At 36.5% G+C, this 144179-nt stretch overlaps 8 protein-coding genes across 8 annotated transcripts; 3 read left to right on the top strand and 5 right to left on the bottom strand.

The window, feature by feature from the left end:
- Positions 1-575: 575 nt before the first annotated feature.
- On the bottom strand, positions 576-1237 carry Cp18 (Chorion protein 18). The gene is made up of 2 exons (XM_073981866.1): positions 1203-1237; positions 576-1076 (listed from the first exon to the last, which is right to left on the bottom strand). The coding sequence occupies exons 1-2, from the start codon at positions 1215-1217 to the stop codon at positions 576-578; spliced, it is 516 nt and encodes a 171-aa protein (XP_073837967.1). The 5' UTR covers positions 1218-1237.
- Positions 1238-54589: 53352 nt separating this feature from the next.
- LOC141404011 (erythroid differentiation-related factor 1) lies at positions 54590-74001 on the bottom strand. Its single transcript, XM_073987183.1, has 7 exons — positions 73803-74001; positions 71377-73711; positions 70809-71298; positions 70556-70739; positions 65661-65788; positions 55565-55755; positions 54590-55475 (listed from the first exon to the last, which is right to left on the bottom strand). Exons 1-7 carry the CDS (start codon positions 73824-73826, stop codon positions 54970-54972), a joined length of 3858 nt encoding a protein of 1285 aa, XP_073843284.1. The 5' UTR covers positions 73827-74001; the 3' UTR covers positions 54590-54969.
- On the top strand, positions 62455-65281 carry LOC141404012 (2',5'-phosphodiesterase 12). Its single transcript, XM_073987184.1, has 5 exons — positions 62455-62519; positions 62668-63090; positions 63167-63421; positions 63897-64854; positions 64915-65281. The coding sequence occupies exons 2-5, from the start codon at positions 62746-62748 to the stop codon at positions 65178-65180; spliced, it is 1824 nt and encodes a 607-aa protein (XP_073843285.1). The 5' UTR covers positions 62455-62519; positions 62668-62745; the 3' UTR covers positions 65181-65281.
- A 6695-nt stretch (positions 74002-80696) lies between the features above and the next one.
- Positions 80697-82906, top strand: LOC141401754 (uncharacterized). The gene has a single exon (XM_073982162.1). It carries the CDS (start codon positions 80850-80852, stop codon positions 82803-82805), a length of 1956 nt encoding a protein of 651 aa, XP_073838263.1. The 5' UTR covers positions 80697-80849; the 3' UTR covers positions 82806-82906.
- A 4232-nt stretch (positions 82907-87138) lies between these two features.
- Positions 87139-88074, bottom strand: LOC141400723 (uncharacterized). Its single transcript, XM_073980169.1, has 4 exons — positions 87983-88074; positions 87688-87808; positions 87333-87610; positions 87139-87249 (listed from the first exon to the last, which is right to left on the bottom strand). Exons 1-4 carry the CDS (start codon positions 88010-88012, stop codon positions 87190-87192), a joined length of 489 nt encoding a protein of 162 aa, XP_073836270.1. The 5' UTR covers positions 88013-88074; the 3' UTR covers positions 87139-87189.
- A 13659-nt stretch (positions 88075-101733) lies between these two features.
- On the bottom strand, positions 101734-104481 carry Sc2 (trans-2,3-enoyl-CoA reductase Sc2). The gene is made up of 5 exons (XM_073980168.1): positions 104327-104481; positions 103900-104261; positions 103153-103369; positions 102403-102518; positions 101734-102339 (listed from the first exon to the last, which is right to left on the bottom strand). The coding sequence occupies exons 1-5, from the start codon at positions 104330-104332 to the stop codon at positions 102135-102137; spliced, it is 906 nt and encodes a 301-aa protein (XP_073836269.1). The 5' UTR covers positions 104333-104481; the 3' UTR covers positions 101734-102134.
- Positions 104482-107092: 2611 nt separating this feature from the next.
- Positions 107093-112629, top strand: smid (nuclear valosin-containing protein-like smid). Its single transcript, XM_073979925.1, has 11 exons — positions 107093-107304; positions 107573-107696; positions 107761-107849; positions 108355-108544; positions 108615-108839; positions 108918-109327; positions 109392-109897; positions 109954-110785; positions 111486-111815; positions 111885-112109; positions 112174-112629. The coding sequence occupies exons 1-11, from the start codon at positions 107248-107250 to the stop codon at positions 112255-112257; spliced, it is 3072 nt and encodes a 1023-aa protein (XP_073836026.1). The 5' UTR covers positions 107093-107247; the 3' UTR covers positions 112258-112629.
- A 6039-nt stretch (positions 112630-118668) lies between these two features.
- LOC141400721 (carboxypeptidase B1) lies at positions 118669-127473 on the bottom strand. Its single transcript, XM_073980167.1, has 3 exons — positions 126210-127473; positions 119406-119665; positions 118669-119308 (listed from the first exon to the last, which is right to left on the bottom strand). The coding sequence occupies exons 1-3, from the start codon at positions 126873-126875 to the stop codon at positions 118756-118758; spliced, it is 1479 nt and encodes a 492-aa protein (XP_073836268.1). The 5' UTR covers positions 126876-127473; the 3' UTR covers positions 118669-118755.
- Between the last annotated feature and the right edge of the window lie 16706 nt (positions 127474-144179).

Below are 144179 nucleotides of genomic sequence, written 5' to 3'. Positions count from 1 at the left end.
TCATGTACGAGTATGTATGTATAAAGCCTAGAACTAGCTCTGCCAAATTTACTTCAGATCTGCATGAAATCACCTCATACTTATATACATATATGGTACATGCAGGGACGTAGCCAGAAATGCATCTAGACTGGGGGCAAAATTTGAACTATTGGAAGTAAAATATAGAAAAATGTATAAGACTTTACCATTTCGGGGGGTCTTGGGCCGCCTCCTGCCAACCTCGGTGGTTCCATGCGATTTAACATTAAATTTGATCCACAGAACCTATCATAGTCAGTTCGCTTTGAATCCATTTACTAATGACTATGCTATAAAATAACAAATCGGGTTATCTGGGACCATATTGCAGTTCAGTAGCGGATAGGGAAAATATTTTCCCTATTATTTAATTTCTTTATAATTAATCCTCCATCTTCTTTCCCTAGATTCCCAAATTGTTTTAACTTTATCAAAAATAAATAAACAAAAACACAAATTGTTTTTTCTTTGTAAAAATCTTCTTTCTTCATCGTTTTATTAAACTTTCTTTCCCAAAACGAAAGAAAGTTAAGGAATTTCGTGGTCATCACAGTTTAATAAGATGGACCGTAAGCATTGCTGCCATGGGATGCACCATAGCCGCTGTTGTGTTGGCCAGCCAAATGACCATAAGTTTTGGCGTGATTACGGTTGACATTACTGGCAGCAGCAGCGGCAGATGAATCATGAGCTCCTTGTGGGACAGCTGGAACAGCGGCGACAGCGGGGAAAGAGTAAGCGGTATTGTGGAAAACAGGTACTCTCACTTGGGTCGAGAGGGGAGCACCAGGGCTGGGCAAAGCCAAAGCTTTGGCAGCCAAACGCAAAACTTCAGCATCAAGGGCAGAAGTGGGAGTGTGAACCAAACCGGCAACAGACGATGCAGACGATGCTGATCCGTGACCATAACCATAACCACCATAAGCAGCTTTTTGTGGGTAAACAGTGTTTGTTACACGGGGTTGAACTTGGGCAGCATAACCACCAGTTTCATAAGCCTTTCTGGCAGCTGGAGCATAACCGGCTTGGGCAGCAACGAAAAGAGCAGAGATGCACTGTAGATACAAGAAAATGATAAGAAATTAATAAAATTTGCCATTGCACTCTCCTGCTGGAGTCTAAAGGTTTGGCATTTCCGCCAATATTTTCTGTTTTTGTTTTCAATATTCTATTAAACTTACCAGGATTTTGAACATGATGATCGTTTTGGTTTTGGTTTCTGTTTGTTTGAAATGGATTTTCAACAATATTTCATCACCAGACGGAGCATAGACTTTTATAGGTTTCATTGGTTAAATGGGATTTGGTTACATATTTCTTTCCGCCCCTACGTGACCAACAATGCAAATAATTCCGGATCACCACCATGGTAGCGTAGAGGGTGTTTCGTCTTTGCTTGTTGTTATTGTTGGTTCTTCTTCTTCGTCTTCGCCTATTGAGCAAAGAGGTTTCTTGTTCTCACAGTACGAATGAATATTCTTTTGTTTTATACGCAACCAAAAAAAGAAAACTTTTTCAAACCAATAGCTGTTGTTGTTCTTTGACAGAACTAAGTTGAATTCAATGACCACGGATCGAATTTAGTGTCGCGGGGAAGTGAAAAAACACAAAATTTTGTCTTGTCTTCAGTGTGATTTAGTTTTGTGTTACACCATGTCAACAGCCAATTACATGGAGTTTGAGATAACCAGCATTTTTTTAAAAGACCGGTCAATTTTTTTATTGACCAAATGACATAATAATAATTGTTCCACAAACATCCCATAGGGGACAAGGGAGACTTCTTTCATATCAATGAGTGCATATTAGCCCAATCATACGGGACCTACTGTTTATCGCCGAGTCCGAACGGCGTGTCTTAAGACACCACTTTGTAGAGAAGTTTTACATGGCTGAAATACTCAGGAAATGTCCCCAACATTACTGAGGGGCCAAATGACATACATACATATGTATATATAAAAACATGTGTACTTTGCAGTCGATTTAACTCTGTCGGTCGGTCTGTCTGCCAGGATGACTGCACCAGCCGCAGTTCATACCGCTAAAACTCCAACAGCTCAACCGATTTGGTCCAACAATTGTTTTACGACGTTATGTAACACAACACTTCACTCATTTGTAAAGCAACTGACGTTTCGGAAGACAACCGTTTTGCCTAAACCTAAATATGAGCCATATCGGTCCACTCCTTCGGATACCTACCCCACATAAGTTCCAATTGTTATACCTTTCACCATAATGTGGAGGGTATAATTAAATTGGTCATTACTTTGTAACGCATGAAAATGTTCGTCGGAGACCCTATGAAGTATGTATATTCTTCATCAAGGTAAAATTCTAAGTCGATATAAACATGTCTGTCTGTCCGTCCGTCTATTGAAATCAATATACTGCTCGCAATTTTGAAGACAGAGCTTTATTATTTTTTATACATGTTTCTATTACTCCGAGGATGTTTGGTATTGAAAATGGGCTATGTCGGACTACGTTTTGATATAGCCACCAAAGAACGGTACCTCCCTATTTTCGGTATTTTGAAGATTTTAGAATCATTATAACACCGAAATGGCTGAAATTTGGTATTTACTCTTCGTTGGTGGTATAAAACTTTCCATCTGAAATTTGCCGGTATAGGTCCACATTTTTATATAGCTCCCATAGAACCGTACATATCGGGTGTCGATATTTTGACGTTTGTCGCCTCATTATTCCACCGAAATAGCTGGAATTTTGTATATGGTCTTCGTTGGAGGCACAAAATTGTCCACTTGAAGGCCCACGCCTTCACATAGCCCACACAGAAAGGTACCTCCCGATTTTCGGTGTTTATAAGATTTTAGCCCCCAATATCCCATCGAAATTGCTGAAATTTGGTATTTAATCCTAATTGGGGGAATAAACCTTTCCACCTGAAATTTGTCGATATAAATCCACGCCTTCAGATAGCCAAAAAAAAAAAACAGTACCTCCCGATTTTCGATATTTTGAGGTTGTGTCCTCAATATCCTCCCGAAATTGCTGAAATTTGGTATATAGTCTTCATCGGGGGTACAAAACTTTTCACCTCAAATTTATCGGTATAGATCCACGTCTTTATATAGACCCCATAGAATTGTAACTCCCTATTTTCGGTATTTGAAGGTTATGGCCTCAATATTTCAACAAAATGGCTGAGATTTGGTATTTAGTTCCGTTGAGGGTACACAACTTTCCACTTGAAATTTGCCGATATAGGCCCACGCTGTCATATAGCCCCCATAGAACAGTACCTCCCGATTTTCGATATATTGGGGTTGTGCCCTCAATATCCTACCGAAATGGCTGAAATTTGGTATTTAGTCTTCGTCGGGGGTATAAAACCTTCCATCTAAAATTTTCCGGTATAGGTCTACGTCTTGTTTTAGCCCCCATAGAAAGGCAACTCCCGATTTTCGGTATTTGAAGTTTGTGGCCTCAGTATCCCGCCGAAGCTGCTGAAATTTGGTATTTAGTCTCCGTTGGCGTTATAAAACTATCAACCTAAAATTAGTCAATAAAAATCCATGTCTTCAGATAGCCCCCGAAGAACAGTACCTCCCGATTTTCGATATTTTGAGGTTGTGCCCTCAATATCCTACCGAAATGGCTGAAATTTGATATTTAGTCTTCATCGGGGGTATACAACTTTTCAACTGAAATTTTTCGGTATAGGTCCACGTCTGTATATAGACCCCATAGAACTGTAACTCCCGATTTTCGGTATTTGAAGGTTATGGCCTCAGTATCCCGCCGAAGCGGCTAAAATTTGGTATTTAGTCTTCGTTGGCGTTATAAAACTCAACCTGAAAATTTTCGGAAGCTTGGCGTTTGTTATTTGGGATGACGACTTCTATTTTGTTTTTCAAAATAGTCTGGCATAATCCCATAGTCGTTGTTTTAATATTTTATTAAATCAACTTTAATTTATTAGTGGGAAAAAATCGGCGATGTTTACCAAGGGGTAAAGCAGGGAATACTATAGTTTCAGATCGCGCCACAGATCTTCATCACTTCCCTTGTTTCTTGTTTTTCAACAAGAAACTATTTACTTTATGTATAGGTCCAGATCTTTATATAGACTTTACAGACCCCTACCTCCCGAGTTTAGGTATTTTCAAGGTTTTAGTCTCTATATTTCAACGAAATGGCTGAGATTTGGTATTTAATTTCGATAAACATAGGCCCACGCCGTCATATAGCCCTTCCTGATTTTCGGTATTTTGAAAATTGTGACCTCAACGAAATGGTTGATATTTTCTGTTTAGTCTTTGTTGGTGGTATAAAACTTTCCACCAGAAATTTGAATCGCATTCACGGTGGGTAGAAAACATCCACAAAGAAAATGTTCAGTATAAAGTGATTATAATCCGTTAAAATATTATTCTCCTCCAAGGAATTAGGCTTAACGTAGATGAAGAGCTTAGCAGTTACTAATTGTTCATAATTACCCAGCAAAATTTTAAGGAAGGGGTTCCATGCGATGACGTGGTTTCAGGGCATCTTTTGCATTGGTTCAAACGACGTCGTGAAAGATCCGATCTTTTCATCAGCATTTGAACCCATGCAAAGGAAGTCGTGAAAGATCCGATCTTTTCATCAACATTTGAATTTTGTGTTTTTAATTATACACATTTTCTAAATATTTTTCTAATATATATCACAACCAACGTTGTTAAAACTCTCGTCGTAATGATAATGTCATTGCAAAGGGTTGCTGAAAATGGCATGCCAAAGCATTGGTGGAAATGACATGCCAAAGCATTGGTGAAAATGACACGTCAAAGCATTGGTGTAAATTGCATGTTTTGGATCCAAAAATGAATAGCAGCTTTTGGGTTCCACGCTCACATAAAATTCATCGATGAAGATGCCAAAAAGATGACAAGCCAGATCACTTGCACCCATAATTGAATGGCATCTTTGGCATCGAACATTTTGCTAGGTACTTCAATACAGTTGGTGGTGGACGGTATAAAAAGTTCTTACTTGTTTTTCCTAAAATGTTTCGCATGATAACTCTAGGAGAGATTAACCGATTTGGTCCAAACTTTGGGCATCGTAATATTTCGTCCATTTTTCAAAAATTTTCGCAAAAGTGCAGTTTTGGAACATTTCTCGGATTGATTTGACTGTCCTTGCAGACCTACAATTTTGGTACCATTGGTCGAACTTAGAGTACTTATGAGCACGCTAACTTACGAATTGAGTATCCGATTTAGCCGAAAATCTATGTCAGATAACACATTCGGGTACCTCCCCAACAATGGTCTACTATTTTAAGTTATGTTGAGTTTAATGCCTATTTCGAAGGTATTTCTGTGTGCCTATTTACACCTGGTTCAGCCTTTCTGACAAGGTTTCTGACGTAATGGTCCAAATCTTTAAACAAATTCTAGGTAGATCAATTTAAATGGCGAATGGGCACACAACTATCTAACTAACTAATTTCCTGACAAGTTTACCCAAAAGCTCTATGACTTCTACTTTAATCAACTAAAATGGCTGATTGGGACTATATCTGTCGAATGAAATGACTTCCAAAATTAGGTTCAGTTCCAAGATGGCCTATTTCGGTCATCGCCCCCAAAAGTTTAATGCTTTAGGTTTCCAATCCAATTTACGGCCACTTCTCGGATATTGTGTTGAAATAATTTTAGTATTAATTGTGATTATAACCTAATCCAAACTATCTCTACTTGTTGCTTTACTTTTCCAATATGAAATATCGTATTTTTCGTCTTCGTTTCCACTTGTTTACTCCATCGAAGCATTGACCTTCCAGTTCTGCGTGTACCACCATGAGGCCCGTATGTATACGCATTTCTATTGGTTTCATCATCGGTGATTTTCATGGCCTAGCCAAAGCAATCTCACTTCGTTTAACTATACCGATGTCGTTGTATAGCAGATACAGCATGGTTCATACGACGTCAATATTCACAGTCAACGCAGATTGGCCCGAAGAACTTTCAAATAACTTTTCACTCAACTTGCTTGCACAAGTACCCAGGCTTCGGAACTATACATTAGCACGGGTAGTATCAGTGATTTGTAAAATGTTACCTTTGTTTAATGAGTTGTGGTTTTGTTTTTAAACTGCTTAGCTGAGTCAAAGTAGCATCTGTTAGCCAATACTATTCTATACTTCTTATTGCTCAACACATAGACCAAGTCTTAAACTATCAGCCCAATCATAAACATCATCTCACCGTGAGTTTTCTCACTCTCGCCTCCTCCCTTATTATAAACATCATAAGGGAGAACAAAACTCACGTTCGTGAGAAAAGTAGCTATCATAAATGTCGAAAAAGTGAGAATGTGAGGCAATTTTCTCTCACTACAGAAATCAAGGTGAGTTGAACAAAAAATTTAATTATGGAGATTTTTTATAGAAAAAAGTCGACAAATACGAATATTTTACATTTGTAATGACAATCAATTGTATTTATTTATGTTTTACGTTGAATGTAACAAATAAAAAACAATTAGAAATTTTTGGCTTCTATACATGTTCATCCGTGTATCAATGAAGCAAGGAAGACCTCAATCGAGTTTGGCGTAATTTGGAGGCGGAGTTGAATTTGGCCAACATTTTTCAGATATTGGAAGCGGTTCAGAATCATAGGATGGCAAAAGGAATGAAAGAGGACCCTCGAAAGAACAATGTGCATACATATGTAGGTACTTACAAACTTTGCGGCAACTCAAGATAAGTGACATATCGTAAGTGCCTTTGAATTGTTCTTTGTTCGCTAAGGTTTTCAGCAAAATATTCGATACCAAAAATGCTATTCAAGCATGAGTGCAAATTACATGTCACATTTTTATCACCTTCGCCCATTCTTTTTACAAGACAGTGACCCCCAAAAGATCCAAATCATTTTGGATGGCATCTTCAATAACCCAGTACATGGTATCTTAACCAACACCTAGGCATGGCATGTCAGAAGAAAAAGTCAGAATAGCAAGTATTAAATTCAGTAAAGTAAAATATAAAAATATGAAAAATAAAAACAACAAAAAGAAAGATAACATTATATTATTCTTATTAAAATTGTATTTGTTCATGAAATTGGTTCAAATGTTGAAGAAAGGAATTGAAATGTAATTAGCATTCATAGAATTAGTACTTATGCTACAGAAAAGACGGATGTTTCACGTATTGTATTTATTTACAATTCTTGAAATTCCTTTAAATGCTGAAGATGGGATCTTTCACAACTTTATTTGAACCAATGCAAAAGATCCAGTGAAATATTGGCATCGCATAGAACAACTTGCACAATATTTTGCTTGGTTTTCTTTGTATTCCTTATTCGACCATCATCCAAAATGCAATATTAAACATTTTCGTTTCTTTTTGCCATTTAATGACTTAAAACTATATTTATTCACTTTTTTGAAAATTGCAGAAATTCTTCGGGTGTAAATAAACAATTTTAACATATTTGTCAAATAAAAAAACAGCTGTTACAGATGTGGCCACATATCAAACATTAATTAATTGTTTATCAATTACCAAGTATTTTTAGATTGGGTTGTTGATAATAAATGTTTCTCGTTTTAGAAATATTAATTTAATTTAAAATAAAGTAGTGTTTTATAAAAAAGTTATGAATTTAATTACTGCAAAATTATTTGTAAATAAAATAATGGTATGGCAACACAAATTATATTTTCAAGGGGTCACAAAATGCGGCACTATTTTCAATTTTCCAACTTGTGAACCCTTCTTCACTTTTTTCGTTCCTCCCTTGTCATTTGTGATAGGTCGAGAAGGTAGCTGCAACTTACTCGTGAGAAGCTCCCTACGTGAGTATTCATGATCGCTATATATGTATCTCAAAATTATAGGTCCCAACTTCCACAGTTGGTCCGAATTCTATGGACGCATTACGCGTCGATACCATAAACAGGTATGTCCTTAAACCTTCTTAATTATTTTATTGATCGATCTATGATGTCAATTTTGTAAGCATAAGCAAATGTCATACGGCGCTTAGTGTATATTGTGCCATTTTTAGCTTTTGTATGTCGTATAACCTCTGCCAGACGAAGGGCTATACCCTAAAACCTCTTTTGGTACTAAAGTGTTTGGAGAGGTTATTTCCTATTTAAACAAAGGGCCGTGTATCAGTTAATGTCATGGTATAAGTAAAGAGGTAGATTTAAATGAAAAAAAACTATAGAACCCTTGTTTTTCTCGAATTCCTAAAACTTCAAAATAAAAGCAACAAGTTGTTTTGTTTACAATGCATTTTTTGAGCATTTTATAAAAAACACGAAAAATGAATGAAGAGTTAAGTTTTCTCCACATAATCGAGTTGTGAATATGATAAACGGATTGTTTCAATGCAAACCTCACCAATTTCTTTCATACAAATGGTCTAAAAACAATTTTAAAAATCATTGAATTCGATTGTTTTTAAAATTGTTTGGCATATTATTCAAACACCACACACACATACACAGTTTGTTTATATTGTTTTGAAGTTTTAGGCATACTCAAATGAAAAAATTTAAATTGACATAAAGCTTTGGCTAACCTTTCTTATTAAACCATGGTTAATGTCATTTTACAAAGGCCGAATGAGCTTTGCAGGATTATTAAACCTTAGTATGACTTGAAATACCTATAAAGGTATACGGCTGTCGAAAGTGGCTTTATAAAATTGTGCGACACGAAAAAAATTAACCATATTCTGACATCGCAGCGTGATAGAAGACGAAAAATAAGAAGACACATGTCTCGGCGTTTCTTCCCCCTACTTCGAATTTCGCGGTTATGAGCCCTCAAAGGTCGGATGCCTTCATGTGAAAAATTGTCGCATTGTCAGGTTCATAACTTCCATGACGCAAAAAAAAATTCTCACAGTGTAATCGGCAATAATATGGTAAGTGTAGATGGTAGATTTGCCCGGACTAAAGCCACATTGACATGGCCCAATTATTTCATTTGGTTCCACCGTGGCGCAATGGTAAGCACGTGCGTTTCCGGGACACGGGTATATGCATTTGTACATATGTATGTATGTATAAATTCAGAAAAATATATGTTAGACATATGTTTGGATCCAAACATACTTTTTATGGGGGGAGAGAGGTTTTTTGTCAAAGAGAGTAACAACAGGGCTCTCGCGGCTGCGGAATGCTGTTTTATAATAAAGAGCTGTGTGTATGGTGTAATAGGAGACGCAGAAGCTTTGGTGTGGTAAAACACGTGTGTTTCGTGCTTTGTTGTTGTTAACCAACGTAGCAAGCGAAGAGGAAAAGAAAAAATGGTATTAATCAAGACATATCAACCAGGTAGTGGCATCGACATATTTGTAATATGTTATTTTAAAATTTTCTTTATGTTGTTGGGGAAATTACAACAAAAATAATTTTTTTATAAAGGGATTTGACACTTCATATTCGAACAGCTGGTCTGATACCACTACCTTGGTAATTGTGTCATGGTATTAATTATGTTGTTTTTTTGCTTCAGTTTTCTAAATGAAATCGTTGAGTAAAGACGTTCAAGTGAGTGAATAAATCATTATTTTGTCTTTTCTTAAAGAAATAGTGCTTTTTAGTAAACTAAAATTTATAATTGAATCAAACAGGCGAGTGGAAATATTATATCGGAGAAGGAAGAAATCGCGTTTAATATTGGTAATTACATCAATACATTTTTCACATACTTACATACATACATACATACATATGTATGTATATTTGAAATATGGATGTACCTATTTATTACAATATATAATCATTTGATTCCAGATGCCGATTTCCCGCTGATGATTTCAACTTTGAGGAAAATGTGTTTTATTTCAAAACTAAGGAGAAGCGTTCAACGATGTTTCTATATAATTTTTTCTTTTAAAAAGTGCGACTTTTTATACATTATTTCATTCAGTTTTTCTTTTATTAAAGTCTGTTATGTATTTCTTTGGAATTTGTTATGTACCTATGCGTGTGTGTTGTTGCTTTTGATTTTTTTTTGCCTTTCAATAAACCACCACCATTTATAAATGTGTGTATATCTTTAAGATAGCCAGTGAGCGCTTACTGAGAGCAAGTGAGCATACATTTCAATGTGTTTCATATGAAAATTTACGCTCCCTTGCTCTCAGAAAGCGACAACTGGTGCATGTGTTTGTTTTTTTGTTTGTAGCTTTTGGGTTTGTATTTGTTTGCACCCAAACAAAGATTTTTTCGCACCGAAACATATAATTTGTTTGCACCCAAACATATAATTTGTATGCAGGACCCAAACATATATTATATGTTTGGGACTGATTGCAAACAAATATAAGTTTGCTGCAAAATATGTTTGGAACATATGTTAGAGAGGCGTTTTTCCTCCGTGTAAGCTTTAGTCGTTCGCACAGTATCCCTGATAGGGAGCAGGCCTATGCCCCTATAGTTAGAGCACATAGTCTTACCTACTTTCTTGTGGACGGGACACTGTATACTCAGGTTGCAATCGTTGGGTACGTGTTCTTCCTGCCAGATGATGCTAACTAGCTGATGCAGCTCGGCTGGCTTATTACACTTCAGCCGGGTGGAACACAGGATACTCAGGTTACAATCGTCGGATACGTGTTCTTTCTTCTTCTTAGCACCATCAAACTAGCTGATGCATACACCTTATTTGCCTGTCGCCTACTGTTTTGAACAACTCAGCTTGTAAGCCATCGGCTCTTGCAGCCTCATTACTCTGCAGCCGTTTTATTGCTGTCTTGGTAGGGCGGTATACACTCAACACCATCTTCAGGGATCGGATCTGAGGTATCTTCGTCGTCTTTGCTAGTATTGGATACCAACAGTTTCGAAAAGTACTCTTTCCATATCCTGAACACACTAGCAACAGGTACAGACTGTTACCCTAGTACAGTCTCTACAGGAGAATATACCTGTATCAAAGACATGCGTTTCAGTCTTTGGTAGAATTCTGGCTCCTGTCATTTCTCTAATACCTCTCTCGTACGCTACGCATTGCTACTGATTAAAGAGCGTTGACTCTCAAAATATGTTGTACATTAGTCTCTCTGAGCGAGTCTTTCCTTTGCTAAACCACGACAGATGATAATAGAGATAGCATATCGCTCATTTACTCAAAGAGTGGCATAACTCAAAAAATGCGTTTTCTGAGTAAGCAATTTCTATTTTGTCTACGACTTCCATTTTATCTTGTGTCAAATTTTCATGTTGATATCTCTAAAACTCAATAAGATGCAGGTCATTTACTAAGAGTTTGGAATAATTCAACAAAAATGTTTTTTGAGTTTAGGAAGCACTAAACCACTTCAATCCATGCTTGATCTTGCACAGATAGCAGTGATATCTGGCTAGCTGTTTGCAAAGTATGGTCCAAGTACTTCTTTTAGTTTTTGTGTAATAATCTTTTTAAGTTGGGAAGTCAAATTTCAATCGCCAATCGTTTTTCTCGAAATTGGATTTTTTGAAATATGTCACTCTTTGAGTAAATGAGCGATATGTTGTTACAGTCGCCTTAACGTATGTGGGTGATCTTGGCTTTTGTAGAGCAATGATGAACACGAAGAGAGAAGACCCCAATATGCCGCATTCTTCTCTTCAGTAGTGTGTGGGCAATACTTTGCCACTGTGTTGACATGTTTCGGAAGGAGGAGTGCTTTCATTAATCACTTGGGATAGTAGGGTGGATTTACTGTGGCTATTTGTTGGGTGAACGCACGGTACAGTTTAGCTCCCTACATTTAACGCGTGTTAAAGGCAGCTCCTCAGGTGACACAACGGGGAGGTCAGTGTCCACTTGAGATGAAAGAGGGACCAAGATAAATCCTGGGCTTTGCCATGTTAAAGCCGGTCAAGACCGTTCCATGGTATCTTCCAGCCCCTACGTCACCCATGTGATCATTATATTATTTTCTTTGTAAGTGGAATACAATACTTCATGAGATTAGGTCCCTGAAATGTCCCAATATTTAGGGTCATTCCTTAATACATATCTCTCACATAAGTTTTAGTAATATTTGTGGTCTTTACTGCAACACTGTAATTTTATTATCCACACTTCTCTTGTTAGTTGGTCCGAATGTTCCAAAACCCCGCCCATTCTATCCTATTCCTGCAATATACGGGGGATTTTGATTTTTTTGTATAGACTGTCAGTGGGATAACTAGTTCCAATGCTTATAATTCTAACTCCACAAAATCCTAAAAATATACACTGGAGTTACCCGAAGGCGTTGACCGATATAGTCCATATTCGATCCTGATCTATATCTGAATGAAACATTTTTATCGTATTAAAGTTCATATATCTTCTTTAGCTCAATGGCTGTGGGTATATTTAGTGGTTTGTTTCTTCATAGATCATTTAGGTCGACCACTCCACCATAGTGTGGAGATGCACAGAAGATGAGCTATAGCGACCAACGTTTAACTCCAGATTTTATGTATTTTGAAGTTTTTATCATAGTTTTCGGGCCAAATTGGATGTCATTTGGCATTTAGAGTTCAAGGTGGTCACAAAACTTATCCAACAAAAATTGTGGACGGTACCGCCCGGTTTCAGGTATTTTGAAGTTTATATCATGGTTGTCGGCCCTAATTATCCAATTAGGGTTAAGTTTTTTCACCAAAAATTGGGGACATAGTGCCATATTTTAGAATAGTCCCCATGTTGATAGTATTGACGTCCATTTTACTCCAAAGCGTCAATTTTACTCGGACAAACAGTGAAAGTTTTTATCTGCAAAGTTTAAAGACTTCTTCACCTCGGCACGGTCATAAATGCAACAAACAACGTATGTTCTGAATCAAGTCCATAATTCCTGAGATAAGGACCCAAAAGCTACAAAAACCTGCCACTCCAACTAAAATGACTTGTGAGTAGAATATATTACGAAAATTTGCACAAGAAAATTTCTTTCAAACGTACATCAAGTTCCAAGCAGGTCTATATCGTACAACACACTCGGCTACCTAACTATTAAAATTCAAAATTTTCGCTAAAATGGTTGGTGGGCAAGAAAAAATATTGGCTCGAAAACTATGCAAGGTATAACTCCCAAAATTAAATCCAGTTCCAAGATGAATATGTCACTCAATTCCTTCAGGTAGCTCCGGCGCAATAGTTCAACACGGTTGGGCTTTAATTCAGTTTGTGGTCTGATTGTGTTGAAATGTTAATAGCCGTTAGTCGTTGTGGACTTTATATTTTTTAGATAGTGGAAGGCAATAGGGACCCGAAAGTATGTATATAGGGCCGGCCACTCCTTCACAGACCTCTTGCACTAGAGTTGTGATATGTTTCTAAGTTCATTTTTCTAGTTAATCTGGCTCTGGGTATATCTCCAGTTCTATGAATGAGGCAGCTTCGATCGGTTGTAACCAAAAAGTAATCAGAGTTGGTAGCTGCTTAGATCATATAGCCCAATTAATTAAATTAATTTAAAATCTTACAAATAATGACCTTCGCCCTAATAAGGCAAATATTAACAACTACAAAGTTGTTAAGTTCGGCCGTGCCGGGTATAAAAATACCCTCCATCATAGAATATTCTTAACAAGAATGGAGTAATTAGTGTCCTTTCCTATTCCCAATTTTAGGTGCAAAACTTTTTCGACCACGGATACTTCAAGTGCCTAAATTATCCATTCTAATCTAAACAAATCTAAACAAGTAAGAACGGCGTTAAGTCCGGCCGGGCCGAACTTCTTATACCCTCCACCACGAATTCTAATGAAGTAAAATGGAACAATTAGTTTCCTTTTGTTTATGAAGAAGACTGAATACAAAATTTCAGTAATTTCGGTAAAACATTGTGGCTAACCTTCAAAATACTGAAATTCGGGAGGTACCGTTCTATGGTAGCTATATCAAAATTTCAAATATTGATGTCACAAACTTCACAACACCGGAAATCCGGAGGTACCGTTCTATGGGGGCTATATGAAGGTGTCGACCTACACCGACAAATTTCATATGGAAAGTTTTATACCCCCTACGAAGACTAAATACCAAATTTAAGCCATTTCGGAAGAACCGTTCTATGGGGGCAATATGAAGGCGTCGACCTTTGCCGAAACATTTCTGGTGGAAACCCCACGAAAACTAAATACCAAATTTTAGCCATTTTTAACCATTGGATTATTGTGGCAACAACCTTCAAAATACCGAAAATCGGGAGATACCGTTCTATGGGGCTATACGAAGGCGTGGACCTATACCGAAATATTTCTGGGGGAAAGTTGTATACCCCCAACGACGACTAAGTACCAAATTTCAGCCAATTCGGAGGAATACTGAGGCCACAGCCTTCAAAATACCGAAAATCGGGAGGTACCGTTCTATGGGGGCTAAATGAAGGCGTGGACCTGTACCGACATAAATCTGGGGGAAAACTTTATACTCTCAACGAAGACTTTGTACCAAATTTCAGCCATTTCGGTGTGATAAAACCTTCAAAATACCGAAAATCGGGCGGTACCGTTCTATGGAGGCTATATCAAAACGTTAACCGATATAGCCCATTTGCAATACCAAACATCCTAGGAATAATAGAAACTTCTATACCAAATTAGAAAGCTCTATCTTAAAAATTGCGAGCTGTATCTTGATTTCAACAGACGGACGGACAGACAGACATGCTTATATCGACTTAGAATTTCACCCTGATCAAGGATATACATACTTTATTGGGTCTCCGACGAATATTTTGATGTGTTACAAACGGAATGACAGATTTAATTATACCTTCCATATTATGGTGGAGGGTATAAAAATGTTGTAGGTGGTACCTTCATATCGGGTCTATATCAAATTGTGGGCCTATCTTGACAAAATAAAAATTAAAAGTTTTGTAACTTAGGGGAACCTCAACTGTCAAATTACGTGTAGTTCCGACAAACAATGTTGCTAGGACCTCAAAATAACGAAAGTCCGCAGGTACCGGTATATAGGGGCTATAACAAAACATGAACCTACGTTGACGATTTTTTGGTGGAGATGTTTCGTGACCACTAAAAACCGCAAATGACAAATTACAGGTAGTTCGGTCAAAAATTTTAGCTAAAACTCTTAAAAAACAAAAATCGGGAGGTACCGTTATATGGGGGCTATATCAAAACATACACCTATGTTGATGATTTTTGATGAAGAAATTTCGTGTCCACAGAGAATCTCAAATGTCATATTACTGCTAGTTCGGTTGAAAATTGTAGCTAAAATCTTTAAAATACCGAAAATCGGAAGGTACCGTTATGCGTCGACCTTTGCCGAAACATTTCTGGTGGAAATTGTGTACCCCCACGAAAACTAAATACCAAATTTTAGCCATTTTTAATCATTGGATTATTGTGGCAACAACCTTCAAAATACCGAAAATCGGGAGATACCGTTCTATGGGGCTATACGAAGGCGTGGACCTATACCGAAATATTTCTGGGGGAAAGTTGTATACCCCCAACGACGACTAAGTACCAAATTTCAGCCAATTCGGAGGAATACTGAGGCCACAGCCTTCAAAATACCGAAAATCGGGAGGTACCGTTCTATGGGGGCTAAATGAAGGCGTGGACCTGTACCGACATAAATCTGGGGGAAAACTTTATACTCTCAACGAAGACTTTGTACCAAATTTCAGTCATTTCGGTGTGATAAAACCTTCAAAATACCGAAAATCGGGCGGTACCGTTCTATGGAGGCTATATCAAAACGTTAACCGATATAGCCCATTTGCAATACCAAACATCCTAGGAATAATAGAAACTTCTATACCAAATTAGAAAGCTCTATCTTAAAAATTGCGAGCTGTATCTTGATTTCAACAGACGGACGGACAGCCAGACATGCTTATATCGACTTAGAATTTCACCCTGATCAAGGATATACATACTTTATTGGGTCTCCGACGAATATTTTGATGTGTTACAAACGGAATGACAGATTTAATTATACCTTCCATATTATGGTGGAGGGTATAAAAATGTTGTAGGTGGTACCTTCATACCGGGTCTATATCAAATTGTGGGCCTATCTTGACAAAATAAAAATTAAAAGTTTTGTAACTTAGGGGAACCTCAACTGTCAAATTACGTGTAGTTCCGACAAACAATGTTGCTAGGACCTCAAAATAACGAAAGTCCGCAGGTACCGGTATATAGGGGCTATAACAAAACATGAACCTACGTTGACGATTTTTTGGTGGAGATGTTTCGTGACCACTAAAAACCGCAAATGACAAATTACAGGTAGTTCGGTCAAAAATTTTAGCTAAAACTCTTAAAAAACAAAAATCGGGAGGTACCGTTATATGGGGGCTATATCAAAACATACACCTATGTTGATGATTTTTGATGAAGAAATTTCGTGTCCACAGAGAATCTCAAATGTCATATTACTGCTAGTTCGGTTGAAAATTGTAGCTAAAATCTTTAAAATACCGAAAATCGGGAGGTACCGTTATGTGGGGCCTATACCAAAACATGACCCTATATAAACACTTTTCGGTGGAGAAGTGATGTGACCACCAAAAACCTAAAATGTCAAATTACAGCTAGTTCGGTTAAAAATTGTAAATTCTCAAAATACCGAAAATCGAGAGGTACCGTTATATGGGGGCTATATCAAAACATGGACCTATGTTGACGACTTTTGGTGGAGAAGTTTCATGACCACAGAGAACCGCAAATGACAAATTACAGGTAGTTCGGTTAAAAATTGTAGCTAAAAGTCTTAAAATACCGAAAATCGGGATGTACTGTTTTTTGGACCTATACCAAAAAATGAACCTATATACAAAAATTTTGGTGGAGAAGTGCTATGATCACTAAAAACCTCAAATATCAAATTACAGCAAGTTCGTTTAACTAAAATTCTCAAAATACCGAAAATCGGGAAGTACCCTTATAAAGGGGCTATACCAAAACGAACCTGCCTATGGCAAAAAGAAACTCTGGTACACAAATATAGCGTTCTGCCTCAATTATTATGGGCGCTAGAGTGATTACAGACGGACAGACTGAGATGGTTATATCGACTCAGAATTTTATCCTGGTCAAGAGTATATGTATATACCTCATAGGGTCTCAAATTATTACTTTAATGCGTCACAAACCTAAAAACAAACTTAATATACCCTCCATACTATAGTGGAGGGTATACAAATAAGTTAGTAAGTTTGGCAGGGCAGTGTGCACGCAGAGAAAAAAATATGTTTGATCCAACAATATTCCAAGAGCAAAATATGTATTGTTAACATATTGTTGGATTCCTTATGTAGTATTGTGAATCCAAAAATAGTTTGTGTCAACTGAACAATATTTCTCTCTTTTCTTCGAAAATTTTTTCTCTTCTCTCGCTATTCGATGCCGTGTTGAAAAAACAATTTTGGTGAGTTGTGGTGTTTGAATGACATGCTGCCTTTATCTTTGTTTTTGTGTGTGTGTATACCAGCAATGATACTCTTGTTTTTATTTGTTTCTTTTTTTTCATTCTTCTTTCCTTTTCATTTTTGTTATGGTGTTTAATTATACCTTATGTTGTGGTGGTGGCTGCTAGTGGCTTTTTGTTTGTCTTTGTTGTCAGCTAAAGTAGCAAACCATGTATTGTGTTCATCAATGATTGCAATATTATACGCGACATTTATATCCAAGTTATGTGAAAAGTGTATATGAGAAGTATATACACTCAAATCAAAAAAATTAGTATCTGGTTTTCAGGGCTGACAATATGTTTTGTAAAAAATTTAGATTATGATCGTTCGTACAATCGGTATTGTTAACGATTTTTACAATATTGCGGAAATTCGAAAGTTGTTTTTGTTTTCTATGTTCGGAACAAAAGATGGTATTTTTGGATTTGGATTACAATGTTTGTACAAAACAAACACATTTTTGGAACCAAAATAGATATTTTTGTTCCAACAAAACCGAAAAATATTTTTTCTCTGCGTGTGTGTGTGTGTCGTGCGGGCCTGAGCGTCATGCTGCACAGATATTTTGCACAGTTTGAATATTTTTCGATTGCGTTCCACTTATATTCGCGAGCCACACTGGCCTACCACAGACCGACCCATCGTGTTATATGTGGCCAACAAGGTTCCTTTGTCTGCACCTCAAGTACTGCCGGCTAGGGACTTGATGGCTTTGTTCCTGCATCTCAGTTTGTCGCAGATGGCTCTGACATACGCGTAAGACGTCAACATGCTGTCGAATGTTTCCCCTAGATTCATGGTCGGAATTCTGCTATCATCGACCATGAAATTCAGATCAGTGCTCACCTCCCTAGTCCATGTGGTAAACAGAGTGATTGTATATTTAGTAGCGGATATATGCATATTAGGGCTATAACCAAAAAAATACCACCACATAGCCGTGTAGAGCATGGAAAACTATTATGAAATATGGTGTCAATTTTTCTCTATCGCGAAAAAAGTTTCCGCACCAAATGCATGGAAGTTCAGAAATGCATTTTTTAATTTTATCTGTTATAACAACATATTTGCTTTTCATTAAAATTTTTATTTTTTTGTAATCTAATTTAAAATCATTATCAAAGCGTTCTGGACCAATTTGATCTCAAATCGCGCCATTTCGGAGCATATTAGGAATTTTTGACACTATTGCAATTTTTGGTTTTTCTTTATAAACTCGTGAATTTTATGTTTATATTTTTTGTACCTATCGGACAAGAGAATTTGGCGTCATTTGCAACGAATTCGCGAAAGTTACAGGCTGTTTTTGTTGACTTTGCCTGCGAGAATTGTATTTGTTTTCTACAAAAATACAACACCAGTACTATGTGGGGAATTTTGTCCTAATAATGAAAACGCGTTTCTAAGATCGATTCGATGAAAAAACTTTCAGCACCGACCGCAATTACTAAAACCCTTTTGGTATTTTTTCTACTTATAATTTTAAATTTGCTTTGTTTCAATAAATATTTATAGACAAAAATACATTTCTCACAGGCAAAGTCATTAAAAACGGTCTGTAACTTTCGCGAATTTGTTGCAAATGACACCATATTCTCTCGTCCGATAGGTACAAAAAATATAAACATAAAATTCACGAGTTTATAAAGAAAAACCAAAAATTGCAATAGTGTCAAAAATTCCTTTCACAAATTTGTTAAGTTACCGACAAAAATCGGTATCATGAAAAGTTCAAATAAAAGTTCACAACACTGTTGATAGAACTTAGGTAGAACATTACGACTACTTTTTATTCGTCGCTAACTTACCGAAAAATATCGTTAATTAGCGAAAAAATAAGCATTTTAATTTTGCCGAAATGTCGGTAACTCAAGAAGTAAAGACTCAAAAGCAAAAACGGAATCGGTCCGTACGATTCAGCTTTGCTGGCATCCTTGCCTGGCTTCAGTAGCTTCAGGACAACCCTGTCCATTTTCCAGTCTTCGAGAAGGATGTGGGTGGTCTAGCAACAGGTTTAGAACTTTGATGAGATACTCGCTGATGAGATACTCAGGACCCAACGCTTTGGGTGATTTAGTGTTCCTGATGGCATTCGCAACATCATCTATTGTAAATTATGGTGGTTTCACCTTGGCAGGAAAAGATCGAATGCGACGTAGTACTATTCTCCTTGCCTTGTTACTCCAGGGGTGCTCGCCAAACTGTCGATTAAAATAACCTGTGCACCTCTCGTATCAATCAGCGTAACGTCTCCAAACATTACTGAGGTCCTATCTTTCTACTTCCTAGAATTCAAGAGTGGCTTAACCGTTGCGCACAATTCACTTATTCCGAATCCAATGTTTCAACTCTTCAGATAATTTACCCACACGTTCCGCTTATGCTCATCGACCAACTTGTTAATTTCCAGTGTCAGCTCCCAGATCCCGCGGTCACTCATAACGCACATTTACTAATCCCGCCGCCTCTGTTGGTTATATATATTCTTGATCAGGGTAAAGTTCTAAGTCGATATTACCATGTCCGTCCGTCATTGAAATCAAGATACAGCTCGCAATTTTGAAAATTGAGCTTTATAATTTGGTAAAGAAGTTTCTACTACTCCTAGGATGTTTGCTACTGCAAATGGTCTATATCGGTCCACGTTTTGATATAGCTCCCATATAACGGTACCACCTGATTTTCGGTATTTTGAAGGTTTTAGCCTCATTATCACACCGAAATGGCTGCAATTTGCTACATAGTCTCCGTTGGGGGTATACAACTTTTCACCAGAAATTTGTCGGTACAGGTCCACGCCTTCATATAGCCCCCATAGAACGGTACCTTCCGATTTTCGGTATTTTGGAGTTTTTGGCCTCAATATTCCACTGAACTGGCTCAAATTTGGTATTTAGTCTTCGTTGTTTGTATAAAACATTCCCCCAATAGAACGGTACATCCCGATTTTCGGTATTTTGAAGGTTGTGGCCACAATAGCCCGTTGAAATGGCTGAACTTTGGTATTTAGTTTTCGTTAGGGGTGTTTAAGTTTCTCTCCTAAATTTGTCTGTATAGGTCCACGACTTCATATTGCCCCCATAGAACGGTACCTCCCAATATTCGGTATTTTAAGGTTATGGCCTCAATTTTCCTCAGAAATGGCTGAAATTTGGTATTTAGTGTTTGTTGGGAGTATACAACTTTCCCCTAGAAATTTGTCGGTACGGGTTCACGCCGTCATGTAGCTCCCATAGAACGATACTTCCCTATTTTCGTAATTCTGAAGGTTGTGACGTCAATGACAGAAATGTTTATACCCTCAGCATTCATACGGGCAAAATGTGCCTCATCCAAATAATGGTTTTACACCCCAAGTGTGTTTGGACGAAATGTGTTTCAGACAATTTGGAGTTGATTTAGCAATGTCCGTCCGTCTGTCTGTCTGTCTGGCTGGAGCGCACGATAATTCTCGAACGGATCAACCAATTCGGTCCAAAATTTGGCTTTCGTAATATATTGTCCAAACTTAGTTTAAGTTCGAAGATGGGTTATATCTGTTCACTCCTTCCGGTAACTCTCCCACAAAAGTTGGAAAATGTCCGGAAATTTCTGCGCACGATAACTCATGAAGGGAGTGACCGAGTTGGTCCATACCTTGCACATCGTGAAATTTCTACCCGACTAAGATGAGGTTCCAATATGTCCACCCCTTCGGTTACCTCCCACACAAAATTTAGGAAAAGTTCAGTTTAGAACCTGCTCTTGAAACGCTTTGATTTTTGTTGTAGCAATTTGTATACACTGCCTTCCATACAACGGTACACAATTCATCAGGTGCAAGTCCATACTTCCTGAGAAAATAGGCTGAAAGGTGAAAAAAAACCGTATGACACCGTCTGTGGTGGTTGGATCGCAAGATAACTCTCGAACAAATCTGTCGATTCGGTACAAAATGTGGCCTTCGTAATATTTTGAGCAAACTTAGTTTAAGTTCGAAGATAAAACATATCGGTCCTACTCCTTCAGATACCTACCCCCACAAAAATTCAAAAATGTTCGGAAGAATTGTGCGCACGATAACTCTATATTTGATCCATACTTTTCACATCCTAATATATCCACCAGATATAGATCAGGTTCGAATATGGACTATATTTGTCCACTCCTTCGGCTACCTCCCACACAAAATTTTGGATAAATTCACTTTAAGACCTGCTCTCAAATCACTTTGATTTTTGTTGAAGCCACTAGTATTCGCTGCCTCAATTACGATAGTTAAAGTTTTTTCAGGGGCAAGTCCATACTTCTTGAGAAAACAGCCCGAAAAGTGGTAGTGGCTGGAAAGCTCGAACCGCTCGAACACTTTCGATATCGTAATATTTCTTCGAATATTAGATGAAATTCGAAGGTGGTGCTTATAGGTGCACTCCTTCCGGTACCTTCCCCACAAAAGTTCTAAAATATTCGCTAAAATGGTACGCGCGATATCTCAGAGACATAGCAGCCGATTTGGTCCAAACTTTGGATCTCTGAATATTTTGTCCAAACTTGTCTAATCCTTGGAGTACCACACAAATGTTCAAAATTTTTGTGTGCTTAAGGGTCTGTTCGATGGTCCTTTGGACATTTTTTTTCTACCGACATCCCCCGCAATTTTTTGAGCCTTAATCCATATATATGTCGGTTCATACGCCCAAAATTTTGAAAACCCCCCAACACATAAGATTTTTTTTTTTTTTTTTTTTTTTTGAAAAAAAAAAATATTTTAATCCACACAGGCTGAGGATATACTGTACCTTTCGGTAACGCCGACTGATGCTTTTTTACTTGTTTATTTAGTCTTCCATGGGGTTATAAAATATTCCAGAAGAGAATTATCAGTATAGGTCCACGTTTTTCTATATCCTCCGTAAAAGCGTACCTCTTGATTTTCGTTATTTTGAAGGTTTTAGGCACATTATCTTACCGAAATATCGGAAATTTGGTATTTAGTCTTCTTTCCGCCCGAAATTTGTCGGTATAGATCGACGTTGTGATATAGTCCCCATAGAACGGTACCTCCCGAATTTCGGTATTTTGAAGTTTAGCCACATTGTTTTACCGAACTTTGGTACTTTGTCTTCTTCATAGACGAAAGGAAACTAATTGTTCCATTTTACTTCAATACAACTCATGGTCGAGGTACTTAGCTATTGATACCAAATCAAAGCCATAAATTGGTTAACAAATTACTTACTTACTTTGCTGGCCCATTACAGAACATTTGTTCCATAAGCCGAGCTAAGAAAAGATTTCCAACTCTCTCTGTTAACTGCTTAGCTTTCTGGAATACCGCGCCTTTTCATATCTTCATCCACTTGTTTGCTCCATCTAAGCTAAGACTTGCATGCACCGCCATGTGGCCCGTATTTATACGCCTTTTTAACGGGTTCATCATCGCCCATTCTTATGATATGGCATAGCCAACGCAATCGTTGCATCTCGATACGATTATCTATACTGATGTCGTTATATAGCAGGTACAGCTCGTGGTTCGTACGACGTCGATATTCACCGTCAACGTTGATTGGTCCATAGATCTTTCGAAGAATTTTTTTCTCAAACACACCAATCACTGCCTTGTCTGCTTGCGCAAGTACCCAAACTTCGGAACCAAACATCAGCACAGGTATTATTAGTTGTTGTTTTTTAGCGTTGTTTTTGTCTAACGAGATGTGGCTTTATTTCTAAACTACTTTCTCAGTCCGAAGTAGCATCTGTTGAACAACACAAGACTGATATTGTTGGTTTTGTTTACTGTAGTGCAGAGGTAGACGAAGTCCTTTACCACCTCAAAATTATAGGAACCAACCTCAACAGTTGGCCCGATCTCTATGGACGCATTGCGCGTCGACACCATGAACTTGGTCTTCTCGCCGTTTACCGCCAGATCCACTTTAGAAGATTCCCTTTCGACTTTTTCAATGGTATCTGTTACTTCCTTTACCGATCGACCCATGATGTCAATGTCATCGGCATAAGCAAGTAACATATGGCTGTTTGTATATATATTATGCCACTTCTTTTGACCTTCGCATCTCGTATAACCTTTTCCAGCAGAATGTTGAAAAGGTTACACGAGAGGCCGTCACCTTGTCTGAAACCGATTTTGGTACTAAACTATTCGGATAGGTTCTTGCCTATTTTAACTGAGGACCGAGTATCAGTTAATATCATTCTACAAAGTCGAATGAGCTTTGCAGGGATACCAAATTCAGGCATGGCTTGGAATACCTTTGAACGTAGGGGGCTGTCGAAGGCTGCTTTGTAATCAACAAAAAGGTGGTAAGTGTCGATCAGCATCTCTTGGGTCTTCTCCAGGATTTGTCGCAGGGTAAATATCTGGTAAATGGTGGATTTGCCAAGTCTAAAGCCGCATTGATACGGCCCAATTATTTCATTGTCCATAGGCTTTAGTCGTTCGCACATTATCCTTGAGACTATTTTGTATGCAATAGGTAGAAGACTTATGTCCCTATAGTTAGAACATACAGTCCTATCTCCTTTCTTGTGGAAAGGACACCGGATGCTCAGGTTTCAATCGTCGGGTACTCGTTCTTCCTGCCAGATTGTGCTAACTAGCTGATGCATACACCTTATCAGCGTGTCGCCTCCGGTTTTGAACAGCTCGGCTGGTAAGCCATTTGCTCCTGCTGCCTTCTTATTCTTCAGCCGGTTTATTGCTGTCTTTACCTCACCTTGGCTGGGCGGTATACATTCAATACCATCTTCTGGGATTGGATCTGTGGTATCTTCGCCGTCTTCGCTACTGTCGGATACCAACAGTTTGGAGAAATGTTCATTCCATATCCTGAGCACACTATCTGTATCAGTTACCAAATTACCTTGTGGTCCCTATATGTCGCATTTTTCTCTTCGGTAGCATCACGACACTCCTGGTCATACCATGGATTCCTAGGTGGAGGTCTCTGGTATCCAAGTATGGATTTTGCGGCTGTTTGCATGGAGTGGGCAATATTTTGCCTTTGTGCTGATATGTGATCGGGACAAGGAGTGCTTTCATTAAGCAATTGGGCCAGGTGAGTGGAATATGTTGTGGATATGTGTTGTTTTTGCAGCCTATCGATGTCCAACTTCCGCGTTGTATCTGTTCATGCTTTATTTGCAACGTTTAGACGGGTACGTACCTTTGCTGCAACAAGGTAGTGGTCCGAATCTTTGTTTGCTCCTCGAAACGATCGTACATCCAACACGCTTGATAAATGTCTTCCATCTATCACAACGTGATCAATTTGATTACTTGTTTTCTGATCCAGAGATAGCCTGGTGACCTTATGAATGTCGAGATGCTTAAATCTGGTGCTGCTAACTACCATGTATTTTGCCGCATCAAAGTCTATCAGCCTCATTCCGTTGTCAGATGCTTCACTGTGGAGACTGAGTTTCTCGACTGTTGGGCCAAAATATTCTCCTTTTCAATTTTGGCATTAAAATCGCCTAGAACAATTTTAATGTCATGGGCAAGGCAATACAAGTTTCTTCTAAGCGCTCGTAAAATATATCTTTGGTCTGTTCGTCCTTGTCTTCAGTGGGAGCATGAGCGCAAATAAAGCTGATGTTGAAGAATTTAGCATTAATTCGAATTGTAACAAGTCTTTCATTCACTGGAGTTAAGATGGAGACTAGATGTTTTAACCTCCGACCAACTACAAATCGGCTACCAAACTTATGCTTTGTGTCATGGCAGCTATAATACAGTGCGTCACCTTTAGGTGTTGTTGTGACGCCTTTCCCAATCCATTGTATTTCCTATATGGCAGTAATGTCGGCCTTGTAGTTTTCAAGTACATCTGCCAATGCGTAAACTGCACCTTCTCTACAAAGAGTGCAAACATTCCAGGTGCAGATTCGCAGATCATGGTCCTTAAAACGTTTGCGGGGTTCGTCAACTTTAGAGAGGTTTGTTTTTCTTTAGGCTGCTTTTTCTAGGGGAGGGTTAGTAGCCCAAACCCAAGTTTTTAACGTTCTTAGTGGTGAACCCGCGGCACATGTTAGCTCACTAGCTTTAACGGGTGTTGCAGGCAGCTCCCCAGGTGACACCACGGGGAGGTCAGTGTCCACGTCAGATGAAAGAGTGACCAAGATAAATCCTGGGCTTTGCCATGTTAATGCCGGTCAGGACCGTTCCTTTGTATCTTCCATCCACTACGTGACCCGGTTATGAAATTAGTAGTGAAGGTTATAAACTGCTGGTTTACCCATTTAGTAGTAGGATATGCACATTTTCAAATATTGTTTTATTTAATTGGATTTAGTAGCAGTTAATCGGTTGGTACTACGGAAGAATAAAGGTACAACTCACAAGTTGTTAAAATTTAAATCTACATTAGCCACAACAATACACATTTGTTTACAGAACTTACCGGATTACATGTACATACATATGTACGTCCATAACAAGGGTGGTCATTTGAACTTAAAGATAACCAACCAAGTCACCTTTGCAAGAAGCAAACATTCTTGTTAATAATTCGTATTATTATTTAATATTCTTCTAAATATAAAATTCTACACCTTCATATTTCCATCACACATGCATGTACATATGTATGTTTGCATCTACAATACTACTTAGTCATCAACATGCATGCACAGTAGCATCGAGAACGAAAACCACCATCGTTTTTTTCTGCTGAGCTGGTACAAATTATATAGAAAAAACAAAAAACAAACGATAATAATAATTAAATATACAATTGGCTTGTTGGTTGGTTGGTGAATAGTGCAAAATGCAAATGGTATGGGCAGAGTGCTGAAATAGACACAACGAAAGCAACAACAACGCGAAGAGAAAAAAAACAATAACAAAATTCAATATTAAAAATAACGAACAGGAAATAAGAATAAAAATGGTAAATTAATTCGTCGAAAATTGAGGAAATTCTGGGCATGATTGATTAATATAATTACAGTGCATGTTTTTCAATATTTCTGTTTTATTTATGTATTTTATGTATACACATGTACATGTATGTATATGGTACATAAAATTATGTATTATAAGAAAGGGTGAAATTAAAGCTCTGTTCCAGAACTAAAAAGTTTTTAAAATGTTTACCACTTTTACACATTTTGCGTTCCCGTACACAAAATTTATATGAAAATCGTTTACGACTTTTACCACTTCATAAAGTACGGGAACAGGCCATAAAACAGTATTGAAATATGTTCATTAATTCCCACATGCAGTTTCTATGCAGTCTGATAAATTTTTGGTAGGTATGTATTTAAAGCATACTTTAGGGGATATTTGTGTGATTATAGCTTTGTTCCTTTACGTTAAAGTTTCTTCAAGTTTTACCATTTTTAACTCGGAAAGAGTTCCTTAACCCCAAAAAGTAGTAAAACTGGAAGCAATTTTTAAGAGAGTGAGAGGAGAGAGAGCCAAAATGACTTTCTCTTTTACTACTTTCTGCCCCACAAATTTCGTTGTGTAAAAAGTGGAAAATCTGTCAAACTGTTGATTTGACATTTATTTGACAATTAAGGCAAAGGAAAGAAGAAAACTACGCGCTTTGTCAAAGAAAAATAAAAAGAAATTAAATAAAATAATAGAAATTTAAACCAGTGAAATAAAAAAATAAAAAAACAGTGAAATTTATTTTTTTTTTTGTATTTTTTTAAGCAGCCATGTTTGTTTTTTGACATTTCTGCCAGATCTACTATTTTCCCGTTTCTTTACTTTTGTGCAAAACTTGTTACGTGAGACCAATTTTCACAGTTTTCTGAGAGAAGTGAGAACTTCTCGCTTTTGCTACTTTTACTATTAAAAAAGTAAAGGAACAAAGCTATTGAAATCGTCATATTTACTTAAGGGGTTAGTTATGGCAACTTGTTCAGCACGAAAATATAAATTGTTCATGATTTTTTTAACAGAAATCTACCAATTTTTTTTAGAAAATTTTGTTTTCATCCTATGGAACTTTTTTATACCCTCCACCATAATATGGAAGGTATAATTAAATTTGACATTCAGTTTGTAACACATCAAAATATGCATCGGATACCACGGTGTGCCTTAACTAATTTTAAATGGAAGGTGCTTACACCTGGGAAGTTTTTGCAGATTCTGAAACTACAATGCTCATAGATGAGAAATATCAAGAAACAAAAAAATCGCCGGAGGGAATTTCAAATAAATCGCGATTTAAGCTCACATTTTTAGGGGTTCTTTAGGTTTTTACGATTTTGCTTGGAAACCGCGAGACATATGTAAATGGGCTTAAAGAAAATTGTGTAGCTGTGAAAATTCTCCACAAGATTGACCTCTATGATATTTTCGTAGGTTTTACCGTTTTTGAGATATAGAAGTTCAATTTGAGACAATACACTGACTGTATCGCCTCCTTATAAAATAATGTCATTACTGCAATTTCCCAAATTAAACTTATATATCTTGAAAATGGTACAACCTAGGAAAAAATAAATCATCCAATCTTGTAGAGAATTTTCAGAGCTTCATTTTCTTTTGACCCATTTTGATATGACTTGCGGTTTCCAAGCAAAATCTTGAAGACTTAAGATAAAAACCTAAAAATTCGAACTGAACCTCTATATCTCAAAAATGGTAAAACCTACGAAAAAACCTAAAGGTCAGTCTTGTAGAGAATTTTCACAGCTACAACATTTTCTTTAGACTCATTTCGATACGACTTGCGGTTTCCAAACAAAATCGTGAACACCTAAAAAAACCTTAAATTGTGAATTTTAAACGCGATTTATTTAAAAATCCCTCCGGCGATTTTTTCTGATTTTTTTATTTTTCGTATCTATGAACATTGCTATGTGGTTGTCATCAAAAGTTAGTTAAGGCGCACTGAGCATGATATTGTTCTATAAGGAGGCGATACAGCCAGTGCATTGTCTCAATTTGAACTTCTATATCTCAAAAACGGTAAAACCTACGAAAATATCATGAAGGTCAATCTTGTGGAGAATTTTCACAGCTACAACATTTTCTTAAGGCCCATTTACATAGGGCTCGCGGTTTCCAAGCAAAATCGTAAAAACCTAAAGAACCCCTAAAGATGTGAACTTAAATCGCGATTTATTTGAAAATCCCTCCGGCGATTTTTTTGTTTTTTGAGACTTCTCATCTATGAGCATTCTAATTTCAGAATCTGCAAAAACTTCCCAGGTGTAAGCACCTTCCATTTAAATTTGGTTAAGGCACACCGTGACTACCTATAAAGTATATATACTCTTGATCAGGGTACAATTCTAAGTCGATATAATCATGTCCGTCTATTGAAATCAAGATACAGCTCGCAATTTTTAAGATAGAGCTTATTAATTTGGTATAGAAGTTTTTATTACTCCTAGTATGTTTGATATTGTAAATGGGCTATATCGGTCCAAGTTTTGATATAACCCCCATAGAACCGTACTACCCGATTTTCGGTATTTTGAAGGTTTTAGTTTCATAATCACACCGAAATGGTTGAAATTTGGTACTAAGTCTTCGCTGGGGTTATACAATTTTTCCCCAGAAATTTCTCGGTACAGGTTCATGCCTTCATATAGCCCCATAGAACAGTACTTCCCGATATTCGGTAATTTGAAACTTTTGGCCACAATAACCCATCGAAATGGCCAAAACTTGGTATTTAGTCTTTGTTGGGGGTATACAACTTTAGCCCAGAACTTTCTCCGTACAGGTCCATGCCTTAATATAGCCCCCATAAAACGGTACTTCCCGATTTTCGATATTTTGAAGGTTGTGGCCACAATAACCCATCGAAATGGCTAAAACTTGGTATTTAGTTTTTGTTGGGGGTATACAACTTTAGCCCAGAACATTCTCAGTACAGCTCTATGTCTTAATATAGCCCCCATATAACGGTACCTCCCGATTTTCGGTATTTCTAAGGCCTTGGCCTCAATATTCCACCGAAATGCCCGAAATTCGGTATTTAGTCTTCGTTGTGGGTATAAAACTCACCCCCCCACCCCCGAAAAATTTGTCCGCACAGTTCCGCGCCTTAATATAGCCCCAATAGAACGGTACCTTCCGATTTTCGGTATTTTGAAGATTGTGGCCACAATAACTCATCGAAATGGCTGAAATTTGGTATTTAGTCTTTTTGGGGGTATTCAACTTTCCTCTCTAAATTTCTCGGTATAGGTCCACGCATTCATGTAATCCCCATAGAACGGTACCTCCCGATATTCGGTATTTTGAAGGTTGTGGCCACAATAACCTATCGAAATGGCTAAAAGTTGGTATTTAGTTTTCGTTGAGTGTATTCAACATTCCCCCAGAAATTTGTCGGTATAGCTCCACGCCTTCACATAGCCCCCATAGAATGGTACCTCCCAATATTCGGTATTTTAAAGGATATGGCCCCAATATTCGACAGAAATGGCTGAAATTTGGTATTTAGTGCTTGATGGTAGTGTAAAAATTTGCGTCAGAAATTTGTCGCCTTCATGTAGCCCCTACACAGTGTGCCTTAACCAACTTTAAATGGAAGGTGGTTGCACCTGGGAAGTTTTTGCAGATTCTGAAACTACAATGCTCATAGATGAGAAATATCAAGAAACAAAAAAAATCGCCGAAGGAATTTTAAAATAAATCGCGATTTAAGTGCACACTTTTAGGTGTTCTTTAGGTTTTCACGATTTTGCTTGGAAACCGCGAGACCTACGTAAATGGGCTTGAAGAATATGTTGTAGCTGTGAAAATTTTCCATAAGATTGAGCTTTATGATATTTTCGTAGGTTTTACCGTTTTTGAGATATAGAAGTTCAAATTGAGACAATGCACTGACTGTATCGCCCCCTTATAAAACCTTCCATTTAAAATTAGTTAAGGCGCACCGTGCTCATAGAACGGTACCTCTCGATTTTCGGTGTCTTGAAGTTTGTGGAAGCAACAACCCACCGAAATGGCTGAAATTTGGTATTTAGTCTACATTAGAGCTAAAAACCTTTACGATTGAAATTCGCCAGTATAGGTGCACGTTTCGATATAGCCCCCATAGAATCGTACCTTCCGATTTTCGTAATTCTGAAGGTTGTGACGTCAATATCCCACAGAGATAACTGAAATTTTTTATTTAGTCTTCCATGGGGTTATACAATATTCCAGAATAGAATTATCAGTATAGGTACGGGGGTTACTATATCCCCCATGGAAACGTACCTCTTGATATTCGGTATTTTGAATATTTAACCGAAATATCGGAAATTTAGTATTTAGTCTTCCTTGTGTCTAAAGACTTTCCGCCACAAATTGTTGGTATAGATCCACGTTTTGATATATCCTGCATAGAACGGTACATCCCGAATTTCGTCATTTTGAAGTTTAGCCACATTGTATTACCGAACTGGCTGAAATTTGGTATTTAGTCTTCTTTCCGCCAGAAATTTGTAGGTATATATCGCCGTTTTGATATAGCCCCCATTGAACGGTACCTTCCGAATTTCGGCATTTTGAAGGTTAGCTACATTGTTTTACCGAACGTGCTGAAATTTGGTATTTAGTTCTTTATAAACGAAAGGAAAATAATTGTTCCATTTTACTTCAATACAACTCCTTGTGGAAGGTATAACAAATTCGGCCTGGCCGAACTTAACGCCGTTCTTACTTGTTTTTTGTTGAAAATTATTGCACAGTATTCTGATAAATGGCCGCCTACGAAACACTGTTTTTATTAAAGCAGTTTCTGGTGCCCACTGTTGCTCGAAAAGGAATAAACCGATCAGCATATGTTTTTGTGGGATCATTAACCACCCAATAATCTTGTACTTAAGTGAAACGGAATTAAAGAATATCCATTTCTGAAAATATTATGAACTGTCAAAGTCAAAATTTCAATTTTAACAAAAGAATGGATTTTTTTCGCCATAAATCCGTCAAAATTTGTTTTTAAAAAAGTCTCTCGCTTAAGTACAATAGTTTTATGTGTACAATAATCTCACAAAAACATATGAAGATCGGATCATCCGTTTTCGAGCTACAGTGGGCACCGCATTCCAAAATACCATTTTCAGAAAATCGCGTTTTAAACTTCAATGTTACATACAAATCACAATGAATTTTCTTATTCTAACGCTCAGATCTTTGCTAATTTTTGTCCAATCTACTCGAATTGTGCAACATATTATATTTTACTTTTACTTTAAAATGAACCAATAAAAAAATTCGATATTGTAAAATTTGTAAGTGACCATAACCCCTTAATTTGAACTAACGACATCTTAAATAGAGCAGCAGAGTTCCTCTACCTTTTTAATAAATAATCGATTGTTCTTGCATAAACCGGAACGCTTTTCGAATAAATTTTTAATAGCAAAGCTTGACAATTCTTCCGTGTATAAAAGCAGAGCAAGTATCATAGGAGAAATGAGAGAAAATATACGGAAATACGGGGGAATATATATGTCGTATGTATGATTAAACTTTGGCTACTGTTTTTGTACCCTCAGCCTACCCTAACTAGGGTATATTAACTTTGATACATTCTTCCAAAGAAGAATTCATTTTTAAATCAAGTAAGAATGGCGTTTTTACACCCTCCACCAAGAACTGCATTGAAGTAAATTGTCAAATTACAGCAATCTCGATTCGAAAAATTTACAAAAAAACACGAAATGCAAAAAAAAGTAAAAAAGTGTCAGCCGGCTTTGCCGACAGATATATACCCTCAGCCAATGTGAAGTGAAACTTTCACCTACGGACAGATCGAATGTATTTAAGGTCTCTTCAGAATTTTGTGGCCCTTTTTGGACATTTGAACCTGCCGACAAAAACGTGGATTAGGAATTAACTGCACTAAGACAAAAATTTTGAACTTTTGTGGGGGAGGTACCCTTAGGGAGGACCGATATGGGACATTTTAGATGTTAAACTAAATTTCGACAAAATATTAGGAGATCCAATGTTTGGATCAAATTTGTTGCCCCATTGTCCTAGCTTTTTAGTGAAATTTTTTAAATATTGGGGAGAAGTACCGGAAGTTGTGGACCGGTATTGCCCCTTGAAAATAAGTTTGGATATAATATGACGAAGACCAAATATTTGACCAAATCGGTTAAACAGTACGAGAGTTATCGTGCTCTCCAACCGCCTTTTTTACAACTTTCAAGCTGTTTTCCCATGTAATATGGACTTGCTCCTGAAAAAACTTTTACCGTCGTAATGTAGGTAGCGACTGCATATCGCTTCAACAAAACTCAAAGTGATTCGAGAGCAGGTCTTAAAGTGAACTTATCCGAAATTTTGTAGTCCATATTCGAACCTGATCTATATCTGGTAGATATATTAGGATGTGCAAAGTATGGATTACTTCGGTCACTCCCTTCAAGACTTATCGTGCGCGCAATTTTTCCGAACATTTTTAATTTTTGAACTTAAACTATGTTTGGGCAAAATATTATGAAGGCCAAATTTTGGACCGCATCAGCAGATCCTTTCGAGAGTTATCTTGCGCCCCAACCACTACATACGGTGTCATAGTGGCTTTTTGCATTTTTCAGGCTATTTTCTCGTATGGGGGGCAGTAAATACAAGTTGTTGCAACAAAAATCAAAGCGATTTGAGAGCAGGTCCTAATCTGAATTTATACGAAATTTTGTGTGGGAGGTACCCGAAAGAGTGGACCGATTGTGTCTTTATTGAAACATTATCTAAGTCTGGTACACATTTTACGATGGCCAAAGTATAGACCAAATCGGTTACTCCCTTCAAGAGTTATCGTGCGCACAAATTTTCCGTATATTTACGAACTTTTGTGGGGGAGGTACCGGAAGGAATGGACCGATGTAGCCCATCTTCGAACATAAACTAAGATTGGGCAAAATATTACGAAAGCCAAATTTTGGACCAAATCGGTTGATCCATTCGAGAGTTATCGTGCGCTCCAGCCAGCCAGACAAACGGACGGACATTGCTAAATCAACTCCAAATTGTCTGAAACGGATTTCGTCCAAACAACTTGGGGTCTAAAACCATTATTTGGATGAGGGACCTTTTGCCCGTATGTAGTGTAAGCTAACGAGGATAGCATAAATGCTGAGAGTATAAAATGGGCAATACCGGTTCATGGGGGCCAGACTATAACTTGGATATATACTTTTATATGGCCAGTCTGTCTGATTTTTTGCAAGGTGTGTTTAGTATCTGTTTAAGAGTAAATACCAAAGGCTAAATACCAAATTTGATTCATCTCGGTTTTATAACGACGTTTAAATCTCCAAAATTCCGAAAATCGGGAGTACCCTCATATCGGAGGCTACATGAAACGTAGACCTATACCAATACATTTCAGCTGAAACGTTTTATACCGCCATTGGGGACTAAATACCAAATTTAAGCCATTTCGGTGTGATATTAAGGCCAAAACCTTAAAAATACCGAAAATCGGACAGTACCCTTCTTGGGGGCTATATGGAAACATAGAATATTTTATATCCCCACCGAAAACTAAAAAAAATCTGAACAGCGGGAGGTACCCTTCTATGGAGGCTAAATGAAGACGTAAACCTATACTAACAAATTTCAGATGGAACATTTTATACCGCCAGTGTATACTAAATATCAAATTTAGGCCATTTCGGTGTGATATTGAGGTCACAACCTTCAAAATACCGAAAATCGTGAGGTACCCTTCTATGGGGCCTATATGGAGACTTAAACCCATACATATAATCTTCTCCTGGAATATTTTAAATCCCCACCGAAGACTAACTACCAAATTTCATCCACTTTGGTTTTACAATTACGCTGAAATCTTCAAAATTCCGAAAAGGGTACCTCCCCCTTCAATGGAGGCTAAATGAAGACGTAGACCTATACTGCCAAATTTCTGGTGGAACGTTTTATACCCCCAGTGAAGACTAAAATACCAACTTTATGCCATTTCGGTGCGATATTGAGGCCGCAACCTTCAAAATACGGAGTTGCAACATGGGAGCCGGAATAAGTGAATTGTGGGCAACGGTTAAGTCAATCTCGAACGCTGGAAAGAAGGAAAATAGAACCTCAGTCACATTTGACGACGTTATGCTGATTAAATCCGAAGATATTACAGGGAAGAGAAGAGTACTACGCTGCATCAGATCTCTTCCTGCCGAGGAGGAACTACCAAATTTGCAATGAATGATGTTACAATGCCATTAGGAACATTATATCATCCTTATGGAATCTCCATTGTAATGCTGAAACAGCTACATGAGTCGGGAGTTAAGTATCAAAGTTCACAACCCGTTGATAGACACTCACATCGTGCCTGAAGTCTTAAAAATGGACATAGTGGTTCCGCTACTGATGGCAGGGAAGCCTGCCAGCATAGGTGAATCGTGCAGACCGATTTCACTTTTGTCACCCACAGTAAAGGCTCTTGTAGCTTGACACCTCTCCAGCATCATCTGGTAATTCTTTGGGTGTTTACTTGATGAGGACACAGGATAACTGAACGAACGAACCAAAAAAAAAAAACATAAATAAAAATAAGTCCATGAAATAATTTTGTTTAACTGTTGCATTATGGTGAAAGGAGCAATGTACATAAAATAGAAATTAATTTTTGTTCGTTCGTTCTTTCTGGCATGACCTTGTGTACACAAAAATAGTTTTATGCCTAGAATGTAAAAATTTAATAAATAGAGAATGTTCTACACATTTTAGTTAGTTTTCCTTATTTTATGAAAGGAAACAAGGCCTAGTGACGTATACATTGTGATATTATTCATACGTGGCAGTGTACCATAAACGTTTAAGGGATATTGGAACATCGTCTTATCTGGGAAGACCAGGGAACAAATTACTAAATAAAACAAGTAAAAAAGTATCAGTCGGCTTTGCCGACAGAGATATACCCTCAGCCTGTATACATTGAAAAAAATTTTTCCCAAAATACGTATGTATTTAGGGGGTTTTAAAAATGTTGGGCGTTTGAACCGACAAAACTGTTGATAGAATTAAAGATCATAAGTTTTGCGGAGGAGATACTAAAAGGAATGGATCGACATTGACCGTTATGGAAGTGGATCTCCAGCCACAACATATGGTGCCATAGGGGGTTTTTACACTCTTCGGGCTGTTTGCTCAAGAAGTATGGGCTTGCGCTTAAAAAAAACTTTTACCATCGTAATTGAGGCAGCGAATGAAAGTTGCTTCAACAAAAACCAAAGTGATTCGATAACAGGTTTTAAAGTGAACTTATCCGAAATTTTGTGTGGGAGGTACCGGATGGAGTGGACAAATATAGTCCATATTTGAACCTGATCTATATCTGGTAGATATATTAGGATGTGTGAAGTATAGACCGATTCGGCCACTCTCTTCAAGAGTTACCGTGCGAACAATTTTTCAGAACATTTTTGAACTTTTATTGGGGAGGTACTTGAAGGATTGGACCGATATAGCTTATCTTCAAACTTAAACTATGTTTGGACAAAATATTACTAAGGCCATATTTTGGACCGAATCGGCAGATCCGTTCGAGAGTTATCTTGCGCTCCAACCACCTCACATGGTGTCATAGGGGTTTTTTGCAACTTTCATGCTATTTTCTCAGGAAGTATGGACTTGCCCCTGATGAAACTTGTACCGTCGTATGGAGGGCAGTGAATACAAGTTGCTAAAACAAAAATCAAAGCGATTCGAGAGCAGGCCCTAAACTGAATTTTTCCGAAATTTTGTGTGGGAGGTACCAGAAGGAGTGGACCTATTGAGACCATATTGGAACCTCATATTACTCTGGTAGAAAGTTTACGCTATACAAAGTATGGACCAAATCATTCACTCCCTTCAAGAGTTATCGGGTGCACAAACTTTCCGAACATTTTCGAACTTTTGTGGGGTTGCCGATCATAAAGCATGGGTTCCGTAAGCAGTACAGTACAACAACAGCGCTAGACGCCATCTCCACACATATAGGGACTCAACGAGAACAAGGTTGTGGAGATGACGTGTAGCGCTGTTGTTGTGCTACGATGCTTACGAAACACCCGTGCGATACGACTGTGTTTGTTGCGCTCGACTTATCAAACATATTTGGTGCTACTACAGACCCTCCGACCAAGTAAGTGGATAATCAATTATATGTGTGGACATCAGTCGTACGTTGAATTCAGCAACACGAAGTCCAAGCCTCATAGAGTGAAACAGGGATATCCCTATCTTTCCTGTCTTACATCCCTTACAGACGGCATTAATATCGTAACTTATCGGATACCTTTCCTGTAGTGCGATTCTCTGACTCATTTTTGAGTTACCGACAAAAATCGTTACCGACAAATAAAAGTTGACATCACTCTTGATATCAGTATAACTTTACGAGTACTTTTTATTCGTCGCAAACATAACGAAAAACATCGTTAGTTAACGAAATTATAAACGTTTTAATTTTACCTATATTTGTCGTTAAATCAAAAAATGAGTACAAGAATCGCACTACTGATGTCATTTAGGAATGGCTGAACACCTATTTGACTGATCTTACAACCTTTTTCCACGCAAGGAATATGCAAATATCACCCACTAAATCTACGGCCACTTTGTCCAGCACATGGACTGCGTAGCAGTCTGAATTGATGGTAACTGGTTGATGGCAGCAGAATTCCGATCACTAACTATACCAAAATTCTAGGGGAAACATTCGAAAGCATGTTCAATTCGTCCGCCATAGCTATAGATGAGGGAACAAGGTCCTCAAGTCCATAGTCGACACTACTTAGGGTTTAGATAAAGAAACATGCTGACCGCGAATTTAAGTGCAACGCCATGGAAAAATTTCCAAACCTGTCACAATGCACCCTGACAACTGCAGCATGTCAACCCCTCAACCAGACATGTCAGGAGGGATCAACATTATCTTAAAAGAGAGGTCCCAAGTTATAAACAGAACGCCGAGATCAGCAAACCAATCAAGTCTAAATAGCATTCGCAAAAACCGTAAATAACTATTGTGTGAACGTGGTCCTCGTAGTACAGCCAACATCTGTCACAGCTGAGAACAGCGTACGTAAAAATACTTTAAAAAACGTTTCCAACGGTTTCGTTTCGTATTTTCCATAGGAACAATACAAAACGAAACATAACCCATAAACGTTGGCCGAGCTCGCTGTTTAGTTTCGTTTTGTTTACATTCGTGAGTGCGAACAATACGAAAAGCGAAAAGTTCTCAACTCCACAAAGCAAACCAAATGGTACTGAAAACATGTAATTAATTCACCCATATGAACGTTAAAAGCTTGGGTTTGGGCGCAGGGTTAGTAACCCTTCCCTAGAAAAAGCAAAAGAAAAGAAAAACAAATCCCTCAAATTTGACGAGCCCCGCAAACGTTTTAAGGACCATGATCTGCGAATCTGCACCTGAAATGTTCGCGTTTTTTTTAGAGAAGGTGTAGTTTACGCATTGGCAGATGTACTTGAAAAGTACAAGGCCGACATTACTGCCATATAGGAAATACGATGAAAGGGGAAAGGCGTCACGACAACACCTAAACGTGACGCACTGTATTATAGCAGCCATGACATAAAGCATGAGTTTGGTCGGAGGATAAAACACCTGGTCTCCAGCTTCACACCAGTGAATGAAAGACTTGCTACTATTCGAATAAAAGCAAAGTTCTTCAACATCAGCTTTATTTGCGCTCATGCTCCCACTGAAGACAAGGACGAACTGACCAAAGATATATTTTATGAGCGCTTAGAAGAAACATATGACCGTTGTCCTTCTAGGCGATTTTAATGCCAAAATTGGAGAGGACAATATCTTTGGCCCAACAGTCGGAAAATTCAGTCTCCACAGTAAAACGCCTGACAATGGTATGAGGCTGATAGACTTCGCAGTGGTAAACAAGTAAGAAAAGCGTTAAGTTCGGTCGGGCCGAACTTTTTATACCCTCCACCACAATTTTCAGCCATTTCGGTGGATTAATGTGGCCACAACCTTCAAAATACCGAAATTCGGAAGGTACCGTTCTATGGGGGCTATATGATGGCGTGGACCTATACCTACAAATTTCTGGGGGAAAGTTTTATACGCCTAAAGAAGACTAAATACCAAATTTCAGCCATATCGGTTCGATAATGAGGCTAAAACGTTCAAAATATCGAAAATCGGGAGATATTGTATTATGGGGGCTATATCAACACGTGGACCTATATAAACATTTTATGGTAGAAATGTTTCTTAGCCTCTGGAAACACAAAATACAAAGTCAAATGGGTCTAATACATTCAAAATATATTAAAATGACGCGTACTTTATATGGGGCCTTATGTGAGGACTATACCAAAACGTGGACCTATATAACCCAACTTTGGTAGGAATGTTTTCTGGCCTCTGAAGACACAAAATACCAAATTACAACCAATTCTGTGGTCAAATGGGTCTAATACATTCACAATATATTAAAATGACGCGTACTTTATATGGGGCCTTATATGGGGGCTATACCAAAACGTGGACCTATACAACCCAACTTTGGTAGGAATGTTTTTTGGCTTCTGGAGACACAAAGTACCAAATTACAACCAATTCGGTGGTAAAATGGGACAAATATCTTAAAAATTCCTTAAAACGACGACGCGTCACGCGTCATTTTGTATGGGGGCTATACGAAAGCGTGGACCTACATAGCCCGCTTTCAATACCGAAAGTCCTACGTAAATATAACATATTTTCCCAAAATTTCATCAACCTACGTCAATCCGTTCGGACGCTAGAGTGATTTCCACAGACGGACAGACGGACGGACATGGCTATTTTTGATGTAGAATTGCACGCTGATCAAGAATATATATACTTTGTGGGGTCTACAATGATTATTTCGAGTAGTTACAAACGTAGTGACAAACTTAATATACCCCCATCCTATGGTGGAGAGTATAAAAACATGGTAGTTAACAGCACCAGATTTCAACATCTCGACATTCATAAGGGCACCTGGCTGTCGCCAGATCAAAGAACAAGAAATAAAATTGATCACGTTGTGATAGATGGAAGACATGCATCAAGCATGTAGGATGTACGATCGTTCCGAGGTGCAAACATAGACGTACCAGATTAAACGTAGCAAACAAAGTGCGAACAGACACAACACGGAAGTTGGACATCGGTAAGCTGCAATCACAACAGATAGCTACAGCATATTCCACTCAACTGGCCCAACTGCTTAATCAAAGCACTCCTCGTCCCGATAACATATCAGGACAATGGCAAAACATTGCCCATTCCATGCAAACAGCCGCAAAATCAATACTTGGATACCAGAGATCTCCACCAAGGAATCCTTGGTATGACCATGAGTGTCGTGCTGCTACCGAAGAGAAAAATGCGGCATATTTGGGCTACTTTACAATCAGTAGCAACGCGTTGTGCACGAGAGAGGTATCGGGAGAGAGGAGAAACGTCTGTTCCGCAGGAAAAAGAGAGAGATGGAAAAGCGGGAGTGTGAACAAATCGAGATGTACAGGAGACAGAATGAAGTCCGAAAATTCTACCAAAGAGTGAAACATCAAACTGATGGCTTTGGAACTGGCACATCCTCCTAATCTGGTAACTGATACAGATAGTGTGCTAAGGATAAGGAAAGAGCATTTTTCCAAACTGTTGGCATCCAATAGTAGCGAAGTCGACGAAGATACCACAGATCCAATCCAAGAAGATGGTATTGAATGTATGCCACCCGGCCAAGATGAGGTAAAGACAGCAATAAATCGGCTGAAGAATAATAAGGCAGCAGCAGCTAATGGCCTACCAGCCGAGCTGTTTAAAACCGGAGGCGACACGCTGATAAGGTGTATGCATAAGCTAGTTAGTTCCATCTGGCAGGAAGAACGCGTACCCGACAATTGGAACCTGAGCATCCTGTGTCCCGTCCATAAGAAAGGAGATACGACTTTATGCTCCAACTATAGGGACATAAGTCTTCTCCCTATCGCCTACAAGATAGTGTCAGGGATATTGTGCGAACGACTAAAGCCCATGGTCAACGAAATAATTGGACCATACCAATGCGGCTTTAGACCTGGCAAGTCCACCATTGACCAGATATTTACCCTGCGGCAAATCCTGGAGAAGACCCAAGAGATGCAGATCGACACCTACCACATTTTTATACCCTCCACCATAGGATGGGGGTATATTAAGTTTGTCACTACGTTTGTAACTACTCGAAATAATCATTGTAGACCCCACAAAGTATATATATTCTTGATCAGCGTGCAATTCTACATCGATATAGCCATGTCCGTCCGTCTGTCCGTCTGTGGAAATCACTCTAGCGTCCGAACGGATTGACGTAGGTTGATGAAACTTTGGGAAAATATATTATATGTACGTAGGACTTTTGGTATTGAAAGCGGGCTATGTAGGTCCACGCTTTCGTATAGCCCCCATACAAAATGACGCGTGACGCGTCGTCGTTTTAAGGAATTTTTAAGATATTTGTCCCATTTTACCACCGAATTGGTTGTAATTTGGTACTTTGTGTCTCCAGAAGCCAAAAAACATTCCTACCAAAGTTGGGTTATATAGGTCCACGTTTTGGTATAGTCCCCATATAAGGCACCATATAAAGTACGCGTCATTTTAATATATTTTGAACGTATTATACCCATTTGACCGCGGAATTGGTTGTAATTTGGTACTTTGTGTCTTCAGAGGCCAGAAAACATTCCTACCAAAGTTGGGTTATATAGGTCCACGTTTTGGTATAGCCCCCACATAAGGCCCCTTATAAAGTACGCGTCATTTTAATATATTTTGAATGTATCTGACCCATTTGACCAAAGAATCGCTTGTAACTTTGTATTTGTGTTTCCAGAGCATAAGAAACATTTCTACCATAAAATTTTTATATAGGTCCACGTGTTGATATAACCCCCATAATACGATATCTCCCGATTTTCGATATTTTGAAGGTTTTAGCCTCATTATCACACCGAGATGGCTGAAATTTGGTATTTAGTCTTCTTTAGGCTTATAAAACTTTCCCCCAGAAATTTTTAGGTATAGGTCCACGCCATCATATAGCCCCCATAGAACGGTACCTTCCGGATTTCGGGTTTTTGAAGGTTGTGGTCACATTAATCCACCGAAATGGCTGAAATTTGTGGTGGAGGGTATAAAAAGTTCGCCCCGGCCGAACTTAACGCTTTTCTTACTTGTTCTCTATTATAAAGCAGTCATCATGTCTGAATTTGGTATCCCCACAAAGCTCATCCGGCTTTGTAAAATGACTTTAACTGACACGAGATCCTCAGTTAAAATAGGATAGAATCTCTCCGAAGAGTTTTGTACCAAAAGAGGTTTCAGGCAAGGAGACAGTCTTTAGTGTGATCTCTTCAATATCCTGCTGGAAAAGGTTATACGAGAGGCAAACGCCAAAAGAAGTGGCACAATCTACACCAATAGCCACATTTTACTTGCTTTTGCTGATGATATAGACATCATGGGACGATCAGTAAAAGAAGTAATTGATACCTTTATGAAGGTCGAAGGAGAATCTGCTAAAGTGGGTTTGGCGGTAAACGGCGAGAAGACGGACCAATCTGCGTTGACGGTGAATATCGACGTCGCATGAACCACAGGCTGTATCTGCTATACAACAACATCAATATAGTTAAATGTATATATCATAAGAATGGGTGAAGATGAACCCCCCAAAAAGGCGTATAAATACGAACCGCTTGGCGGTGTTCACAGAATTGGCAGGCCAAGAAATAGATGGCACAAACAAGTGGATGAAGAGATGAAAAGGCGCGGTATTTCAGAGCTCGAAGCAACAAATAGAGAGAATTCGAGATCTTTTCTAGTTGGAACAAATGTTCCATAATGGGCCAGCTAAGTAAGTAAGTATTCCCAGCGGCGCGAAACTTCTTCACAAAAAATGTCAACATACATAGGTAAATAAATGTGTTGGTATAGACACCCAATAACTTTACTCCTCGATTTTTAACCGAGGTATTTTGGTATTTGAGGTCCCAGGGGTCGAAAAACTTCTACACCAAAAATGTTCACGATAAAATGAAAGAGATTTGGTATAATTATCTAAAAAGTATTTTCCACATTTACATGTAAAAATTGCATAAATTGTAAATTTTTTTAGATTATTTATTCTGCCGAGATCATGTAGTTAAATAGGGTCTAACTTCAATTACCGAGATTCTCATTTCGTTAGTAGGAGAAATGAGTGCAAAAACAACTCCACCCACCCATATCATCGCGAACTTAGTGCCCATTGTGTAAATCAAAACTCTTTCTTATGGATGTTTTTATTGGGCTTTTTTGGTCAGGTTAATAAATGAAAATAAAAGAATTTATTTCATGTTTGCTCAACGTTTCGTTGGCTTGTTTCCAACTTTTTCAAGAGCGCCTTTTTATTCAATTATTAAATATTTTGCATTATTATAAATTTCTTATTATTAAAAAAACGGGACTCCACAACATTTAATTAATAAAAATAAATAATAAATAATCAAAAATATAAAAATCACAGTTAAACTTAAGCTAAATCACAGAACCGTTTACTAAATAATCTAAATAATCTGTTGTTAAATTGAATCCGAATATTTTTATGCTTGTCAGCAAATAAGACAAGCTTTAGGTGGACGTAGTCAATTTTAATTTACCCTACAATAAGAAACTAATGCTTGGTTTACATTTACGAAATCCACTCGATTTCAACTGTCAATTCCTTTGCGTATTCGTCGAATGAAAACTCATCCGAAATCCATTGGATTTTATTTGACGCTTAAGCGATGGAATTGACAGTTGAAATCGAGTGGATTTCGTTAATGTAAACCAAGCATACGATACTTTAATGGATTAAACACTCTGACCAACAAACATAATTTTGCTACGAACTGCCAAATAGTATTGTAGGGTATAAATAAAATAGCAATATCAAGATTTCTAGCACGTCATGACTGCTGCAGAGTAAGAAAATATGCCACTACAAGAAAAAATATTTTGCTCAGCTTTTAGTATTTATTTACAACTTCAACAAGTGCATTGAAATTAGAACGCTTTTTTGCTTCTTCTTCTTCTTCTTCTACTTCTCCAAACAAACAAAAAAAATGAGCAAATTCCAAAACACTGTATGTTTGTATTAATCAATAGCAGAAATTGAGTTGAGGTTTTATTTTTATTATCTCTTTTTTGTTTTTTTGCAAGTCTTATCTGGTACATTGTATATGGCTGCTGTTGACATTTATATACGTTCTGGATGATCTAAAGAACAATGCCGACCAAGGTTGCGGTTGCGGTGGTGGTGGAAGTCACTAATCTGGCTAATGACATTTAATTTATTTAAATTCGAATATTTACTAAAACTATAAAAATGCTGTAAAATTGCATTTATTTAAGATAGAATTAGAACGAAACAAAAAATAAACAACAAATTTGTTATTATTATTTTAGGAATTGACGATGGTAAAGTATTGCTTGTCACTGCATTATTTGGTATGGGACTCTCATAATGGGAGGTGGACGCCAAAAAACCCTTGTACGACAAAGAGTGTCGTGATGTTACAGCTACTGCTTCAAGCACTGGAAAATAGGAAATGAAAAGAAAGAGTAACACAACAAACATATGCATCCAAGGCAGGAAACCTTCTTGTAGAGACGAACAAGTTAACAATTTGGTAAGATATTGTATTGATTTTGTGAAAACTTAAAATAAATGACACACGGCTAAGTTGAGATTATCTTGGGTTGAAGTCAACAAAGTTTTTTATGTTTCCTTCCGATTTCTGGCTTAACCTTACATTTTATATTCCTATGCCCAAAGAAAGAATAGTTGATTAAGCAATGTCCGTCCGTCTGTCTGTCTGGCTGGCTGGTGCGCACGATAACTCTCAAACGGATTAACCAATTTTGTTCAAATTTTGGCTTTCGTAATATTTTGTCCAAGCTTAGTTTAAGTTCGAAGATGAGCTATATCGGTCCACTCCTTCCGGCACCTTCCCCACAAAAGTTCCAAAATATTCGGAAAATTTGTGGGCATGATAACTCCTGAAGGGAGTAACCGATTTGGTCCATACTTTGCACATCCTGAAATTTCTACCAGACTTAGATGAGGTTCCAATATGGACTCAATCGGCCCACTCCTTCGGGTACCTCCCACACAAAATTTCGGATAAATTCAGTCAAGGGCCTGCTCTCGAATCGCTTTTATTTTTGTTCAACAACTTGTATTCACTTCCCCCCATACGACAGTACAAGTATCATCAGGGGTAAGTCCATACTTCCTTAGAAAATAGCCTGAAAGTTGCAAAAAGCCCCTATGACGCGAACGGATCTGTCGATTCGGCCCAAAATTTGGCCTTTGTAATATTTTATCAAAACCTAGTTTAAATTCGAGGTTGGGCTATATCGGTCCACTCCTTCAGGTACCTCCCCCACAAAACTTCAAAAATGTTCGGAAAAATTTTGCGCACGATAACTCTTGAAAAGAGTGACCGATGTAATCCATACTTTGCACATCCTAATATATCTACCAGATATAGATCAGGTTCGAATATGGACTAAATTTGTCTACTCCTTCTAGTACCTCTCACACAAAAAATTTCGAATAAGTTCACTTTAAGACCTGCTCTCGAATCACTTTAATTTTTGTTGAAGCGATTTGCATTCGCTACCTCCATTACGACGGTAAAAGTTTTTTCAGGGGCAACTCCATATTTATTGGGAAAACAGCCCGAAAGGTGAAAAAAATCCCCTGTCACCATATGTGGCGGTCGGAGAGCACGATAACTCTCGAACTTTTCAACCGATTTGGTCCAACATTTGGTCTTCGTCATATTATATCCAAACTTAGTTTCATGGGCAATACCGGTCCACAACTTCCGGTACTTCTCCCCAATATTTAAAAAATGTCACTAAAGTACTAGGACGATTTCACTTGAATGCGGCAACCAATTTGGTCAAAACTTTGGATCTCCTAATACTTTATCAAAATTTAGTTTAACTTCTATAATGGTCCATATTGGTCCTCCCTAAGGGTACCTGCCCTACAAGAGTTCAACATTTGTGTCTTAGGGCAGTTGATTCCTAATCCATATTTTTGTCGACAAGTTCAAATGTCCAAAAAGGGCCACAAAATTCTGAAGAGACCTTAAATACATTCGATCTGTCCGGAGGGGAAAGTTTCACTTAACATTGGCTGAGGATCTGTCGGCAAAGCCAACTGACACTTTTTTACTTGTTACTATTTTTTCGATAACATAAAGGAAAAAATGTTATCGTTGTAAAAAATAAAGGGTGTTTTTTTAAGCCCGATAGAACTTGAAATTGTAAAAAATAACACAAAAAATTAAATTGTAATCAAATTTTTTTTTTATTCGAAAGATCAATACGTGACATTAAGATTTGAAAATGATTTCGGGCATATGGGCACCGCGGCTGTTCTTGACGAAGTGCATTCTGGACGTCAAATTTTTGGCCACTTTTTCGAGCACTGCTGGCCGTATGTCACGAATAACACGAACAATGCTGACCTCCAAGGCATCAATTGTTGCTGGTTTATCGACATAAACCAGTGACTTCACGTAGCCCCACAGGAAATAATCGAGAGGTGTCAAATCGCACGACCTTGGTGGCCAATTGACAGGTCCACTTCTCGAAATCAACTTATCGCCAAATTTTGATTTCAATAAGTCGATGGTTGCGTTCGCCGTATGGCACATAGCGCCATCCTGTTGAAACCACATCTCCTCCGGATCAATGTCATCCATATTTTCAAACAAAAAATCATTGATCATGGTGCGGTAACGATCTCCATTGACCGTAACGCGAGCTCCGGCCTCATTTTTGAAGAAATAAGGTCCGATGATGCCACCAGCATGAAAACCGCACCATACGGTGCATTTTTCTGGATGTAATGGAGTCTGTAGGGTCTCTTGTGGATTGCTCTCACTCCATATGCGGCAAATTTGCTTATTAACAATCCCGTTAAGCCAAAAATGCGCCTCATCGCTGAACGCCATACAAATGACGAAGTCGTCTATAAGTTGCGCGAATCGACGACTGATTTTCAAAGTAAATTTGGATAATTTCGTAGCTTTGTTCAAGCGTGAGTCTATTCATGATGATTTGTCAGAGTATACTGAAACAAATGAAAAAAAAGTTTCATCAAAATTTAATTTTTTGTCTTATTTTTACAATTTAAAGTTCTATCTAGCTTAAAAAAACACCCAATAGTAGCTTCTTGCGGGTTCTGGAACAGAACAATAGACAAATTTTCAAACTTTGTGCGTGATACGAAGTTGTAAGAAGTCATAACCCTGAAGGTCGTGGGTTCGACAGGTAACATCAAACATTTTTCACCGGTGGCAACATTTCCTGAGTGTTTCAGCCGTGTAAAACTTCTTTACAGGTGGTGTCTTAGACACGCCGTTCGGACTCGGCGATAAACAGTAGTTCCCATATCATTGAGCTAATATGAATTATATATACATATGTATATATAACAATTTTTAACCGAACTACATCTAATTTGCCTAGCGGTCACAACACTTCTTCACCAAAAATTGTCAACATTGACCTATATGTTTTGGTATAAACCCTATACAGTAGCACCTCCCCATTTTCGGTACATTGAGGATTTTAGGTACAATTTTTAACCAAACAAGTTTTAATTTTCCATTTGAGGATGTTAGTCGCAACACCTCTCCATTAAACATTGTCGATATAAGTCCATGTTTCGGTATAGCCCACATATAATGGTACCTCTCCATTGTGGATGTTTTGAGAGGTTTAGCTATATTTTTGTTGTCTGTAGTATTTGTAATTTGAAATTTGAAGTTCCCAGTGGTCACAAAACTTTTCCACCATGTTTTTTGGTATAGCCCCCATATAAGGGTATCTCCGGATTTTAGGTATTAGGTGTTTAGGCATTTCAAGGATTTAAGCAACATTTTTTGGTCGAACTGCCTGTAATTTAACATTTAAGGTTCCCCATGGTCACATAAGTATTCCACCAAAAATTGCCAACATAGGTCAACGTTTTTGTATAGCCCCCATCACCGACGTAGCCAAGGGTGAGGCCCGGGCGCCCAGTGGTCACAAATCTTCTCCACCAAAAATTGTCAACATAGGTCCATGTTTCGGTATAGCCCACATATAACGGTATCTCACGTTTTTAGGTGATTTGAGGATTTTAGCTACATTTATTGACCGAAGTATCTGCAATTATCTGCAAAATTTTGCTAGTGGTAGCAGGTTCTCATGTTTTGGTATTGTCCCCATATAACGATACACCCGATTTTAGTTTTTTTGAGGAGTATAGATACATTTGTTGACAGAACTACCTGTACCAACACCAACAATTGCCAACATAGGTCAACGCTTTTTTATAGCCCCATGTAATGGTACCTCCGGATTTTAGGTGTTTTGAGGAGTTTAGCTACCGAACTATCTGTGATTTGACATTTGAGATTCCCAATGGTCGCAAACCTTCTCCACAAAATTTGTTCAACATAGGTCCATGTTTTGATATGGACTCATATAACGGTACCACCCGATTTTCGGTATTTTGAAGCTTTTAGCTAAATTGTTTACTGGCATTTCAGATAGCATGCAGCGACGAAACTTCACCAAAAATTGTCAACATAGGTTCATGTTTTGGTATAGCCGCCATATAACGGAATCTCCTGATTTTAGGTGTTTTGGGGATTTTAGCTACATTTGTTGATCGAACTACCTGTAATTTGATATTTGAGATTCCTAGTGGTCGCGAAACTTCTCCACCTAAACTTGTCGACATACAGTGTTGCGCATATTAAAAGCAACAAATCCAAGATTTCGCATTAATTCAATTTTTCGATCCGTTACATTTTTATACCCTACACCACTATGTGGGGAGGGTATTATAAGTTGGTTTTGCCCAAAAAGTTTGTAACGCATCGAAATAATGGTCGTAGACCCATACTTATATATACCAAAATGATTGTCTCGACGAGCTGAGTCGATTGGGCTATGTGTGTCCGTCCGTCAGTCCGTCCGTCCGTCTGTCCATCTAAACCTTGTAATCACGCTACAGGTCGCAATTTTGATCGGATCGTCACCAAATTTTGGGTGTTGATGAGGGTCCCGGAGGGGAAGAAGCCTATTGATTTTGGTGATGGTCGGATAATATTTAGAGGTCGGAATGGGCAAAAAACTTATTTGTTGAAAAAGTCAACGTTTTTTCCAAAGCAAATATCTCAGCTTCTATAAGGGGTATATCAAAAGCAAAACCTGCTAATGAAAGAAGAAAATATCGCCTTTGCAACGATGTAACGTAGGTTGTCGTAGGTGGTCAAACAACGAAGACATCGCAATAGCCCCTAATAGAACACAACTTTTCATTTTTGCGATTTAAGATATAATGACGAATATCACAGCATAGGTTGGCGAATTTCCAAAAGCAAAGTCTGACTATGAAAGTAAAAAATCCCACCTTTACAATGATGCAAAGTAGGCTGGCGTAGGTGGCCAAATAACGGAGATATCGCAATAGTCGGTAATACATCCCATTTTTCAATTTTTTTGTAATCACGCTACAGGTCGCAATTTTAGTCCGATCGTCACCAAATTTTGGGTGTTGATGCAGGTCAGGGGTCGGAATAGGCAAAAAAACTTATTTGGAGCAAAAGTTAACATTTTATTTCAAAGCGAATATCTCCGCTTTTGTACGGGGTATATCAAAAGCAAAACCTGCTGATGAAAGTAGAAAATATCACATTTGCAGCGATGTTAGTTAGGTTGTCGAAGGTGGTCAAACAACAGATATATCGCAATAGTCGGTAATGCATTCCCATTTGCCGATTTTTTGTAATCACGCTACAGGTCGCAATTTTGATCGGATCGTCACGTTTTTTGGGAGTTGATGCGGGCCCCTCAGAGGTAGAAGCCTATTAAGTTTGGTGGTAGTCGGATAATATTCAGGAGTCGGAATAAGCAAAAAGCTTATGTGGAGAAACGTCAACGTTTTTTTTTCGTATGCGAATATCTCTGCTCCTGGTAGGAGTACATATTCCAAAAGGAAAGCCCGCCAATCTCCTTTATATTGATGCAAAGTATGTTGGCGTAAGTGGACAAACAACCGATATATCGCAAAAGGCAGTAATACATCCAATCTTTCCATTTTTTGTTATCACGCCACATGTTGGAATTTTGATCGGATAGTCACGAAATTTTGGGGCTAGATGGGGCCCCACAGATGAAGAAACCTATTGCTTTTGGTGATAGTCAGATAATATTTAGGGGTCGGAATGGGGGAAAACTCATGTGGAGACAAAATTTAATTCTTTGTGAATATATCGGCTTCTAGTAGGGGTATTCCAACGGCAAAGCCTGTCGATAGAAGAAGAAAATATTACCATTACATTGATGTAAAGTAAGTTGGCGAATGTGGTCAAACAAGGGAGATACCACAACAGTCAGTAATGCATCCAATTCTTCCTTTTTTGCAATCACGTTACAGGTCGTAATTTTGATCGGATGATCACTAAATTTTGGTTGCTTATGGGGGTCCCAGAGAGAAAGAGGCATATGATGTTTGGTGGTAGTCGGATTATATTCCCTAAAAGAAATGTTTACCAGTGACAAGCTTATGCACAGGGGTAGTGGTGTAGGGTATCACATGATCGGCCCCGTCCCGACTATAGCCTTTGCTCACTTGTTTTAATGTAATATTTTGTTTTGTTCTTTGTTATGTAGAGAGAGCTTTCAATAAGTTGTTTCTGTACTTTGTAGTTGGATGGGATAACAACAACAACAACAATATTGACTGATCCTTGAGAATGGGGACTGCAAAACAAAAGCAACAAATGAATATCATTGAAGATTGTAGTGTTATCGGTTTTAATTAGATCTGCTTTTGACTTAAATTTGTTTTTGAGACAGGGTTGCATTCTCCTACCACTTGTCCCATTGTTTGGGGAAAATATAATAATACCCTCAAATCCAAAATTTTTCCCTTATATAAAAATTTAAATTGTGAATTAGAATAAACCGTTCTTATGTTTGCCGTATAATAAAATAGTTAAACTACCTATATTGGTGAACACAATATATCCTGGTGTAAATCCCTTAAGGCTATCGGCACATTGTGGCTAAAAACGTGGGGGAAACTTTAAAAATAATGCGAATAGGAACCTCCAACAATTAGTTGGGGCTCTTATTTCCGATATACGCCCTAGACTTGTTTACAGGAGAAGTTTTGAAAACAATTCGACAAGTTGAGGGCGGAGAAGTTGAGGGTGGTAAATTTTTTGGGGGGATGTCAATTGGGGCGGTCCATTTTTTGGTGGGGACGTTTTTTTAGTGGCGGGCATTTTTTTTTTTTTTTTTTTGATGGGGGGAGAGATCTTTGGCGACGTAGTACTCTTTCTTCGCCCTGTCTCTCCCGGGGTGCTCGACCAACTGTCGATTAACATAACTTGCACATCTCTTCGGTTCAGTCAACTTAACGTCGCCAAATGTGACTGAGGTCCCATCTTCCTTCCAGCGTTCGAGAATGATTTAACGGTTGTCCACAATTTACTTATTTTGGTTCAGATATTGTTGATTTAGCAACTTGTTCAGATTATGCTCACCGACCAACATGTTAACTTCCAGTGTTAGCTCCCCGACTCTTGGGTCAGTGGGTTGGCTCGACGAAGCTCATCACGCTCATTTCCTAAGCCCGTCGCCTCTGCTGGGAATTTTTTTCTCAATTCTGGTATTAGATCTCGAGTACATCAAAAGGTTTGGGAAGATCTCTCTGAAATCATGCCAATTTCCCATGATTTATGAAAGAGCGGCGGGTGGTCTGCTAATGGAGACAATTATGGGTAGACGGTGTGATCCAAGAGAAACAACAGGTTGCCAAGTGATGCCATTCGACAGACCAGTTGTTTTGAACGGTGACACTCTCCGCTAATTCTGGTAGGGCGTCCTCATTGAGAGTGCAAAACGTAGAGCTATAAATCTGCTCAGCCAGGACTATACTCCTCTTGTCATTTCCGAAGATCGAGTGCAACCTTATAAAGGCTGGCTAAAGTGCAGCCTATAACCTGGAGTCCAGGGTCCAGAGCAACCCTGAAAGGCACCCACTCCCGGCATCTATTGCATCTCACCGATGTTTAAGTGTGGTGGATGTGGATGTGACAAATTGAGCCCATTCATATTGGTCCTGTGATTTCCTCAGTCCCGGCAGCGAAAAGAATCCGGCGCAGGCATTCCGGGATGTGCTGTTTCCAACACAGAAAACGATACAAATACAAACATGTGTACACTGAAAATGCAACCGCTGGCCGGAACACGGGAGTTGTGTGGTTCCGGATCAATCCGGTATCGAAGAACACGCCGCCGTGGGCAGCCACCTTGTGTTGATTATCCTGCGACTGAGCATTCCGTCAATCCAATTAAACATTTTAATGGAAACACTCAAGAGAGTGAATTGTGGATGGATCCAAGCTTAACGTTATTAAAGGCACCTTTTATGTCAAGAAAGGTTGCTAGCGTATAGTTTGAACCTTCCATATATTTCTTTCGATTAAATCTACTACCTTATTCATTGTTCATTCTGATATTCCTAAGATTAATGCAGTTTGACCAATCAAGTATTTAGGTATTCTTCTTCCTGACTATCTATTAACTCCCAGATGAGCATCAATTGACTCCCCGGACTGTGGCTAGCCAGTTTCCTTGAACTGATCTAGAAATTCGGGCTACCGAGTATTTTCAGTATGTGTGCAAGTGGCAAGTGACATCCATGCAGGTGATTGGCTTCACACTAACAACCTCTAGTTGGTACCCTTCCCAGATAAAATTCCATAGATTGCTTATTATTCGCAAACAAATGACCTTGACTCCATAGCAGGAGGGCAGCGCTACCAAACTACCTTCGCCTGAGAACAAAATGTGACCCACACGATCTTCGATGATCGGCAATCGATTATCACAGATCTTCCCATCAGAATCAGCTCTGTCGATGACTGCCACTCACAGTTCATCTGATACCATAAGTCTTTTAGTTTTCTTTTCAGCGCAGTTACCCGTATGAAGAAACCTGGAAGATACCTTGTGACTCAGGTTAGCTTGTGAGGCTACCTTGGCAGTGGTATTTTTCCTACTCTCATTCTTTTGGCAACGGATAGAGGAAGTTTATGTTTGGAGTCCTCTCTCGTATTGGGTCTCGAAGCCTTGGGGCGTGGTTCCTCCTCTGACCTAACTCTCGTCTTTGTCTTTGGTGAAAATGGGTTAGCTTTGGTAGGTGCAGAGACCGTTTCGGAGCAGACTTCCAAGACACGTAGTTCTTCACTTGGCGAAGATTGGATAGATTGCCGTGGATATTTACAGCTAGGTTCATTGTGCCAGATCTAGGTAGCCTTATACTAATATTTTTGTTCTAGTTACCGCATGAAGTGCACAATTTCATCCGATATTTCATTTCTTCCATATTGCAATTAGCCGGAACCCAACTAACAATTTATTCAATGGATTCTTATGCTCACAGCAGATAACCGAATAGCGAATCCCTATCGCCCGAGAACACAATACCTCGCAGACGATCTTCGATTAACAGCCATCTATGCATCTGGAACCATTGGTCTTTTGGTGAGAAGTGATCCGAAAAATACATTGTGGTTTGGATAACAACCACCAATGCATCTGGAACCATTGGTCTTTTGGTGAGAAGTGATCCGAAAAATACATTGTGGTTTGGTTAACTTGTGGAGCTATCTTGACGATGGTATCTTTCCGGATCTCTGTCTTTTGATAGGCAGAAAAGGTAAAAGGTTTGGGGTTGGGCCTCTTGGACTTTGGATGTGTTTTTTGGTGGAGAATTGTTGGTTTTGGTTGGCAGGAGCCGGTGCCGCCTTCTCAGCTTTCTGTATCCCTGACTTAACCTACCTGGTGGCCGGAAGAGATTAATCATTTGTGGAGTATAGGGTCAGGATAACATCGATACTGTTTAGGCATTTAGGGGCTAGTGGGGTCGCTGTTGACATTGAACTCGATTTAGCCTCTTCGATCATAAAGATGAAAGGGAGTTTGGATAAAATTTCCCGCGATGGATGAAATTTCTCTTTAGTTCCTGAGGAAGTGCATTGACCTACAGTACACCATCTTTTCCTTAACCAACCGATTTGCAGAGCTGGTTGAGGGGGTGGAAACGTTATCGGCGAAAATCTTGGCCGTGGTTCCATCCTTAATATCGTCTTTCCCCAGGATATTCTGTTAGTGCAAGATATTTGCGTTAACGCACGATTTTGACATACGATTTTGACATACGATTTTGTATAACAGATTGCTGTGATGCCAGAAAGGAAAAAGGAACAAAAATAGTGGTTAAAGGAGATAAGAAAACGCATTAGAGGCGCATTTAATTCCTTTACGCATCGCAATAGAGAGTAACCCCCAGTTCTATCAACTTCGGCCGTTCCTTCTGTGTATTCGACGATCCTGGTTTCAAAGGCTGTTTCCACTTAGGCCTAGACCAGTTTTTATCGACGACTACAGTCACTGGAATGACTGTGGTATAGATAGTTATCATGTCCTCAGCTCCTGCAGAAGCACTACTCAGGCCGAAACTTAGGTCTACCGTCTACTCCAGAAAGACCAGAAGTTGTCACCGTTATTCAGCCATACTGGTATGTGATGAAAACCGAATCGACTCGATTTGCAGAATCGAAATGCTATATAATCGGAGTGCCGTTGATGATATACATATATAGTTTTGCTTCGCAAACGCCCCTTATTTGAATAATATTTTTAAAATCCATTTTCAATTTCATTAAAATATTCACCAAATTATAGTATGTATACGATTTCGATTTATGTCAAAACGAGTCGAATCGTTTTCAATCACATACCTGATACTATCCTTGATAATTTTCTTTAATGGGTACCCCTTAAGGGGAGTACACACTAACAGTCAAAACTGACAGTCAACGTACTTTTAGGACAATTTTCCGGCAAATAACAACTTTTATTTAGCTAAAAACGTTTGAAATGCAATATTTACGGTATTATTTAGAGATTACAAAAGACATTTTTCAGTTAGGCTTTGATATTCACGAAATAGACCACGATGACTGTCAGTTTTGCTTGTCAATGTGTACTATTCTTTACTAACTTCGATAAACCAAAACAAACAACCTCTTGTTTAACAGACATTTATTGCAAATATATTGTTTCATTCTATAAACGAAGCTATTTATTTGAAGAAAAATAATAAAAGAAAATTAATTGTAAATCACATAACAAAACATAAATAAAATTAACTGGGCTTATTCTGTCCATCTTTAAGGCTCTTTTAATACGATTCTTTTGGTGCCATCTAAATTCGGTGCACATGGCTAGGTCTGTTCTTCGATGCATTTGCAATAACTGCTACATTCTAAGTATTAGAGAAAGAGTAAACGTTTTGTCCATCTCGAATTACAGGAAATATGTATGTATGTAATATAAATAGGGCCAATAGAGAGAAAAAGAAACACTAATCGTTGGCTTAAAATTCTACTTCAACTGCTTAGCAGTTATTAGTTAGCGTTATTTGTTCCATTGTTGTTGTTGCTATTGGTATTGCTGCTACCGCTGTTGTTGTTATTTAAATTATTTGTATGTATTCGTTCCAATTGTGTCAGTCTCTCCAATAGATTGGCAAATTGTTGTGCCAATACAGCAACAGTCGTCTGTTCATTCTGAACACCTGTTATTTTTCTAATATTCAAGGTTTCCATATACATCTTTTTGTACAGATCAGCTTTTTGTTTTGGATCCTTTGTGTTCAAAAGTAGCTTTATTAAGGTCTTCAGGGCATTCTGTAGGCGACTCTCAAATAAAAGTATATGTTTTCGAAACTCTAACTCACTATTACCACCTCCGCCTGAGGTTACCGCAGCTGAATTGCCCACTGTTGATGTATTATTATCAGGCGACGACGAATTCCAATTACTTAAGGCATATTCAAACAATGACTTGGAATTGAGACATATATCCAGTAGCTGCTGTAAGTGTTTAATTTTCTGGGTATTGTGAAGAGAATCTAGAATGAAACGAATAAATACATGGATTTTTAGGTGTGTTCAACTTAGAATTGTATGTACATAATACATATTAATAATAAATACTTACTCTCTGTTAAAAATTCTTGCAATGAGATACGTTCCAATTGTACCACCAAGTAATCCGCAGCTTCCCTCAAACTATCCAAGATATTTGCAGCTTTTTCATAATGATATTTACACAGCTGTAGTATGGGTTTTGGTAAAGTAGTGGAATCAGAGTAATTGTTTCTTAATTGACTGTGATGAAATGATGCAATTCTGAAAATAAATATTTTGGATTATGCATTATGGGATTAAAATATCTCAGCATAAAATATCTTGTCTAAATTCTTCAATATAAATATCAACTGTGTCCATGCTCCTACAACAGAAAAGGACGATCAGAGCGGTTAAAAAAGACATGAACGTTGTCCTGCCCATTACAATAACATTAAGGGATTTCAATGATAAAATTGGAAAGAGGAATATCCTTTATTCAAATCGAATTTTTGTCGATTGCGCAAGAAAAAAATTGTACCGTCATTAAAGGTGTCGCAAGGACAACTTACAACGATATACTTCATATTCGAACCCTATATCTGGAAGGAATAAAATGTTGGGCAAAGTTTGGACCAAATCGATTGCTCTGTTCGAGAGTTATCGTTCACACCCTTTTACAGAAAATGTTTGAACTTTTGTGAAAATGCCTGAAAGTTTAATGCCTAGAGTTTAAGGAAAAGCACCATAGACTATTATAATAATAATTGTTCCACAAACATCCCAGACGGGACAAGGGAGACTTCTATCATATCAATGAGTGCACCCCGATTCATATTAGCTCAATGATATGGGACCTACTGTATATCGCCGAGTACGAACGGCGTTTCTTAAGACACCTCGAACTTCAGCGTGCAAGGCGGACTATTATACAGGTTTCAACTCAAAAGGAAAAAAAGGTTTGGCATAAGACGGGAATACACGCGCAAACCCGATTTTTTGCGATTTTTACCACAGGTAGGTCTCGTTGTCCTGAAAACAAGTGGGAAGTCCATACTTCCCGAGATATAGGCCTTTAAAGTTCCAAAAATAATTAGCCGAAGGCCGGCTAAAAAAAAAAAAAATAATAATATAAAATAAAGTTTTGTTTCCGTTCCCTAGATTTGCCCCTGTTCATAGGAGAGAGTCTTAAATCCCCGGCCGAAGGCCGGCTATTTGGAAAAAATAATTTAAAAGAATATTTTGTGCCCGTTCCCGAGACTTGCACCTGTCCATAGGAGAAAGTCTTAAAAACCCGGCCGAAGGCCGGCTAATAAAGGAAAAATTTATAATTTAAAATAAATTATTGTTCCCGTTCCCTAGATTTGCCCCTGTCCATAGGAGAAAGTCTTAAATCCCCGGCCGAAGACCGGCATTGCAAAAGAAAATTATAAGTTAAAGGAAAATTTGGAACTTTAATGGCCTATATCACGGGAAGTATGGACTTTTTTGTGTGCAGGACATCGAGACCAACCTGTGGTAAAAATTTCAAAAAAAATCGGGTGTGTGCTGTATTCCCGTCTTGTTTCAAAGATTTTTTATGCGGCACGAGTGTTTAGTTTTGTTAAATTTTAAGATTGCCAAAGTTTGAGCACCATCGGAATATGTTAACACGTGACACTGGGGCCTCAAATTTTGCATAGTTGCATTTGTATGGGGCCAAAGGTGAATTTTCACAAAATTGCATTAAAGGCCAAATTTATTGTCTAATCGAACAGAAAATTTTACCTGTTCATTTCTGTTGCTATGGGTATAGCTCCCATAGAGAGGTACCGCCCGATTTGTGGTATTTTGACAATTTTGACCAAAGTAACCAACCGATTTGGATCATGGTAGAACAAATACAAGGTAAAGTTAATACTACAACAAATACAACTCGAACAACAACCACAAAGGAATTTGTTTTTGTTTGTAAACCTTAGTGTCAACGTAAATGTAAACAAAACAAGGAAATGTCTATAAATTATTGGAATTTAAAAAACTAATAATTTTTCACATTTGATTGAATATTTTGGAAAACATGAATGAAAACTCGTTAGATTTTCAATTTGAATGTTTCCATATCATTCCACTAAATGCATGATTTCTCGCAGAAGGTAGAATACTTGCAAAAATGTTTCGGGTCGCTGGTAATTCATTGAAAAAAGAGAAGATGTTTCAATCATTTGCTTTTGAAAACAAAAAGCACATGTTTATTAGGGCTTTATTCTTTTCAAGTTTAACAAATTACCACACATATTAACAAATATTGTACCGCCTCTATAAGCGGTGTTTTAGTGTGCGGCATGTCGTTCGAACCTGGAGGAGGTTACATGTCAATGATATGAAGCCGTCTTTATGGGAAATAGTTTGTTTTTCTTATGAATAAGTTTGTTCTTCAAAAATATATATCCCTAATATACATCGAACATAGATATAAATACATAAAATGTCGAATGGAATTTGACACTAACACTACAACCCAGTTCAGTCAGCTGGGTATTGCTGCTACCTTTTCTTGTTCTACCATGGATTTGGATGTTATTTTGCATTTTAAGTTCTGAGTGAATAAACAGAAGCAAAAAATATTCAATATAGGTCCACGTTTAGGTATAGCCGCCTCAGATTTTCGTACCCTCAGACTTTCGTACCCTCAGATTTTCGGTATTTTGACAATATTAGCGAAATTTTCCAACTGATTTGGCTGTAATTTGGCATTTTGAGTTCTGAGTGAACCAAATACCTCCATGCAAAAAATGGTCAATATCGGTCTACGTTTAGGTATAGCCCCCCTATAAAGGTACCTCCCGATTTTCGAAATTTTAACGATTTTACCCACATTTTCCAACCGATTTGGCTGTAATTTCGCATTTTGAGTTCTGACTAAGCAAAATACCTCCTTGCCAACAATTTTCAGTATAAGTCCAAGTTTAGGTATAGCTTCCATATAAACGTACCTCTCGATTTACGGAATTTTGACGATTTTACGGGCGTGATGTAAGAGGAATAATTTAGCGGGTGGCAGATGGGGGCAGCTGGACTTAAACTAGAGACTTTTCCCTACATTCTAAAAAAATTTCGAGACTCACAAATGCTCACAACATTAGTAAAACTCAACATAAATTAATAGTAATTATATTAAAAATAGCAGAAAAATTCATTTATTAAGAATTTTTTTAATGAAGTAACGCCAATTGAGTACATGTATTATACTCGAAAATGCAGAAAAAGTGTTCGACTGGCATGCAGTTTTCTTGTGTGTTTACACATGCCAGTGCAAGTTCAATTTCAAAATTATTTTAAGCCGCATATAACATACAAAATTGCATTATATTTCAGATTTAAAACACAATTCACAACATATTTTACTATTTTTATTTTATTTCGTTTTAAAAAGATTGTTTTCAGTCATAAACATAAGCTTCGTTCCCGTACTTTTTAATAGTAAAACTCGTAAAAGAGAAAACTGCAAAAAAATTGTTTTCACACAAAAGTTGTTTGAAATAAGGTGTGTACGATAACTTTCCCAGCAATAATTACTCAGTCAGTTCCAGCAACCACTCTCAGTGAATTTTACTCTCTCAAGTAAGAAAAATTGCAGAAAGTTATCGAACAGCATTTTGCAAAAACTTGCAGGAAAGTCAGCTGTTTTCGAAAATCTATGAAATTTGTTTTTGTTTCTTTTTATGTTTTAAACCAAACGGAACAAAAACATAAATTTTATAGTTGCACTTTACTTATTTAATGCTTTAATACTATCCACAACGCTTTAGGATCTAAAAAAAATGTGCTATTGTGAAATTTTCTTGGTCAAAAATGTTAACATTTCGATTTGTTTACATTGAACAGGTGATTAAAAGTCAGCTGATCAGACTTGCAAATTTTTGCGGGACAAATTTTCCCAGCAAAAATTTGCAAGTTCTCAGTCACAAAACTCTCTCCAAACTCGCTCTCTTTTGCTGGATAATTTTGTTATCGAACAGCATTCAGTAAAAATTTGTACGAATTTGTACAAATTATTGGGTTATCGTACACACCTATAGTTCGGGAACGGAAAAATGGAAAATACGTCAAAAAAAACTGGAACAAATGTCAAAGTCGGCGTATCAGCCAATCAGACGCCGGCAACCATGTTACTATTTTTTACTCGCCCAAATTTGTCGTGTAAAAAGTTTTTAAAGAAAGCGTCATTCAGCGCCATTTTTGTTTAAAGAGAAGTGAACATTTTACAACTTTTTCGTGTACGGGAACGCTTTTTCGAGTAAAATGTGTAAAAGTCGTAAAAATTTTAAAAACTTTTTAGTTCTGGAACACAGCTATAATGAATCTGGTATTGCCGCCTTTTCAATATTGTATAATCCCAGAGGGGAAATTATTTATCAACCTGTATTTGCATGAAAAACATCAAAATTATGTCTTTACTAACCACTAATATATTGGAGCTGCCAAGACGTATTATTTGTGTTTCCTAATCTTTTTGGAAATATGCATTAAATCTTTGCATTCTTAAAAGAAACAAAAATGTACATGGATTAAAAAATAGTCTCGGCAACTCTTTTTTCATTTTCGACATATCATTGGCAGCCAGCTCAAAATTTTGCTGGCATGAACCCTGCCAACATTTTTTCAATTTTTGGAAGATTGTTCGCTTAGATTAATCTTCTGTGATTCCCCACGGCGATCATTGGGTGATTGTTTACATTTTTTTCTTACATTTTTCAAATGATCGCCGTTTGGAATCACAGAAGACTCTTCTGGAAGAGCAACAGATGATTGTTACTAACATTTTTGATTTTGCTGCATATAATTCTCATATACACTTTCTACAGAACTTTGATATAAATGGCACGTATAATATTATGAGTATTGACAAACCACACATGGCCAGGTTTTGCCAAGTTTAACCAAAAGACAACATAGTGACTGAGGAAACAGTACTGAGTACAGTGCCTATAACAAATAACCACAACATAAAGGAATAATTTAAAACCATAACAAAGCAGAAAAGAAAACAAAAGCAGTAAACTAAACAAGAAATAAAAGAAACAAAAAACAATTGTTCTATTCTTTTTTTAATTTTTCTTTACATTTTGATCTTCTGAAGATCTTCCAGATGATTAATCTGCGATTCTTCCTCGCGATTCGCTTCCCGGACACAGTTACTTTATGTCGGCGATTCGCAGGTTATCATTAGGCGCGCTCTTCCGCGATTGAATTGATCTTCCCCGCGAATCGCAGATTATCTTTAAGCGATTAAAAATTTGAAAAAATGTTTGTAGGGTGGCATGTGTAAAGGTTGGGTTAGACAATTTTTCCTTGCGGCAATTGTCAGTTTGTCGGTGAGAGAGGGTGTCATGGCACAATTACCCATGAAGTGGCATCGTAAAATTTTGAATATGTCATGGAGGGTGTTGAGAGGCAAAGGGTTACCATATACCTCACCTCTCTCCCCTTTAAACTGACAATTGCCGCAAGGGAAATTGCCTAATATAAATATGGACATATGGAGAAAGTTTCCTTTTGAAAAGTGCACATTTACCTCTCCAATTTTTTATAATTATACACATAACCTACGAATGCTTTGCGGATGTATTTTTCGTTTTTAAGACCTCACATACAAATCACAACTTCTCGACTTAACTTGGCTTGTAACCGCTGTAAATTTACAAAAATAAGGCTGGATGTTAAAAATGTGATATGTTTAGAGAATATTTCGCACCTGTTCAACAAAAGGGTAGTAACTCAAAATTGTCTACCTTTCAGCAGAGACAAAAAACAATTTTTGTTAATGTTAAATGTATAATACACAAATAAACTATGTCATCGTAAAGATATCTTTTTACTGCACTACAGCACTGGACTTCTTTTTATTTCATTAAGTATTTGGTCATATTTCTAACCATTTTTCGAGTTACTACCATTTTGTTGAAACAAATGTTGGTTTTAGTAGAGAAATTATTTCGACTTGTGCCCCTTTTACTGAAAAAAGGGGCGGCGATTGATAACATAAAGAGGAAACAATTCGAAATACTACTCTTTTGCTGAAAAAATCGCGATGTAAATGCCTGAAACATGTGTGTGCAACTTGAAATAAGTCTCTTTTGTCGATACAGAGTAGTTATTCTGAAGAGATGACAATTGAGTTATCGTTTTTTTTACATAAGAGTAGACAAAACAATGGGAGTTTGTTACAGTAGGTGGAGTTGAATATTATGTATCGTTTTTTGATGAAAAATGAAAATTTTTTGTTACTACCCTTTTGTCGCCACCAATTTTTCGATTTTTGTCAACGGGCGGAACCACTGTGTGGCACTTGCATGTGTAAACGTACTTTTATATATAACCGGATTTAACAAACCCACTGGGTTTTAAATGTCAATTCCATTGGTTATATGTCAAATAAATCCTCACAAAGAAAATTAACCCGGCAAAAAGGTTATAATGTGTACGGCGTGTAACTTTCAAATCACTTAGGTTCATTGATTACTTACAAGGAAAGTTTGTCGGCAGTGAGGTTGATAGTTGGTGTGGCAGTGAATATGTGTGAGTGTATTGGTATTTTTTAACTGCCACTTGCATGTGTAAACGGGGGGTAAAATCTAACAAAACTAAATACTTTAGGGGGATGCCGCAAAAAAAAGTCCGACATCGATTTTTTAAAACCACCTAATGGACTAAGTTTGTCAGTAGTTACCGCTTGCAATTATGCCAAATACCAAGTACCACAGATCTTCAAGTAATAACATATTGGCCCCAAACATGAGTTCATTGACTAGGACCTTCTGATTATTCACTTTTATGCCATATTCCACAGTCATCGGTGTTGAAATAGAATCAATTAGTTTCAATCGCCCTTTTATTTGTCGGAACGCTTTTATTGCGATTGCAAAAATGTGGAACAAAAACAGCTGTTATCAAACATATGGCATGATGGGAGAGAAGTGTAGTTGTCAAAATATGACTACCTTCGGAGATTTATGTATAGAGATGGCAGTGCATATCACCATTATTTTTTTGAATTAGAAAAGGTTAACTAAATTATATACAAATTTAATTAAAGAACATGCACTTGGACCATATAATCAGTATTTGCTTAAATGTTCCAGTCTGTTGTTCTTGTTTTTTTTGTAAAAATTAAACAAATCTTATTTCGTAATACAACTCATATTTCTCTAGTAAACAAAACTTCCCATTTGACATCCCTAAAAGCCACGAGCGGTGTGAGAGCATTTTAATTCATCTTATAACAAAAATATGCTAAGGTCTTTGCTGCTGCGACTAGCAAGGTTTGAAATAACTCCAAAGCAGGCTAGAAGTGCTTGTCTCCAACGAAAATCAGCAATGACTACGGACAAAGTATACTTCCGGCATGATCCTAGCAGTGAAGATTTACACATAAGTTTCCGTTATGCCAATCCAGAATTGAATATCGACAAAGATTTCAATTTTTGTAGAAAAATTGATGAAAAACTTGAAGTCACACTTAATCGGATACGTGGTAATATTGAAAAGGAGTTCAATAAGAAATTACGGAAAGGTAAAAAGAAGACATCGAATCAGGTGCAGGAATCACTTCCAGAAAATGTAACAAATGGAGAGGTATGTTATTAGGTGAGAACCAGCCAGCAAACACTAAGATGAAGATTTCATTATAAAATTCTTTTTGTTTTTTTAGATAGCTATAGAATTTCGCCGAGCCAATGACAAATTGGAGGATATAACTTTCGCTGAACTGTTAAGGGAACAACCAAACGATATAACCTTGAAAGTATTGGAACAGATTTTTGACGTAGTTCTCAATCAACCATGGGTGGTGAATATAGTTTTACCCACATCGATTATGGCTGGATTTACTGTATACCCAAGTAAATTGGAAATGAAATATTCGGATAAAGCCTTTTGTCGCACAGAATGGTTTAAAGCTAAAATGGTAAGATTAATGCCTGTGTAAACTCACGACCGATTTCTATGTTTATCAGTAGGTCTGTCTGGTTACTCAAAAATTGTTACAGAAAGTTGTCTGTTAACTCACTTATTCTTTGTTAAATTTCTATTCTTCGTTAATAACTTGCAAGTTTTTGCTGGAGAAATTTCTTCTGGCAAGAACACATATTGTAATTTAGAGGGAATCTTTTGGGAACAAATTAGAGGCTGCTGTCCTGTTTGTATTGGTAACAACACTTTTTATTCTGTAAAAACGACTATGAATTTTGAATTTTCGGTATATGGAAAGCACAACATGAGCTCTAACTTTACACTCGTGAATTTACAAGGAGAAGTTTCTATTATACCAATGAAGGCAGTTCATGATAAAAATTCACACATTTTTTCTAAGCTAGAGTTAAGCCTCCACATTTGACTACACATACACTCAATTTTTAACTAATCCTTTTTTCTTTTCACAGCCTCCATCGGGTAATATTCAACATGCCACCTGGATAAAGTGCGGTGAAGGTTTTTCCTATGAAACATCGAACGATGATGTGGGTCATCATTTGAAATTTGTTTTAACTCCTGGCAATGGGCAAGGCCAACTTGGACCTGCAGTAGAACAAATTAGCAAAAATGAAATTCAGGCGGGTCCTGGAATTTGTCCCTTTGACACAAGGCATTCATTTACACAAACTCGCTTGAAAGACGATGCCTTTAGGGTCGTGTCCTATAATATTTTAGCCGATTTATATGCCGACAGTGATTATTCCCGTAGCCATCTATTTCCATATTGTCCACCGTATGCCCTCAAAGTTGACTATCGCAAACAATTGTATATTAAAGAACTGTTGGGTTATAATGCTGACATTATTTGCTTGCAAGAAGTTGATATGAAAATATTTGAATATGATTTGAAACCAGTATTGGAAAATGAAAATCAAGCTTTTAGAGGTGTTATGGCACAAAAAGGTAGCAGTGGTGAAGGTATTGCTACTTTTTATCGTTCGGATCGTTTTGAATTAATTGAGACTTTTTGCTTGAATATTGGTGAACAAATCCAAAAACTAGACGTATTCCAAGGGCTGTGGGAAAAAATTAAATCAAATGAAAAACTAGTGGAACGTATTTGCGATCGTGCCACAACATTACAATTAAATTTGTTGAAGATGTCAAGTGATCGTTATGTTTTGGTGGCAAATACTCATCTCTATTTTCATCCAGATGCTGATCATATACGTCTCTTACAATTCGGTTTTAGCATGTTGTACATTGAAGATATCTACAAAAAAGCATTGGAGAAATATTCACTACAAAACGAAAATCAATTGGCAATTATTTTCTGTGGTGATTTTAACAGTGTTCCAGAATGTGGCATTTATCGTCTAATGACTGAAGGTTTTGTGGACAAAGATTTCATAGACTGGAGCAGCAGTAAGTTGGCAGGGGTAAACAGTATTTTAAAATTTTTGTTAATTTTTCCTTTTATTTTAGATGCTGAAGAAGCCGTAAAAGGAGTATCCCTAAGTCAACCGTTTGCTGTAAAATCTGCCTGTGGCACGCCAGACTATACAAATTATACACATTTATTTAGTGCTTGCTTAGATTATATATTTTATCAATGTGATCGCTTGGAAGTTGAACAGTATGTCCCCCTACCAACGGAAGAAGAGCTAAAGGCAAACATAGCAATACCATCTGTTGTATTTCCTTCTGACCATGTAGCATTAATAGCCGATTTGAAATTTAGAAATCATTAATATTATGTTTGAACGTCGCTAAAAATAAAATGTACATTATTGATACCATCGGGTTTGTGATGGAGAAAAAATGAAGAAATAAATACTAAACTGACAACAAAGTACTCTTCCTTTCTGGGAAAATGAGGTCGATTATGTAAAATATCACGAGCCTGACTGTAAAAATAGTAGAGCTCCCTTAACAACAGTGTATATTAGTACTACGATTATATTGGCTTTTCTATTGTTCTTATGATGAAGACGCCCCTCCTGGTAAGGCATCTGAAAATAACTTATTTGACGTAAATGGAGAAGGTAAAGACTGAACAAGTGAACGACGAGATCAAAAAGTATGGTAGCTAAGATTAGAACTACATAGGCACTATTCGGAGGCATTGGAAATCTACTGTTTGTTTGTCTTATGAGAGAAATGTTCTGTATCAAGCCTCCTAAATATGTAAGTGATCTGAAATAAGTAGTAATAATTCCAATTTGTCTTACCTTTGATGAATTAATCCCGAGCGATAAGTGTATACAACTTGCCGTGCACCAGGATGCTCAACGTCACATAACTTTAATGACTTTTGCAAAAGGTCCAGGACTTCTTTTTCCAAATCACCACGGCATGTCTGGAATGATACAAAATTGAAACAGATGTAAACACAAAAAGCCTCCTCGACCTATCAAAATAATATATTGGGGTTTATCATGAACAGCACTTCCCCGTACATTTTTTCACTTTCTCCCTTAAGTTGCAACGGCGGAAAGACAAAACTCACGGGGAAATTTCATTCATGATGACCCCCACTGTAATGTTACACTAAATTTCCAATATGAAGAGTAATGTTTAAATCATCTTCAGCCAAATTTGAAGTGTTCACTTTTGGAAATTTCCAACTTTCATTAACGTACTTTTTTTATACATAAATGAACAGGGAGAATCCAAAAATTAACAAAAGTTTGAATTTTAGAGTTAAATTAATTTGCGTACCGATGGTGCCCATCGTCGAAATTAAACAAAGCTTGGAAAATATTACGAAAGCCAAACATTGGACCGAATCGGCTGATCCGTTGGAGAGTTATCGTGCGCTTCATTCAGCCACTGTACATGGTTCCACAGGGATTTTTAAAGCTTTGGGACTATTTTCTTAGGAAGTAATTTGCGCCCTTAAAGACTTGTAGCGTCGTAATGGCGGCAGCGAATGCCACTTATTACAACAAAGATCACAGTGGTTCGAGAGAAGTCCTTAAACTGCATTTTCTCGAAATTTTTTTGAGTTGGAGGTAACCGAAGGAGTTGACATATCGTCGGTGTCATGCTTAAGTGTTCCATACGCCATTTGCCTGATTCGAGAAAAACTCAAGTTAATGTTTAAGGCCATACAGGATAAAAATGGTGCAATAATCCAATACTTTAAGAGCTCAGTTCTACTTAACTAAACTCATAGAATATATCAGTAGTTTATTTTAGTCAGATATCTGTGATAGTCTAGAAGTTTTGGCCAATTTTTATAATTGCAAAAAGTTGCTGAATTGTTCCATGGAATCTTTTTTTCATGTTTTTGACAGTTTGTGTGACATGGAACACATTTTGTCACATTTCAACCAAAACACTTTTTATCAATCGTGTTCCACCTCCCTTATATGAAGTGCTTCTGTGGAGTTTAAAAATCAGGACTTTTAATGAAACATTTATTTTTCTCATATAAATACAATAAGGACCATAATTTAAGGTTTCCTTAAGACTTATTTAAGGGATTGCCTCCACTTTTCACTACTTTTTTGTGGTAAAAATTTCGATCGGACAAAACGGATTGATATTTTGCATTTCTAAGGTAACATACAACATTTAAACGCGATTTTCTTATAATACCATTTTTGTAGTCGGTTAGCTTCAAGTCGAATGAACGTTTTTGCGTATATTTTTGTGGACTTACATCAAAAATGTGTCATTAAACTAGGGATTTTTTGTTTAAACGATTGATAAATTTTCGTTTTCATGTAACAATACAATATTCTAAAATATTTGGATTTAGAAACTATTATTCTTCAGTTTTTAAACCAAGTCCTTTAAAACAATTTGTTCCATACGCCACACTTTTCCGTTACTTGGGCAAAATGGGCAATTTTTTGTTCCAAACGCCATCATTTTTGGTGCGGAACAATTCGTTTTTGTCTCTTTTTGTTCCATACGCCAAATGACATGGATATGGAACTAAAATGTTCAAAGTTGTTTTGTTCCATACGCCAGGCTTTACGGATATGGAACAAAACGACAAGATTTTTTGGGTCACAAAGCGGATATGGAACATACTGGCATCTGAATATCTCAGAAACTATAGGAGATAGAGAAAAACCGACCAAAGAATCCGAAAGAGCATGGTTCAAAATTTTGTAAGGTACCTTTATCTCAAAATGTCAAAATTGGCGTATGGAACAGTTAAGCATGACACCGACGATATGTAGAATCTGATCTATGTCTCGTAGAAATATTACGCTGTTCAAAGTACGGACCAAATCGGATACTCTCTTCCAGAGTTATCGTGCGCAAAATATGTTTGAACTTTTGCGGGGAACGTACCTGAAGGAGTGGACTGATATGGCTTATCTTCAAACCTAAACTAAGTTTGGACAAAATATTATGAAAGCCAAATTTTGGACAGAATCGGACGGACATGGCTAAACAAACTCCAAATTGTCTGAAACAGATTTAGTACAAACATACTTGGGGTCTAAAGGCCAAACCTTTAACTCTGCGTGTTGCGTGTGAGTTCAAAAATACAAAAACAAAATACATGTATTTCAAATTGTAATAGAGTTATAGGTTTAGCCTTAAAACCATTATTTCGATGAGACACATTTTGCCCGTATGAAAGCATAAATGCTGAGGGTATAAAGATGGAACAATCATGGACCTAATGGATTACCTATGGTAAAAATGATTGAATTTATATTAATAATTATTTTTTCTATACTGAGTAGTTCCAACCCCTTATGAGTTTCAGTTGAATTCATGGCACAATTACCCAGGTAGTGGCATCGTAAAATTTTGAATATATTATGTCAAAACTTTCTTAATGCCTTGTTCAGACTGACGGTAATTCGCTCTCTATTCGTTGTTCGACCCCAAATTACAATGTAATTACTTCATTTCCTATACAAAATTTTGAGAACGAACAACGATTTGAGTACATTGTTCAATTTAAACTACTCTCAGAACGACGATAAAATATGTCCCACCTCTAACAAATGAGAGAATTTATCGAAATAAATTAATTATGGCAGGAAAAATACAAAATTTAAAAATTTATTAAAAGCCCAAACATTTTTAGAAAAACTGCAAAATATGAATGAAAAGTAAACGGTTTAACGACTAGTATACATTCAAATCATAGCAAATTGTGTCTTCTCTTTCATTGCACTTGCATTTCTTGTCCATCGCATAAAATTCGCGTACAAATTTAGAAACAAAAATCAAATGCCCGCCGGAATGTCTGTATACCAAACCAAAAGTTATTGTGGCAGGTCTCTCTCTCTCGTTAATTTTTAAAATAGAAAAATTTGAAAATATACTAAAAACACCAAAATTGTGAGAAAAAAATAGAAAACATGAATGAAAATAATAAAATTTAATATTAAATAGATATCTGAAAGAAGGATAAATACTTTTTCAGTTCATATAAATTAATTTGACTCTTTTGGCTGAAACTTTCTTTAAAATCAGTAAGCAAAAACCATGAAAATATGAATCATGTTGCTATGAATTGTGTACCATGTCGTATGAACGGGTTAATTCGTGTCGTAATTATGAGAACGAACGACGTGATTCAAATGCTGGTATGAACATGGCATTATGTAGTTGGGAAAATTACAACAAAAATAATTTTTTTATAAAGGGATTTGACTTTTCTTATTCGATCAGCTGGTGTGATACCACTACCTGGTAGCCACAGTAGTTTTGGCTCAATTACGCTCAGGATATTGCAGTCGTCTACATTCCTATTGGGCGGGAATCGATCGCGCTGTGCAAGACATCTGCCCAGTATGCGGCATGGGCCCGCACGATACTAAGCACCTATTCAACTGCCCCGCCAAGCCTACTCATCTGACTCCAGTGGATCTGTGGTTACATCCCATCGAAGTAACCAACTTCCTGGAACTGGAGATAGACCCAGAGCCAGATTGAACAGGAGAACAAACATACAAACATAATAATAAAACACTGTTACAACAACAAGAACTTCCTGGAAGTTCTGCTATGGTTGATTTGTTATTGAAATATTTTATATTTGTAGTATAGCACTCCTCAATAAGAAATTAATTGTGAAATTATTTTGCATACGAAATGTGTAAATGTACAGGAATTATTATTGCTTTTGTGAGTAGTTCAGATTCTTTGAATACGTTTTGTACAGTTGTTCTCAACTACTTTTCGTGGGTAGTTTCAAACCTTTAATATCTAAAAATATTTTTACAATATTATTATATTAATGTATTTTTGTTTGAGTAGTAAGCGATCCCATCTATTTATACATATATCGCACCTGTTCAACAAAAGGGTAGTAACTCACATTTTTGAAATTTTCACTTTTCATCAAAAAAACGATACATAATAATCAACTCCACCTACTGTAAAAAACTCCCATTGTTTTGCGTACTCTTTCGTAAAAAAATACCGATAAGTCAATTGTCACCTCTTCAGAATAACTACTCTGTATCGACAAAAGAGACTTATTTCAAGTTGAGCCCACATGATTCAGTCATTTACATCGCGATTATTTCAGCAAAAGAGTAGTATTTCGAATTGTTCCCTCTTTATGATGTCAACCGACGCCCATTTTTTCAGTTAAAGGGGCACAAGTCGAAATAATTTCTCTACTTAAACAAACATTTGTTTCAACAAAATTGTAGTAACTCGAAAAATAGTTAGAAATATGACCAAATACTTAATGAAATAAAAAGAAATCCAGTGCTGTAGTGTAGTAAAAAAGATATCTTTACGATGGCATAGTTTTTTTGTGTATTATACCTTTAAAATTAACATAAATCGTTTTTTGTCTCTACTGAAAAGTAGAAAATTTTGAGTTAGTACCCTTTTGTTGAACAGGTGCGATATTTTAATCGTGTTATATTATCGAGCTATAGTTTACAGCCCTTAGATCGTAAGGCTGGGCATTGTTGTTAAATAATAAAAATGTGGAATAGAGTTGCGAAAAGGTCTAAAAACCAAGCATTGCCGTTTTGATTTCAATTAGCATCAAAGCATGCATTTGGAGGGTGGTAATAGATCAGGGATGGCCACCAACAACAACTTTCCTATGCGCAAGTTATAAGCTGCAAATGTGTGTTTTTGGCCATCCCTGTAAATGATTTTTTCGAATAGCATTCAGTCTTACCTCATCTGCACTGCTACAATCTTGCAATTGTTTTGCCAAGGTAAATGTTGCTGTTGACAATTCCCAATTCACCAAATCCCATAGTTCAGGATTTGATTTGCGTGATCCCAAAACATCTTGGGCTTTTTCATAAAATGAAAATGCTTCATTGTAGAATCGTTTTTGTTGCTGAATAACATCAATGCTGAAATAACGGAATATATTTTTAATTAGTTGCCCATATATAAAACAATTAACCTAAAAAGTCACTCACTTTTCATCTGTAATTAGATGTGCTCTGAAACGCATAAATCTGCCCATATTACAATATAAAAATGCCATATTAACATTGTCCTCGACCAAACCAAATGCTTTAATGCCTCGTATTAAGCAATCATAGGATTTCATTGCTAATTTCAAATACAAAGGATCCGCAATGGAATTGGGTTTTTCATCTGCATCTTCATCATCATTATTTTGAGATTTATTTTGATCGCTTTCCTCGGTGCCTTTCTTTTCCTCTGAATTCTCTTGTAAATGCTTAGTATATTGCTCCTGTGACCAAAACATATACTTTACACCCAACTCGTTGCGAACATTTCCCAAACGTCGTAACAACTCGTGACGTGCTTCTTCATCGGCATTACTTTTCACCGCAGCATTATTCACAAGTTCCAATGCATTTTCATAACATGCACAACTCGATACCATAAGATGCTCAACATTTTCCTGTGGAATTAGTAACTCGGAACAATCATGAGCATCTACAGGGGGGGAAAGTAATACAAATATTTGTATACAATTTTTGAAAATGTAACTGCATTTAACGTTATACTACTTACCCAATTCCTTGTCCAATTCCATTTCAATGTACTTTTCATCTTCATCGCTCTTGTGAAAATCTTTTATATTTTCTTCAATATTCTCCCAGTTTTTAGCCATTTGAAAAAGGCAATCACCAGCTCTGCCCAGCAGACAACGTTTTTGTGACACCATTGTGGAGACATATTTCAGAACCACATGTTGACATTTACAAGCCATATATATGTAACGCAGGCTGAGACCATATTTCTGTTCAACATATTGAAATTCGGCCAATGTGGCATACGTTAGACAAGCCTTCTCCAAGAGTAATAATTTCAAATGAACATTCCATGAGCCGAATAGTTGAGAATTAAAGCTAACAGCAATTTGTTGTGGAGGTATGGAATGATTATCACTGGCTGCTTGAGCTGAAGTTAGAGCTGGTTTTAAGTCGCGACTTTGTGATTTTTTCAACTTCGATTTTTTGCCCTTGTTTTCAGCTAAGGACTGTTCATTGGCTGATGCTTCAGGTTGGGTGTCTGCAGATTTTGTAGGAGATTTTAATGTTTCATATGGCAAGGGAATTGGCTTGAATGGCTTGGCCATATTGGGATTCTGTTCTTCATGCAGTATTCTTGCTTTTTCCTCATCTTTAGCCCTTGCCTCGGATTCTTTTATAAATGATTCTTCATTTTTATTGAAAAATTGCAAACATGAAAGTCCCTGATTTATGTGTTGCAGTGATATGCTGCATCTCTCCTCCACAGTGGCAATAAGTGGCGAAGGTCTTTGTTTGCTCGATTTGGGTTGGTGATTATCAAAAGTAAAATCTTTCAACGTATCACATATATTCTGCACAGCCACACTATGATCTTTGCTTAAATCTCCAAAATGATCCTTGTCGTCATAAACAAATTCTTCTTCATCCTCTTCGTCCTCATCTTCCTCCTCATATACGGATTGTGTGTCCGAGTCAGTATCGCATATATCGAATTTCGGATCTTTGGGATCAATACCAGCTGGGATATGTAAATCTGATAGTATATAATGGGAGGAGGTGACTATTTGAGGGTATTTTTCTTTGGGCAATAATTTAATACAATTGTCCAACAGAGCTCGTATGTTACCAGCTGTCTTTGCACTTATTGGTTCATTACGGTTTTTCATATTTCTCGCCACGGTATAGAGCAGCATTGCAACTGGTACAGTGAATGGATTACCTTGAGTCTCATCACATTCTTCTTCTTCTTGGGCGCTTGTTTGATTTTTACACAAAGTTGTTAGGTCATACAATTTGACGACATCATCATTGCGTCCCTTGAACAACCAATAGGTGTGTCCCTCTTTGGTGGCATTCGCTTTGAGAAATGACAAAATATTTTGTGCAACATTCTTCACTAGCTGTGGTGAGAATTGTGAGTTTTCCAAATATGGTAAATCTTCGGTTTTAATTATCTCATATTTCTGGACAATTCCATCCAAATGGTAACACATCACCACTTCAGGAACATTGCACATTAAGTTATCCAGCCAATAATCGATACCGGTAAGCACATTAATCGGTTTTGCCATATCACGTAACCTCAGGCTAATGCAAGGTCTATTGGGTCCGCCGAAAATGGGCATGTCAGTACCAATCAGCATGCGTATATCTTCAAAAGTCCACACCACATTACGTTGGAAAACATGCGATGAATTGGGATCGGGTACATTTTCTTCCACCTTAGGCTCAGGTAGAACGGGTCCGGTAATCGGCAAGGGTATACGTAGTTCCTTGTCGTCAACCGCCCTTTTTTCGGTTGCCTCACAACTGGGCGACTGTTTCAACGAATAATACAAGAATTTTGAAAGTAAATTTTTTGTTTGTATTGCCTCGCGCGACTTATCCTTAAGACAAACACTATGACCCCCATCACCATAGGCCAATATTTGTTCCATAATAAAAGTCCTTAGCCAATTCCAATCATCATCAGCCTTTCTTAATAAGTACTTTTGTATATCGAACTCATCCAACAACAGAGTATTGCCCACCTTATGCACTGTCATACTAACCGCCCCCTTTGAGGCATATGGCAATTTAAGCAGTTTCTTGATGTTTTCGGCATCAGCCACCACATCTACTTCGCCAACACAGTCAGGAAACATATGAGCCATACGAAAACTGGCAAAACCAGGATTGTGATACAACGCCTGTTGTAAACCATAATTGCTGTCAGCACTTGTCAACCAATTGGATGGTGGTAAATTTAAGTTTGTATTACATTCCAAACGATTAAATTTAACAGGTGCTTGAACTTGTGCAAATTTGACGACAGCCTTCGATTTCACAGTCTCTTCAACTTCATGTGGCTCAACATTTTGACAAACTTCAATCTAAAAATAATATAGTAAACAGATGATGAAAAATAGATTCCGATTCCTTTGATTCTTGTTGTTTTTTGAGATATTCGATAATTTAACAAACCTCGTCGACACTTTCCGATTCCATTTTTCATTACAATGAAAATACAATAGTTTTTCAATATAAATATCCAAATATCCTTCTAATTTGTTCCAGAATAAACGTTTCAAAGCGTTGCAAAAATAAAATCAAACATTCTCAATGTTTACGTCTAGTTCGCCGATATCAGCTGTTATGAATTGATAGAGATGCCATATGAATGACAGCACATTATACAAACTGAGGTACACACCAGACCATGGTACAATAATACAGGTAGCATTGTCATGCCAGCTGATGGTAACATAATGTGTCAATTGCATTGAATTCATGGTTTAATAAGAAAGGTTAGCCAAAGCTTTATGTCAATTTAAATTTTTTCATTCGAGTATGCCTAAAACTTCAAAACAATATAAACAAACTGTGTATGTATGTGTGGTGTTTGAATAATATGCCAAACAATTTTAAAAACAATCGAATTCAATGATTTTTAAAATTGTTTTTAGACCATTTGTATGGAAGAATTTGGTGAGATTTGCATTGAAACAATCAGTTTATCATATTCACAACTCGATTATGTGGAGAAAACTTAACTCTTCATTCATTTTTCGCGCATTTTATAAAATGCTCAAAAAATGCATTGTAAACAAACCCACTTGTTGCTTTTATTTTGAAGTTTTAGGAATTCAAGAAAAACAAGGGTTTTATAGATTTTTTTCATTTAAATCTACCTCTTTACTTATACCATGATTGAATTTATGTCAAATTTTGACATCTTATGTTGCCAACAATTGCCGATGCGGCTACCTGTGTATTTGTACCATGCACCAGACACTACATGGCACAATTACCCAGGTATGTCAATTTATTTTTTTTTCATTCGAGTATGCATAAAACTTCAAAACAATTGCTCTGTTCCACAACCTGCATGAAGCTACTATTTTTTACTACCATAACATTTTTACCTTTATGTTACCGAAAAAGATAGTAAAAATTACCCAGCAAAATGTTCGATGCCAAAGATGACATTCAATCATGGGTGCAAGTGATCTAGCATGTCATCTTTTTAGCATCTTCATCGATGAATTTTATATGAGCGTGGACCCCAAAAGATGACGTTCTTTTCTGGATCCTAAGCATGTCATTTTAACCAATGCGTTGACATGTCATTTCCACCAATGCTTTGGCATGTCATTTCCACTAATGATTTGACATGTCATTTTCACCAATGCTTTGACACGTCATTTTCACCCATGCTTTGACATGTCATTTTAACCAATGCTTTGGCATGTCATTTTCACCAACCCCTTGGCATGAAATTTTCATGTCTTGTTTGGAAAATGGAAATGCTGTATTGAAATATGGTTTTCATGAAAAACAAAACTCTTTATTAATTCAAACGAATTCATGAAATAGCTACAATTAATTTATCAGTTTAGTTTTTCAAAAGTTGACCTCCAAAATTGCAATGCAAAAGATTACTTCCTCCGTTCTCCGCAACTGATATTCTTTCATCTTACAAAAGGTTTTTTCAATTATCTTCCCATCACCAGTTCAGTTTTCAACATGGACTACAAATGCACACCTTTAAGTATTTTTATTTCGTAAATTACTTTTATTTTATAATTTTGTTATTTTATAACAACATTTTGGTAATTTATACTCTTTTGTTTTAATGACGGAAATATGTAGGGATCTACAACCCGGCTTGCTTTAGGGATCTCTAAGAACAAAATGTAATGAACGGGGAGGAGAGACTTTTTATGGAAAATACCATTTATGCTTAATTAATTTATTTTTAATTGTTTCTTTCCAAAAGTAGTTTCTTCTTTATTTTCAGATTCTTGTTCCTTTTCGTTTCGGACTTTTTTTTTCAAATTCCAAGAAGCGATATTTGATTGATTTCATTCTATGTCAGATTTACAACAGACAAGGGAACTCTTAAATGTGTGCAGTCCGATTCTATTTTTAGCTCGATGGTTGGGACTTCATATAATACCAATTGTTTAGAAGTTTTAGTTGTTTGATATGCAGGAAATGTGAGACATCACGACGACAGTTTTAACAACTTTGGTCTGTTCCAGAAACTGCAAGAATCTACTCATTTTTACTACGATAACAATTTTTCCTTTATGTTATCGGAAAAAATAGTAAAAATTAGTAGATTTTTGCAGTACTGGAACATACCAAAATGAAAATAAACAGGTGTGTAAATAAAAACACAAACATCATCTCTATTGGATCGATGGAATGGGTACAAATGCTGATGAAAAGATCGGATCTTTCACGACTTCCTTTGCATTGGTTCAAATCCTAATGAAAAGATCGGATCTTTCACGACTTCCTTTGAACCAATGCAAAAGATGACATGAAATCACATCATCGCAAAGAATCACTTCCGCCAAATTTTGCTGGGTCTGTTTTAAAATTTTCGTTGATTTATGTTTGTGAAAATTAAAAACATTTTTATTGTGGAAATAGCAAGCCTAATTGTATTGCTTTTTTGGAGAGCAAAGTTGCAAAGTGGGAAAATCATTTTTTGGGACATTTTCTTTTTTATTTTTAATAAAATACAACGTGTTTGGTTCCTTTATTGGCGGACAAATTGTTCTGTTTTGGCAAGCCAGCTGATTGCTTGCTGGTTTCTGCTGGGAAGTTGTCTGTTTACTTTTTACAGTTTTCTAGCAAAAGAGAATAAAAACTCCTTACTCTCTGAGAAAGTTCTTGCTGGTCAATTCTTGCTGGGAAAGTAACCAGACAGACCAAATACCAAAGCATATGCCTACCCAGCAAAATTTGACGGAAGGGGTTCTTTGCGATGACGTGATTTCATGTCATCTTTTGCATTGGTTCAAAGGAAGTCGTGAAAGATCCGATCTTTTCATTAGGATTTGAACCAATGCAAAGGAAGTCGTGAAAGATCCGATCTTTTCATCAGCATTCCATCGATCCAATAGAGATGATGTTTGTGTTTTTATTTACACACCTGTTTATTTTCATTTTGGTATGTTCCAGTACTGCAAAAATCTACTAATTTTTACTATTTTTTCCGATAACATAAAGGAAAAATTGTTATCGTAGTAAAAATAAGCTCTGTTCCAGAACTAAAAAGTTTTTACAATTTTTACCACTTTTACACATTTTGCGTTCCCGTACACAAAATTTATATGAAAATCGTTTACGACTTTTACAACTTTTACGACTTTTACCACTTTATAAAGTACGGGAACAGGTCAATAAGTAGATTCTTGCAGTTTCTGGAACAGACCAAAGTTGTTAGAACTGTCGTCGTGATGTTGTCTTACATTTCCTGCATATCAAACAACTAAAACTTCTAAACAATTGGTATTATATGAAGTCCCAACCATCGAGCTAAAAATAGAATCGGACTGCACACATTGCTATTTTAAAAGTTCCCTTGTCTGTTCTAAATCTGACATAGAATGAAATCAATCAAATCTCGCTTCTTGGAATTTGAAAAAAAAAGTCCGAAACGAAAAGGAACAAGAATCTGAAAATAAAGAAGAAACTACTTTTGGAAAGAAACAATTAAAAATAAATTAATTAAGCATAAATGGTATTTTCAATAAAAAGTCTCTCCTCCCCGTTCGTTACATTTTGTTCTTAGAGATCCCTAAAGCAAGCCGGGTTGTAGATCCCTACATATTTCCGTCACTAAACAAAAGAGTATAAATTACCAAAATGTTGTTATAAAATAACAAAATTATAAAATAAAAGTAATTTACGAAATAAATATACTTAAAGGAGTGCATTTGGAGTCCATGTTGAAATCTGAACTGGTGATGGGAAGATAATTGAAAAAACCTTTTGTAAGATGAAAGAATATCAGTTGCGGAGAACGGAGGAAGTAATCTTTTGCGTTGCAGCGGTGGTGATTACATTGCAATTTTGGATGTAAACTTTTGAAAAACTAAACTGATAAATTAATTGTAGCTATTTCATGAATTCGTTTGAATTAATAAAGAGTTTTGTTTTTCATGAAAACCATATTTCAATACAGCATTTCCATTTTCCAAACAAGACATGAAAATTTCATGCCAAGGGGTTGGTGAAAATGACATGCCAAAGCATTGGTTAAAATGACATGTCAAAGCATGGGTGAAAATGACGTGTCAAAGCATTGGTGAAAATGACATGTCAAATCATTGGTGGAAATGACATGCCAAAGCATTGGTGGAAATGACATGTCAACGCATTGGTTAAAATGACATGCTTAGGATCCAGAAAAGAACGTCATCTTTTGGGGTCCACGCTCATATAAAATTCATCGATGAAGATGCTAAAAAGATGACATGCTAGATCACTTGCACCCATGATTGAATGTCATCTTTGGCATCGAACATTTTGCTGGGCCCAGCAAAATTTGACGGAAGGGGTTCTTTGCGATGACGTGATTTCATGTCATCTTTTGCATTGGTTCAAAGGAAGTCGTGAAAGATCCGATCTTTTCATTAGGATTTGAACCAATACCAAGGAAGTCGTGAAAGATCCGATCTTTTCATCAGCATTTGTACCCATTCCATCGATCCAATAGAGATGATGTTTGTGTTTTTATTTACACACCTGTTTATTTTCATTTTGGTATGTTCCAGTACTGCAAAAATCTACTAATTTTTTTACTATTTTTTTCGATAACATAAAGGAAAAATTGTTATCGTAGTAAAAATAAGTAGATTCTTGCAGTTTCTGGAACAGACCAAAGTTGTTAGAACTGTCGTCGTGATGTTGTCTTACATTTCCTGCATATCAAACAACTAAAATTTCTAAACAATTGGTATTATATGAAGTCCCAACCATCGAGCTAAAAATAGAATCGGACTGCACACATTGCTATTTTAAAAGTTCCCTTGTCTGTCCTAAATCTGACATAGAATGAAATCAATCAAATCTCGCTTCTTGGAATTTGAAAAAAAGTCCGAAACGAAAAGGAACAAGAATCTGAAAATAAAGAAGAAACTACTTTTGGAAAGAAACAATTAAAAATAAATTAATTAAGCATAAATGGAATTTTCCATAAAAAGTCTCTCCTCCCGTTCGTTACATTTTGTTCTTAGAGATCCCTAAAGCAAGCCGGGTTGTAGATCCCTACATATGTCCGTCACTAAACAAAAGAGTATAAACTACCAAAATGTTGTTATAAAATAACAAAATTATAGAATAAAAGTAATTTACGAAATAAAAATACTTAAAGGAGTGCATTTGGAGTCCATGTTGAAATCTGAACTGGTGATGGGAAGATAATTGAAAAAACCTTTTGTAAGATGAAAGAATATCAGTTGCGGAGAACGGAGGAAGTAATCTTTTGCGTTGCAGCGGTGGTGATTACATTGCAATTTTGGATGTAAACTTTTGAAAAACTAAACTGATAAATTAATTGTAGCTATTTCATGAATTCGTTTGAATTAATAAAGAGTTTTGTTTTTCATGAAAACCATATCTCAATACAGCATTTCCATTTTCCAAACAAGACATGAAAATTTCATGCCAAGGGGTTGGTGAAAATGACATGCCAAAGCATTGGTTAAAATGACATGCTTAGGATCCAGAAAAGAACGTCATCTTTTGGGGTCCACGCTCATATAAAATTCATCGATGAAGATGCTAAAAAGATGACATGCTAGATCACTTGCACCCATGATTGAATGTCATCTTTGGCATCGAACATTTTGCTGGGTATGTATATTTTTCGAATAGAACGCGCTCTATTCTCGTCTGTACAACCAAAGGTAAACAGCTGTTTTGTTTGTACGCGATATAAATAAAGAAAACAACAGAAAACGAATGAAAAATAAAATTTTGCCGTGCAGAAGGAATTACATATGGGCGAAAAAAGTGACAGTTGCTATGCATGAATATGTAAAAAACATACCGTATAGAAACCCCATTACACTGTACGTGAGGGAGAGAAGCAAATGCAAAAACAACTCAGTGGGCGCCCTCACTATACAAAAAAGCAAAGAAGCTCGCCCCTGGTTTAGAGAGCTCCTCAATACTCTTTCCTACCCCCTATTGCCTAAAAACTGAATTTACTTTCCCGTGTGTCTAAACACGGACATACAAAGTGAGGTACACACCAGACACTACATGGCACAATTACCCAGGTATGCCAATTTAATTTTTTTTCATTCGAGTATGCATAAAACTTCAAAACAATTGCTCTGTACAACCACCACCTGCAAGAAGCTACTATTTTTTACTACGATAACATTTTTTCCTTTATGTTACCGAAAAAGATAGTAAAAATTAGTAGATTCTTGCAGTACTGGAGCAGACCAAATATAAACAAACTGTGTATGTGTGTGTGGTGTTTGGATAATATGCCAAACAATTTTAAAAACAATCAAATTCAATGATTTTTAAAATTGTTTTTAGACCATTTGTATGGAAGAAATTCCTGAGATTTGCATTGAAAAATCAGTTTATCATATTCACAACTCGATTATGTGGAGAAAACTTAACTCTTCATTCATTTTTCGCGTTTTTTTATAAAATGCTCAAAAAATGCATTGTAAGGAAACCCAGGAAAAACAAGGGTTCTAAAAATTTTTTAATTTAAATCTAGCTCTTTACTTAAGGGGAGTACACACTAACAGTCAAAACTGACATTCAACGTACTTTTAGGACAATTTTCCGGCAAATAACAACTTTTATTTAGCTAAAAACGTTTGAAATACAATATTTACGGTATTATTTAGAGATTACAAAATAAATTTTTCAGTTTGGCTTTGATATTCACGAAATAGACCTCGATGACTGTCAGTTTTGCTTGTCAATGTGTACTATACTTTATACCATGATTGCAATCGATTTTTTTAAATAAAATATCGAAAAATATCTAATGTTACTAATATCGATAGTTTGTCAGCTCTACCTTGAATAGATCTTGGTTCCACACTAATAAACAAATACTTACAATTTCTAGATCCCTGTTGTTTGTAAACAACTGCGATTTTATACACATTTGCAATCAAATTAATCAAATCAAATTCTACTTTTTAATTAATTCAACTTCAAATTAAAATAGATCTTTTAATTTCATTATTTCAGAAAATGGGTGGCTGTCGTTGTTTTTTCCGAGATTGTCGTGTAAACAGCTATAAGCAAACACGAATACATTTCTTCCATGTCCCTCTTAAGCATGTTGAGCGCGCAAAGCAATGGATAAAGTATGGAAAACTAGAATTTATGTTAGCATATCCAACATCGAAACAGAAAAATGTTATCGTATGTGCCAGACATTTTCGGGATGAGTGTTTTATGAATTATAAAAAAGATCGGCTCACACCAACAGCAATTCCAACTATTTCACGTCTATCCAAAGAGAAGGCATTGGACTATGAATTAGATTTGGAAAATGGTACTTTAGTCACTTTACCGGAAACACAATTGCTACATTTAATACTACCCGATGGTTTTGAGTGTACATTAGGTTTGGAAAATGATGAAAATCTGATGGAAAAGTTAAGGGAAATTGAAAACCCCATTGAGCAATATAGTGATATCAAAGTCCTAAATGGTGATTTGTTTATGAACGAAATTGGAGATGTTGTTGTTGAGGAGAGTAATACTGATGCAACGTCTGCTGCTCCCAGCCGATCATTGATCAAACGCCCATTAAAGCCTAAGAGAAAACAAGATGACATTTTAGAAAACAGTAAAAAAATAAGGATTGATCAAATTTCATTACCACAGGGCACAATAATTGAATTGGAATCACCAAATATTATTAATCATCAAATAATTGAGACGGAAAATAATGCATGGGTTGAACAAGATTCATACAGCATTTCCAACAATGGTGGTGAATTTGAATTAATTGAGGTCCCGGCAATCGGAGATGAGGTTTTCAAAGACTTTGATGAAATTGAAAATGAAGCAATAAACAACGTCGGGGATGCACCAACACAAGCCAGTGAACAATCGGAATCCATTTCTAGTGGGATCGAAGTCGACAATTCACCGTTATTAATAAGTCAAACTGCTGAAGGAAATACATCAAGGGACAACGCAGTAGATGAAAACAATGGTGACTTATTAAATAACATACTTTTAGAATTATCGGAAATCAGAAAAGAAAATGCCAATTTAAAAGATGAAATCAAACATGCGCACACTTTTGCCATGGAAAATGAACGGAAACTCAAAGAAACCCATGAGCAACAAATGAAAGCAGTAAAGACTAAACAAGCAGCCACAGAAGAGAAATTGTTGATGGAACTGAGCTTAGTCAAAGAAGAAAATGTGACAACGAAAGCAAAGTTGGAAAGCATACAAAAGCTTTCGAAATTTTCTACTAAAAATCTCAAGGAACAATATGAAAAACAAATGGCGGCAGAAAAGTCTACACATAACTCAAAGGAAGAACAGCTTTTAGAACAAATACAGACGTTGCAACAAGGGCTAGAGCACGTGAAGCAAGAATTGGCCGAAGCAAAAAGGAGTCGTGACATCTTGCAGAGAGATTACGAGAATATGCAAACTAAAAACACACAATTGCTAGAACAAGAACTGGAAATGGACATTAAACTACAGTGTGTTTCTGATAAACACAATGATTTAGATGTAAAATATAAATTCTTATTAAAAACCCACGAAGACTTACAAAAATCCAATGCCAAACTGGAAGAAGATTATAAAAAACTTGAGACCAAATTGGAAAATCAAGTAGCCACCATTACCACTACAGATTCATCAACCCCGCCGACCACCATAGTGAAACAAGCTACTCCCATATCTGCCAACACTTTGTCAAAAGCTCAACTCTTTAATGGTATTAAACGTTATATAAGTTCTTCAATGATGGCCTTACTGCGCATGGAAATGTTTGGCAATTCCGACAGAGAATGGAAAACTGATGAAAAACAAGTGGCCACTGATCTTTTGCGTCTCGGAGAAAATGTATATAAATTTTTCACAGATGAGTGGCGTTTACGGTTGCCTGGGTTACGTGATGTTCGAAATTGGCTCAGTCAGTCAGTACAATTGGATGAAGAGGAAGATTTATAGTTTGTTAATATGTATGTATTCATTTTTATTTGTAATGATTTTACCTGTATAAAGTTTAAATTAAATTATTTTTCGTACAATAAAGTTCGAAAAAATTATAATATTAATGGCCTCAGAATTATTGGTGCTTATATTTCCATAAGTGGCACTTTACGGCAGAAACCCATAGTTATATTTGCTCTGTTACAGAACCTGCAAGAAGCTACTACTTTTTACTACGATAACATTTTTTCCTTTATGTTATCGAAACAATTGTAAAAATTAGTGGATTCTTGCAGTTCTGGAACAGACCAATTAATAGTAGCCCTTTTTATTTTGATTTGAACAATATATAACCTTTGTCCTAAATATGTATACTTTCCGAGTTTTGGATCATCAAATTTCAAGAGAAAGTTTTAATCATCATCATTTAATCATTTAATGGGTATTTATTTGCGGTATACGAATTGGAATTGACATTTGAAACCCCGTGGATTTATTGAATCCAGAACTGTTGAGCTCATGTGACGATGTACAGCTGTACAACATAATTGAGAGACAATTTATGAGAGAGTAGTGGACCTTTGTTAAACAACGGCTGACATAGCTCTCATTTGAACTCGTTATTTTCTGTTGTTACGGCACCGTATATGCGTTGACATCAATGATTTTATCTACACCCAACTTTAATAACGTGTTGTTTATAAAAAGAGGTAGATTATGCATTGCAACTAAACTGGAGTTGCGTTGTCAATTGTCAGCACAACTGAGATGAATGTTGTATTATTGGTGTCAAGCCAACTGGGTTGTCGGTAAACGTGCTATCGATTAAATCCAAAGGGCACAATTCTCCAAAAAAAAACTATTTTAAAATGATAAGTTCAGTGGAATTATTTTTTGACGATTAAAAAAATGTACAGGACATGACATCTATTGGAAGAAATTTGAGGGACAAGTCGAATCCATTGGAATTGCCATCTGCACTGTAAGTTGAAGCTCATGTTGGATAGATCTGTACAATCAGTAAATTATTTTAGGTTTAAGGCGTATTTTCGATTGCCAAAGGATGCCGTTGTTTACATTATGGAAACGTTAAATGATGACTTCAAAGTAAGTTACAGATACAGAGTGTGCGCAGCGTTGAGATTTTTTGCGGAGGGAAGTTTCCCAAAGTCCCATGGCAATGATTACAACAATTGCATGGCTCAATCTACATTGTCGAACGTATTGAAGGAAGATGTGCATTTAATAGAACAAATTGGTTCGTTTTGAAGATGACGGAGGAGGAAAAAAGAGAAAACAAAAATCATTTTTATTCAAAAACGAAATTCCCTGGTGTATTCAGCTGTATAGATGGAACCCATGTGCACATTGGATTTGTACTCAATTTATCAATTAATATTTCAAACTGTTATTGTTATTTTCACAATATTTTTGATACACAAAATTAATTAATCATGCAACTAATAATCAACAATTGTTAAGAAAATGTTTTTTCCTTTCAATTTTACTTTTTTGGTCTGTTCCAGAACTGCACGAATTTACTAATTTTTACTATTTTTTTTTTCGGTTACATAAAGGAAAAATAACAATTTTTAGTAAAAACTAGTAGCTTCTTGCAGGTTCTGGAACAGAACACTTGTTTCACTGCAACTGAAAATAATAACGATAAAAGCTATCGATAATCGACACCAAAATTTGAAAACAACAAAACAGAGATAGTCCCAATTTACATTAGGCGAGACTAGCTCTGTTCCAGAACTAAAAAGTTTTTACAATTTTTACCACTTTTACACATTTTGCGTTCCCGTACACAAAATTTATATGAAAATCGTTTACGACTTTTACAACTTTTACGACTTTTACCACTTTATAAAGTACGGGAACAGGCCATTTACTTGCGGCAATTGTCAGTTTGTAGGTGAGAGAGGGTGCAGAGAGGCAAAGGGTTACCATATGCCTCACCTCTCTCTCCTACAAAATGACAATTGCCGCAAGTAAACTCGCCCAATGTAAATTGGGACATACAAGCTCTGTTCCAGAACCTGCAAGAAGCTACTATTTTTTACTACGATAACATTTTTTCCTTTATGTTATCGGAAAAAATAGTAAAAATTAGTAGATTCTTGCAGTTCTGGAACAGACCCACAAATTACAAAAAATAAATCCGGTTATATATAAACGTTATATGAACTCTCAACTCATCTCCAACAAGAAAATTAATAAAATGCCTGTTCCTGTTCCAATTTTTCCTTTATGATATCGAACAAAATCATGGTTACTTATACCATGGAACAAAATAGTAAAAAATTGTTGATTATTACAGTACTGGAACAGACCAAAAGATTAACATTAATAAATACCATATATTTGTAGAAGAAAGTCTCGAATTCCAAAGGCCGGTTACTTGTAGGATGCCCCTAAGGCTGACTTCCGTATCGTCAGTTGCTTTACAAATGACTGGAAATGTGCGAAGTATTATGTTTCTTAACGCCATTGCAATTAACAACTACGAAGCCATGATACAATAAGAAGGTAGCAGCAACTGCCGTTTTTGGTAACATAAGATGTCAAAATTTGACATAAGCTTCGTTCCCGTACTTTTTAATAGTAAAACTCGTAAAAAAGAGAACTGTAAAAAAATTCTTCTCACACAAAAGTTTTTTGAAATAGTTCGGGAACGGAAAAATGGAAAATACGTAAAAAAACTGGAACAAATGTCAAAGTCGGCATACCAGCCAATCAGACGCCGGTATCCATGTTACTATTTTTTACACGCTCAAATTTGTCGAGTAAAAAGTTTTTTAAAGAGAGCGCCATTGAGCGCCATTTTTGTTTAAAGAGAAGTGAACATTTTACAACTTTTTTGTGTACGGGAACGGATTTTCGGGTAAAATGTGTAAAAGTCGTAAAAATTGTAAAAACTTTTTAGTTCTGGAACAAAGCTATAAATTCAATGCAATTGACACATTATGTTACCATCAGCTGGGCTGATAATGCTACCTTCTTATTGTATCATATACGAAGCTACGTGTTTCAAAACATCAAAAATATGCAGGTAAAAAGCAAACATGTATCACTTTTATTTCTGATTTAGTTGCATTTTCGAGGAACTATGTATGAGTGTGCAACTGAAATACTTTGACGAAGATTAAACCACACAAAGCAAATGACTATACGGAAGTCAGTCAGCTTATATTATCGAACAGCATTAAGTAAAAATTTGTACGAATTTGCACAATTTTAGGTTATCGTACAGACCTATTATTGCAAATTAGATGATATGAAGGCAAATTAATATAAGGTATACATATGCACATGGTATAAGTAAAGAGGTAGATTTAAATGAAAAAAATCTATAGAACCCTTGTTTTTCCTGAATTCATTAAACTTCAAAATCGGTAAACAAAAAGGCAACAAGTGGGTTTGTTTACAAAATACCAATTTTGAGCCTTTTATAAAAAACGCGAAAAATGAATGAAGGGCCAAGGTTTCTCCACATAATCGAGTTGTGGATATGATAAAATGTTTATTTCAATAATAAGCTGAAGGATTTCTTCTATACAAATGTTCTAAAAACAATTTTGAAAATCATTGAATTCGATTGTTTTTAAAATTGTTGGCAAACATCACACACACATACAAAGATTATGTATATTGTTTTAACGTTTTAGGAACAGTCGAAAGAAAAAAATTTAAATTGACAGGAAGTTTTAGCTAACCTTTATTATTAAACCATGCATATGCATGAATTACCACAACTAACAAATTTACAGAAACAACATTGTTGTTATAGAAAATTAAACGTCAAAAAAAAAAAAAAATATTGAATAATGGGGTCGTTCCAAAAATTTTCTCAGGAAAACATAAATACGTTTTGAAAATCCTCTAAAATAGAATAAATTTGAATCAAAATGTACATTTAAAGCATTCAGGGACTCAATTCTGTTTCTATGAAAATGTGAAATTAAAACTTTTATAAAGGAAATAAATGTCATATGAAACATTTTATAAAGAAAATATTTTTCATAGAACGAGAATCCATTCCCAGAACTTTAGTTGGTCCTTTTTACTAAACGTTTGAAATGAAACGAAGTATTTTATGGTAGCAAATTTCGAAGTTTCAAATTTCTTGAGTAGACCCTATTACATTTTGAAAACCAAATTTACAAAAAAGCAAAAATACAGCTGATTGTCACTTCTACCTTATATAAATGTGCCTTGAATGATATGAAGTATTTTATAATCATTTTTTGATCAGATTACCTGATGTATTTTATTTGTTGTGTTCTTGGTCACATCTGACCTAAGCTATTGAGAAAAAGTTAGTTTTGCTTTGATTTTACTTAATGGTGGATATTACAAACCAACCAATTTATTTTTATAAGAAAACGTCAATTTTGTATCATTGATATAAATTTCTAATGTCTATAGGTTCCGTCAAATCGCAAACAATTGAAGTGGCCTAAAATAAGAACATGATTAATTAAAACACAGATTACCTATTTACATATGTATGTAGTTTATCTACAAACAAATAATACGCACTTTTAATTCCTCAACACAATACTGTGGACTAGAAGCATCGCATGTCATTCCCGTGGGACAACTGCCAACAACATCGGATGGTATTGTAGCTCCAAAACAAAAAGCAAATGTTGTACGCGATGTACAGGCAAACGTTTGATTAGCATTACACTTGCCGCAGCTAGAAGTATCACCGCAACTGGCTGGTAAAGTGTTACGTTGAAAACATATATTTGGAAGATTTGTACAAACTAAGCCATCTGGACAGGTGAATAATTGATCGGTATTTGGAGTGTTTGCTAAAATAATAATAATGAAGAATAATAGAAATGTATCTTTACGGGTTTAAATAACAAACGAAAATGCCAAAACTTACCACCAAAACAAAAATGATAAGACGTTTCATTAACACAGGCCACATTATTTTCCTGGCACTCATTACAGACCGCAATGACTTGTTTATAAGAACATATTAAACCCAGCATGAAAATTAATAACTGTTAAATGAGTAATAATAATTATTTTTTTTTGTTATGATATGAAACCAGAACCTGCAAGAAGCTACTATTTTTTACTACGATAGCATTTTTTCTTTTATGTTATCGGAGAAAATAGTAAAAATTAGTAGAATCTTGCAGTTCTGGAACAGACCACAAATTATACTGACTTACATCTGGATTTTTTGCAAACGAAATTATCATTTTTTATTATTATTATTCACAATATTTAGTGATCAACGTGTGTTTGGTATTCTCAAATAGTATCTATCGCAATGGCTGTTTAAAAAATACTGTTTGAAGTTTTAACAAATTCGTTTAACAGGTGACACTATCTGTTTGAAATATCTTACCGCTATTTGTATTTTCAATACTTGAAAAGTGTTTTGTTGGTATGTTAAACATTTTAGTTGCTATTAACTAGTTATTTTTCTATGGGCATGTTTATTTTCTTTCTTTCGATTGTTAATTAAAAAAATCATTGATTAGAACGATATTCAAATGGCCTGAAATATGTTTTCAACGGTTATCTACAAAAAAAGTCGAGAGAGGGTTTCTCTCCAAGCATGACCATGTTGACCTAGTCAAACATTATCAGTATCCCAGCAAAATGTTTGCTGCCAAAACCAGGTGCTTCCGGACTACATTTTTTTTACGGAAAAGAAGACATGATTTTTACACCAGGACGTGGTGCAGCAGGGATGCATTCTATTTCGTATTTTGATTACGTCTTTAGAACGAAAATTCCTTTCACATTTACTGGAAGTACCATGGTTCAATTATGATTGTACCATGGGAAGTACTACTTCATTCTCAACTAGTTCAAATTTATTTTGCTGGGTAATTGTAATTGCTGGAGTAAAGATCTATCACAACAAACAAAACAAAGACATTCTTTCTTATGTTTGCTTTTCATTTCGACATACATATTATGTATGTATTCCTCTTCATGGGAGAAATTATGGTTACCATACTATTGGCAAATTACAATGTAAAAAACGGTTATCACTGTGAGAAAGATAAAGTAAACAGTCCGCATTCGTTTTCAACTTGCATTTTCAAAGATATGTTCAGTGCAACACGTTTACCCATAACGAGAAATATTGAATAAAGACCACGGTTTACTAACCCACCATTGGAAAACCCCTTTATTATAAGACAAACAAGAGAGGGCTATAGTCAGACGGGGCCGACCATGTGATACCCTACTCACTGCCCTTGGGCATCACCAGTTTTCCAAAATCAAATATGAGTGCGTAATAATTTTGCCGTCTGATAATACGTACATAAGTTGGTATACATGATAACATCTCAGAAATAGTGCACATACTTACACCGTCATTACATTACGGGAAAAGTAAGGTGTAATTTTCCTTATTTTATAATGGACAGTCGGACCTTTTTGTATTAAAAAGCAAAACAATATCAAAAAACATTTAGAAATAGAATAAATGACCAATATTTCGAGGTACATATTTAATTACTTCTTACCAAAGTTAGCACAAAAACTACAAGACCCCGTTGTAATTAGCATCAACTTTAAAAAAACTTGAAATTTTTCTGTCATGATTTGAAAACCCTTCTATCATGATTCCAACATTTTGTACCATGCATGGGAGGTAAATGTTGTCCTTTACAAACAAAGCGATAATGCAAGCCACTTATATGTTACGCAGTACTTTCGTATTGTTGCCGGTACATTAATATAATTAGCATCAAAGGAGAGGTAAACAGTTGGTTTTCAAGTTTTGTTCTTTGTTAACTTGTCGGAATATGCTCCAGAATTTAAATGGATATTTTCCTACAACAGTTATGGTAAAATTCGCCCCCTAAATATACACGATCATTATCCAAAAATGACCTAAACTCTTACCTCGTGCAAAATTTTGTCAGTATTGGACGTTACCTACGACCCCTAGCGTGATTATGGTGATACCAGACAGAATTAAAACTGTGGAATCCTTGTATATTCTAGGCTCTAACTCTGTTATTTGATCACGTACATCAACATAATTGACATCAATGGAAAGATCAAAATTTCCTCTTCTAAATATAACTCATGTGGGCATACATATTGAAATTTTTACCAATTTTCACACAAAAGTTATGGTCCATTTAAACGGTTAATATTATCTGATCATCATGTTAAATTACAACCTCTTTCGTTGTCATGTATTCAAACATTACTCAAAATTGCGACTTACAGAGCCACTACAAAATGTAAAATTTTTGTTTTTGATCAATTTCACCCACTAAATATTTTGCCACCATCACCAAGAACTATAGGAGTCTATTCTTGTCCGAACCCGACCTCCATGGTCCATAATTGCGGACCCACATCTCAAAATCGCTTGCTCTCGTCGAGATATGAATTTAGGTATACCACATGGTGGTCTAGGATGAATATTTCGCGGTGTTCAATGAATTTTCGGAATAAAAATCTTGTAATATCCATTCCACATTGTGGTGTAGGGTATAAAAACGAAGGAAACGATTAATTAAAATTGCTAATATTGACCATCGAACTTTTAAAGAAACACTGTGCAACAAAATACAATTTTTTCAAAATGATGGGAAAAATCGAGTAGATTATGAAAGTAGAGCTAAAAATATGAGACACGTGTATCGGCGTTTTAAAAGTTTACGTCGGAAAGTAACCAAAATAGGCGGGGCAAGTTCCGCCCATTTTTAATTTTTTCGAAATATTCGAGTTAAGATATCTTTAAATCCTTGCATTTCAGGTATATAGTGTCTTTGGCATCTTTACAGAGGAGTATGTGGGCAATATTTTTGTTAAAAATTTTAACCCTCATGCGGTTCATCAAAGGGGTCTTTTTTGTCCTTTTTTCAAAAATCTTTCAAAAACTCCTCAAAAATGTGGTTGTATCAAATCCAAATATTCTACAAAATTGTTCGCCATAAAATTTTACTATAGGTCTCAGAATACACCAAATCTGTAACTCTTCTCTTATCGCCAGGAATCACTAAAAACGTAAAACACGTTTTAGGGTTAAAGTCCGACTTCATCTGAGTTTATTCAAAATTGTCCAACAAAACATAATTTTAGAGGGATGACGTCAAAGACAAAAATATTCTACGTCAAATTTTACTATAGGTCACCAAAGAAATGAAATGCCTATTTACATTATATATCATAAAAATATCAGTATCAATTTTGCTGAAAAAACATGAAAATATTTCCCAATCTTTTTGATGAAAAGTTATTCCTTCTTTTTTTCGAGTTTATACATTAAAGTAATATGAAACTTGGTTATAGGTGAAAAGTGTCAAAAGATGAAAAATTCTACACAAAATTTCACTATGAGTTTCAGAATAAACCATATATCTAGCTATACTATTTCCTTAAAAAAAATTAGATTCCAAATTTATATATATTTGGATGAAATTATATGTTTTAACAGTTTACTCTCAACACTTGTTGTGAACGGTTGACTTCTCTCGCACAGCGCATACTGTTTATTTTTTCAATCTTAAACAACTGCTACCTTTTGTTAATATCGTCTGCGTACAAAAATACATTATTGTAAATCGTTAATTTTCTTTGCAATGGCATCCTCCTCAGGAGGAAATTATTATAAGGATCTGGATCCCGACGGCGGATCCAGTTCCTCCCCCAAGAGGAAAAAACAAAAAACTGGAAACCTAGCTCTGGGAAATTCTTTAGATTTCCCATCATTAATAACACCAAAAGCCAAGAATCAATCCTGTCCAAAATACATCATCATGAAGAGTAAACACCCGGATAAAACACTGAAATCATTCAACATTTTTCTAATTTCTAAAGCAATCCAAGGAATATCTGCTGAACCTACACTAAAAACAATATTCACCAGAGATGGTAATCTTCTCATCTTGACCAAAAATGAATTTCAAGCCAATCGTTTCATAAGAACTAAAAATCTTGCTGGTATTTGCCCCATCGAGTGCTACTACCATCCAACATTAAACATTGTAAAAGGTTTTGTTCGTTGTGATTTACTCACTGATTTATCTGCAGAAGAAATAGTGGACGGTTTGAAAACACAAGGAGTAGTTAATTGCCAAAAAATAACCACATTTAAAGATGGTAAAGTATTTAACACTCCCTCACACATACTCAGTTTTAATATGTACGAAGTGCCAAAACTAATTGATATTGGTATTATAAGCTGCATTGTAAAAGAATATATACCCAATCCAATTCAATGTAAGAATTGTTTTAAATTGGGTCACACCAAAAAATTCTGCCAAAACACCCCTATGTGTGAAGTATGTGCATCTGTAGTACACGATCCAACACCCTGTACTCACGTCAAATGCATCAACTGCGAACACGAACATAGAGCCACAAATAAAGATTGCCCTGAATATCAACAGCGAAAAACGGTACTTAAACACAAAACACTCAACAAATGTTCATTTAAAGAAGCTAAAATCAATGCCCCCAAACTTACTCCATCCAACATACCAGTTGAGAAGCTCTCAAATGCAATAGAAGAGCGCAAGAAGAGATTGAACATTTCAAAAAGCCACTCCATCGTTGATCCACAAACAACCAACAACAATAACAATTCTCTCACAACACCTACCGAACTAACACAGCAAAGCACAGATGCTACAACAAAAGTAACTATCACAGAGACAGTAAACTCAAATAAAACTCAACACACACCCCTCACAACGACAAATACTACAAACCAAAAGAAAACGAATACAAAAACAGAAACAATAAATAAAGTGGAACTACTCAACAAATTCCAAAAGAAATTAGAAGACATGAACAAAAATAACACAGATACCTCAGATTCAGTAAATGTATCTGAAAAAAATCCCACTCAAGGAAAAAAGAAAATCGCACCAGCAAAAATAACATCTAGAAGATCTGCAATTAGCGATCTTGAAGATACGGATATGAAAGAGTAATGTTCATTTTGAGGCGGATTGAGGCAGTGGGTCTCCCTTGTGTTCCTGGTGTGCGTAGATCTGTTCACGCTCGCAGGCTGTTAGATTCTACACAGGTTGCGGGCGGGAATAGATGTCGCTCGCTGGGATCACAGGGGAGATCCATTGCCTTACTCTGTTTTAAACATGATCTCATACTTTTATATCCATATCTATGATCAATTTTAAAATAATCCAATGGAATATAAAAGGGCTAATAAATAATTACGTTGACCTGCAATTACTTATTCAAGATCATAGCCCACATTTCATCTCCCTACAAGAAACTCATCTACCATATTCATCTCACCCCATAGCACCCAGTTCATTTTGTTCTTACTCTGTGAACCATCCATCCAACACGAATGCTAAAAATGGCCTAGCTGTTTTTATTAAGAACCACATCCCACATAAAAGAATCTGCAACTCGTCTAAACTCCTCAATATAGTGGTAGAAATTACATTAAATATAAAATTAACAATAATATCTGTTTATATACATCCAAACGAAATGTTCACAGCAAGCGACATTTCGGCACTTTTTGAAAACGTTCAGACTCCTGTGTTATTAATTGGTGACGTTAACGCTTGGAATGTTTTATGGGGCTCCATTAAAAACAATCCAAGGGGTATTGTTTTAGAAAATGCATTAAATATGCATAATATGTGTATACTAAACGATGGACATCCTACTCACCTTTCCACTCTCAACACACTAACGCACATAGATATTGCTTGCTGCTCTACGGCCCTATTACCTGTCGTGTCTAGTGAGACTATTGATAACCTTTACAGCAGCGACCACTTTCCTATCATAACTAAGGTCAATACAAGTTCTTCCTGGTCGACATCAAAACGGACTCCAAGCTATAATTTCAAAAACGCAAAATGGTCACAGTATAGTTCTGCTGTAGACATGGCGTTGGCGGGTAAATCATTCGTAGGCAATCCAAATAAAATAAATGCAACCATCACCAAAGCAATACGCACTGCAGCCAATAAATTTATTCCATTGAAAAAGACTAACAGAAAACACTACGTCCCCTGGTGGAACAAAAACTTACATCTTTACCGTCTAAATAAAATCAAAACCTATCGAACTTTTCGTAGATGCCCCACAACAAGCAACTTAATCCTTTACAAAAAGGCTAATGCTAAGTTCAGATATGAATGCAAGCAAGCAAAAATCGCTTGTTTTATAAAATTTACAAACACCATTAGCAGAGATTCTCCCCTCTCTAACATATGGAGCAAGGTCAATAGAATGTCAAACCGCAACACGTCACACACATTTACAGCCATAGAGACAAACAATGCAATACTATCTGATCCGTCAGATATTGCAAACTTTTTTGGGCAGCAATGGTCATCTGAATCCTCGGATACAAATTTTTCGGCAGTGTTTTGCGCAGCAAAAGATAACATTCCCAACCATTTTAATAACCCTGCAACCAATAAGTGCGCCTCTTGTATTGAAAATGCAATTAATTTTTCGGAATTGTCCATGGCTTTAAAAAAAGTAAAAGGTAATACGCCTGGTCATGACCGTATTCCCTATTTGATGCTGCAAAATATCTCCAGAGATAGCAAGGAAAAGCTTCTTTCTTTATATAATCGTGTCTTTGATTCCGGAGTAATTCCTTTTTCATGGAAGTCAGCAATAGTCGTTGCTCTTCCAAAACCAAATAAGAGCAAAACTGATTTTTCTGGTTATAGGCCAATTTCATTATTACCATGTCTCTCAAAATTAATGGAGCGTATTATCTCTAATCGATTGGCTTGGTTTATAAGAACGAAAAAACTAATTACACCAAACCAAGTGGCCTTTAAAGCTAAACAAGGTTGTGATGATGCACTTTTACATATCGATTACTACGCCTCCAAAGCTATTTCTACCAAAAACCATATATCGATACTTGCGATAGATTTTGAAAAAGCCTTCGACCGTATAGGGGCCCATGTAATTATGGATTCCTTAAAATCTTGGGGCTGTGGTAGCAAAATATTAAACTACATTATATCTTTCTTAACTGGACGAAGCTTCCGAGTGAAAATTAACAACATCTACTCCAATAGCTTTACCTTGCAAAATGGGATACCCCAAGGATCACCACTCTCCGTAACTCTCTTTCAAATCGCCTTCAATCAAATAAGCAATATTATCAACAGATACAACAAAATATATCACTGTCTTTACGCAGATGACGTCTATATTTTAAGCCAACAAAAGGACAACAACATTACAAATGACACGTTTACTAAAATAATTGCAGAAATTCATAACTGGTGCAAAATATCAGGATCTAAAATATCTTCTTCAAAATCATCTATACTACATATCTGCCGAAAACAACAATGTAAACCGAATGATTTCGTAGTCAATAATATAACTTTCCCTTATGTTAGCGAATTGAAAATTCTCGGCATAACGTTTGAAAAAAATTACAGATGGAAAAATCATATACTGAGATTAAAAAAAGAACTAACTGCCAGATCAAACATTATTAAATACCTATGCAATAAAAGTTACTCCCATATAAATACAAATATTTATTTGGTAAGAACACTCGTGCTGAGTAAAATAGATTTACTTGTTTGGTAACAGTCCCAATTCTACCTTAAAATACATCAAATCCATCTACCATGATTGCGTGAGATCAAGCATTTATGCTTATCGAACAACGCCATTAAAAATATTGTTTATTGAATCTGGCTTACCTTCTCTAGAGGAGAGATTTAATGTATGCAAAAATAGGCTATTGCCAAAAATCCTTGCTATGTATTCTTCAGTTATAGATGAAGACGTGTCCAAAGTAATCTCATCAAAACGAATACCCAGAACACCTTCTGTCATATACCAATGTATCCACAACAACATTTTAAACTTCAAGGACAAAGTAACAACGTACACTTCAAAACATCCTGTTTGGTTCTTCTCGGAGAACTCATGTGACGTATCTTTATCTTCATACAAGAAAGATAATACCCCTAACGAAGTTTTTATCGCACATTATAATGAACTCATTGCCAGGCACAACAACTGGAAAACGCTATATACGGATGCCTCAAAAAACAACAGTGCCACCGCATATGCAGTGGTAAATAATGCTGGTGATATATTAGCCTCCAAAGTTTTGTCACAATATTGTTCAATTTTCACCGGCGAAGTGGCGGGAATTTTGGAAGCCATATCCATCGCCACACATACCAATGGCAGAACCGTCATTTTAACTGATAGTTTATCTGCAGTCAAATCCATCGCAAACATATCAAATACAAAATGGGCTGGAATAAATAAAATAAGGGATCTTCTTATATCTAACAAAAACAAAATCAAAATAGTTTGGATTCCTGGTCATGTAGGCTTACCAGGGAACGTTTTAGCAGACAATGCCGCAAAACATGCATGCAACGCTCCAATGATAACAGATACAATTATTGAAAGCCTCGATCTTAAATCACACATCTCTAGTAGTATGCAGCAGCTACTCTCACACAACAGAAACAACTTCAAACATTATCATTACAGCGCTATAAATCCACATTACCAGGCTCCAGCATACCCAACAAACGTTGAAAAAAAGAAAATCAAAACATTCTCTAGATTACGGATGGGTCATAGTATCTTAACTCATCAATACCTAATTAATAAAAAGACCGACAACAAATGTCCCAAATGTGGTGCTATCGTCGACGTCAAACATATTCTCCAGTCATGCAGATTATTATCTCAACAACAACAATCATTTTTTCAAAATAATGGATTTAACTTGTTAAAAACTGTCAATATAAGCAATATTGATCTCATCTTCAATTTTATTAAAAAAAAATAATTTTATCATATAAGTAAAATAATAACCTTCACTTTAATCATTTATATAAATGTATAAGCTGATGGCCTTTGTAGCTAATGCTTTTACCGCACTTGTAATTATCCTTATATTCACTATAAGTATAATTGTTAATAAATAAATAAATAAATATATGTTTTAATTTTTGAGGGTTCATTTTACATAATTCCATACTGGATCAAAATCTAGCAAAATCCTTTACTTTTTGGGAATATTGTTAAAGAAAGAAATGTTCCAAATGAAATTTCATTATGGGCCTCTGAATAAAAGAAATCTGTAACCATAGTATATAACATTCTTAGCAGCACTTGTTTTTGATATATATGTTTTAGGGCCATATTTCCCACTTTTCATACAGTTTGTCGTTGTGATTGGATACTGTAAATATCATATTGATGGTTTTTCGTTGTGAATTCATACAGAAGATGTTGTGCGTTCCATTCATAATGCTTTTGAAATATTTATGGTGCATATATATTTGGAATATAAAAAACCCACATTGGACCTGCCCAAATTGCGTATTTTTAGTACTTTCAACTTAAATTCCGTAGTTTGGATAAGCCATTGGTTGCTTATATTGTAAGTTAAAATACATTAGAGGTCTACGGCTATAATCAAGTGAAAATATAGGTGTCATATGGGCTCTCACATGCACAATCTGGTGTGGTCCAAAAAACTACAACGATGGGACTAACTCCTACTTTGGTGGCATTTACGGAATAAACCATAGGAATTGACGTAAATGACTATATCGTAACTGGGTTCGTTATGGTCATTCATGATACAGCTATTTATGTCAAATGCTAGTGTTAATTCCGTAAATGCCACCAAAGTAGGAGTTAGTCCCATCATTGTAGTTTTTTGGACCACACCAAATTGTGCATGTGGGAGCACATATGACACCTGTATTTTCACTTGACCATAGCCGTAGACCTCTAATGTATTTTAACTTACAATATAAGCAACCAATGGCTTATCCAAACTACGGAATTTAAGTTGAAAGTACTAAAAATACGCAATTTGGGCAGGTCCAATGTGGGTTTTTTATATTCCAAATATATATGCACCACAAATATTTCAAAAGCATTATGAATGGAACGCACAACATCTTCTGTATGAATTCACAACGAAAAACCATCAATATGATATTTACAGTATCCAATCACAACGACAAACTGTATGAAAATTGGGAAATATGGCCCTAAAACATATATATCAAAAACAAGTGCTGCTAAGAATGTTATATACTATGGTTACAGATTTCTTTTATTCAGAGGCCCATAATGAAATTTCATTTGGAACATTTCTTTCTTTAACAATATTCCCAAAAAGTAAAGGATTTTGCTAGATTTTGATCCAGTATGGAATTATGTAAAATGAACCCTCAAAAATTAAAACATATAATTTCATCCAAATATATATAAATTTGGAATCTAATTTTTTTAAGGAAATAGTAAAGCTAGATATATGGTTTATTCTGAAACTCATAGTGAAATTTTGTGTAGAATTTTTCATCTTTTGACACTTTTCACCTATAACCAAGTTTCATATTACTTTAATGTATAAACTCGAAAAAAGAAGGAACAACTTTTCATCCAAAAGATTGGGAAATATTTTCATGTTTTTTCAGCAAAATTGATACTGATATTTTTATGATATATAATGTAAATAGGCATTTCATTTCTTTGGTGACCTATAGTAAAATTTGACGGAGAATATTTTTGTCTTTGACGTCATCCCTCTAAAATTATGTTTTGTTGGACAATTTTGAATAAACTCAGATGAAGTCGGACTTTAACCCTAAAACGTGTTTTACGTTTTTAGTGATTCCTGGCGATAAGAGAAGAGTTACAGATTTGGTGTTATTTGGATTTGATACAACCACATTTTTAAGGATTTTTTGAAAGATTTTTGAAAAAAGGATGATTGATGAACCGCATGAGGGTTAAAATTTTTAACAAAAATATTGCCCACATACTCCTCTGTAAAGTTGCCAAAGACACTATATACCTGAAATACAAGGATTCAAAGATATCTTAACTCGAATATTTCGAAAAAATTAAAAATGGGCGGAACTTGCCCCGCCTATTTTGGTTACTTTCCGACGTAAACTTTTAAAACGCCGATACACGTGTCTCATATTTTTAGCTCTACTTTCATAATCTACTCGATTTTCCTCGTCATTTTTTTGTTGTCGCACAGTGAAATCTAAGACTGGGCCAAAAATTGAAACCTAACCTATGATGTCAATTGGAGAAGTATAGACACCCTTAATTCATCCTAGTTGGTTGGTTGGAAATCCTTAATTCCTTCTAAAATACATTGCTGAAAAGGCTTCGCCATTCTTGTCGAGGCTGATACCGTCACAGGAAATTACAATGAGACATCCTGTCAGATTTTGGTTGTCCATGATAGAGTTAGACAGCCCCAAACTGCCAAAATTCATGGTGAAATGAACAAAGTTGTTCCAATGGACGAGTGGCCAGCATGAGCCTAACACAGGTCGGAGTTGGCGTACTCGATCGATTGGGGAACAAGCTCTTTGGCATAAGAGAAGCCAAAGTGAAAATTCTACGCCCGCATGATCAGAAAGGAGAAAACGATAAAATTGACATCCACGATACCGAGAAGCTGTTTGACACCATGCAGTCATAGGGGCCATCCACATCGCCCAACAAAACTGATTCGCAAGATCGTGCTGATCAGTCTAAAGCACTCTAGCGTCGTTCATGAAACAAATTAAAGGGTTTGGATAAAAGTGGTTGCAACACCGTATACATGAAGGATAAAGTTAAGGAAACAAGTGTCGTCTAGGGGCACCTCTCGGATCGAAATCTAAATTTTTACCATAGGTAGCCCTTGGGACCCTAAATACAACGATATATAATTTTCCGGGGGGAAGTCCATACTTCCCGAGATATGGGTCTTGACATTTCGGAGATTTCGTGCTTGTAACACCAATAGATTGTTTATGGGCACCTCTCGGATCAGGCTGAAATTTTTACCATAGTTAGCCCTTCGGACGCTGAACACAATGATATATGGTTCCCGGGGGGAAGTCCATACTTCCCGAGATATGGGTCTTGACTTTTTTACTTTTATCACCACTACTTTTAAAACCTATGCAATATGGGACTCGTTTTAAAGCTCACGAAGAGTACTTTCCAATGCCGCCAATAATTAATAATGGTAACTACATTTTCTAATAATAATTTATTAAGTTATTATTGGGCTACGCGATCAAAACTCTTTTTTAAATTGAAAGTGTTCTTAAGTAGTCGGCCTTCGGCCGGGGATTTAAGACTTTCTCCTATGGACAGGGACAAAAGTGGGCTACGCGATCAAAACTCTCTTTTTTAAGATTTAAGACTTTCTCCTATGGACAGGGTCAAAAGTGGGCTACGCGATCATAACTCTCTTTGAAATTGAAAGTTTTCTTAAGTAGCCGGCCTTCTGCCGGGGAATTAAGACTTTCTCCTATGGACAGGGACAAAAGTGGGCTACGCGATCAAAACTTTTAAATTGAAACTGTTTTTAAGTACCCGGCCTTCGGCCGGGGATTTAAGATTTTCTCCTATGGACAATGACAAAAGTGGGCTACGAAAACAAAACTTTCTTGTAAATTTAAATTTTCCTAAGTAGGCATCTTTGAACAAGAATTTTAAACCATTGTCCTATAAACAGGTGTAAAAATAGGTCGCGTGCATAAAAGTACTCTCCATAAGCTTTAAAACGATGCCCATATTGCCCACGTTAGAATTGTAAAATGTCAAGACCCATATATCGGGAAGTATGGACTTCCCCCCGCAAAATTATATATCGTTGTATTCAGGATGCCAAGGGCTATCTACTGTAAAAATTTCTTTCGTACCGGATTGACCCGAAACCATAGTGTTTCGGCCAGCGGCTGCCAACCCAGCGTCAAACCTATGCTTCTACGTAGGTTTTTATGCTGCTACAACAACAACAACAACCTAAAGGTGTGAAAGTACGAAATTTCCGAAATGTCAAGACCCATATCTCGGGAAGTATGGACTTCCCCCCGGAAAATTATATATCGTTGTATTCAGTATGCCAAGGGCTATCTACGGTAAAAATCCGAACGATCCGTAGGAAATGTCAATAGTGAATCTATACTGACTTATATGTCCAAAGTCCCCTAACCATCCGCTCAAATACAACTAGAGTCCTACGCATACGATTGCACTGCCAGAGAAATCAAGGAACTAAAAAAATCTTAATAGCTACCTCCCATTAAAGATTTCTTCTCAAGTAGAAAATTCCAACTTTCCATCCCAACATCCAAAGCTACCAATCATAATAAAGTCATAGACAAAAGAGGTAAATCAGAAATTCAACTACTCCAATATACTGCGTGTTACATTTGACAACCTTAAAACAAACACACTGAAACGGTAGCCGGAAACGTGGAGAAATGAAACAAAATCCTCGAAGGTCTTGTTGGAAACACAAAACCCCTAATGGACTATGCGACACTAAGGCTGCCTTCCGAAACGTCAGTTGCTTTGTATTCGTGCATGAAACTAGGGGTTCTTTTGTCGAGTTCCATACTAGAGTAATTTTATGAAATTGTAGTAGTGGGGAACTCGATCTAAGAACCCCTAGTTTCATGCACGAATACAAAGCAACTGACGTTTCGGAAGTCAGCCTAATTTGGTCCCCTGGCATAAGTGATTCGCAATGGAGAAACCTCAAAACTATACATAACAACACAATGGAGGTTATTCTGAACGAAAAATTCCCCGTGAGTTTTTTCACGTTTTTAAATACAAACCTGATACTAATTTTGTGTGTATTCAGCGTTTCAAATGCGCATCAGTGACGTTTGGATTACAATACAGCATTAATATTGTATCACAGCGATATGGAATAAGATGCTTAAGACAAACTCGCTTTGGAACAACCATCAGACCAAGATGCTGCCAGTAAAGGAGTATTCAAAGTTTCTGATTAGCCAAATTCGACGGAACCTGCCACGACTTATTGAGGAGGTAACAGGGAAGCGTCGCACCGTTTCTGTCCTGCACAAAGGCCCTTCACGATTTCGCTCAGAAATCCGAAAGATCATAACGTAAAACTTTTTAAAATGCATTTCGTGAATCAAAAACTAAATTTATCTTCTTCTCATAACCGTTTGTTATTTTCTCTTTATTATAATTTGTTCAAATACATACATAATATGTAAATATGACATTGGAATTATGAATGAATTTTATGAATTTATAAAATATTAATCCATTTTCACTAGAAAACATAATGTTAAATTTCAAATGATACTTTAGCTAAATACACACCATTTTCTTCTTTTCAAAATATTTGAATCTCTACTCGTCAACGTATATATAAAAATGACATAATTATTCTAGATGTATGTATATAACTTATATGGAATAAGTGTCAAGTTGTGCGGGGAAGATACACAATATAATTGTCATCGATGTTGATGATAGAATATCAAAATGCAGAAATGTTTCTAATTGCTCCTCTCTGTGTGATGTGTAAACAATATGAATTTACAAGATGAATGGGAAGATTGCACGTCTTTGTTTGGGATAATCTTTGAACTCTTTTCTGTAGTTGCGGTGTTTACCCAAGGCCCAAACGGTCATTTGGAATGCACCAGCAAAGGCAAACAAGAGAGCTGGTAGACAAGATGTCATAATAGAGAATGATATCCAGGCACCAATTTCATAGGTATAGTTGGGGCAAGAGACCAAGCTAAGGGGGGCACAAATAAAAATATTATCGATTTCAATACTCGTAATTTCATTGTATACTTACTGGAACAAATTTGTCAAGGGATTACCATCAGGTACGGGAATCTTACGCACCTTAGTACCGGGTGGTCTCAAATTGCGCAAAGCAATGTGTACAGAGAAGTTACCCAACTCACAGAACTGAAAATTCAAAAAAGAAAAAAATGCAATTAAAAAACAAATACACAGCACGGCAAGTTCCTTGCTTCTTCTTTTTCTTATTTTTAATATCGAATCAAATCAAAATATAACGTAAAACCTTTTCGACCGCGCACATTCTAAAACAGAGTGGTATAATTTATATGTCTATTACAAAGTCCAGTTATTAATACTATGTAAATATTGATTTTATACTAAATGAATGTTCAAAATATTGTGACATATGCATACATTTGTGTGTATTTTATTGCGGTCAAACGGAGCTTTTGAGGTAATTTAAAAAACACGTCTTAATACCGAACGTATAAAAACATTGTATAGCATTGCATTCAGAAATGCAACAAGTTCTATTGTTGCATTTCGAAACTAACCGATAGGTGGACCTAAGTCAACAAGTACTTAATTATATGAGCGTAAGTGTTTGTGTGAGTTACATGGTTGTCCCAATTTCAACGTAACCCAAAGTGTCAATACAGGCAAAGACGAACTTCAACCCTAATCACATAAAACCTAATGTATTTTGTCTATCAGAATATAAAATTCTTAAATAATGCTAATATAAATGTAAATATTTGTTTTAATTTATACGCTAGTGTTAGGTGTGACATTGACTTACCGCAAACAAAGCCAGAGCTGCCCAAACTTGACACATGCATGGAGATGTGAAGAATGGATGATTGACATGATACGACACATATGCAGTAAATCCCCAATAATATGAGCAATTTTTGAATAGATTACGCAAGGGCATAGTGGAGTGAGAGAATCTATGAACAAAAATTGTTTCCAATAAACGTTTCACATAATGCACGGTGTAGCAAATAGCGGCGATACTATAATAAAAATGAAGAAAAAAAAATTAGGTGAGACACACACAACTACATAATAACAATATAATATAAAAATTGGAAGTTGCTGCAAAAGAAAACGAAAACTTTTGTCACTGTTAAAAAACGCTACATTAATTATGCAAAATTTATACAAATTCAAGTTCGAGGTACAATTTTAGTTAAACCACCAATCACAGCGGCGCATACATATGCCAATGCAAACAAATCACTGACGTTAGCTGGGGTCAAAGTAGGTTAGATATTTCTTAACCGTTTGTTGTGGCAATCATCAATGTCAATAATATTGTTTATATGGCGTTTGTGTGTGTGTGTGTTTTAACTTGGTTAATATATGTTACTCCACAACACTTTCTCAGATTTCAAATATTAATAATTTGATTTGAAAAAAGTGCATACTTTAATGGGGGAAAGTTATGGAATCTAATCTATTAAGCAATTTTCCACAATACGTGTTATCAATGATTTAGGGGTAACATTTTTGATTACCACTATCAAAAATATTGATTACTTACTGGGTAGTTAGGGAAATTGGTTCATTAGCATTTTTGCCATAAACCAAATCGGGTCTTGTATAGAAAATTAAATAGACGATAAGAGGGCCAGCATATTCAGCCAAAAATACAGTTTTCCAACCAATTTGTGGTCCCAAATCCTTTACGTACACCTTATCACCGGCTTGTACTTTGAGTGTTCGTAATGTTTCAGTATCTTTGACAGCCTTGCCTTTGGGTTCCAAACGCAAAGATTGCCTATCGGCAGAGGGAGTTTGCTTGAATTTATTGTGAATGAGTTGTCTCAAGTAGGTCATATCAGTTTCGGCAGCAACGGACATTTTGCCGTACGGCTTAAGCGTCTTTGCATTAACAATTTCAATCTATAGATGGAAAAAAATATTACAATTAATTATGAATGAATAAAGTATTGGAATTAATTACACACCTCCATTTTTACGTAGTACCCTTAATTAGTCTCTGCTAATCACTGGAATTAAATACAATCACGGTTTTCCACCGAGTCGTACACCTTCTTGTACAAAGATTGCCGAATGACAGGTAAAAACTCAAAGTTCGTATAGCAAGAAGCAGTCTGTGGTAGGGTTCTATAAAAAGTCAACAATCAGCTGTGTGCTACACCTTTATTTACAACGCACAAAAAGATGTCAAGTAACAAGGTGGAATTAACTAGGCGTTTAGACCAGACAGATTGCTTCAAATACAACTCTGATTTACCAAAACATACATACTATTAAACGTCTGTTTTACTATGATTACATTTACGAAATCCACTCGGTTTCAACTGTCAATTCCATTGCTCAAACGTCAAATGGAATGAGGAGCCTTCCTAAACCAAAGGCGAAACATGTTATGTCACACAGTGGTGTGTGGGTTCGTATCGTCGGCTTTCCTTTTTCAATAAGCATCTTGGTCAGTAAGCTCGTCTCTTACGAGAAATTAATTAAAAATTAATAAAAAATGACGCAAAGCGTTTGTCATGAAAGCCATACAAAGATTTGAACAAAAAATTTAACTTTGTAAAAAACAAATTGCATTTGAAAGAGGAAAAAGGTTAGATGATAGCGAAGCCGCCCCACAATCGATGTGTCTGAGGAGCCTTCCTAAACCAAAAGCGAAACATGTCTTGTCACACAGTGGTGGTTGTGAGAGTTCGTATCGTCGGCTTTCCTTTTTCGAAAAGCATCTTGGTCAGTAAGCTCGTCTTTAACGAGAAATTAATTAAAAATCCAATCGATTTCAGATGAGTTCTCATGTGACGTATGTATATACAAAGGAATTGACAGATGAAATCGAGTGGATTTCGTAAATGTAAACATAGTATTAGACTATGAAGTTAAGGCCAGAACAGAATCAATCGTCGCTTGCTTTGCTTGCTTCCCAAATGTCAAATTCTAAAGGAATGCCAGGGCCTCCTAAATGAGAACGCGTTCCTTTATAATTTGACATTTGGGGAAGCAAGCAAAGCAAGCGACGATTGATTCTGTTCTGGCCTTTATACTATGATTTAAACTGTCAATCCCATACAATATACGTCAAATAAAATCCAGCGGATTTAGAACTACGATTTATTTGACGTATATGCTATGGAATTGACATTAGAAATCGAGTTATAAGTTTAAACGAACTATTATACCCCGGTTACACTTAACCGGATTAACCCAGAGGGTTTGGATTTCAAATGTCAATTCCATAGCGCAAACGTCAAATAGATCCTCTCGAAGTGAGTTAACCCGGAAAAAAACTCTAGTGTAAGGCCCTGTTTATATTATAGCTTTTTGCAGGGTTAACCTTCTTTATGAAGATTTATTTGAAATATAAGCAATGGAATTGACATTTGAAACCCATGGGTTTGTTAAATCCGGTTATATATAAACGTACTATAATGGCTATTCTACATGATATGTTTTTTACATATGTGTTGTCACTTTGTGTATATATTCTATATACCCAAAGTGACAAAACATATGTAAAACATTTTAAAAAACATATCGTGTAGAATAGCCATAACCGTACTATTACGGAATTTTATTTAATTCATTTGACGTTTAACCTATGGATTTGACAGTTGAAATCGAGTGGATTTCGTAAATGTAAACCAAGCCTAACATTAAAACGCAAAATTATGAATGAAAAGTTCAAATAAAAGTTGACAACACTGTTGATGTCGGTATAACTTTACGACTACTATTTATTGGTCGTTAACTTAAGCTGAAAACAGATACAACACAACAACAACAGGGCGACGACGATACCAAAGTCCAGCGTTTATCTGTTTGTCGGCATATATTTCAAATGAATTTGAATTTTTCGGCATCATGCCCAACAGTGTAAAAACGGCCAAAACGACACAAAACTTAAATCAAACGTTGTATCTGTTTTCAGCTTTACCGAATAATATCGTTAATTTCCGAAATTATAAGGAAATAAATAATATAAATTATAACGTCTAAAACCCAACTAATGCTAGGTTTACATTTACAAAACCTACTCGATTTCAACTGTCGATTCCATTACTTAAATGTCAAATGAATGAGATTTCGTTTGACGTTTACACAAAGGAATTGTCAGTTGAAATCCACTCGATTTCGTAAATGTAAACATACTATAAGTTTGCTGTACGTTTAGATTTATGAAATTCACTGGTATATAAATTGCAATTCCATAGCGTACACATCAAATAAAACGAGGAATTATTTGACGTATGACAAAGAATATCTGTCAAATAAATTAAATGTAAAATGTAAGTGTAAACATACTATATGAAGAATATCTGTCAAATAAATTATGTATTTGACACAAATTCTTGTTTTAGGTGCAAGTGGAAAATTTGTTCTAGTTCAAATTCCGCTTAATACAGCTTTCTTTCCCCAAATAAATCAAAACGGAGCTCTTTATAAACTGGCATTAATACGTGAGCTTATTATCTTTTGGCTTGTTCCCGTACTTTATAAAGTGGTAAAAGTCGTAAAAGTTGTAAAAGTCGTAAACGATTTTCATATAAATTTTGTGTACGGGAACGCAAAATGTGTAAAAGTGGTAAAAATTGTAAAAACTTTTTAGTTGTGGAACAGAGCTTTTATTTATCTAATGAAATAATTAAAAATTAAAATAGACGATTGATAGGATTATAAACGTTAATGTAAACGCAGTTTAATAATGCTATGAACATGACTCGGGCCACTGGACTGTTGTCTTTAACGCCGTTGTGCTATTCCCATAGCTAATGTCGGCGTCGTGACGGCAACATTTTGTCCGCGGCTTAGTTGTCTGTTAGCGTTCCTTGACAGATTTTAATTACTGAAATTTTTGAGGATTGTGAATTTAAAAACTTTGCGAAAAAATAACATGAAGAAAAATAAACCAATACTTTATGACCCACAAATAATAAATCGTGTCAAACAGGTGAGGAATACAAAAAGAAAAACAACAAATCGGATGCTTACGGACTCGTAAAATTGCATTGCCACAGCTTTGAGGCATTGGAAAAAACGAGTATTGCTTGCATTCATTCACACCGGCAGAACTTCGAAATGATTTGATGCATTTCTTTGGCGGGCGGTACACTTGTGTGAAATTAGGTTAAGTTTATCGTGATTTGATATCCAAATATTCACAGTATACTTGTATGTTTTCATTTCATATCTAATATGTTAACTGATGGCGTCCAAAGTATCTGGAGGAAAATGTTGACAAAACCTATTTGGATGTAACAATTATGACAAAACAATTACAGGAGCGTTACCCAGAGTATGCTCGCCGTAAAATGGGACCATTTCGTGCATTGGTGGAACAAGGTAATAACGGAAAGAATGGATGTCATATTGGCATATGAGATTAACTTTGTGTTTTTATTTTTAGCCTACCATGTGGTATCACAAAGTTATGGACTTGATGATCAAGTTTCGAGTGGAGATGATTCAGACGCATCTGATTTGGAAGTAATGGATGTAAGTCATAATTCGTTATAGAGTGTATGGATGAGTGCGCGTAATGTATACATTTACAAATGTTTATAACTGTACTTAAAAAAGTAGGTGTCAGTGGACTTAGCAGTAGTGTGCCATATATACTCCTCAATATGAGAAATACGTATTTAAAGTTTCGGCTTTAAACACATTTTAATAGCATTAGCGGAACTGACATTTGTTTTGGAGTACATAAAACACCAATCTTTTGAAGATATGCCGCGTTGATTTGGCTGTAATTTGACATTTTAGTGCAGGAAACCTTGCATCATGTAGTTGAAAAAACTCACATTCTGGCATAGCGTAAAAATGCTTGAAGTTTGATTTGTATATATCGATGTCATTCAGCTTTGGCAACTTGTTTCTGGTCTTCAGTGGCTCACCCTGATAATTCTTTTTAATGTTTGTAATATGATTGTACTCGGGTCATAGAAACGTGTTGCTTCACCGATCATAACCGTTTATCTTTTATGACTTCCTTTTTCAGGACTCTTCAAACAATTTGATGAGTAACATGATGAGTGATTTGTACAGCAAATCAAAGCCACCACCATCATCATCAGCTGCAGCACCCCCACCAGCAAATAAATCTTCAGCTGAAGCAATCGACATTAGTAGCGATGAGAGCGGAGATGAAGCTAACCCAACAAAATCTAATGGCAAGGGCTTACCTAAAGGTATATTTTTAGTAAACTGATAAGATATTTTTGGTAATGGTTTTATATCTTTCATCCTCTTGATAAATAGCTGTAAGCGGCTTACCAATATCTAAGAATGCAGCCATTACTGTTACCAAAATTCAAGTTCCCACATCCTCTGTGCAGGAACCTTCGTCCAAAGGTACATCCTCAACAGCTTCTAATGCTACCGATTCAAATTCCTTACCTCCATTACAACAACTTTCTGGTCAGAAACGTCACGAGACAGCTAGTGGATCGATACCAGCCGCAGCAGGACAACCATCCAAAAAACGTAAGTTGGAAGATACAGATATAACCATGCCAATGTATAACAAAAAACGTCCAATGACCAATAAATCAAACATATTAGAGAAAAGCGACAATGCCAGCAATGCCTACATAATGCAACAATTGCAGCGTCATACAAATCAATTGCGCCAACAACAACAGCATCAACAATCCATGACAAATCGTGGTAATAGCCATGATTCAGATCGACCATTTAATCCAGCAAGTGGAAGTGGTGGTGGTGCTGGTCCGGGTAGTGGCAGTGGTTCCCGGGCTCGTAAATATAAAAAGGAGGTTCAGTTACGAAAATCCAGAGAAACGTTTCAGGACATTGGAGGCATGGAAAAAACTCTTAAAGAACTTTGTGAGCTTCTTATGCACATTAAATCACCGGATATATATTTTGTCTTGGGTCTAATGCCACCTCGGGGTATACTGTTGCATGGACCACCTGGATGTGGTAAAACCTTATTGGCTCATGCCATAGCAGGGGTGAGTACTTCTTCGCTTCCTAACGCGTATTTCAAAGAAATTATTATTTCATCCATAATTACAGCAATTGAACTTACCATTGATTGAAATTCCTGCCACTGAATTAATTGCTGGAGTTTCTGGAGAATCTGAAGAACGTATACGTGATGTTTTTGATCAAGCTGCTACATGTGCTCCTTGTGTATTGTTTATTGATGAAATTGATGCCATCTCATCCAATCGTTCCATGGCTCAACGTGATATGGAACGGCGCATAGTTTCACAATTGATTAGCAGCTTGGATAATCTAAAGTTGTCAGAAGGTGGCCAGTCTGTTTTAGTTATTGGTGCAACAACCCGACCTGATGTCTTGGACCCAGCCCTTAGACGTGTTGGTCGTTTTGATCATGAAATTTCCATTGGTATTCCGACACGTAAAGATCGCAAAGATATATTGACTATAATATGCGAAGGTTTATCGGTGGAACAAAAATGTGATTTTGACAAAATTGCTGAATTGACACCGGGTTATGTGGGCGCAGATTTATTGGCTCTTGTGTCAAGAGCAGCCACGATTGCGGTTAAAAGAAAGTAAGTAGAAAAATGCACTGAGTAGCAAAAAAGTAATATTTCATATTTTGTTGCAGATGTTCAGAACAAATGCGTGCCTTCCAACTTAAGGCCCAGCGTAATATCACAATTGTCGATTTGGACGATGATAATGAGGAGACTGATAATAACAAAACTGCCGAAGAAGGGGAAAAGAAACCAGAAGAAAAGGAGAATGCTAACGTATCTGAAAATTCTCCTGCTAAAGACAATGAAAAACCCACCGAAGATACAGAAAAAATGGCCGTTGACACTGCAGAAGCTGATGATACCAAAGGAAAGAAAGACACAACAGAAGATGAAAATAAACCTTCTTCAGACAAAGCTACCACAGAAGAAGACATTGAAATGGCAGATGATACAAAGGAAAAATCGGATGAAAAAGAACAAAACGTAACAACAACTTCTTCACCAGAAAAGAAAGAGAAAACATCTACTACTTCTACTGTTACTGCTGCCAGTGACAAAAATATTAAATTACCCGATCCCACGCTATTCGAATTACTCAATTGGCTTGATAATCCACCCGAGGATATAACATTTGTATCAGAATTTTGCATAACTTTAAATGATTTCTGTGAAGCCGTAAAAGTGGTCCAACCTTCGGCGAAACGTGAAGGTTTCATTACAGTTCCCGATGTTACATGGGATGATGTTGGTTCACTGCAAGATATACGTGAAGAACTGAAATTGGCCGTTCTAGCGCCTGTGAAATTCCCCGAAAAGTTAACACGTTTGGGTTTGTCAGCACCTTCGGGTGTGTTGTTGTGCGGTCCACCGGGTTGTGGTAAAACATTGCTTGCCAAGGCCATAGCCAATGAGGCCGGTATTAATTTCATCTCAGTTAAAGGACCCGAATTGATGAATATGGTAAGATTGAATTTGTTTTTAATTGTTCGTACTATTACAGCCAGGAACCTCGAAATTTAATTTATGGATTCTTATATCCTCAAACTGAAGATATTTTTAAACCAAATTCGTTTCAGACAATTTGGAGTCGATTTATTTATGTTTGTTAGTGTGTCTGCACGCACGATAACTCTTCAAAACTTGCACACCGTTATATTTCTTCCCAGCATAGAAGTTCTATCAATAATAAAATAATTATCGAGAGATATGATTTTATACTAAAGTTATTCTAACTTCGAAGATGGACAATATCTGTCCACTCTAGATATAAGCAACCGATTTGGTCCCAGACACAACGGTATAGTTTTTTTTTGGGAAATCCATACTTCCCGAGATATAGACCGCGATAGTTCCTAAAAATCTTTAGCCCATCAAAATTGGTTTGGATTATTCCAAGAAAATTGATTGAACGCGAAGGTTTTTATATAGATTCGGGATGTATCAATATAATATCATCAAGTCTCCTTCTTTGTATAGGTATTTTCATTAGCTTCAAATAAGCGGATATTCGAATATGAAAACTGGATAAAAGCAATGAAGACGACGATACTACATTAAGTTTCAGACCGATCCGATATTTAACGCTACGCTAGGATCGCTTTAAAACAATGTTTTTGCAATTACATTTGTTTACCAAATGCCATTTATTTTTTATTTATAGTACGTCGGCGAAAGTGAACGTGCCGTTAGGGCTTGCTTCCAGAGAGCAAGAAACTCAGCGCCCTGTGTTATATTCTTTGATGAATTTGATTCACTGTGTCCCAAACGTTCTGATGGCAATGAAGGTGGTTCCGGCACTAGAGTGGTTAATCAGCTGCTAACTGAAATGGATGGTGTCGAGGATCGACAGGGTGTTTATATTTTGGCTGCCACAAATCGTCCTGATATAATTGATCCCGCCATATTACGTCCTGGACGTTTGGATACCATACTCTATGTTGGATTGCCCGAAAAACAAGATCGTTTAGAAATATTAAAGGCAAATACAAAGGTAATAACTGATATATATTTGCTTTTGCTATTCATAACATTATTTTAATACATTATTTAATTTTTTTAGAATGGCACCAAACCTGTTTTGGCATCAGATGTTGACTTTGAAGAGCTAGCATCTTTAACTGATGGTTATACCGGTGCCGATTTAGCTGGTCTGGTACGACAAGCTTCAATGATGGCCCTTAAAGAGTCTATAAATAATACAGAATTAAAATTGGAAGACTTATGTGTGACGCAAGAACATTTCAACAAAGCCCTCAAAATGTTAAGACCATCTGTTAGTGCGCAGGTAAATTGTGCTTATGGTTTAATAAAACCCCAATACTTATATAATTGTATTGATATCTTTACAGGATCGCAAAGTTTATGACAAGTTACGTTTGAAATATGCGGCACCCCGTGTTTCCATAGCAGATATACAAACAACTGCTGATTAAATATTAAGTTTTCTTTTCTTTATTATATCCAATATTTTTCTTTTGCATACTGTATAATGTTTTAGTTTTCTTTTTTTTGTCTTTAATGGAATGTAGTAATACAAATGATCGAAACTGTATATGTATGTTAAAAATAACACAATACCAGTTCTGAAAAACAAAACAAACAAATGTTAAAAACATCATAGAATAAAAACTTAATTTTTTATACAGTTTTCTTTAAAACATTTAATAAAAAAATAGCTGGACAAATTTATTGGTTACAAAAACAAATTCCAAAAAAACCAATTTTTTTTAAAGAAACTGAAGTTATATATTTCCAATATTTTACGAAATACATTTGTAAACATAAAAAATTAATTGTAAATTGAATTTTGTTGTTTTCTTTTTTAACACTAAAATTACCTAAAACTGTTATTTCGAAATGCAGCTCGGATATAGATAAGTCTAAGCACCAAAGTTATTCACATGAGAGCTAAACGACGGGTTCTTTGTACGGGATTGACACGAAGCCAAAAGCGTTTCGGGCAGCGACTGCTAACCCAGCATCAAACCTATTATGCTACAACAACAAACCAGAGTAGTTTTGGCTTAACTTCGTACGAAGTGGTGTAGCCGTCTAATTCATATAGGGCGAGGATTGACGACACCGTGCAAAACATATGTACAACATGCGCTACAGACCCGGCACAGTACACCTTTATAACTGCCCTGCCAAACCTACTCAACTAAAACCAGAAGCTTTGTGAGTACAACCAATCGTAGCTGCCACATTTATGACTGGAGATAGAGCCAGATTTAGCAGGAAAGCATACAAACATATCACTGTTTACAACAACAGCATCGTATCACCTGACCTGACTGACGAAGGCGCTACTTGTTAACCAGACATTTTTGTGGGTCACAACATATTCCCATATAGTCTAAGGGGTCGATTTTCGATAGCAATTATCATTGAGTGGAGTTGCCAGTTGTCAAAATTACTTTATGTATGGCAACCTTCAACTGAAGTTGCGAATCTCAGCTGACGAACCGGCTATTTTTCAGCAACCACTTATTTTCAGTTGCAGTGAATATTTTCGAAGAAACAAGAAATAAAATTGAAAGGAAGAAACATTTTCTTAACAATTGTTGATTATTTGCACGATTGATTAATTTTGTGTATCAAAAATATGGTGAAAACAACAACAAAACAACAGTTTGCAATATTAATTGATAAATTGAGTGCAAATCCAATGTGCACATGGGTTCCATATATACAGCCAACAACACCAGGGAATTTCGTTTTTGAATAAAAATGATTTTTGTTTTGTCTTTTTATACCCTCAGCATTTATACTAACGAGGGTATATACACTTTCATACGGACAAAATGTGCCTCATCGAAATAATCAGCCCTATTCTGAACATTCCCATGGGAACGAAATTTCCCATTCCCATGTTTTCCATATTCTCAACGACGTGGGAACAACAAACGATGGGAGTTGAAATTTCGAAATTCGAAATCAGTTACACCAAATTATTATAGCATACTTTTGGGGGCTGTAATTATGTTTGTAATACAAAATGCCTATTTGGATTGAATTCGCGGTTTTTGAATTAGATTAGCAAAGCACAACTCACTTAATTCAACAACCGTGCATTGATTTATGGATTTTTTAAGTGAATGGAGTCAACGATGTGTGGTGTTGTTCTAATAAGCACTTTTTCTTCAGAATTTGCGAATTGGTGTAAGCATTTTTTTAATTAGTAGGCAAACATAACTTTTGTGTATAAAGTAATAGGAACTTTTTAAGTTTGCAACGAATTTAAAAATTGTATGTTGATTCGGAATAATTTTAGTTAGGGGTTTAACGCGTATATCGCTAGTTTTACTTATTCCTAATGATCGCTAGAACTCGTATTTTGCATATTTTTAAAAAAATTCAAAAAGATAAATTCGGATATTTTTCTCGATTATTACATATTTTTGCGTGTTATTACATATCGTCACCATAAATTTCCGAAGACGTATCTAAAAAAATAATAAATAAAATAAAATACGTTTTTGATTGAATCTAAAACTAAAACACATGCCCTTGCAAAATTTCAAGCTTCTACGTTCAAAAATAACGATCCTATTCAAGAAAAGGCATTTCGGAAAATGGAATAGCATTGCAATAAGTTGGCATATATGTATGTACGTCTGTGTGATCGTTGTCGTGTCGTTGAGGAGTCAATAGAACGTTAGTCTTCTGATTTAAAAAACCCGAAGTTTATATTACGAAAATGAATAAAAGTTGCAAAGATTGTATATATTATGGTTATTTTCCAATATATTTTAATAATTATTGCCAAAAATTCTTTTGAAATTGATTTGTTTTTACTTGCTGTGCTGCGTTAATAGAATCAACCATGACTTTTTCTCGTATTTCAATACATATGGTCTGTTCCAGAACTGCAAAAATCTACTAATTTTTACTACTTGTTTTTGTTTTGTTCGATAACATAAAGGAAAATTTTTTATCGGTGTAAAACATGTTAGATTCTTGCAGGTTTTTGTATCATATAAGAATATGCAAAATCCGAAGTCTAATAATGACATATTTTACAGTACATTTTGTATGCTTTTATTAAGCAAACACATGGCGATTACAAATATTTGCAATAATTTTGTCGTGTAGATGTCTTAAAATATGAAATTTCTTGAAATTTTTTTTCAAACTCCCACACTGTTTGCTGGGGAGATTTTTCCCACAAAATTCTCCCACAATACAAGATAGAGAATGTATACTTTTTTCCCATGGGAACAAATTCCCAATTCGAACTTCATTCAGAATGAGGGGAGATGGGAAATGGGAAAAAATTCCCACAACATTTTATTCAGAATACGAAAATGGGAATGGGAGAAAATTCCCAACTCCCATGCGTTCAGAATAGGGCTGAATATTAATTGATAAATTGAGTGCAAATCCAATGTGCACATGGGTTCCATATATACAGCCAACAACACCAGGGAATTTCGTTTTTGAATAAAAATGATTTTTGTTTTGTCTTTTTATACCCTCAGCATTTATGCTAACGAGGGTATATACACTTTCATACGGAAAAAATGTGCCTCATCGAAATAACGGTTTTAGACCCCAAGTATGTTTGGACGAAATGTGTTTCAGACAATTTGGAGTCGATTTAGCAATGTCCGTCCGTTGTCTGTCTGTTCGTCTGTCTGTCTGGTGCGCACGATAACTCTCGAACGGATCAACCGATTCGGTCCTATTAGGGTAACCCTAGTACTACCACATAAAATGCAACAATCTGGCAGCATCATAGCAGTGTTGCATGCATCAGTAGTTTTAAGTTATTATCTCTCTACTCATTGTCAGTACACAGTCAGTTAGTTACTTTGCAACCACCAATTAATAGACATCTCATCTGTACATATTTCGTTATATTTCGTTGTTCTTCATAATTAATACTTTATTTCAACTCATAAAACAACTTAAAGTTTTATTCAATAAATGAATTGATTGTTATGTTTAAACATCGTCTTTCATTCAATCGACCACCTCCGTAAGAACATAACAGGTCCAAAATTTGGCTTTCGTAATATTTTGTCCAAACTTAGTTTAAGTTCGAAGATGGGCCATATCGGTCCATTGCTTCAGGTTCCTCCCCCACAAAAGTTCGAAAATGTCCGCAAAATTTGTGCGCACGATAACTCTTGAAGCGAGAAACCGATTCGGTCTACACTTTGTACATCATGAAATTTCTACCAGACATAGATGAGGTTCCAATATAGACTCAATCGATCCACTACTTCGGGTACCTCCCACACAAAATTTCGGAGAAGTTCAGTTTAGGAGCAGCTCTCGAATCGCTTAGGTTTTTATTGTAACAACTTGTACTTGCTGTCCTCTATATGGCGGTTCAAGTTGCATCAGGGGCAAGTCCATACTTCCTGAGAAAATAGCTTGAAAGTTGCAAAAAGCCCCTATGACGCCGTGTGTAGTGGTTGGAGCGCAAAATAACTCTCTAACGGATTTGCCGACTCGGTCCAAAATTTGGCCGTCGTAATATTTCGTCCAAACATAGTTTAATTTCGAAGATAAGCCATATCGGTCCACTCCTTCGAGTACCTCCCCCATAAAAGTTAAAAAATGTTCGGAAAAATTGTACGCACGATAACTCTTGAAGGGAGTGACCGATGTAAACCATACTTGCACATCCTTATATATCTACCAGATATAGATCAGGTTCGAATATGGACTATATTTGTCTGCTCCTTCTGGTACCTCTCACACAAAGTTTCGGATAAGTTCACTTTAAGACCTGCTCTCAAATCACTTTGATTTTTGTTGAAGCGATTTACATTCGCTACATCCATTACGACGGTAAAAGTTTTTTCAGGGGCAAGTCCATTTTTCTTGGGAAAACAGCCCGAAAGGTGTAAAAACTGCCTATGTAACCATATGTGGCGGTCGGAGAGCACGATAACTCTAGAACTGTTCAACCGATTTGGTCCAACATTTGAAACTTATGGGCCGATTCCGTACAGCGAGGCGAGTCATGTAGCGTCGTCTATCGTCTCTGTGACAAAATTTAAAAAATGCACTACGTACAGCGATAGAAAATAATCGTCGATAACAAGTTATTTTTTTTTTATTTTATTTTTATTCGTTAGTAAAAATGAACGGCGACAGCTAATTTGTTGTCGCCGGAAAATGAACATTAAGGCGACAAAATTTGACGTCGTCGTGCGACTTTTGCCATACGTAATGGAAAAATTGCAACTGGCAACGCGACACGAATCGGCCCATTAGTTTCATGGGGCAATACCGGTCCACAACTTCCGGTACTTCTCCCCAGTATTTAAAAATGTCACTAAAATGCCAGGACGATATCACTTGAATGGGGCAACCAATTTGGTCCAAACTTTGGATCTCCTAATATTTCATCAAAATTTAGTTTAACTTCTAAAATGGCCCATATCGGTCCTCCCTAAGGGTACCTGCCCTACAAAAGTTCAACATTTGTGCCTTAGTGCAGCTAATTCACATTTTTGTCGGCAAGTTCAAACGTCCAAAAAGGGCCACAAGGGCCGTAGGTGAAAGTTTCACTTCACATTGGCTGAGTGTACATATCTGTCGACATAGCCGACTGACACTTTTTTACTTGTTTTCTCCTCCGTCAAATTCGAAATGATCCAATTTTGGGCACAATTTGTCCTCTATCAAGTGGACAACTTCCTTCAATACCTTCGACAATGTAGACTGAGCAATGTAATTATTGCAATCATTGTCATGGGTCTTTTGGAAACTTCCCTCTGAAAAAATCTCAACGCAGCGCACATTTTTAAAAGTGTGCGTTTCCACAATGTAAATTACGGCATCCTTTTCAATCGAAAATACGCCTTAAACCTAAAATAATTTTCTGATTATACAGATGTTTCCAACATGGGCTTCAACTTACAGTGCAGATGACAATTCTAATGGATTCGACTTGTCCCTCAAATTTCTTCTAATAGATGTCAGGTCCTGTACATTTTTTAATCATCAAAAAATAATTCCACTGAACTTATCCTTTTAAAATAGTCTTTTTTGGCGAATTGTGCCTTTTGGATTTAATAGAGTTCACAAGTTTGAAAAAACACTGATGGATAACACGTTTGACACCAATAATACAACATTTCATCTCAGTTGTGCTGACAATTGACAACGCAACTCTCAAGTTTAGTGGCAATGCATAATCGACCCCTAAATCAGTAGAGGGTCAACATTATTGATTCCGAAAGCTGAAAAGATGACAGGGGTTATCATGAATGAAATTTCCCCGTGAGTTTCGTGTTTCCGCCGTTGCAACTTAAGGGAGAAAGTGAAAAAATTCACGGAAAATTGCCGTTCATGATAACCCCCGACATGTAAAATCACTTGCACCCATGACTGAATAGCATCTTAGGCATCGAACATTTTGCTGGAAATGATACCACACTATCAATAGTGATCCTACGCTGGAACCGACAACCCGCGACCGCTCTCACATTACTTTAGGATGGCGTTCGGCTAAAGCCCTTTTGGGTCCTGATTACAACAATATACATTTTGTGTTGCGGAAGTCCATACTTCCCGAGATATGGGCCTCTGAAGTTCCAAAAATCCCCCTCCTCCCCCCATGTTGTTCCCGTGCCCTAGATTTGCAGAAAGTTGTAAACCCCAGGCCGATAACCCAGGTTGGTAATCTGTTTTCTCTGGCAATACTTCTTGGATGAATGCAGAACATTTTCTCCATTTTTTTTTCATTTTTTACTTCTTTACTTTACTTCTTTAATATTGTTCCGTGTACTTCACCACACTTCTATGTGTCTTATCTTTTCTATAGACATTTCTTCCATTATGAGGACTTTTTTCTTCGTTGTAAGAAAACAGACAAACTATACTTTTTTAAACAAATTACTAAACATATTTTTTTATTTTACTCACTTAATATATGAAATGCAGATTTGGAATATGTATTTTTTATTCATCTAGCAATGATCGATCGAATAGCCATCAGTCGAACCTCTTGCGGATTTATTTCTCACATTAAATTTAGGTCGTATTTTTCGTCGGTCTTCCTCATTCTCTTCAAATAATTCTGGTGAATCCTCCTCAGTTTGGTCATTTGTCTCTTCATATTTTCCCAATGATTTTGGATTATTTTCTTCCATCATCATTGGTAAGATGATGTTGATTGTTTCATTATGTTTAGATTCCTCTTTTTCTTTTTCTTGTATTTGTGATTTAAGATTGTAGGCCTGCTTGCACATTTCTCGAATGCCGCACCAACTTTCACTGCTGATTGGACTAATTTTTTCGGGTGGTGGCTGAAATCCATATTCCGTTGATGGTAACTCCATAACTAGACAGATGGGGATTTTAACAACACCATATGCATAATCGACGACAGAACCGGAAATGATACGTTTGGTTATATTAGAAATACTACCGACACGATAGTAACGGCCATTGTATGATTTGATAGCATTCCTGGCGGCCATAGCCACACTTTCCATGAGTTTATAATTTTGCGGCAAAGATCTACACATACATACAGATAAAGAGAGTGAAATCAGAAAAACGTTTTTTTTCACACAAACACATATGTATACATATTTTATGCAACAATTCAACTTACTTGCTATGACCCCAGGGATACATAATGCACTGAGCATATGAATGTAACGATAGAAAGAACAAAAGTTTTGGTGCAAGTTTATGTAACATCTGACCAAGGGATTTTGTTTCTGGTTCCGAAAAAGGCTTATCGCCTGGATAAGTGTTTCGTTTTGCTTTTGATTTACTTTGATCCCAATGGATATCAAAATTACGATTGCAATCCGTACCCACATATCCGTCATCATCATGGGGACGACGATTTTTACGCCAACGTGGATTCTGAAAATGTTAAATGAAAGTAAAACGAGGGTGATGTTATTATAGTAGAAAGGGGAATGCTATGAATAGAGAGATTCAGCTAAGAAGTTTAAAAATGAAATTCTTTATTTTCCACATATCGTCATCTGAAATGCCCAAAAGACTTAACTCAAGCCAGTACGGAAAGGATCAAAGTCGGGTGCGGCCAATTACATGATACCCTATCCGGATTTCGATATAACATCTACATCTGAATCGGCCGAAAATATATATGGGAGCTGTCTATATCCACATCTGAACCGATTTCAATGTAAATTTATGATTTTAGACCAAATTTTGTCACACATTCCAAATTTCATTGCAATTGGACATAGACAATGACCTTCGCTAAGGTCTAAAGGACCATGATCTGTGAATTTGCATCTGGAATGTTCCGACTCTTTATAGAGAAGGTTCAGTTGAACCGGTTACACTTAACCGGATGGGTTTCAAATGTCAATTCCTTAGCGCAAACGTCAAGTAAATCCTCATGAAATATATAACCCGGCGAGCAGTCAGTCCAAAGATAAAGTAACCCGGCAAAAAACTCTAATGTAACCGTATTATTACACTGCCATACAAGCAACACGATGGATTGGGAACGACGTCACAACCATATCTAAAGGTGACTAAAACGGCGTTGGCATTAGAGGTTTATGCTTGGTTAACCTTCTTTATGAGGATTTTTTGACGTTTGCGCTATGGATTTGACATTTAAAATCCGGTTAAGTGAAAACGGGGTATAACTGTATTGTACCACGAGTTTGGTTTTGGATTTGTAATTATTCAAGTATTCAGATTGACCCCGATGGTTGAAAGATATTCGTATAGAAGCTAAATTCATCAACATCAGTCTTATCTGCGCTCCTACCAAATACAAGAACGAGCAGTCAGTACAAAGATAAAGTTTACGAACGCCTAGAAAAAAGAAAAAAATATAACCCGTGCCCTGCCATTAAAATTGGAAAGGCTCACTAATAGAGAAATTCAATCTTCACAATGACAGCAACGGCGTAGTAACCAGAACCGGGCCGCTTTCTTTTAAACAAGATTTAATACAATGAGACATCAATATTTTCTATTCATTCAGAATCCGAAATACCATTCCATTTGGACGATGCGTGTACAACCTTCAAAATACGTAAAATCTGGAGGTACTTTCATATTGGGAATATAGGAAAATATAAACCTGTATTGATCATTTTCTTCGTGGAGCTTTCCTACCCATTGAAATTCCGAAATACCAAAAAACAGTCACTACAGTAAACTAATTCTTTGAAAGACTTCACATCGAGCGGCCCCGCAATGTGCATCTATACCCACAATTCGTTGTAGACATATTTTATATTTGGGAAGGTGATCCACAAGGCGAATTCTGCCATTTCGTTATAATAAAGTGACTAAAACCTTAAAAAAACCGAAAATCGGTAGGCAGCGTTCTGTGGGACCTATATTAAAACGTGGACTTATACTGACAAATTTCTGGGAGAAGGTTTGTTTAGTCTCTTCAGTAAGATAATGTGGCTAAAATCTTCAAAATATCGAAAATCGGGAGGTACTGTTCAATGGGGGCTATATCAACATGTGGACCTATAATGACACATTTCGGACGTTTCCCTTGGATAATGCGGCTAAGACCTTAAAAATACCAAAACTCGGGATGTACCGTTATATGGGGGCTACGTAAAATACCGTACATTGGTAGTCAGTTTTCTATGAACAATATCAAAACGTGGATCCATACTGAAAAAATTTTGGGAGAAGTTTTTTAGCCTCAAAGAAGGCAACATACCAAATTTCATTCAATTCGGTAAGATAATGTGGCGAAAACCTTCGAACTACCAAAAATCCGTTCTATTAGGTGGTACATCAAAACGTGGACCTATAGCGACATATTTCTGGGGGAAATTCTCTGGCCCCAAAGAAGACTAAATACCAAAATAAGATAATGTAGCCAAAACCTTCAAAATTCCCAAAATCGGGAGATACCGTTCTATGGGGACTATATGAAAAAGTGGACCCGTAATGACAAATATCTTGGAGAAAGTTTTGTAGATCCAAATAAGACTAAATACCAAATCTAAACTATTTGGGAATGGTATTGAGGCTAAAACCTTTAAAATACCGAAAATCGGGAGGTATAATTCTTTGTACTGAAAATTTTCTTGGAAACGCTTTTATAGACTTAAGGAAGACCGCATACCAAATTTCAGCAAGATAATGTGGCTAAAACATTCAAGATAATGTGGCTAAAACATTCAAAACACCGAAAATCGGGAGGCACAATTATGTTTATGGGGGCTATATCAAAACGTGAACCGATATTGTCATTTCCAATACGAAACATACTACGAGTAATAGAAACTGCTATACCAATTGCAAGCTGAATATTGATTTCAACAAACAGACGGACATGGTTATATCAGCAAAACATTTTAGTATATCAGATTATTTTGACCAACGTTCCCAAGGATATCGGGCCTTGAAAAAGTCGAATATTGGTCAAAATATAAAAAAATCGTTTTTGTATTTTTATTTTTTATCAGCTTTCTACACCTTTTTCAGATGTAATTGGAGTTATTTTAATTGTAATTCGAGAATTTTATTTGTAATTCGTAATTTCATTTGTATTTCGAATTACTCCACTTGTAATTCGAATCATTCCATTTGTAATTCGAATTATTCCATTTGTTATTCGAATTATTCCATTCGTAATACAAATTATTCCATTTGTAATTCGAATTATTTTATTTGAAATTCGAATTAGAAATGGAATAATTCGGATTACAAGTGGAATAATTCGAATTACAAATGGAATTCTCGAATTACAAATGAAATGTTACGAATTATAACTAAAATATTTCGAATTACAACTTAAATGTTTCGAATTACATCTGAAAAAGGTGTAATAAAAAAATAGAAAAAAGTTGCATAGTAGGCTCGGATGCAATTTTCACGATTTAATATTAAAAATCTATTTTTTTATCAATGATTGTAGTCTTCGATTTTCGTAATTTGTAATTCGTAATTTCATTTGTATTTCGAATTACTCCACTTGTAATTCGAATTCTTCCATTTGTAATTCGAATTATTTAATTTGTAATTCGAATTATTCCATTTGTAATCCAAATTGTTCCATTTGTAATTCGAATTATTTAATTTGAAATTCGAATTAAAAATGGAATTCGGATTACAACTGGAATAATTCGAATTACAAATGGAATAATTGAAATTACAAATGGAATTCTCGAATTACAAATGAAATGTTACGAATTACAACTAAAATGTTTGGAATTGCATCTGAAAAAAGGTGTAATAAAAAATAGAAAAAAAAAGTTGCACAGTGGGCTTGGATGCAATTTTCACGATTTAAAATTAAAAATCTATTTTTATCAATGATTGTATTCTTCGATTTTCTTTAATTCTTTTATTCAACTACGATTAATTACAACATTTTAAGTCCTATTTGGTAGTGGGATTCGAAATAATATTTTTCTACATTTTTCATATTTTGCCAATAAAGTTTTTCGTATATACCACTGCGCAGAATGTGCTATTCTACAAAAACAAAAAAAATAAATAATAATAATAAGGAATAAGGAAAATATACAAATACAAAAAAGTTAAAATACAGAAAATTGCATAACTCGTCTATTTTTCAACCGATTTCATTGGTTTTCGCATTTTGGAAAGCTAACTAAATTTCCTTCTTGCTAAAAGTAAATAATTACCGTTTGGTATCTTCTACGCATCCTAGAGCACGAGAAAAAACATTTCCCTTTTTTTATTCCTTTTTTGTCACACCCTAACCACTACAACTTATAGTACGGTTACACTAGAGTTTTTTTTTTTGCCGGGTTAACCCACTTCGAGAGGATTTATTTGACGTTTGCGCTATGGAATTGACATTTGAAATCCAACCCCACTGGGTTAATCCGGTTAAGTGTAACCGGGGTATTAGCCATTTGTTAACCGATTGTAAAAATCTATGGCTTGTTCAAAAGACATTATTCTCCCCTTTAAAAAAATGCTTTTGAAATCCGTTGTGGAAAAAATAAGTTATGCCCGTTAAAAGTTGAAAATCCAAGAAATCACTACAATTATCGTTATTACCGTTAAAATCTAAAAACGAAATGAGCCAAAGAAACTAAAGGTATTTTCGTCTTCCATGGACTCCCGCAAAACCGAATTTATGCATCACAACCCCTGCAAACTTTTCGTGTAGCACAGTGTAATTGCTAATCAATTTTCAAAAACGCAAAATTAAGCAAATTAAATAATTGTAAAAAAATATATATTTTTTTTGGAAAAATAACAAATGATCACACTGGTGTAAAGGAAAAATTGTATTGATACATTTTAAAAAATGTTGAATAAATAATAATTATTCGAATCCCTCTACCAAATAGGGCATAACATTTTTGTAATTAGTAGTCTGGCTGGTGCGCACGATAACTCTCGTACGGATGAACCGTTTTGTTCCAAAATTTGGCTTTCGCAATATTTTGTCCAAACTTAGTTTAAGTTCAGATTATATCTGCCCACTCCTTCCGGTACCTCCCCCACAACAGTTCGAAAATTTTCGGAAAATTTGTGCGCACGATAACTCTTGAAAGTAGTAACCGATTTGGTCCATACTTTGCACATCATAAAATGTCTACCAAACTTAGATGAGGTTCCAATATGGTCCACGCCTTCGGATACCTCTCACACAAAATTTCGGAAAAGTTCAGTTTAGGACCTGCTCTCAAATCGTTTAGATTTTTGTTGTAACAACTTGGATTCACGGCCCCCATACGGCGGTACAAGTTTCATCAGGGGCAAAACCATACTTCTTGAGAAAATAGCCTGTAAGGTTAAAAAACCCCTATGACACTGTGTGTAGTGGTTGGAGCGCAAGATAACTCTCGAACGGATCTGCCGATTTGATCCAAAATTTGGCCTTCATGCTTCCTGTCATACTGGTCCAACAGGTGTCGATAACCCACTGAAATGAAATTTTGAAAGATGCGTCTTTTGTTTGCTAGCTGGTCAAGTTCAAAGGTGGGATATATCGGTCCACGTTTTGGAATTTCCCCCCATATAACAGTACTATCCAATTTCAGGTATTATGACATTTTTAGCCACATTTTTATGTGCCTTAACCCTGCGTTCACACATGGCAGGGCAGTTGACTACATGTATTGTTTGTCAAAACTCCAAAACTTGCCTGTGTGACGTAGGCGTCCAGACAACTGCAAAACCAGTTGTAAAATTATGAATGAAAAACGTCGATTTCTTTTTGTTTTCCCTTCACACATATTTTTTTCTTGTTCATTATACCCTCAGCATTTATGCTAACGAGGGTATGTATATACACTTTCATACGGGCAAAATGTGCCTCATCGAAATAATGGTTTTAGACCCCAAGTATGTTTGGACGAAATGTGTTTCAGACAATTTGGAGTTGATTTAGCCATGTCCGTCCGTCTGTCTGTCTGTCAGTCTGCCTGTCTTGCTGGTTGGAGCGCACGATAACTCTGGAACTGATCAACCGATTCGGTCCAAAATTTGGCTTTCGTAATATTTTGTCCAAACTTTGTTTAAGTTCGAAGATGGGTTATATCGGTTCACTCCTTCCCGTACCTCTCCAACAAAAGTTCGAAAATGTTCGGAAAATTTGTGCGCACGATAACTCTTGAAGGGAGTAACCGATTTGGTCCATACTTTGCACATCGTGAGATTTCTACCAGACATATATGAGGTTCCAATATGAACTCAATCGGTCCACTCCTTCAAGTACCTCCTACACAAAATTTCGGAAAAGTTCAGTTTAGGACCTGCTCTCGAATCGCTTTGATTTCTGTTGTAACAGCTTGTATTCACTCCCCCTCATACGACGGTACAAGTTTCATCAGGAGCAAGTCGATAGTTGCTGAGAAAGTACCCTTAAAGGTGCAAAAAACTCCTATGACACCGTGTGTAGTGGTTGGAGTGCAAGATCATTCTCGAACGTATCTGCCGATTCGCTCAAAAATTTAGCTTTCATAAAAATTTGTTCAAGCTTAGTTTAAGTCCGAAGAAAATCCATATCGGTAAACTCCTTCAGATACCTCCCCCACAAAAGTTCAAAAATGTTCAGAAAAATTATGCGCACGATAACTCTTGAAGGAACTGATCGATTTGGTCCTTTGCACATTTGGTCCTGGTACCAAGGGTCATAAATTTGATATATCCACTATATAGCGGTAGCGCGCGCTTTGTAGATATACATTTATAAAATTATGCATTTTTGTAACTCGGTAAAATAAAGAATCTCGATCTTCATCCGTTTATAAAATATATATTTGTGTGCACCGTTAAAAAGGATAGGAAGTAATGATATATTGATAACTTTATTGTACTAAACTGTTGCTGGAGAGATTTTATAGTGGCATTCATGAAAATGCCAAGATACATTACTTCTGGACGCTGATGTTCAGTAATGAGTCAGTCCCTTCCATCACCCAATTGCCATAAACTGAAAATCTTATATCAAATTTCTTACCGTATTCTTGGAATATTCATAACCATCAGGATTCACCACGGGTACAATGAAAAATCTGAGCTTTCTTAACAGTTCCCGGTGGCGACCATTCTTTTCCGTTAACTGATGAATGCAGTGTAAAGCTACCGTCACCGTAATCCATTCACGGGCATGCGTTCCAGCCTCAATGAAGACCATGTTTCGTCCCTTTTCCGGTGCACATATTTCCAATTCTTTTAATTCTGAATTACAGACAGATGGGGCCGATGTAATGCGATTCTCCTTAGCTTGGGCCCAAAGATTGCGTTCACTATTCCAGTGTATTTCAATGGCACGAATCGGGCGTCTTTCATAAGAAAGACCCAATGTGTGGAGTTTTACAAATTCACAATAACGCAAACGTAAATAATCCAAATATTGTGTAATTTCGCTGTACGACAGATAACTGTTGAGGACGTCGGGTCGGGGTAGTTCAATTAGCCGTGAAATTTGCGCCGAGGATTTGGTGGATCTGTTGCGTTTTTCAGTTTTTCCATTTTTCATAGAGGATGAGGCGGTGCCAATGCGTCCTGTGTAAATTCGACCCAATTTATTGTGGGATAATTTTGGTAAGCGATGTTGTAATGCTAGTGACTGTAGGCTTAAATGCTGACCAGATATTTCCAATGTCTTATCACTGTTGGCCATAATTTTGATTTCGATTTTTTTTTCCAAAAATAAAGAAAATGTTTCACACAAAAATTTTTAAAATTAATTTAAATTGTTAAAAATTCAACTTCAAATGTTCATTTGTTACTAATTCTTTCTTTTTGTTTTTAACGTCTTTTGTAGTTCTTCTTTCCTTTAATAGATAATTCCAAAGTGTATTGTAGGTTGGCCAACAGGCAAATGAAGCCAAGAAAGTTTCTTAACCAAGAGTGACATGAACGTTGCCTTGTTGTGGTAGGGACAAACAAAAAGACAATCATCGTATAACGACGACGATATCGCGCTGGTCTATGATAACAAACAAAACTATGCCAAACATTTTTTATGTTGAGTATGGTCGCTCCCGGTTCCCTAGTTCCTAGCCGGAGTAAAGTTCCTTTCATAAATTCATAATATCAGTGCACGCAAACTTTGGATTGTCACCTGTTTCTCCCACAAAGGTAGTTCTGTTAGCTATTTGTTCCCTATGTTCCCTCCATATGACTTTTTGGGAAATTTAACAACAATGTGCGTGTTGCGTGTTTATTTATCTGTAGACAGTTATGCTGCCATCAAACTGCTAAAGAAAAATGTCTTTGTTTATGGTTGTCTCAGTCGGTTATATCGTTAAAAGGCCATATAGGCATTCAAATTACCCGTAATTGCTGTATAAATAATTTAGGCAGTTCCATTGAATTGTTTAGTTGGTAGGGAGTTGGTGGTGGTACAACTGTTGATTTATTTATTCGTTACAGTGGATCAAAAGTGTTGCTATTGAGCAATTTCCAAATCTGTCTGACAAGTTCGCAAGGTGATTATTTCAAAAGCATTCTCAACAAGTCCGCATTGCCTGCGGATCTTTGTATGCTAGTTTTTATACCCTCCACCAAATTATGGAGAGCAGAATTATATTTGTCATTAAGTTGTAACCCACCGAAATATTCGTCGGAGACGCTATAAAGTATTTGTATACTGGGATTTCTGAGTGAAATCGGACGCTTTTCAAAATGAGTTTTTTGACTTCTTTTTTTTTTTGCTGTGGTGATGCTGCTCATCAGCACAACAGTTTAGCATATTTTCAGATTTTTTTGACTAAAGGTTTCAGAGATATCGCGCCTTGAAAAAGTAGAATTGTGTACAAACTATATGCAAAGAAATACTCACTTTAACATTGGTCCAAATAGAAGAAAATCTTTTTTGGTTTTTTTTTATTTTTTTATCAGCTATCTAATATAAAATAGAAAAAAAAAATTGGACAGTGGGCAAATTTTGATTTAATATATGAAATATTTTTTTTATTTTATAAATAATTAGAGATTGTATTTACCGGGTATTTATTTGAGTATTTACTATATTGAATGGCAAATACAACATTTTACACCCCATTCTTGGGTTTAGGTTGTAAATTCGTTTCAAAATGGATAGTTTTACAATATTTTAAACTAGTGGGTAAAAACTCATTAACTGCCGAACCACTTGACGTAGGCTGACAAAATTTGGCTTACATCTTTCTTATGTCAACAGAACTTCTGGTACTGAACATGGGGTCTCTGGGTCCATGTTTTGATATAGCCCCCATGTAACCGTACCTCCCGATTTAAGGTATTTTTTGTCTATTAGCCACATTTTACAATAATATTGGCTGTAGCTTGGCACTGTGAGTTCTCAATGTGTAGAAAATATCCTTGCAAAAATTGTTCAATATAGGTCCACGTTTTCTAATAGCCCCCATATAAGGGTACCCCGATTTCGAGTATTTACCTAAATTTTGGGTAAAAACTCTTTAACTGCCGAACCACTTGACGTAGGCTGACAGAACTTGGCATACATCTTTCTTATGTCAAAAGAACTTCTGGTACTGAACATGGGGTCTCTGGGTCCATGTTTTGATATAGCCCCCATTTATCCGTACCTCCCGATTTAAGGTAGTTTTCATCTATTAGCCACATTTTACTACCAAATTGGCTGTAATTTGGCACAGTGAGTCCAAATATTGGGTAAAAACTCTTTATCTGCCGAACCACTTAACATAGGCTGACAAAATTTAGCTCAAACCTTTCTTATATAAATAGTATTAAAGGTATAAAAGTATGTAAAGGTATTTGGTATAGCCCCATATAGCCGTACCTCCCAATTTAAGATATTTTTCATCTATTAGCCACATTTTACAATCATACTGACTGTAATTTGGTACAGTGAGTTCCCAGTATGTACAAAATATCCTTGCAAAAAATTTTCGACGTAGGTCCACGTTTTCTTGTAGTCCCATTATTGGTTTCTGAAATCAGGAGGTACGGTTATATGGGGGCTATACCAAACGTGGACCCAAAGGACCCATTTTCAGTACCAGAAGTTATTTGATAAAACAAAGATTTCAGTCCAATTTTTGCAACCTACGTCAATTGGTTCGGAAGATAAATAATTTTTACCCAACTTTTGAGTAAATACTCGAAATCGGGGTACACTTAAATGGGGGCTATTAGAAAACGTGGACCTATGTTGACAAATTTTTGCAAGGATATTTTCTATATATTGAGAACTCACAGTGCCAAATTTCAGACAATATGATTGTAAAATGTGGCTAATACGTAAAAAATACTTTAAATCGGGAGGTACGGTTATATGGGGGCTATATCAAAACATAGACCCACAGACCCCATTTTCAATACCAGATGTTCTCTTGATATAAGTAAGATTTGAGCCAAATTTCGTCAGACTACGTCATGTGGTTCGGCAGGTAAAGAGTTTTTACCCACTTTTGGGTAAATACTCGAAATCGGGGTACCCTTATATGGGGGCTATAAGAAAACGTGGACCTACGTTGACAAATTTGTGCAAGGATATTTTCTATATATTGAGAACTCACTGTGCAAAATTTCAGCCACTGTGATTGTACAATGAGGCAAATAGACAAATACCTTAAATCGGGATGTACGGTTATATGGGGGCTATATCAAAACATGGAATTTTCAATGCTAGATATTCTCTTGATATAAGTAAGATTTGAGCCAAATTTTGTCAGCCTACGTCAGATGGTTCGGCAGTTAATGAGTTTTTAACCAACACTTGGGTAAATACTCGGGTATTTACCCATGTATTTACCCACTTGTTTAAAGTATTGTAAAACTATCCATTTTGAATCGATTTCATAACCTAAACCCAGAAATAGGGTCTAAGATGTTGTATTAGCGATTCAATATAGTAAATACCCAAATAAATACCCACAAATGGGTATTTACCCGGTTTACCCAATTTACCGGGTATTTACCCACTGTCCATCTCTATAAATAATCGCAGTTTAATACAAACAAATGTGAAAAAATCGAAGAGTACAATCATTGATAAAAATTGATTTTAAATATTAAATCGCAAAAATTGCATCCAAGCCCACTGTGCAAAAATTCTTTCTATTTTTTTTATTAGATAGCTGATAAAAAATACATAAAAAGACTTTTCCTATTTGGATCAATATTGAAGAAGTTATGAGTATTTCTTTGCGTATAGTTTTTACTGAATTTGACTTTTTCAAGACGCGATATCTCTGCAACCGTTAGTAAAAAAATCTGAAAATATACTAAAATGTTTTGCTGAAGAGCGGCATCAGCACAACAAAAAAATAAAGGAAATTAAAAGCCACTTTTTGAAAAAGTGTCCGATTTCACTCAGAAAGCTCCATATACTCCTCATCAGCATAAAATTCTAGGTCAGTATGACCATTTCTCTTCGCTCATCCTAGAATGTTTGTTATTGAAAATGGGCTTAATTTGCGCTCATGCTCCCACTGAAGAAAAGGACGAACAGACCAAAGATATATTTTACGAGCGCTTAGAAGAAACATATGACCGTTGCCCAGCCCATGACATTAAAATCATTCTAGGAGATTTTAATGGCAAAATTGGAAAGGAGAATATCTTTGGCCCAGCAGTCGGGAAATTCAGTCTCCACAGTGAAACATCTGACAATGGTATGAGGCTGATAGACTTTGCAGCTGCAAAAAACACGGTAGTTAGCAGTACCAGATTTAATCATCTCGATATTCATAAGGGCCCCTGGCTGTCTCCAGATCAAAGAACAAGTAATCAAATTGATCATGTTGTCATATATGGAAGACATTCATCGAGCGTGTTGGATGTACGATCGTTCCGAGGCGCAAATATTGATTCGGACCACCACCTTGTTGCAGCATAGGTACGCACCCGGTTAAACGTAGCAAACAAAGTACGAACAGACACAACACGAAAGTTAGACATCGGTAATGGGTACTTTACACGATATGTATTTTACATATGGGTTGTCAATTTGCGTATACATTTTGTATATAAAAAGTGACAACCCATATGTAAAATACATATCGTGTAAAGTACCCATAAGCTGTAATCACAACAGATAGCCACAGCATATTCCACTCAACTAGCCAATTGCTTAATCAAAGCACTCCTCATCCCGATAACATATCAGGGCAATGGCAAAGTATTGGCCACTCCATGCAAACAGCCGCAAAATCCATACTTGGATACGAAAGACCCCCACCAAGGAATCCATGGTATGATCAGGAGTGTCGTGCTGCCACCGAAGAGAAAAATGCGGCATATAGGGCTACTTTATAATCCGTAGCAACGCGTAGCGCACGAGAGAGATACCGGGAGAAAAGGAGGGAGGAGAAACGTCTTTTCCGCAGAAAAAGGGAGAGATGAAAAAGCGGTAGTGTGAAAAAATCGAGATGTACAGCCAAGATGAGGTAAGGACAGCAATAAATCGGCTGAAGAATAATAAGGCAGCAGGAGCCGATGGCTTACCATCCGAGCTGTTCAAAACCGGAAGCGACACGCTGATAAGGTGTATTCATCAACTAGTTAGCACCATCTGGCAGGAAGAACGAGTACCCGACGATTGGAACCTGAGTATCCTGTGCCCCGTCCACAAGAAGGGAGATAAGACTGTATGCTCTAACTATAGGGGCATAAGTCTACTCCCTATTGCCTACAAGATCGTGTCAGGGATATTGTGCGAACGACTAAAGCCAATGGTCAACGAGATTATTGGACCATACCAATGCGGCTTTAGACCTGGCAAGTCCACCATTGACCAGATATTTACCCTGCGGCAAATCCTGGAGAAGACCCAAGAGATGCAGATCGACACCTTTTTGTCGATTATAAAGCAGCCTTCGACAGTCCGCTGCGCTCAAAGGTATTCCAAGCCGTGTCTGAATTTGGTATTCCCGCAAAGCTCATCCGTCTTTGTAAAATGACTTTAACTGACACGAGGTCCTCAGTTAAAATAGGAAAGAACCTCTCCGAAGAGTTTGGTACCAAAAGAGGTTTCAGACAAGGAGACAGCCTTTCGTGTGACCTCTTCAACATCCTGCTAGAAAAGGTTATACGAGAGGCAAACGTCAAAAGAAGTGGCACAATCTACACCAACAGTCACATGTTACTTGCTTATGCTGATGATATAGACATCATGGGTCGATCAGTAAAAGAAGTAACTGATACCTTTATAAAGGTCGAAGGAGAATCTGCTAAAGTGGGTCTGGCGGTAAACGGTGAGAAGACCAAGTTGATGGTGTCGACGCGCAATGCGTCCATTGAGCTCGGACCGACTGTGGAAGTTGGTTCCTATAATATTGAAGTAGTGAAAGACTTCGTCTACCTCGGCACCTCCGTAAACACAACAAACGACTTCAGTTGTGAAATAAAAAGAAGAATTGTATTGGCCAACAGATGCTACTTTGGTTTAAGTAAGCAGTTTAAAATCAAAGCCACATCACGTCAAACAAAAATAACGCTCTACAAAACACTGATACTACCCGTGCTGATGTATGGCTCCGAAGCATGGGTACTTGCGCAAGCAGACATGACAGTGCTTGGTGTGTTTGAGAGGAAAATTCTTCGAAAGATCTACGGACCAATCTGCGTTGACGGTGAATATCGACGTCGCTTGAACCACGAGCTGTATCAGCTATGCAACGACATCAATATTGTTAAACGTATCGAGATGCAGCGATTTCGTTGGCTAGGCCATATCATAAGAATGAGCGATAATGAACCCGCTAAAAAGGCGTATAAATACGGACCGCTTGGCGGTGCACGCAGAATTGGCAGGCCAAAGAATAGATGGCGCAAACAAGTGGATGAAGAGATGAAAAGGCGCGGTATTCCAGAGTGCTTAGCAATAAATAGAGAGAAATGGAGATCTTTTCTTAGTTCGGTCTATGGAACAAATGTTCTGTAATGGGCCAGCTAAGTAAGTAAGTATTCCACCGAAATTTGGTATTTAGTCTTCGTTGGGGCTGCAAAACTTTCTCCTAGAAATTTGTCGGTTGTCATTCTTGTTTTGAAATAGCCACCATATAAGGTTACCTCCTGATTTTCGGTATTTTAAAGGATTTTGTCTCATTATCCAACCGAAATGGCTGAAATTTGATATTTAGCCTTCTTTTAGGAAAGATTTATGTAGAAAATTGTAGGTATGAACGGATAAGCCGATTCGGTCAAGAATTTGGCTTTTGTAATATTTTGTCCAAACTTAGTTTAAGTTCGAAGATGGGTCATATCGGTCCACTCCTTTGGGTATCTCTACCACAAAAGTTAAAAAAATGATGTGTAACAAAGGTGATCCATACTTTGGACATCGTAAAAAATCTCTATTGCACTGGTGCGCACTATAGCTCTCGAACGAACCAGCTGATTCGGTCCAAAATTTAGTTTTCGTAATGTTTTGTTCAAACTTAATTCAGGGTACCTGTTTTCTTTAAGTGTATTTTTGGGGTCTGTTCGAAGAACCTTAGGAAATTTGCACCAAAGCTACTCTTTGTGGTCCTATTTACAGCGATATAATGTTTTTGGTGGGCAAGTCCATGCTTCCAGACATAGTGGTCCAAAACCACTAAGTTATACGGTGACGAACTGAAATTGCTCTTGGCGCTTAGACTTTCTTGGGGGGTTTAAAACTTTCCACCCGAAATTTGTCGGTACCTCCCGATCTTCGGTAGTTTGAAAGTTTTAGCCTTATTATCCCACCGAAATGGCTAAAATTTGGTACAAAGACTTCGTTGGCGGTATAAAACTTTCCATCCGAAATTGGTCGGTATATGTTCACGTCTTCATATGGCCCCCATATAACGGTACTTCCCGATTTTCGGTATTTTGAAGGTATTAGCTTCAATATCCTACCGAAATGGCTTAAATTTGGTATTTTGTCTTCATTGGGGTTATAAAACTTTCCACCTAAAATTTGTCGGTATAGGTCCACGTCTTCATACTGCCCCCATAGAACGGTCCCTCCCGATTTTCGGTATTTTTAAGGATTTATCCTCAATATCCCACCAAAATGGCTTAAATTTGATATTTAGTCCTCGTTGGGGTTATAAAACTTTCCACCTGAAATTTGTCGGTATAGATCCACGTCTTTATATAGTCGCCATAGAACAGTACCTCCCGATTTTCGGTATTTTGAAAGTTTTAGCCTTATTATCCCACCGAAATTGCAGAAATTTGGTACTTAAACTTCGTTGGGAGTATAAAACTTTTCACCCGAAATTGGTCGGTATATGCTCACGTCTTCATATGGCCCCCATACAACGTTACCTTCCGATTTTCGGCATTTTGAAGGTTTTAGCTTCAATATCCCACCGAAATGACTTAAATTTTGTATTTGGTCTTCGTTGGGGGTACAAAACTTTCCACCAGAAATTTGTTGGTATAAGTCCACGTCTTCATATAGCCTCCATTGAACGGTACCTCCCGATTTTCAGCATTTTCAAGTATGTATCCTCAATATCCCACTAAAATTACTGAAATTTGGTATTTAGTCTTCGTTGAAGTTATAAAACTTTCCAGCTGAAATTTGTCGGTATAGGTCGACGTCTTCATATAGTCCGCATAGAACGGTACCTTCCGATTTTCGGCATTTTCAATGTTTTATCCCCAAAATACTATTGAAATGGCTAGAATTTGGTATTTAGTCTCCGTTGGGGTTATAAAACTTTCAACCTGAAATTTGCCGGTATAGGTCCACTTCTTCATATAGTCCGCATAAAACGGTACCTTCCGATTTCGTTATTTTTGAAGGTTGTGGCCTCAATATTCCCCCGAAATGGCTTAAATTTGGTATTTACTCTTCGTTGTTTTACTGTTTGTAGAAGATCTATTTTAGGGGCCTAATATTTTAAGAAGTTAAAGTTAAAAAAAAAGATTTAACTTCACACATGTCTTGTAGTTTTTATTTAAATATCATCCTTCATCTTCATCTTCAACTAAATTCATTTCTATTTAAAACAATTATTTTATTGTCAATATTCTAATTTTCATTCATTCTCATTATGAATGAGAGGTTCTATTGACTCAAGTTTGCAAACTTTTCGATTGATTGTTAACTGAAATTCATGGCCAAGGTCTGATTATTGTTCATCACACGCACACAAATACAACCTTTTGTATATATTTTAATCAATTTAATTAACATAATAACAATAATAATGTGCAATATGTTTTATATTTATTTTCAATATTATTATGAAGATAATATATCTTGAATTGGTTCCATTCCCAAGATTTATTTTTTGTTCAGTTATTTCCGTTTGAATTTTCTTTTGTGATGTATTGAGAAGAAGTTCCGGTGCTGTGTTTACAGATTTGGCAAAGAAAATGCTGCTCTGCGTGTTTGAATCGAATGGTTAAAAGAAGAATGCATGCAGTCGGTTTGTTTGTAGACGGTTGTGAAGTGGAATTAATTTAAGATTTTTTTTGTTGTTTTCACAAAGTTTTTTGAACACTTTTTACATATAATTCTGTTTAAATAATAATTTATACATTGAAATGCCACTACCTTACAAAAATATAAAATTCAATTAAAGAGACTAACAATATTTTTGTTAGTTTGTTCTATTCTAACAGAATATTAAGTATATCTCGTGCATAATTCCACTTTATCTACAAATCAATTTTGAAAATTGAAAAAAAACAATATTTTTGAAATAAGTTTATTGACCATTTCTGTTAAGGTCACACGAACTAACCTTTCACATCTAAGAACAAGTTTATGAAATATCTACGCCACCCGTAAGTCACGATGTTCTTAAAAATGCTTGATATCTGAATTAATTTTGGTTGGTCGGCAAAATGTTTGTTTTAGTATAATTAATTTGATTTAAAATTTTATTGCTTTAGAAAAATTAATATTAATTACGAATTAACATGGAATCCCCTCCATTTGATAATCGTTCAAAATAAAGTTATTTCAGTAAGATAAATCGATTACTTCTTTATTTTATAGCCTCTAGATAACGATGACGGAAACATTTCATCGATTTAGAAGTTTTAGACATTTTTATGTAAAATTCTGCTAGCTATGTAGAGGAATTCTGTAGCTATTTTTCGTTACCGACAAAAACGGTTAGAAGAAATTAAAACTCAAAAATATGAACAAAACTTGTACTTTTGTACTTTTGCTATCGGTATCGCAAAGCGACAGCTTCATTTTGTATTTGGAGGAAAGATACCAAGCAACGGGTCTGACCGGCTTAAACATGGCAAAGCCAAAGACTTAACTAATTCTTTCTCTCTCTCTCATCTCAATTGGGCACTGACCTTTCCATGGTGTCACCTGTACAAATGCCTTAACACCTGTTAAAGGTAGTGAGCAAATATGTGCCGCGCGTTCTCCCATAAGAACGATAAAAACATGGGTTTGGCCGTGGGGTTAGTAACTCTCCCCTATTATGAAACAAGTAAGAACGCCGCGGCGTTAAGTTCGGTCGTGCCAAACTTTTTATACCCTCCACCACCACTATATTGAAGTTAATATGAACAATTAGTAATTACTAAGGTCTTTATCTACATTAAGTATAATTCCTTGGAGGAGAATAATATCTTAATTTACGATAACCAATTTATACTGATAATTTCTCTGTGGAGGTTTTCTACCCATTGAGATTCCAAAATACAAAGTCCGGTCAAAATAGACATTGAAATAGCAAAAATTCCCACAAAGCTGAATTTTGGTGGAGAGCTAGGGTTTGCCATTAGAAGCAACGTCCTAAAAGTCCCCATCGATCCCATGTGTGCAAAAAAAAAATATTTGGGGTCAAAGGTCAAAATTTAAGGGTTTTTAGGTTTTCGGATTTATTTTTTGAAAACGGTTGATCTAATCAAAAAGTGACTAAAGTAAATATTTTAGACAGAAAAATTATCTACAAGTTTGGCCCTTATAATTTTTTTTTTAGAAGGAACCATTCTTGAGATATATCTGTTCTAAAAAACACACTTATAAGGGAAATATGGACATATTCAGACTAACCGGCTAAAATAAGCGAAGTAATCAGGTCTGTCCCCCAAAAAATATATATTTTCTTGAAGAGCGAAATTATAGAAATCTTCTAAAAAAATTCCAACAAAATCGGAGTGTGTTTAGTAGAGTTATTCAATGTTAGAGTCATTTTATGCAAAATTAGCCCATTTAATCTACATGTATAATCAAAAGCCCAACGGGAACAACCCCAACGAAAACTCTCCGATTTTTTTTTTCAAGTTTTGTCCGAAGGTAGGGTTTGTTGCGCTGATTAGGGAAATGTATAATTGGCGTTTTTTATTGTTGGACTGTAGAATTTTACATCTTTGTTTTTATTTCAGCTTTAGTCCATATTTTGTTGTATTCAAGTATTTGAATAACAACAAAATGTTTTACAGTGGATATGAAATTGATTAGTTGCGGGCGGAGGGTAAATAAAAACAATAAAATAAAAACAAAGATGTAAAATTCTGCAGTCCAACAATAAAAACGCCAACAACAATAATAGGCATCAGCACGGCCTTGTTGATCAATGCGTAATGCAAAAACAACAACTTTCTCGTTGTTTTACCCCCGCTTATTGAAGCAACACTCCTATGTTCGTATTCTTTGCAAAGCAAAGACGACATAAAAACAGTGGTGGATATGAACTTCTTTAGTTCGACTCAAATTGTAGGGTAATCAGTTTTAGGGCCATACAGCAAATTTCTCATTTTGTTTAATTTGCTGGATGGGCTTATGGACCTGTTTATCGATACAGAGTCGGCGGCAAAAGGGAACTGATGAAGTTGTTTGGTGACAACTGAAACTATAGTCTTCCCAACCTCCGCCCGCAACTAATCAATTTCATATCCACTGTAAAACATTTTGTTGTTATTCAAATATTTGAATACAACAAAATATGGACTCGAGCTGAAATAAAAACAAAGATGTGAAATGTATAATTTTCAACGGTTGCGGATCCGGTTCGCCGGTTATTAGACCCAAACGGCCAAATTTAAAAACCAGATTAGACCCGGTTCTACTGAACCGATTACTGTAAAGTGGATACCATTTGAAAGCTTACGGAAGTATCTAACACATAGTGTCGTTACTTTAACCGGTTCGCCTCATATGTACTTACGCGGCTAATTTTTTATTTGACCTTTAGATCGAGATATCTCGAAAATGGTAAGTCTTTTTTAAGAATCATAAATACCAATCTTGTAGAAAATTATTGAATCTACAACTTTTACTTTAGCGGGCTTTTGCTAAGTATTACCGTTTTTGAGAAAAATTAAAAAAAAAACTGAATAATGCCTCCAAAAATTGCCTTTGACCCCGAATAACTTGTTTTGCACACATGGGATCGATGGGGACTTTTAGGACGTTGCTTCTAATGGCCAACCCTAGCTCTCCACCAAAATTCAGCTTTGTGGGAATTTTTGCTATTTCCCCCTTATACGCATGTCTATTTTGACCGGACTACAACTTCAAAAGGAAAAAAAACAATATTTTAAAGAGCTCATCGTTGTTTTTTCTATCCTCTGACTACACCTTTTTCACAAGTAATTCGAAACATTCCAGTTGTAATTCGTAACATTTCATTTGTAATTCGATTATTATATTTGTAATTCGTAACATTTTATTTGTAATTCGGGAATTCCATTTGTAATTCGAGAATTCCATTTGTAATTCGAATTATTCCATTTGTAATTCGAATTATTCCAATTGAAATTACAAATAGAATAATTCGATTACAAATGGAATAATTCGAATTACAAATGGAATTCTCGAATTACAAATAACGTGTTACGAATTACAAATAGAATAATCGAATTACAAATGAAATGTAACGAATTACAAATGGAATTCTCGAATTACAAATAAAATGAATACATAAAATTTGGAAATATCGGTCCATGGTGGTTAGACTAAAACCTGCATGTGGGGGTATTTAAAGAACTATACCGAAAAATTTCTAGAGGAAAGTTTTACACTGCCAACGAAGACCTAATACCAAATTTATTTACGAAGGTTGTGACCTCAATATCCCACCGAAATGACTGAAATTTGGTAGTTGGTCTTCGTTAGAGGTATAAAACTTTCCACCTGAAATTTGTTGGTATAGGGCCACGTCTTCATATAGCCCTCATATAACGGTACCTCTCGATTTACGGTATTTTGAAGATTTTGGCTCCAATATCCCACCGCAATGGTTTAAAATTGGTATTTAGTCTTCCTTGGGGCATAAAACTTTTCGCCTGCAATTTGTCGGTATAGGCCCACGTCTTCTTATAGCCCCAATAGAACGGTACCCTCAGATTTTCTGTATTTTGAAAATTTTATCTACTTTATTCAGCTGGAATAACCGAAATTTGGAATTTAGTGTTCGCTAAAGGTGCAAAAAATTTATACAGATACAAAACGACAAAAAACAGACAGTTTAGGTCCACATTTTTTTATAGCTCCCTATATGAGCGTATACACCATTTAATGTTTTTTTGAAGATTTTAGTCGCTTTTGTACCGAATTGGTCGTTAATTGGATTTTTATGTTCCCAGAAGATAGAATACTTTTTTGTATCAAATATTTGAACCGAAATTGCTGTATTTTAATATTGTGTGCTGTGCCAGAATTTCAAAAACACAATTCGGAAAATTGTAAATATTGATCCATGTTTTGGAAAGAACTACGCTGACGCCCCATATAATCTCTTTTGAAGGGAGTATTATCAGTTGGGATATACTACTACTCCTGCAATAAGAGGAAGTGCTTAGTACTTCCATAAACGATAGGAAACTAATTGTTCTTATTTACTTCAATACAGTTTGTGGTGGAGGGTGTAAAAAGTTCGGCCCGGCCGAACTTTACGCCTTTTTTCTTCTAAAAAATACCGAAAATCGAGCGGTACACTTCTTTGGGGGCTATATCAAAACGTTGGCCTGCACCGACAATTCTCTGTCGGAAAATGTTATACCCCCAGCGAAAATTTAATACCACATTTCAGCTTTTTCAGTTTGATAATGTGTTTAAAACCTTCAAAATTGCCAAAATCGAACGGGACCGCTCTATCGGGGACCTATACCGACAATTCTCAGTCGGAATATTTTATACTTCCAACGAAGATTAAATGCCAATTTCCGCTCTTTTAGCTGGATAATGTGGCTAAAATCGTCAAAATTACCAAAATAGGGAGGTACCGTTCTAAGCGGGCTATACCAAAAAAAAAATTAAAACAAGTAAAAAAGTGTCAGTCGGCTTTGCCGACAGATATATACCCTCAGCCAATGTGAAGTCTAACTTTCACCTACGGACAGATCGAATGTATTTAAGGTCTCTTCAGAATTTTGTAGCCCTTTTTGGACATTTGAACTTGCCGCTACAAATGTGAAATGCACTAAGACACAAATGTTGAGGTTTTGTGGGGGAGGTACCCTTAGGGCGGACCAACATGGGCCATTTTAGAAGTTGAACTAAATTTTGACAAAATGTTAGGAGATCCAATGCTTGGACCAAATCGGTTGCCCCATTCAAGTGATATCGTGCTACCATTTAAGTGAAATTTTTTAAAGTACCGGAAGTTGTGGACCGGTATTGCCCCATGAAACTAAGTTTTATATAATGTGACGAAGACCAAATGTTGGACCAAATTGGTTGAACAGTTCGAGAGTTATCGTACTCTCCAACCCCCACCTATGTTGACATAGGGAATTTTTACACCTTTCGGGCTGTTTTCCAAAGAAATATGGACTTCCCCTGAAAAAAATTTTACCGTCATAATGAAGGTAGCGAATGCAAATCGCTTCAACAAAAATCAAACTTTCAAAGGCAGCGCTAAGCGTTTGTCATGAAAGCACAACTAAATGGGAAAATCCTCATTGTTGTTGTAAAAATACAAAACAAAAATGCATTTGAAAGAAGAAAAGTTCGAGGACATCGAAGCCGCTCTACATCCGATATGTCTGAAGAGTCTTTACCGAAGACGAAACATGCATGTGGTGTGTGGGTTCGAATCTTCGGCTTTCCTTTTTCACTTGCATAATAGATCATAAAGCTCAAGCTCATCATAAAAACACAGGAAAAAAGTGTTGTCACGGCGTGTTAGCGTTCAGAGCCAAACTCATAACTTTCAAAGGCAGCGCTAAGCGTTTGTCATGAAAGTACAACTAAATGGGAAAATCTTCATTGTTGTTGTAAAAATACAAAACAAAAATGCATTTGAAAGAAGAAAAGTTCGAGGACATCGAAGCCGATCCACATCCGAAATGACTGAAGAGTCTTTACCGAAGACGAAACATGCATGTCACATAGTGGTGGGTGTGTGGGTTCGAATCGTCGGCTTTCCTTTTTCACTTGCATAATAGATCATATAGCTCGATTAAAAAATAAAAAAATGATCTTCGCCTAAAAAGGGAAAATTTTTCAAATAAAAAAAATCAAAGTGATTCGAGAGCTGGCCTTAAAGTGAACTTATCCGAAATTTTGTGTGAGAGGTACCAGAAGGAGTAGACAAACATAGTCCATATTCGAACCTGGTCTATATCTGGTAGATATATTAGGATGTACAAAGTATAGATTACATCGGTCACTCTCTTCAAGAGTTATCGTGCGCACAATTTTCCCGAACATTTTTTAACTTTTGTGTGGGAGGTACCTGAAGGAGTGGACCAATATGGCTTACCGGAAGGAGTGTACCGATATAGCCCATCTTCGAACTTAAACTAAGTTTGGGTAAAATATTACGAAAGCCAAAATTTGAACCGAATCGGTTTATCCCTTTGAGAGTTATCGTTTGGGTGACGTAGGGGATGGAAGATACCAAGGAACGGTCCTAACCGGTTTTAACATGGCAAAGCCCAGGATTTATCTTGGTCCCTCTTTCATCTCAAGTGGACACTGAACTCCCCGTGGTGTCACCTGGGGAACTGCCTTTAACACCCGTTAAAGGTAGTGAGCTAACATGTGCCGCGCGTTCACCCATAAGAACGTAAAAAACTTGGGTTTGGGCGTCGGGTTAGTAACCCTCCCCTAGAAAAAACAGCCTACTATGAAAAAACGAAAGAAAAGAAAAACAAACCCCTCTAAAGTTGACGAACCCCGCAAACGTTTTAAGGACCATGATCTGCGAATCTGCACCTGGAATGTTCGCACTCTTTATAGAGAAGGTGCAGTCTTCGCATTGGCAGACGTACTTGGAAAGTACAAAGCCGATATTACTGCCATACAGGAAATACGATGGACTGGGAAAGATGTCACAACAACACCTAAAGGTGACGCACTGTATTATAGCTGCCATGACACAAAGCATGAGTTTGGTTGCGGTTTTGTAGTTGGTCGGACGTTAAAACATCTGGTCTCCAGCTTCACCCCAGTGAATGAAAGACTTGCTACAATTCGATTTAAAGCAAAATTCTTCAACATCAGCTTTATCTGCGCTCATGCCCCAACCGAAGACAAGGACGAACAGACCAAAGATATATTCTACGAGAGCTTAGAAGAAACATATGACCGTTGTCCTGCCCATGACATTAAAATTGTTCTAGGCGATTTTAATGCCAAAATTGGAAAGGAGAAAATCTTTGGACAAACAGTTGGGAAATTCAGTCTACATAGTGAAACATCAGACAATGGAATGAGGCTGATAGACTTCGCAGCGGCAAAAAACATGGTAGTTAGCAGTACCAGATTTAAGCATCTCGATATTCATAAGGGCACTTGGCTGTCTCCAGACCAAAGAACAATAAATCAAATTGATCACGTTGTGATAGATGGAAGACATTCATCGAGCGTGTTGGATGTACGATCGTTCCGAGGAGCAAACATAGATTCGGACCATTACCTCGTTGCAGCAAAGGTACGTACCCGTCCAAACGTTGGAAATAAAATACGAACATACACAACGCGGAAGTTGGACATCGATAGGCTGCAAACACAACAGATAGCCACAGCTCAACTAGCCCAATTGCCACGAACGAAGTCCGAAAATTCTACCAAAGAGTGAAGCATCAAACTGATGGCTTTGGTACAGGAATATCCTCCTGTAGAGATCAACAAGGTAATTTGGTAACTGATACAGATAGTGTGCTCAGGATATGGAAAGAACATTTTTCCAAACTGTTGGTATCCGATAGCAGTGAAGTCGGCGAAGATACCACAGATCCAATCCCAGATGATGGTATTGAATGTATACCGCCCAGCCAAGATGAGGTAAGGACAGCAATAAACCGGCTGAAGAATAATAAGGCGGCAGGAGCAGATGGCCTACCAGCCGAGCTGTTCAAAACCGGAGGCGACACGATGATAAGGTGTATGCATCAGCTAGTTAGCACCATCTGGCAGGAAGAACGCGTACCCGACGATTGGGACGTGAGCATCCTATGTCCAGTCCACAAGAAGGGTGATAAGACTGTGTGCTCCAATTATAGGGGCATAAGTCTGCTCCCTATTGCATATAAGATAGTATCTGGCATATTGTGTGAGAGACTAAAGCCTATGGTCAATGAAATTATTGGACCCTATCAGTGCGGCTGTAGACCTGGCAAATCCACCATTGACCAGATATTTACCTTGAGACAAATCCTGGAAAAGACCCAAGAAATGCAGATCGACACCTTCCATCTTTTCGTCGATTATAAAGCCCTACAGCCTATACGTTCGACAGCCCTATACGTTCAAAGGTGTTCCAAGCCATGTCTGATTTTGGTATTCCTGCAAAGCTCATTCGACTTTGTAGAATGACATTAACTGAGACGAGATCCTCAGTTAAAATTGGAAAGAACGTCTCCGAAGAGTATACTACCAAAAGAGGTTTCAGACAAGGAGACGGCCTGTCGTGTGATCTATTCAACATCCTGCGGGAAAAGGTCATACGAGACGCGAAGGTCAAAAGAAATGGAACGATATACACGAACAGCCACATGTTACTGGCTTATGCCGACGACATTGACATCATGGGTCGATCGGTAAAGGAAGTAACTGACACCTTTGCAAAAGTCGAAAGAGAATCTGCTAAAGTTGGTCTGGCAGTAAACG

The sequence above is a fragment of the Musca autumnalis genome, unplaced genomic scaffold, assembly GCF_047663935.1.
Source record: "Musca autumnalis isolate F117 unplaced genomic scaffold, ASM4766393v1 scaffold_4, whole genome shotgun sequence".
Taxonomy (NCBI): domain Eukaryota; kingdom Metazoa; phylum Arthropoda; class Insecta; order Diptera; family Muscidae; genus Musca; species Musca autumnalis.
Note: the sequence above shows the minus strand (reverse complement) of the source record. Positions and strands in the feature narration are given on the sequence as shown.

Coding starts and splice junctions, on each gene's coding strand:
- LOC141404012 (XM_073987184.1), top strand. CDS start 62,746: ATGCTAAGGTCTTTGCTGCTGCGACTAGCAAGGTTTGAAATAACTCCA. Junction 63,422..63,896: donor AATGGTTTAAAGCTAAAATG/GTAAGATTAATG, acceptor TTCTTTTCACAG/CCTCCATCGGGTAATATTCA. Junction 64,855..64,914: donor TTTCATAGACTGGAGCAGCA/GTAAGTTGGCAG, acceptor CTTTTATTTTAG/ATGCTGAAGAAGCCGTAAAA.
- LOC141404011 (XM_073987183.1), bottom strand. CDS start 73,826: ATGGAATCGGAAAGTGTCGACGAG. Junction 70,740..70,808: donor CATCTAATTACAGATGAAAA/GTGAGTGACTTT, acceptor CCGTTATTTCAG/CATTGATGTTATTCAGCAAC. Junction 55,476..55,564: donor GCAAGAATTTTTAACAGAGA/GTAAGTATTTAT, acceptor GTTTCATTCTAG/ATTCTCTTCACAATACCCAG.
- LOC141401754 (XM_073982162.1), top strand. CDS start 80,850: ATGGGTGGCTGTCGTTGTTTTTTCCGAGATTGTCGTGTAAACAGCTAT.
- LOC141400723 (XM_073980169.1), bottom strand. CDS start 88,012: ATGATAATTTCGTTTGCAAAAAATCCAGAT. Junction 87,809..87,982: donor CGTTTGCAAAAAATCCAGAT/GTAAGTCAGTAT, acceptor CTCATTTAACAG/TTATTAATTTTCATGCTGGG. Junction 87,611..87,687: donor TTATCATTTTTGTTTTGGTG/GTAAGTTTTGGC, acceptor TTATTATTTTAG/CAAACACTCCAAATACCGAT.
- Sc2 (XM_073980168.1), bottom strand. Junction 102,519..103,152: donor CAGCTCTGGCTTTGTTTGCG/GTAAGTCAATGT, acceptor TTGAATTTTCAG/TTCTGTGAGTTGGGTAACTT. Junction 102,340..102,402: donor CCCTTGACAAATTTGTTCCA/GTAAGTATACAA, acceptor TGCCCCCCTTAG/CTTGGTCTCTTGCCCCAACT.
- smid (XM_073979925.1), top strand. CDS start 107,248: ATGAAGAAAAATAAACCAATACTTTATGACCCACAAATAATAAATCGT. Junction 107,305..107,572: donor TAATAAATCGTGTCAAACAG/GTGAGGAATACA, acceptor TGGCGTCCAAAG/TATCTGGAGGAAAATGTTGA. Junction 112,110..112,173: donor GACCATCTGTTAGTGCGCAG/GTAAATTGTGCT, acceptor ATATCTTTACAG/GATCGCAAAGTTTATGACAA.
- LOC141400721 (XM_073980167.1), bottom strand. CDS start 126,875: ATGGCCAACAGTGATAAGACATTGGAAATATCTGGTCAGCATTTAAGC. Junction 119,666..126,209: donor ATGAATATTCCAAGAATACG/GTAAGAAATTTG, acceptor TAACATTTTCAG/AATCCACGTTGGCGTAAAAA. Junction 119,309..119,405: donor TATCCCTGGGGTCATAGCAA/GTAAGTTGAATT, acceptor ATGTATGTGTAG/ATCTTTGCCGCAAAATTATA.